We start from the raw sequence: 144,179 nt of genomic DNA on the forward strand, positions 1-144,179 counted from the left end.
CAACAAACTGACATAATTCTTCGGGCAAGGATTTGCCATTATTATTTCTTGATTTTATTAATTTTATAGCGGTCCAAAAAAAATTGCCCCAATTTCATTTCTTTGAAAACCTCTACACTTGATTGCATAAGAGCAGCCACTTGAATAATCTCACGTACGCACAATTCACAAGTTATTAACAATATTAACAAAATCGCTCACTGTTGTCGCTGTGCAGGCGACTCGTACATTACTTGATGAAAATTATTTTTATAAACGTTTGCTCTGCACTGGTAAAATATAGAGTAAAATGAACCAATTTTTCACAAGTTGCAAAACTGTCACTACTAACTGCCAATATTATTATTAAAATTTTACTGTGCAGTAGTCTGCAGCACTGTATTTTTGATGACGTCACCACCTCTTTAAAGAAATAATTTCACCATCCTACTCACTTATGGAGTAGTATGCTATAAAAATCAAGACATACTATACTAGATTTATTTTAAATGAATGAGTGAAAATCAGGTTCTAAAGTATACTGGATCTAATCACTCTTGCAGATCACTTTCAGGGGGTTCCCAACTTCCCATTACCATTAGGCGCCAACATGCAACAATAATTCAGTTTGGGGAACAAAACATGATAGATCTGCATATTTGGGAATATTGAACCACATTGAATTTTCAACAAAAATGTCTATTTTGTCTAAGCACAAGTAAATCTACATCCAACCCAACAAGTCCCCTCCATCCAGTTTTGGGTATGCCTGCTTTTGATATCACAGATCCACACACGCTCACCAAAAGTGCAAGATAAGGTTGACACTACCATGGAAGTAATATTACATCCTGGTAGCCCAGCAGAGAGGAAGTGGGTTAGCTTGTAGCCTTGTGAACAAGCGCACATCTCATGGCTATCTCTACTGACATCAGTCTCTTCCTAGACTCAGTTTATAAGCTGCAAACTGATAATATCCGATTGATAAAGGTTTGGCACCTATTTTCTTATCAACCATTACTGTGTCTCATGGTATCAATGTATACATATTTTGGTTACCATCTTTGAACGAGCTTGGAATGTTTCTTGTACCAGTAAGCTTAAAAATCATTTTCCAAACTTGAATTCAAAATGTAGAACACATTTTAACTTTAAGTAAGCAAGCTTTAAAAATAATGTTTCCAAACATTCAAATGCCTTCCAAGAACGTTTTGGATTGCTGCCCAAACATGCACATAAAAATTCCAATGGTAAAGACCCCAAGTTTTGCAATGCAGTGTAGATGGTAATGTCCATTCATGTGAGAGGAATCCAGTGGTAGTCAGACTTGGCGTTGATCAAATAAATAAACAGCAAGCTTCTCCTCCCCAAATATGCATTTGAAATATATGATATCACAAAAATTTTACTATCAATAGCTCAGAATAAGCCTATACATGAACCATAGTATAATAGGTCACAGGGCTCAACTTTCACATTTAAAGGGCACATCAGTTATGTGGTTTTGGGTAATAATAAGCTGGCCTCCCTATGACTGAAATCAGGGAAATTCACCATAGCTTAGCCCTCCCCACCTGGATGTAGGCTGCAGACAACAAGTTTCAAATGTTCTTTAAAAATTCAAAAATTTCAGAATTGTACATTTTCATGACTATATTTGGAATCAGGATGAAAAATGCATTAGAATGAGTACAAACAAGTTCAGTGGTTCTTGAGATAGCTCTTGATATTTTCTCGTAACTTGGACCGTTTTATGTTGAATCTTATGGCCAGCACGCAGAGCTTTAAAGTTTCAATGGTAAGTTGGTAACACTATGCACTCATACAATGAGAGTTCCTGTGGTTTTTAGTTGGTTCCAGGTCAGTACCCAGTGTCAAGGTGGCTTCCTGATTGAACACTGTCACAAGGTCTGCAAGGCCACTGGTATTACTAAAATGACTAAATTTAGAAGCAAAATGTGCTGTTTCAAAACACTAGAAATTGGCAAGCACCAGGTACGTACCGCTTTCAAGTTTAATCAATCGTACTACTTCATGAACTTGCATTGTTTATTTGTTTATCATGTTTAAAGCATGGTTGGTCCCACAATAAAGAAATTTGATATTTATTTTACGGTCATCTGGCTCAAAATATGCTAAGGTGTCATATTATAGCCATATATTTTGACATCTTTTTTTTAAAATAATAATTATAGAAATGGAATATTTGCTAGTTTAGTGGCAAGTTTAGGTAGTAAAGACATAGCATACACAATTCAAGTAAAATCCTTTCACTCTAAATAATAAAAAAAATAAAAAATAGCTGTAAAATGCCTATTTTTACACTTTTTGTTTGTAACATGCCAAGAGACGCCTTTTTCAACAGCTTTTAATTTTTTTTATGGATCCTTATAGAAATTCATGTGACCTGTTTCCCAAAATGGTGCAGTAAACCAATCAAAAAAAACAGAAAGAGGCATTATGAATTATAAGTTAACAGATCAAGAAAAGGATTTAAAAGTTTGCCTTGCGTATGTTACTATTGTCTGTCAAACTTTTGATTGATTTTGAAGTCCCTCAGTTTTTTATAAACAAAGACTTGAAGCATAAACTAAAGGGTAAATCTATTGTAAATAACTTCATTTCTCCATATTATAATCAATTTGTAAGTGGCTGCCATCTTTTTGAACATATAACAATTTTAAAATTTTTCTTGAAATGTCTGTCAAAATATAACATACGCAAGGCGGTGCTGTAATTCCTGCTAAACTAGGGTGATACAGCTAATTATGCTACATGACATAGCATTTAGCTCCACCTAGCTTTGTGGCACTATCACTTTGTGAGGAGAAGCTTTTTGATGACACAATCCATTGTTAAGTGTTGTCTGTCAAACATTTGTACAAAAGTAACATACGCAAGATTTGTAAAAAAAAAAAAAAAATAACATACGCAATTTGTTTTAAAAAATTAAAAATCACTTGATGTTCACATTATGATGATAGTTTAGAGTTTATAAAAGTGTTTTAAAACATGTGATTTATAAACTGCATGTGATCTTTATTCAATTTCCCATCTTGAACTACTGTTTTTGCCAAATTATTATTCTGTATGTTACATTTGACAGACATCTTGCGTATGTTATGGCTTGACAGACACACATATTTTATTTATAACAATTTATCCTCCTTATTGTAATATTTGGACACATTTTTTCCACAATCAGTTGCTGTAGGTCCTACACCTAAATAACCACAAAATACCTTATGTAATACTTTATAAATTTTATTTGATTGCAGAAAATCATCAAAATTGTGTCTGTCAAATATAACGTCACATAAAGGGCTAGAAAATTAAATTTGTGAAGTAAATGGTCTATAACTTATCTTTCTTTTAGTGTATTATGAGCGATATATGTGCATACTATAATTTAAACCTGGTTGGAGACCAAAAGAAAAGAGCTGGAAAAATAATTGTGTGTTACACTTTTATGACACCTTAGCTTATTTTGAGCCATCTCTATTTTCCCATGATATGACAATTGAAGCATCAAGAACAAAAATTCCTTTAAAAAAGGAATGGGGGCCCAATGGGAGGTTTGATGCGATGTGCTGAAATGTAACCGTTTGGATAACTTTTTAAATTTTTCATTAAAAAAAAAAAAAAATGTACGGTAACATTTGCATAAAGTTAAGATATTTTAAAATAATAATTACTTGGCTTAAAGTTAAACTATTATTTATTCAGGGAAAACTTGATCCAATAATGTACTGATAGCTTGTGTTGTCATCAGGCTTCCCGTTAGTGTGCGTCATTGCGTCCAGACGCGTATTTTACAAATTTGGACGCAAGTTCACATGGCTAATCAAGTATTTTGCGTCCATGTGGACGTAGACAAAACTTCGAAATTTAATCATTAATTGATGATAAAAATAAGAAATTGTTTTATTTTTACGATAATAAAAGCCCCAAAATTTTGACCAACCTGCTAAGAATTGAAGTAAATTCTGCAATATTTGTCAGGAAATCGTGCACTTTTTGCATGCTTTCCGTCGCGATCGCTGTTTGATGGGGAAAGTCCCAATTGATGCAATTGTTTGTTTACAAAGCATGCTGAACTGACGACGTGCAGTTAATGTTTATTTAGTTATTTATCACAACCTGACAATATTCAGTTTTTAATATTTTAAGTTTATTTTTCATAAATAATCTACGTTTCCTTTATTAGTATTATTGTTACGATGAATAAAAGCAATTTTAAAGACAAAATCCAAATGATAACCTTTTTTTGCATTATTTGTGGCAGCACGTGATTTAGCTTTTATAGCATCATCAACAACACGTGGATCTGAGTAAAAGTAAAACCGGAAGTAAAAGTACGAAAATTTGCCAAAGATTGACAGACTTTGCGCATGTTTTTGCAGCTGTTTCTGACCATGTTTTGGACAAAAACTGATGCAGAAATGAGAAAAATTATCATTGCGACTGGAGGTGGAATATCACGGCGAAAATTTTATTTTAACAATCAACAATCAACGCGGGTTGCCATTGCGTTTCCCGGTATGATTGATCGTGAATTTCAGATGGACGCACAAAAATCTGTCTGGACGCAAGTTTTTTCAATCTTGTCAGCAAACTTGCGTCACACATGACGCACATTTTAAAACCCTTAACGGGAACCCTGGTTGTCATCTATGATGCACACATGTTCCTCTCCGATTTCAGTTGTCCTACATCTCTGCCCAATAACTCTACACATCCCCATACACTGCAGGGTAGTGTTATGATAAGTTTATTATGAATCAATGTCTTCTACTGAAGCATGAGCCTCCCTGACCTGAATTGAGTCCGATCTGACATTTATAACACATTGATTTTAAATGAGACAATTATTAGCCAGAGGTCTAGTTCACTTGGAGCGCCACGGTGTGTCATCTTCAGTAGATAGCAATTAATTTTAGAGAGGAATCTTTTTTCAGGGTAGATATTAATTTGTGCACACTACACACTTTTAATGCTAAAACCATAGCTTATGCAAAATCACATGTTGGTCCACTAATTTATGTACCATACATTGTAGATGAATTTGTAACGAGTGAACTTAAACACATGCGAAAATAATGTTTGATGAAATACTCATTGTGCAAAAATTACCGGTTCCAGTGTCCGATATCTAGTTTTGTAACCACTACATGAGATGTACAGCTTCCTAGAATACGGTATCACTCAATGACAGAGACGAAGTTTTATTAAGGCTACAAAAATTTATGATGCATTAAGCTACGATTTGACTGTATGCATATGATCTAATATTGTGCATTCAAATTTGTATAATTATCATACTATTGTTTTGCAATGCATTTTTGCATAATAATATTGGTAGCAGTATTGAAACTACAAAATATTATCTTTTCCCCACAAGTCCACAAAACTGTCCCTTGTACTGTGTACAGTACACCCCCTTTTGTTTGTTTCCAATTCATAAGATTCAATTTCACTTTATGTAAACCTTTCTTGATATCATGACGAATTGACGATTAGCATCACAGATGGCATTTTTGTTTTTTCCTTCATAAGAAATAATATATTTGTCTTTCATTATCACACCAATATTGGGGTGGCATTTTTTCGTTTGTTTTGTTGATAAGTACTGTGATGTCAAATTGTCCCAGTTTCTTCCCATGCTCTGCCCCTAGGCACAGCCTAAAAAAAATATATATATTTTGAATTTGAAGGACATCATATTCAATACTTTCTAAATGACAATGTTCAGTTTATCATTGACTGAATCTATATGCACTTATTAATAGCACTACATCATTAATAACAACAACACACAGCGAGCTAACATTTGCAAATATAAAAGTATTGTATTTTTGTTATGAATTTATCGAATACATGCGAGGATTAACAATAAGTACAAATGCTTGGAATCAATACTCAAGCAGCAGTGCACCATAATGGATATTGATGGCATGGCATCATTAAATAACTTGCATATTGCCCGCATATTACACATCAAGTTTCCCCTCTGTAAAAGGACATTATCACAAATTGCATTTTCTTACTTCAATAAAAACACTCTTTTTGAGTCGTAAAAATGTCTTGCTCACAAAATAATGCAGTAGAACATCACCATCAACAAAGATCCATTAAAATAAATTGATTCATACTCATGTGAAGACAAAGTGACTTCACGTAATTCCACCTTGTCCAGAGCTGTTCAGTTTTTCTACCGATATCGATAGATCAATACCCCTGCTGGCTGACTACAGGCTTGCCAGGGCTTAAATGTGGGAATTTCAACAACTTGACAAGCGTGCTTTCATGGAGTTTTAGATTGTAGAAATTAATTAAGCATTCATAGCCATATGTTGTAATGATTTTTTGAAGTACTTAGCGTGAAAAAGGGTGATGACTTAGTCTAAATTCTATACGACTTTGTGTGTAATTCATATTTTACTTGGGTACATTTTATGGATTATTGTGGTAATTCATGTATGCTGAACTGTGGATGACTGAGCTATGAAAGAGCTGGAATGTATACTTGTACACTGCTAACATAAAAAATAAAATATACAAATGTAAACCTACGTTGCTTCTGCCGAGGCTATATCGCAAGTCGTAACAAAAGCTGTATAATAACATCTTCTAAGTTCTATGGATTCTTCCAGCAAAAATCCCATATGATTAATTATCTCTCACCTTAAATAACCTCTTATTGTATCCTCATTTGATACCTTATCAATCATCCTACTATAAATTAAACCCACTTTTAGTCATATTCAATATGCAATAGCATTAATTGGGTCTCTATCTTCATAGGAGTCATTTAAGCTTTTAATATTGCAGGTTTTAAAAGGTGGTCGACCACAGGAAATTGACCAACCTCTTTCCTTTTAATTTAAAAAATTAAAATTTTCAGAATATTTCTTACAATTTCTTTGACCTGTGCGCAATTTGATTTCCATGAATGATGTACACCAATTATTATACGGGTCTATGTCACAGCATAGACCATAAAAGAATAGATCTTTTTCGTTACCAAAGGTGTTGTGCCCTTACACAAGGCTCTTATATAAATGTCTCTCTCTACCCAGGTGTGTAAAGGGGTCCCGGCTTTTGATGGGAAGGTAAACAGAATGTTGTGCAGGAGGAGGTCAGGTGGATACAACAACATGTTTCACGGATGAGCCTGCCTCACATCGCTTTGAAGAAAAAAAAGATGGACACTCCGGCCTGTAAAATACAGACATGAAGCTGTACCTTTTTCTTTCTAAATGGTCACAGCATCGTAATATTTCACAAGCCTTCCTGTTGATATAGATGGAAAACTCAATTCTTAGACAATTATAATATTACTGTCATGTGAATGATGTGAATCTAATAAAGGTTTTGCTTTCATCATTTGTTTGTTTCTGAAAATGGCAAGTTACAACATGGCAAATTAGTATCACACAAAATATACCGGTTGTGAAAGAAATTACTTGTTTATTTTTGGATCAACTTTTAAATGAAGTGAAGATTTATCTTTTCATTATTCAACGGTCTCTATCCTTTATCTGTCTGTCTTATAAATAAGCGATTTCTTGTTTTCAGCATCCCATCAATAAACTAGAGTGAGATTCCAAAATAGATTTTGACCTTTTCACTTGTTCCACATTTTGCTCATTTGAGACTTCATTTATGAGTATTCTGAATGATGAGCCAATCCAGTGATTTCACACTGCAGAGTACTTACATTTTGAGATACCACATCGATTAATGGTTCCTTTTATAATCTGTGGAGAAATGAACCCCGGGAAATGAACTAGGGGCGGGTTAAAAATATCTTGTTTACATTAAAAAAAAATCAGTCTGAAGAAGGTTATTTCCAACAGCACCTGGATGACCTGATTACATTTCTATCAGGGAGGCAAGGGGTCTGCTGAGAGACACTAAACCAGAACTTTTCCTTTTTGAGACGTCATCAATCTTTTTGGTTGCTCCCTTATTTCCCTGATTTAAAACAAAAAAGTCCCAAGTTTTAACCAAAAATGCAATTAAAAATAGCAAATTAAAAAACAAATTCCTTTTCCATCTGATTGGCGGCAAAACATGAAATCAATGGTGCCAAATGAATGAATGAATGAATGATGCACCATGGGTAACACAAGATTTACTGCCAAAGTGAAAATTTCGGCACCATTAATTTTTCACATTTTGCCATTTTTAAAACCTGCCTTACATTGACCTATGATTATATTTGATTGGTATTATTTTTGCAGTAACTGCTCTGAATGCCAAAAAGCCCAAAAATAAATGTAGCGTGAAAATTTCCAATTTTACGTACACCGGTGCAATATTTTTCGTCCAGCAAATTCTCCAAAGGACTTAACAGCTACCAGACATACATCATCGGCCATGCACAACCTATGATTATGAATGCTTTATTTTATTACCAAAGTGTTTAGAAACCCGTCGTGGTTATTTCTTTCGCAATAATAAAAAACGTCGCTGGTCCCTGATTGGTATACCAGATCCATTTTCCGTGGCAGATTAATATGACGGCGAGTAACTATGCATTATTATCCCAGGTGCCATTTTAAATGTTGGCTGTTCTAGATCTGTGCCTGTTACTACCGTCATATATTGCATGATTGCAAATTATGACTGGGGAAAATCAACGTTTAGTGTTACTGGATGAGTTTCCCATCCATCTCCTTTGTTTTAAAACTAAATCATGACAAGAGTCAACATGGCAAACATATCCTGATGGTGGCTATGTCGATGATATGCCTAAATATGATCTATGTAGCCCTGGATGCAAAATTCATTTGCTTGATTATGCTCAGTAATACAGTCAACTTTCAACATCACATGTATACAAGGGAGCCCAAAATCAAAACTGAGTTGGTAACCACCCTTTGAATTTATAAATGTTCCATTGATAAATTTTCTACCAGATGTGTGATATGTTGATCAAATCAAGCTGAAAGCATGGAATACTTTTAATTCAACGCCCAAATATTTCCCGCAAGCGATGGTCCCCTCACCTCACCCACCCACCCTCCTGAAAAGCCCCCTTCCCAACAGCAGATATATGTAAATACAAGAAAGTAAAGTTTGTAAACCATGTATTAATACTAGTATTGACCCACCGGTACTAAAAACTATTGAAATGTTATGCTGTGACTTTCTTTATGAGTTTTATATGGTACTTCCTTACCATGCTATGTACTTCCTACATGTAGTTGCATTGCTATATCACTAACTGACTGACCTATTGACCCCTTCCCTCTCTCAGTCTGTCTGCAATGTAGCAGTGCTTTGCACTTGACCAACACAAGGGCTAGACTGCAGACCAAGTATGGACATGCCAACATTAATATTGCACAGCTAATAACTAAAATATCTCAACTTGCAGCCTCTAGGCACATTGGACAACTACACAATATTGAGCAACCATATAGCACTAGCGGTCACTAGCGAGAATCCCTTTAGAAAGTGTTTTCACAATATTAAACAGGTTCTGTACCGTTCTGAGAAGTTCACAGAAACCCCAAGGCAGTTTGAAAAGAGGACAATATCCTAGTGAATTTAAGCAGCGCTTATTGTAGATTTAATACAGTCACTAGCTACTTATCGTAAGTGAATGAATGGTTGGAAACTGTTTTTATAACATGTCTGGTAAAGCTGTAGAATTCAGCAGACATCATAGGCGTAGATCCCGGGGGGATGGGGGATTTACCCCCCCCAATATTTTGCCAGGGGGGATGGTCCATACAATCATCCCCCCAATGTTGACGCCTGATAATGGGTTTCTGACCAAATTAACCTCATATTTGCCCATTTTAGCCCCAAAAGTGCAAATTTTTATATACTTTTATATGCATTTAATATACTTTTACACCATATTTCATCAGTTTAGCTTTAAAATAGCAAAAATTTTCAAAATCATTAATTTGAAATGAATTTGAATGATAACTTCAACATAGAAATTAACATTTACATTAAAAATTTGAGCTACGGTACCCTTGCATTCCATCTAGACTGGAAAGTACTTTAAAAAGTTACTCAATCCCTACTCTCATTTTATTCCCGGTCCTGAAAGGGGTGTCATTTACGCAATGGTCAAAGTCCCCCAGAGGGATTCCCCCAATGCTCCGTCACTGGTGGTAGTGATGCATCTGATTAAAATTGTTATGCTGAATTTTCTTGTAAGAGATGATATCGCCAATCAAGGAGCCTCCATTTGTAGTGACAAGAAGTAGGTCTCCGGCGGTCGGAACTTGAAGTGGCTAACACAGGCTTCATTTTCTCTGCACAATTATCAAATTGAAAAATTGCCCCAGATTTTCATCTTAAATTTATTTAGAGGTGATGGTACAAGAGATGGACGCCAGATTTTCTTACAAACTCATTACATCAAAGGCTGTTATCCAATGCAATCTGGCTTTCGAACGGACGTTTCACAGGATTTCAGCAGAAAAACAAGAAGATTATAACACCATGCAGCAAATGTTATTTTCATCTTCATGTTTTGAAGTAAATTGCCAGTCATAAATTGATGACAAGAAGATGCTAAGAACCCCTAACAACATCATCCATCTGAGCACAGTTCTATAACCTCAATATACTTGCACATGCATAGAATGAACTCTAAATGTGTTGAGTACACAAACTCATACTCCATGACTTGAGGTCAAATCTTGGGCTGTGAGACTCTGAGGACAGTTACTCAACTAAGGCATGGAATTGAGAACATTTTAGCTGGAACATAGTGAGAAGAAAGAGCCCCTCATCTGACTCATTTACTTAATTTCATTATCTCGGATCTATTTCAAATTTGGCTGTAGCCAAAGCGGGATAATTTTCCACTCGGCTTAAAAAGTAAACCTAGTCAAAACTGGTACCTCTGTGTCGGATTGGCGAATTGCCGTATCCTCGCAGGAATCGTCAGGACCAATTGACTAGATAAAGCACCAGTCTTAGTGACATTGACACCGCCATCTAAATCTGCTCTAGGCTCATTTGACAGAAAAAAACATCAATTTTATCAGCTCCCACTTTGCCTCTTGAACACAGAATTCAATCAACAACAACAAAATCTTTTACTTGCCTGGTACTGCAAATCAATTTGAAAAAGTAAAAAATATAAAACCAATGCAACTAAAAAATCTGATTGGTTTCACAGCCTGTACACACTGCAGAGTGAGTACATCATGTACAAAATGTGTAGTACATGCAGCAAGGTCAAAGGTGACACAATAGGAAGTTTATAGCCTAACAAATTATTGAGCTTGAACTTGCTTGAACCAGGGAAGTGGGAGTGCTTGAACATAATATTACAAGCCATACATACTGTATGCACTGGTCGGTATATTATCCAAGCATAGACTGTAGAAGATTCAAGCATGGGGATGGGGCCAATATTTTTTACAAGATTTTGTGAGAATTGATTTACTGATTTCACCCAAAATCTTAAATCCTGACATCACCAAACAGTAGGACCTAGGCTATCGTTGCATCCCCCAATGTACTTAAAATTGGGAAGCATTATCAGAAAAAAGCTTCAAAATTTAAAATTGGGCTGGATTGCTTCGCTAAAAACTTGACATACTGAGAATTTCAGGGAGTGCAAGTTGTGGAGTATGATTTTTTGTACCCAACCCTTTGATCCGCACCGCATCTGGGAAATGACCGCACTAGCATGTTTCTTGTTTGCAAACAGATTGTCCGACTCTGATATCTAAATAAATCCATCCAAAAATATCACTAATTTTAACAGCACGAAAGTCACAATTTCATACAAGCTTCCAGGGGGGGGGGAGTCAGCACCGCTAAAGAATGTCATCATTTGTGACCCATCCTGGTGCCATAATGATGCATTACATACTGTAGAACAGGCCCAGGAGAACAGGGCATTTTTTTGTGTGTTAATTTTTCATAATTATAACTCTTCCAAACAGTTACATGGTTTTTTTTCACAGACAACTTTGAATCATATTCATCATGAAAGGTGCAAAAATCAAACCCGTAAAGATTTCCCCGCTACACAGTACTGGGATTTAGCTGGCATTCCATGTCATTTCTGCTTGACACTATACTCCAAGCATTAGGGACAAAATGTATGAAATTATCACCTTTAAACCTGTCTCCAAGTGTGTACTATTTGTAAGCAATACTGCCTGTCCTACCCAGGGTGTCCCAACAGAAGTTCCACAATATTTATTTCAATATCACCTAAATATTTTTCTAATAATTCCAATTGCCTGAACAGACTTCCTTTTCCCACTCGACAATTTTCAAGAAGAGTGGGTTGACGGCTTGCATTTAAATTTTGAGAAATTTCAAAAAATTTTAGGAACATCAATCTCTCAAGTAGTACTAGAACTTGACGGTAGGCCTACCACAAATACACACAAACCACCCATCATCAACATTTTAAAATAATATTTGAAGTTGGCTATTCTTCAACTTTAATATGGAAGATTTTTAGCAAATGTCCATGCTGAAATTGTCACATGTAGTGCAGAATCTACCAAGTTCTCAACTATAAAACCATGAATGAAACCAACTATTAAAGTTGTCAACAATGCCAGTAAAATTTGATAAATTGTTTCTGAATTTGGAATTGACCTTCAATGAATCATGATCCAAGCTATACACCATGTTTTGCAGTTGGCTTTGCTAGACCCTAGTTGACCTTATTAATGCTGACTCCCTGCCAGTTGGCACAGAGGTTAAGCATTCCATCACTGTGATTGGCCCAGTCCTAATTTACTAAAACAAGTTCACAGCAAATGGCACCTGTCTTGTTGTGGTATGAGCTTAGTCCTACATGTACAAGGAGAGGACCTGGTTTCCCCACCTGCATGTAAGCAAATAAGGGGCGCACCATTAGATTTCCAGGGGGGCATGGGAGTTTTTGAAGAAAAAAACTTTGCCCACTAGTGAGAAAAAAAAAACTTTGCCCACTAGTGAGAAAAAAAAACAATTTTGCCTCACTGATGAGTAAAAAAAAAAATTTCCCCACCCAACTTTGTATAAAAATATACATTAAAATTGAAAAAAAATAACTAAAAAAAATTTGTGCTCTTGGAGGCGAAAAAAAAAAAAAATTCGCCGCCTTTGGCGCATAAAAAAAAAAAATTCTGCCTGACCCAAACTCCCATGCCCCCCCCTGAGAATCTAATGGTGCGTCCCTAACATGTTCATACTCATATAGCTCATGAAACGATTCATAAGAATTTGGACGCTGCTTTTAAAACATTGAAGATGGCACTGTTATTATTAGGCTACTAGTATTATCCAGTGGTGCTACATGAACAACACCATGACCATGGGGGTACTTCCTTCACATTGTACATAAATCTGTCTAGGAGGATGTTGGTGCACCTCGAAAAAAGGAATTGGTGGAAATGGTGGTGTCCATATTGACTGTTCAAATCACTTGCCAACTGCATAGGCCTACTGTTTAGTATATGAGCTCTACACGTAGGCATGGCATCACAGATCCCGATGGCAGCTTGGAAAAGTCTGTCTTATCTGTGAGACTAGTATTTTTACTTAGTAATGAACTTTAAAATTCTTTGCATGTCTTTGGTGTCTCACTGCCAGTAAATCACTTTATTTACCATGTTTACCTTTACTGTCTTATTGTTCAGTTGTTCAACATGTTATTCAGTAAAATGGCATCAAATTATTTTGAGAATGTGATTGGAAGTAGTAGTTCCATGGTAAAACTAGACAGAAGAGAAAGCAACAACTATGTCTATGCAACTTACAAATTTCAAGAGTTTTTACGGGTGCATATTTTCACAAATGGGGGGTGGTTCTGCTGCACCCCTTGCATCCCACATCCCACTGTGTACAGTGGACCAGGATGTCAGAACATCAACTTTAACAGTCAGAATTGGGTTAGGCCTACAAAATATCAAACAAACAATTTGATGCAATTTGTTGCAAAATATAAATCACTTGGTACTGCCTACATGGTTTGATTGTATACAAGTCATGAATATTTGATGACCCAATTACTAGGTGGCATGCAGCAAGTCCCACAGATGACACCTGGGACTACTGTTATTGAATTGGAGTTTATGTCAGCCTTGCTCATTAGAATTCAAGGTCAATCCTATTGTGTTGAATGGGAAGACCTGGAAAGAACAACATTGACCAAGGATGTGCTTTAATTTAGGCCAAAATTTGTAAACTAAACACTGATTAGTATGCACCCCAGCCAGTGCCCAATGCTACAAATTTATGCACTTGACCTGGTGATCTGTCAATATGATGCCTCAACCTGTGCATGCTAACTGCTGAAACTTTATGTATCGTATGGTACATGGGTTCACAAAATGCTATAGATGTCTATAAGTTTTATAACACATAGGGCCTATTTATTGAGTGAATGGTTTTCCAAAATGTTCAGTCTATCATCCTTTTTGAAGTTCAATCACTAGGATCCACAACATGCTCATCTATCAGGGGAACAGTTCTTAAACCCCAATACATTTGTACATTCATTGAATGACCTTTGAAGATTTGGGTACAAAAACTCATATTCTGCAACTTGAGGTCAAATTTTGCACTATGATTATGTAATTGAGGTTATTGGACTATGTCATTGAGATGAGGCTCTTGTGGGCCATAGTGAATGGTGTCCTGCCTTGTCTGTTGTCATTAGACATTCATGAATCATTCTCACCAGATGAGACAGATTGTTTATTTTGCAACTTCCGAAGTTCTGGTCAATATTAGTCAATGAAAATTCCCCCTTTTTCATGAAAAACTAAGTTAATTTTTGAAATTTCATGTACTATGATATAAGGCCCTATCATTTGTTCAACCAATTTAAATGTAAAGTACATGCTGGTAGGTGCGAGTACATGTAGTAAACTGCTATGCGATACCAACTAAAAATTATGCCCTCTGAATAAGAACTAAATTTAAAATGAGCTGTGTTCATTTCACCATAAACTTTGGTTTCACTTTAATTTGTGCAGGTCCATAATATAACTGTGTCCATCACTCTGTCATTAAGTCTCCAGGAAATTGGTCACATCCACCACAATTTTAGCCATGCATCATAACCTACAATACCTACTGAAATGCATCATTTTGCACAACATGAACCCGTCAAATTATAATACACAAATTATACCGCCACAACGAGGAAATAGTACGGCATAAATATGGCAATGCCAGTTGTGGCACTTATAAAAAAAATAGCAATTAATCGCTAAACCTGTAAGCTGCTATCATTTCAAAGCTCACAATTAACTTGTAATTATGAGACAAACACAATGTCTGTTCAGTGAAGCATGCAATTTTAGTAATTTCATTATTGTTGATCACTTGAAAATCAATTTCAGCTTTGAACAAGGGACATTTCAAAGCTATGTCACATTACCGGTACTAAAATTAATTACATTGTACACACAAAATGGTAGTAACAATAACATCTTGCTTTGAAATTGCTTTGAACACTAAAATTTTATCAGATTTTTTCGCTTGAGTTTTGTAATAACTTCTTTGTCACATAAAATCATTTCCTTCAACATCATTTATCAAGTAATCTACTTTGTAATGTAACAGATCAATTTATTCAGTTAACTTGTTAACATTTTGATTTTTGAAATTTTATAGGGCCTATATGAAGCTTCAGATCAAATGTTACACAGATTTGAGCAACAACATGAAAATCTGAAATTTACGGTACCGTAACTTACCTCAAGATTATTGTAACTTCCATAATTTTTCTATAAAATTTCAGTCACTATAGTATAGATTTTTAAATCCATAAATTATGCTAAGAATGAATCTTTAATTTTAAGCTGCTTATTTGAAAAAAAAAATCCAAAATAAGTATACCTGTGCATGGGACTGTGCACTCAGGGCCGTCTTTCATTCATTCATGCTCAAGACAACTTTATTGGAATTATAAACCTGATTAGCATAATGCCAGCCTGGAGCCATTTGCCATGAAATCCCATTACAATACATGAAGCAGGATTGGCTGAGAGCAAAGCACTTCAATTCCTCACTTGAAGTTTTTCTTTGCAATTTACAAAAGCTTTGGGCTAAGCTTGTTATGAATAGCAAAGAAGTGAATGATTATGGTCAGCCCAGAATAGTGCAAAGAAAAATCTATTTAATGACTTAGAAATTTACCAGGGGAATCTTATTCAATACTTTGGGTTCTTTGAAGTTCTCAAAGCCCAATTATATAGGTAGGTATTGAGATAAGATCAAATTTGCATAAAATGCAATGAAAGGATTTTATACTTTTGAATTTAAATTTTTTAAATATATGACAAATAAAATGCAAAATAATTATTATTAAATAGCTGGATTTGGGTTTTTATATTTTTCCTTATTAGTGCCTGGGAATAGTGTTCAATTAATATGATATAAATTCAATCTCAATTAACGGTTTCATTTGTGGGTTGCTCACACATCAGAACTATCATCAGCAACAATTTGTAGAATTTTAATGGATCCCACGCATTTTTAACTCTAATATTAATGTTAGTTTGTCCATATTCATTGAATTATTAAGTTCCCATGGAAATTCCAATTTGCATTCTGTATCCCTTTAAAATCTGTGGTTAACTTTTTGAATGCATTTATACACAGTGAGTGACCTAACACAATAAACCCATGTAACTTGACCAAGGTGAGTTGTTCATACAACCATAGAATTTCTGTTGCTAGTTAAATTATAAATCCAGTTTGTATAGATCTTACAAATCACACACAGTTTACAACCATAGATAAAGAGTTCAGATACTGAAAGTCTAATAAAATCGGCTGACATACATAAGAACCAGCTGTTATGGCCGATCATTTTATGTACCCGATATCATGATTCACTGGGCAAACTTGTCAACTTCCTATGCCGTGGATAACGCGTGTAGAGTGTTTGTTATGTCGTCCATTTACATTCCATTCACATCCAAAGTATCTGACGCTGGACTCTGTAGTGCGACAAAAATCACACGTTTTCTTCGCATTTCCGTTTCTCAACTTACGTAAAGTTTACACCAACTGTATTCTACATAGGTTTAGGAGTCTAAATATGGCGACATTTTCACTATGGAACTTTGGAATGTGGGAATTTGAATGAAAAAGAAAGCAGTCTCGCCGAGGGAAAGTGGAGTGGGTCGCATTCCAATACACTACACTCACAGAGTCGATAGAGGCCATCAAGTCAACATAGTAGTTCACAACAAAAACTTACCTTCGTCTAAAACTCTCTCCACATGTATAAACATGTTAGGTACCATCGGTAATGTATTTTATCCTTTAAAAGTTGTGCCAGATATTCCGGTGTTGGTACCATCGGTTTCTACTGTATGATTTCTGGAGTTGTAGGCGGCATTTTGTTGGCGATATTCGGGGTTAGCATTGCCCGTATCTGGGCGTCTAGCGGGTGAGCCATCATTTTGTGTGTGTCCTGTGTGTACATGTATGCAGTAAATGATCCCGTTCACTCGCGTACAAAACTTCTTCACTACGGCAAAATTGTTTATCAAGTCAGACACCAGTGTTGCCAGCCTGTTTTCTCTCTAATTGCTTTTTACTGACTGAGTGCCCAATAGCTAAAATCCTTGATAAGTCAATAGAAAAAGAAAGTTAACTGGTTTCACTGTTACAGTATGGGCGTGGCATTTTGGTGAAAAGAGTGTCATTTAAATAAAACTTTATTTTCACGGCTTTTGTATTTCCTTGTAGAATTAAAATGGTTCGACAATATTTTTGGGTGTATTTTTATGGACCTTTAAGGTTGGGAAAAGTCATTAAAAAGCATACATTTTCCATGACTGAATCAGGAAAAGTTTTATTAAAAATTTAATTAAAAATTCTTAATTTACAATAATCATACTATTACTACCTGTTTTGGGATGCTTAAAAGGTGGTACCGTATAACGAGGATATTTCTGGAAATTAGGAAATGGTCTGAGCATGCTTTTTTACATTAATTGAGTATAGCAAAGTGCACTGATCAAATAGGTTTTTATTTGAAGCAAATCGGACATACGGTTTTCACAATTATATCAATTTTATTTTTATATATTCTTTGTATCTTATTGTTTTGATCAAAAGTCAACATAGTTAATGAGCTAAAATGACTGGAAATGCGTACCGGTGTTAATTATGTTATATTTGCCAATATGTTGTTAAAAAATCCACGCATAAATGTTCAGGGTATATAGGCCTATACTCTTTATTTTGCTTTTTTTTTTATACATATGGTCGAATCCAACGAAAAGTGTACACGGCATGTTCAGAGCCATAACTTAAAAGTATTAATCAATTGGCATTCGTTTTTGTATTGTGTTTATTCGCCTTGATCATACGCTTCGCGCCATATATAATAAGACCCCTTCTGTGAAAAACTTAGACACAGAGACCCCAAAACATGCTATTTTTACCCATTTTTTCAAAATATTTCTTAAGGTATTTTTAAAAAACATCTAAATCAGTTATGAAAAGAAGTCATTGGATTGAATCTAAATTGATTTCCTGAAAGGTGTGTATTCAAAGATTGCATGTTCAATTTTTCACATATTTGTACATAATTATGAATTTTTGTGATAATTTTTTGAGTGGTATTTTTTTACATTACCTACGAATACAATTTTTCATAGCACTAGATATATCTTTAAAAATGGAAATCACTAATAAATGCGCAATTGATACAAGCTTTGATATGTCCAATACTGAAATGCATTGCATTCGGACATCTTTATTATTGTGTTTAGCTGCCAGAAATTCTAAATGCCACAAAGGTAGGTTTGGTAAAAAATATGCATTACCTCCGAATACATGTTAAAAGCTGTGTCATTTCCACAAAGTGAGAGAATAGTAAACAATAGTTAAGCAATAGGTGCAGGGTAATACACTCTTTATTTCTACCAAGTTTCAATAGCCTGCGTTTAAATATTTCTGAGATGTCAACAATAAAAGCAAGTATTCGTAGGTAAATTTCGGTAACCGAATGTTACCTACGAATACAATATGACATCATGACAGTATTGTGAAACACCGCCATTCATGCCAATGCCCATATTGGTACATAACGAAGGCCTGTATGTTTGCTATCAAATCATATGTCAATGAAAGTTGCGAATTCACATACATGCCCACCATGCAAAACTGAATACGGCTTAATTGTTGAAAAATATGTACTGAAATAGACGACGGTCTGCTCATTTGAAAGAAAAATTAGATTCAAAGAAGATTAGAAGGGATAAATACTTGGATTTGTCAACTGTCATGTGTGCTTCATTTTAAATGTTTACCGACCTTCTGGTTTCTGAGTAATTTGTGTCCAAATTGATTTATTCGAAGGTAACTTTTGACGTTTTCGCTAAGGTTACCTACGAATACCATGGAAAAAACGACTGTTCTAATTGTCTCATGATCTAGACAACACAGTGATGGACCCTGGTATAAAGCTAATTGTAGTTGCCCTCAAACGAAAGGCCACGAGACGTAACTGACTCCAAGATGGACTTCACAAGTCTGCAATAACGGTTTTAAGCGATTTGTGTGCAATTAAGCAAATTAAAGTCACTTTAGTGCCTTTGTTTCTTACTTCAATCCTCTTTCAACCGCTGTGAACCGACATTATTAATACATGATAGGGTCTAAAGTATCAATAAACGCACATAAAGAAAATGATACATTCAAAGTGCTTTATAAAATGAAGTTTTGATTGCGATATCCACCAAAAGTCTAATTCTTACCTACAAATACTGAAATGTTACTTACGAATACAGCATAATACATGACATGTGTAATGAAGTGTCCCTACCTATGGAAATTAATTGTCAAAAACTTTAAGCGGTACCCCAGGACACTATTATTACCCATATACGGATTCATTCAACAATTATTTATTATGTAAAATTGCTGATTAACTACTTGTATATCAAAATGAAGTAGTCAAAATCTTGCTAAAAGCATCAAAAAATTTTGATCTAAGGTAATAGCATTTATTCATTTGGACGTACCATCTGAAAGAGATCTAAAACTACCATTTTATTAATTCATTACCATAATAGCAAAATTTAAACCTCTAAACTCAATATAGATATTGTTAAATCGCTCATGTTACCTACGAATACCCGGGTTTCTTCACCTTTTCATTCTATAAAGCGTTAGGTGTATGCGTATAATTCCTAATATTCTTGAAAACATATATCCTACTCGTTCTTATACAATGTGTAAATTGATTCATACTCATTTGATAAATAAAATACAGAAACTGACCTAAACTTCATTTTCAAAAATAAACTAGCATAAATTGACTAAGATCATATTGATCGCGTTATAAAAATAAAGACAAATATTTTCTGGTTGCGCTAGCATTTTCCTGACACCCTGTGGTCTACATTACACGAAAAAAGCGTTAATGGGAATATTCCATTTGTTTTAGGTTGATTAGTATTGCGATAGTGAAAGCATCCTAGTGGTATTCGTAGGTAACATTGGGTTTTGATATCACATTTACTATCACACGTCCTGGATTTATTTTTCAAGATTAGTAATGGCACTTTTGGTGCCTATAAGGCCAATATGTCATCAATCAATGGGCAAAAGGAAAAAATTGTGGAGACATTTTTATTTCGGACTTTTATTTTTGGCCCGTGGACACTTTTGGTTGGATTCGACCATATACATTTCCTTGAAACTTGGTGAAAGTGTCCATGTACTTTGCCCTATTCCCTATTCAATTAATTTACATATATGTAAAACATGCTCAGAGCATTTCCTAATTTCCTGAAATATCCTCATATCCTAACAAACACAAAACGTTTTACAGAAAACGTTTAAATGTCGGGTTATAAAGGGTATAATAACGTTTTAATAACATTCAAAAACATTTTGAAAACTTGACGCAAAATATTCTAAACAGAATGTTATTTTAAGTGTACTGTTGACAAAATATTTTGCAAAAATATTTGCCCAAAATATTTTACGATACACCATTTTAAAAACTTTTTCATAACCTTTAGGCCGTATAAAATTAATGTTTTGGTTCTCGTCCAGAGGATTTTCATGAATTGATGAGGGAGGGAGGTGTTTTTTTTGTTTTTGTTTTTTTTCAATGTAAAATTAGCATTGTCAGTAGTTTTCGGTCTTCTCCAACAGTGCTCGAGGAAATGATGAGGCCCTTTTTTTTTTTTTTCAAATGTGAGATTCTGAGGAATAAACCCCCTAGAGTACCACAAAAAGACTTGGAAGTGATGCTTGTTCCCTAATAAACTTATTTATATGTATGAAGATTTCATAAATCATTCCAAAGTCTAAAAAAATGAAAAATCTAAAAAAAAAAAAATCTGACAATTCCCATAAATTGATGAGGGAGGGGACGAGAACCAAAATATTAATTTTACACGGCCTTATATAGGCCTAACCCGACATTTAAATGTTATTAAAACGTTTTGAATAAACGTTTTAAGGACATTTTAGTGTTTGCTGGGATACCACCGTAAGTTCCCAGTAGGCCTATATTTGAGAGCATTTTGGGCAACTTTTTAGGGAAATAATTATAACGTCTCACAACAAAATGGGGCGAATTTTAACTTTTTTCAGTTTAAAAAGAGGGGCTGCATGGGAAGGGGAATAGTATACCATGTTTCAGGCATTTTTTACTTGATAAGAAAGAAACATTTTAAATTATAAAAAAATCAGACCATTAACTATTAAAAATGTTGGGTTCACAAAAATAAATGGCATGAGAGCGGGGATTTTATTTGGGGGGGGGGGGGAGGGGGAAAGGGGTTCTTGTAAAATGAGCTGTTCTAAATTATTTGGTGGACCATTTTGAAATTTCACTCAGGAGCTTTGCAGAGAAATCAGACCATTAACTATTAAAAATGTTGGGTTTGTGTCTTGTGGAAAGATTTAAAAAAAAATGTTGGGTTCACCAACAAAAATTGCATGAGGGCGGGGATGGTGGTTTTTTTTTTGGGGGGCGGGGGAATGGGTTCTGGCGCGCTGTTGTTTGATGTAGGCCTATAACTTATATAAAAGGCGATAGAATTGGCTTCATTACTAAGTAAATGCAAACTATAGGTGGCGCTTTTTTCAAAAATCATATTTCTTAATTTGCAAGGGGTAGGTAATCAATACTGCCATTAAAACAGACAGAATAGGTGAAATAAGCAACAAGGAAATTAACTGCAAAAATTGTGTCTTACCTGAGGACACTATTTAAGACGCGACTTTGAAGCCACTTTTTAGCCATGTCCTTATGCAAGTCATGTCTTGCATGTAGACATGGCTTATGGAAAGACAGGACTCTCAGCTATGTCCGTATCCAAGACATGACTAGCTACAAGACATCAACAAAAGCTAACAAAGTATGTAGCTAGCCTGAAGTCATGTCTTAATTATAGGAGCAGAATGGGACATGTCTTACTTCATGTCCTAATTAAAGGCACATTATTGAATAAGTGACTTCTAACAAGTCACCCATTCTTCGAGTCGTGTCTTATCACAATTTCATATGTCTCTAAACTATAGACATGACTCATATGCATAAAGTAATGACTAACCACAAGACATGTGTTTAGGATATGTGCATGACTTGCACAAAGACACTAAATTAAGACATGTCTTCTGAAGACATGTCTCCATGCTAGACACAATTTTTGCAGTGTATACATTAGCATGATATCGCTTTAAGCTGTTTAAGCCTAAAATTGGGTTGCAGATGTTTCGTTTGAAAAACTAATAAATGATCACATCAAACAACCGAAATTGAGAGCCTCTAAATCTGAGACTAGTAGGCCTAGGCCTATACTAGTTACTACTCAGCTCTAAATTAGTTGGTGGACCATTTTTAAATTTCACACAGGAGCTTTGCAGGGAACAATGGTACCATTTCAAAAATTTAAAAATATCTGACATGTAAGGTCTGAATTAGAATTTTACAGTGCAGTTTTTGTCTGGATTTTGGTTCAACAACATCATACTGTTTCTTTACATTGAGACTGCTGAATAGGCTATTGTTGTCGACCTTTATTATATCTATAGGGCAGAATTTGTATTTTCTTTTCCGGGTAGGCCTATTTTTCTCAAGATCTATTGTAACGGCTCAAATGAAACCTATTATAAAAGAGGAGAGGGCAAACCATCAGCAAACAAATTTCAATTACAAGTTGTTTAATCGTCGTCTTGAATCGCTCCAGTTTAGAGGAGTTGCAATCGTTTGGTGGAACCGCAGATCCAGTCGTTGTCAAATAAAAATTCCTTTAAAAAAGGAATAGGGCGCCCAATGGGAGCTTTGACGTGATGTGCTGAAATTCGGGGGGCACTCCCACTTTGGATATCCAGTGCCGCCGAGAGCCATTACGGGCCCAGGGGCAATGTGAACGCACGGGCCCCTTTGATAAGTGATGACGGTGCAGGATTTCATAAGTGTGTTTGTGTTTGTGTGTGTGTGTGGGGGGGGGGGCAATTTGGAATTTGAACGGCATTTTGTTCCCAGATTAAGTTTCTCTTAACAACTTCCACGCGAAGTGCAAAAATTTTGGCAATTTAAAGGCAATTTGAAGCTAAAATGATCCAAATATGAACCGGTGAATTGTACATTAATGCGCGCGAAGCGCGCGAAAATTTGTAATTCGAATTAGCGACTCGTTAGCTTCCAGATTGGACTTATTGAAACAAAGTCCGTGCGAAGCGCGTAAAATTGCCAATTTTAAGGTAAATGGACCCATAAAAGAAAACAAGAGACCTCAGAGGGCCCGTAAAAAGCAAAGAAGAGATACCTTAGGGCTTAGGCCTAAGAAAAGAGACCTTCGGCCCGTATAGTAAAGTAAAGAAAATATTTTTTGGAAGGTATCTTTTCTGAACCTTTTACCATGTTTATGGGCCCCGGAGGTCCGTTTTCTTTGCTTTTACTGCCCCATAGTAAAGTATCTTTTCTTCACTTTTTACGGGCCCCCTAGGACCCCGGGCCCCGGGGTAACGCCCCCGGTTACATCCCCCCCCCCTTGTCGGCGGCACTATGTGGATATCTATTTCTTTGTCTTCAAGAAGTCAAGTATATTGTCGAGTAGGCCTATATTGACAATATAAATGGCACTACATATCGTACTTTCGTAGGCCGATGGATTCCCTCATTCTCTTTCCCTCCCCCCCCCTCCTCTTTTCCCTCAGTCTCTCTCCTTCTTTCTCTTTTATCCCTGCACTAGGGGACGGGGGCCCAAATAGACAATTTTGCCAGGCTTGTTGATAATAATCGTATCGGGTATTTGCATATCGTATGGATTCCCCATCTCTTTTTCCCCCCTCTCCCTCTTTCCCCCCTCCTCTCTCTCTCTCTCCCCCCTCTTTTCCCTCCTCTCCCCTCTCCTCTCTTTTTCCTCTCTCTCTCCCCTCTTTTTTCCTTGCGCTAGGGCCGGGGCCCAAATAGGCAATGGGTAGGCCTACCGGGTCTGATCGGGGAGCACAAGCCGTTTATCGGTAATTTTCCTATGGAATTTATAAAAAAATCAGCCCCCCCCCCCCCGCCCCTAACAAGAAAAAGAGATGAGAAATCGGAGAAATGAGACTAAGAGAAACGCCTAGGCCTATACAGCCTGTCTCAAAAAAACTTGTGCAAGTGAAAAGCGCCCTTTCCGACAATTAGAAAATACTGTTGTGACATAATGCTTACATCAACGTCAAGGGCGTAGTCTACTCTTACCTCTCAAATGCCGTTTGCTCTGTTCAATTTGCTTGTTTTAATCTCGAGATATGTTTTATAGTTAAAGACGAAAGGGTAAAATCACAATTGTGCCACTTTTGCTAGGGAGAGGGCTTTTTATTGTATTAATAGTGATAGCATCAAGTTTATCAAGAGTTCCTTCGTGAAATCAAATGAATGCATCAATTTCACAATACAAAATTATTTTGACTGTTTTATCATGATGCAGGAATGATGATTCTCTTTTTTAAAAGAGATTAAAAGATATTTAGATATTTCACATTCTGCTGTAAAAATTAAATACATGTGCATGTCAATGATTTTATCATGGTAAATACTGTTCTCTTAGTCACTTTTAAATCGAAAAGACATGTTAAAAGAGAAACAAATATTGCGCACTTATACATGTTATAGGTTAATGAACGCGTATTACTTGTTGGGAGAGATATTAAACAAAATAATGCATGCGTGCTGATGTTGATGCGTCTAATGCATGCGCCCCGAAAGGGGTAGTGCATTAGACGCATCAACATCAGATAGGCCTATCATTGATTTACAAGTACAGCTCTCTTCCCTAGTAAAAGTGGCACAATTGTGATTTTACCCTTTCGTTGTTAAATAAACATATCTCGAAATTGGAACAAGAAATTGAACAGAACAAACGGCACTGATTTGAGAGCTATAGGCCTATAGTATAAGACTGCGCCCGTGACGTTGATGTAATCGTTATGTCACAACGAACGGTATTTCATAATTGCCAAAGAGGGCGCTTTTCACTTGCACAATTTTTTTTGAGACAGGCTGTATGTGCATGTGATTTTAAAAGAATTAATCCCATACAATTTCAACTTTAAAAAACAGCACATTAGCGCGCTTCGCGAGAATATATTCCAATTTAAACCAAATTTGCTTCAATAATGTTATAATCCTATACGTTTCATGAACCTTTAATCTTGTTCTCTCTTATTTATTTGTATAAAGCTTAAAGCCATAATATATGAAATTGTAGAAGTAGAATTTATAAATCTAATGATATGTAGGCCTAGGCCTACTTAAAGTGTATACATGTAGCTTGGAGGAAAAGCCGACGATTATTTAAAAATGTTGACATTTCGTATTGAAGATAGGCCTACACAGCCCCCCAACCTAATTTCTTTAGGTGTTTTGGGGGAAATATCTATCAAAAGTTGAATGATCATCGGCTTATCCTCCCAGCTCAGCTACATATACCTACAAGTAAGGGGCGGTGCAATAATTATGTGTACCCCTGGGGGTGAATTCTCAAAATGGTCTGCCAAAAATGCTTGCCCCCCTTTGGCCATGCCAAAAATCTTTGCCCCCCTTTCGACGTGCCAAAAACCTTTGCCCCCCTTTGACGTGCCAAAAAATCTTTGCCCCCCCTTACACATGCAAGATTTTGGGGAACCCGAATTTAAAACCTTAAATGTCTTATCATATAATGCGAGCGCAGCGAGCAGGAAATTTTGCATATTTGAATGTGTTCCTAACGTTTTCCTATGCCTTTTTAGGGCGTAATGTATAGAAACGGTACCCAAAATATCTGTGCCAAAAATTGCTTGCCCCCCTTTTGACCTGCCAAAAATGCTTGCCCCCCTTCTGGCCTGCCAAAACATCTTTGCCCCCCTATAATTCACTTCGGGGGTACACATAATTATTGCACCACCCCTAAATGTCATTAGATTTAATACTTCGAGGACTGAACTATCAAGTTTTAATACGGTAATTTGCCATAAAATATGTATTATAGGCCTATTGGGAATTTAAAAAAATTGATATCAGAAGGACATTTCACCTATTCAGAATACAATTAGATATGTCTGATGCCGGGGTCGAAAATACTGTGCAAACGTTGCTATCACAACCGTTTTGGAAAAATCTAAATAAAAAAAATAATATTAATAAATAATAATAATAATAAAGCAATTTAATAAAGGCAAAACCTAACTTAAACAGGCCCTATAAAATTAATATTAAAGCATTATTTTTTTCGGCTTTACTTGGCCTATATCAGTAAGTGATGATTGATTTGCCTATCAAATTTGTTAGAATACCATTACTACAGAATGTACAGAGGGCGCACTAACACTGAATGAATTGAAACAAACCAAGGAGTAGAACAAATAAGAGGGCGCACTTACGGTAAGGTTACTGTAGCAGGCGCAGGCCCTGCATGGCTGTCTATTCAATTCAATTCACACTGTGGACCACAAGAGCCTCATCCCAATGGGACTTTTTGGGTAAAAAAAGGGGACTTCTTTGGCAAAAAAAGGGAACTTTTTGGGACTTTGGAATGCACCCCCCCCCCACAATAGTGAATGGTGACACACTGACTATTCGTGTCATTTGACACGAAACAGGAACGAATTAAATGACCTCCGTGTTGTTGTGTAAATACCCGGGTAGAAGGACGCTGATTGGTCCATGCTGCCAGACCGTGCGTGTCAATGATGTAGGGTAAGTTCTTCCAATTATAGAAGTACGCAAATAAAATAATCTTGCAAAGACAGATGTAAGGAATTTTGAAAATGTGTCAAAAATTGGGAACAATTTCTAAATAGGCCTACTATTAAAGTAAGCGACTAAAAATGGGCCTACTATCACTTTCCTTCTTTTATTCACGCATTTTGTGCTTCTTATCTAGGCCTAATTCTATCAAAATTCCAGAAATCTGACAATATTCTCATTGTCAAAAATTAGGAACTTTAAAATTTCCAGAATTGTGACAATGCTCCATTGTCAAATATTAGGAATCTTATTAAAAATTCCAGAATTTTGACAATATGCTCATTGTCAAAGAATTAAAATAAATCCGGGATTGTGACAATATTCTCATTGTCAAATATTAGGAATTAAAAAATTCCAGAATTTTGACAATGTTCTTACTGCACTGTCGAATATTGGGAATTTTATTAAAATTTCCAGAATTGTGACAATATTCTCCGGGAATATTCTCAGTGTCAAATATTAGGAACTTTAAAATTGAAAACACCCAAATAAATAAAGAAATAATTTATTAAATAGATCGAATACCTAAATAAATAAATAAGATTGTGAGTATTGTGCTACGTATTTGTTTATAAGCAACGGAATTAACAAAGAATGAAAGGGATTTATTTATTTATTTATTTATTTGATCTTGTAGGCCTATTAATAGGAATTGTAATGTTTGGAATTTGTATAATAAAACTGTACAATTCCTGAAAGTTAACATTAAAGGAGGATTTCGTGATCCTAGCATCCTCTTTTTATGACATTTTTCAGTAGATATCCACGAAAAAAGCTTATTTCCAAAATTTCAGTTGATTCCGATTTTGCGTTTGCGATTATGTGTATTACATGCACTGCTCCATAGACAATGTGTTGTATTAGTTCGTTCTGGTGCACCAGAACGAAATTCAAATTTGGCGATATTTTTGCTAAACGAATTAATCTGCAAGAAATATTTGGTACATAAACATTATGTAGCCAGAGGTATCCATCCAGTGGTGTAAAAATCTCAACTTTTTTTTGGAAAAGTGGGGGATGAGGCTGTGGATCACGAAATGCCCCTTTAAGATATCTGTGGTGCGTCACCACCACCAGCAGTAGACCCTCCCTCGGGTCCATGGAGAACGACTGGTAATGTAGATTACATAGCATTAAAAATCAACCCAATACATCCCTCGGGTCCATGGAGAACGACTGGTAATGTAGATTACATAGCATTAAAAATCAACCCAATACATGGACCCTCCCAGTCTGTAAGCAATTTGACTTCCAGTTCCCACAAAATGCTGGGAGTTCACTTTTACGGATTTGGAGTCACGCAATCTTTCTATATACCACGTCCATGTTTTCACTACATTAACGTTTGTGTAAGCGACTAAACAACGATATTGTATCCGACCAATCAACGCAGCTTGGCAGCGCGGGGATATTTGAAAAGGCTTCCCTAGCTAAATAATGTGCAAACATTTGCAAACCGCACGCGATAATATACGCAATATGGACAATAGGCCTAAGTCCGAGTCGAGTGGTTGCCTTTTATTATTGCGCGTACCATGGGTCTATCAGACGCGTGCCACTTGAGCTCAATACCTCTCAGTTGTTGACAAGTGTCCCATCCGATCTTGCGTCACATCCCGCGGCATAGCTTTGTGCTACCATATTTGAATTGAAACTGGGGCGGGGCTTTCGTAATTGACATCGGAATCACCGTGCTTCGTTGAACGAATATTTGGAAGTGAGATCTCTAACAGATTGGACCAGTCTCGGAATCAGCGCTCAATGGACGTTCGCGTTCACTTATAATACGAGTATATTTCTATATTGCTGCATGGTTGACTGTGGTGGGTGTAATTAGTGGCGTCGATTTGTGGATGAAGAGGAATGGGTTTTTGGCATTGAACAAAATAAGGGGGGGTAGAGGACTTTGGCATTTTTTTTTTCATAGGGCATTATGTAATTATTTATTGTTACATTATCCAGAGATAGAACCGAACCGAGACTGGGGGCCAGTCTACACCAGCAGCTGGGTGTGGCTGGGAAGTGAGATAGGCGTTACGTATAATGTGAGGGATTTCAATACACTTAGGCTATGGATGATGTGTGGGATGATATCATAATTATCGATAAAGTAATTTAAAGGGCCGGGTATTCTGTAAAACATCAGAAGCATTATAAAACAAGTTCAACATACGTTCATAATGGACGAAATCGTTTCTTGTTTTTGTTTTTTCATTCATTCTTTTATTCAAGTTCATTAATTCACAACATTGTTAAAATTGTATTACCTTCCCTTTCCCTCTACATTTATTAACAAGAAATGTCTTTAAAAAGACAACGCCATGGATGCAGATCATGTTTCATAATTTTACATTGCAAGTACTTTGAATGCTAGTAAATTTGAATGTTTGGTACAACTAACCGGGTGCGAAATATTGGCATTTATTGGTAAATACCACCAATGACATACTAGGAAATACTCAAAATTTTCATGCTGAAAGCGGAATTGAAAAATGTGTGCTAAATAGGTCTACCCTAATGACATACTAGGAAATACTCAAAATTTTCATGCTGAAAGCGGAATTGAAAAATGTGTGCTAAATAGGTCTACATATTTTAATTCATACCTGAACAAATGGTTTTAATTGAAATCACATCTCTGAGTTTTACAACAATACAACAGTCCATACTCAGACAACCTTTAAGAATGTTTGCTGCTTAAGGGATTTCATATCAACCAAGTTTCATGACAATCCAACTATCTATTATCAGTAACTTTAACCTTGATATGACCTTGATGGTTTCCACAATCTGACAATCTATACTCAATTTACCTTGGATGACCTTGACCTGACATTCAACATGTTCCGCTTACTAACTCATCATGTCCATAACCATCTGTCCTTTTACCTTTTCTGTGTTTTACCATTTACCAATATTTAGTAAAGTACAGTTAAAATCCATTAAAAGCATGGTATTTTATTTAAGATATATTTATTCACAATGTATAGTTTACTGGTAGTTACAATCTACCCCAATTACTGGTATATACCCTCCCCCCTGACGACTAGTGTCACTCCCAACATCAATTATTGATGGTAGTAGTGGCCAGTGTTAGAAATATGCCTCAAAAAGTTACAGGCCAGCCGGGCCTGTAACTAAAAAGTTACCGGCCAGCCGGGCCTGCAACTACACTGCTAGTCAGAAAAGTTACCGGCCAAGCCAAAAAGTTACAGGCCAATGGCCGGCTGACCGGCCCTATTTCGAACGCTGGTAGTGGCACCTGCACTGTTTATACCCAGCTTGTTTCCTTGTTTGGTCAGATCAGGGAATGGTCACTCAGATTAATGCTCATTATTATTGTTGAATTAGTGGTCACACTTGTTGCAGCTTATCAGTAGCCTGGATCAGCAGGAGTGCAATTGTATCCTTTTTCATAGAGCAATGATTGTTCAAAATGTTTAATGTCAAATGGTTCCTAAAAACCTTATTTGTGAACGGATTTCCATCGTTGAAAAAACAAAATGTATGTTTAATATATTAATTATTTCATTAATAGAAATTTCCTAAGTTTCCATCCATAAATAACCACAGAACATTATCTGTTTACAAAATAAGTGTTTATTTCAGATTTCCAATTATAGCCATGTTATCAGTATACTGATAAGAGGTCAAATCCAGACCTTCTGGTCATATTTACATTGTTATAGTCAAAAATGGATACTTAGTCCTGGTAGTCCCTGGCAACCCAGTCTGCATGTGGCTCAGTCGCAAACATACACGACAGAAACCGATTGTGAAGGAGCCTATATGCACGTAAACAACTTTAATTCTTATTATAAAATCCGTCTGGCAGCACGGACCAATCAGCGTCCGTCTACCGGACATTTACACAAACTGCACGGAGGTCATTTCGTTCCTATTTCGTGTCACCATTCCAAGATTTTGACAGCGCCCCCTGTCGAAATTCTAGAATTCCGACAGTTCCAAGTTTCTGACAGTGACACAGCCTGTCAAAAATTTGGAATTGTCAAAATTCCAGAATTACGACAAGCGCGCTGTCGCAATTCTAGAAATCTGACAAATCCAAGTTTTTGACAGGCTGCGTCAGCCCGTGCGTCAGAAACCTGAACTGTCGAAATTCTAGAATTCTGACAATTCCAAGTTTTTGACAGGCTGCGTCAGAATCTTGGAATTGTCAAAATTCCAGAATTTTGACAATTCCAAGAATCCGATGCAGCAACACTCTTAAGAGGAAAGCTAACAAGGCAATCAAGCCTGACACCACCTAAGAAGGCCTTCTGTGTCGTTTGTCTTGATTTTGTATGTGGGGGTGTGTGTACACGACGAACGCATTTGGCTTCTTTCAAACTCTTCTGAAACCACTCAAGCGCCAATAACTCGACCAAATGACATCGTAGAGCAACAAAAGAGGTATCAAAATGCACAGGAGAAAGTTGCGCTTTATATACATTAAATAAGTTTTTGCTATATATTTCACTTCCCGATATATCTGACCATCTATAATCGTTCGATACTTTCTGGGTTGAGTTTAGTAACGATGAAGGGATTTTTGAAGCAGATTCTCACATTCATGAAAGTACATCGTGGTTGCAAATGTAGCTAGTATTAGATCCAATGTTGGAATATCACCCGTATTAATTATGAATTTGGCAAGTGATGATGTTTATTTATATGTGGACAGCCCAATGGGATATTATTATTCTGTATATACGGTGTGCAAAAAGTTCGTTCCGCGCTTAAGTTCGGTTTGCCCGAAGCATATTATCACTTTAGTTAGAGCGCCATTCGCTTTTGCCCTCAGGATTACTTGTTATGAATGTTCTTAAGGGGGTACTACACCCCTGTGGTAAATTTGTGACTATATTTGCATTTTTCTCAAAAAATAATAATACACTGGTAATAAAAGTTATGTAAGTATATTATTGGGGCAAGGAATCCAATTACTACACTGAAATTTCAGTGACTCAAGTCAAGCGGTTCAGTATATATGATAGGAAATGAGGTACATCCTAGCGGTACCTTATTTCTTATCATAAATAACAAACCGCTTGTCTTGGGTCACTGAAATTCCAGTATAGTAATTGGATTCCTTGCCCCTATAATATACATAACTTTTGTCACCACTGTGTTATTAGTTTTTGAGAAAAATGCAAAAATAGACACAAATTTATCGAGGGGTGTAGTACCCCCTTAAGGTATACACGCTGTAAATATTCTCCAGGCTTTCTGCATTTCTTGTAGTGTGGACAGACGTGTGTCTTGAGGAATTTAAAGAACCACAAACCTCAGAGAATTTAAAGATGCCTCCAAAAACACGACATTGGCTTGTTCAAGGAGAGAGAAATTGCTAGAGAATGGAGGAAGAAAGGTCTTAACCAAATAGAGTTATTGTGGTCTATTCTAAATGAAAGGTTTTTGAAACTCCAAATTGCAAAATCATGACACAACTTACAGATAGAGTCCAAATGTGTGGCAAAGTTTAGACGAGAATAAGGAACTTCTTGAGCCGTAAGTGGACGGTAAACTGGGGCAAGCATGTTTTGGAGGTGATCATGGTGATTGACCACCAAGGATACTATGACTTCAAGTAAATTGGTTTAACATCTCAACTAACTCTAACAAAATAACAAATAACAAAGTAGCCTAAAATGAATTGTGTAAGTTTCATTTTAAACACGTTATAAACGCTTTTGGGGAAGGGCGGAACGAACTTATTGCACACGGTATATGAACAAAGTGGTGAAGTGTATCAAAATGTGAAACTGAAACATTGCAAAATCAAACGTTTCATGATGTACACTCGGTTCCATTTCAAAGTCAAAAACATACAAATTCTTTTCAAGATGAGCCAAACAAAACATAGAGACAACCATCTGAATCTGAAAATTAAAGTTCAACAATGATTTTCGGATGAATTTGATGATATATTATGCAAACACTAGTAAAGCACAAGACTGATTTAACCACATCAGAATCACCCAAATCACGATTGTATCGGGTACCGCCAAAACAAATGAGGGAAAAGATAGATAATTTGTTGGGAGAAGATTTAATAGAACCTTCAAATTTGAGCTTTGCAGCACCCACTCTTTTAGTGAGAAAAAAAAACCCTGATAACTCTGTGCAATCAATTTCGCTTGGTCAATGACTTTCGAGCCACAAACAAAATATCTTTGAAAGATTTGCATCGATGATTCTTTAGATGCATTAATTGGGAATTTATATACTTTGGATTCAGCTAGTGGGTTTTGCCAGGTTGAGATAGAGATATCACAAGTTTTTAAACGGGGTCGGTTTGTATAGATGGAAAGTAATGCCTATGGGTTTGAAAAATAGCCGGGGCGGATTGTGAAAAAGTGGCTTTTCCCCCTAAATTTGGACTTTTTTGATCAAAAAAGGCATAAAAACTTTTCTACACTCGCAAATGGAACTTTTTGGGTAGAAAGGGCACTTTTAGGACATTTGGGGGAAAGTGAAGGGTACAAAAGTTGCAGAAATTTAGAAGAGTGTTCAAACATTTGACAATTAAAGATGGTATTCTAGGGAGGAAATACAAGTCACTTATTTATCAGGCAGTACTACTACTTTAGTTCCACAAATACTACCTCATACATGGTTCAACATTTTCGGGTCATTATCATACTTCAGGTGATAGGACTATGGACCACAATGGCCTCATCCCAATGGCATAGTTCAATGACCTCAATTAAACACTCATAGTGCAAAATTTGACCTCAAGTTGCAGAGTATGAGTTTTGGTACCCAACATTGCATAGGTTATTCAATGAATGTACAAATGTACTGTATTGGGGTTAAAGAACTGTGCCCTGATAGATGAGCATGTTGTGGATCCTAGTGTAGGAAGCGGTGATGGTTCTGGCCGTATGCAGTATTTATAAATCATGTACATGCTTATGATGCTAGAATTGCGTCTAACAAAGGCAGTCATGTCAAAACAAAATGATTATGATAGGCCTAACTAAAAGCAATCTTGCTTTATGGTTGTACTTTTATTTACCAACTGAACTGACTTCATTTCCTACTTCAAAATCAAATTGATCAAGCTAAAGAAGTAGACATTATTTTGTAACAAATATTTAATTGAAAAGGCTTCTCTTTAGTATGAATAGGTTTTTTTTAATGTTGCTGGTGGTTTTTTATAAAGTTAATTGACACTGTAAACATTTTTTTAAACAAAAAGTGCCCTGTAAAGCTTTTATTAAATTTTTTAGTTCAAATGTTTATCTTTCGTATGAATACGTTCATGTAAATTCAATTGGCCTGACTAGACTGTGCAAAGCCTTTGTTACCAAATTTATATTATAAGGCTTTTCTTTTACGTACGTTGTAATTTCATGACTGTGTAAAGCATTGCGACACTATTTGCAAGTGAAAGGCTTCTTCCAGTACGAATACATTCATGTGCTTTCAAGTGACTTGAATCTGTAAAGCCTTTGTCACAAACTTAATAAACAAGTGAAATGTTTCTACCAAGTATGGGTGCGTTCATGTGTTTTCAAGGTTTGTGACCTTGTGAAACATTGTGAATAAGTTTATGTGCTTTTAAGTCACCCGACCGTGTAAAGCCTTTGCTACAAACTTTACATATAAATGGTTTCTCTTTAGTATGGATGCGTTCATGTGCTTTCAAGTTTCTTGACGTTGTGAGGCCTTTGTCACAAACTTTGCATATGAAAGGTTTCTCTCCAGTATGAATAAGTTCATGTGCTGTCAAGCTACCCGACCGTGTAAAGCCTTTGCTACAAACTTTGCATATGAAAGGTTTCTCTCCAGTATGAATAAGTTTATGTGCTTTCAAGTCATTCGACCGTGTAAAGCATTTGTTACAAACTTTGCATATGAAAGGTTTCTCTCCAGTATGAAGACGTTCATGTTGTTTCAAGCTACCTAAATGTATAAAGCCTTTGCTACAAAATGAGCATATGAAAGGCTTCTCTCCAGTATGAATACGTTCATGGTTTTTCAAATTACCTAACTGTGTAAAGCATTTGCTACAAAATTTACATTTGAAAGGGTTCTCTCCAGTATGAATAAGTTCATGTGCTTTCCATTCACGTAACTGTGTAAAGCCTTTACTACAAAAATTGCATATAAACGGTTTCTCTCCATGAATACGTTCATGTGCTTTCAAGTTACTTGCCGCTGTGAAGCATTTGCTACAAACTTTGCATATGAAAGGTTTCTCTCCAGTATGAATACGTTCATGTACTTTCAATTCACACGATGTTATAAAGCCTTTGCTACAAACTTTGCATATGAAAGGTTTCTCTCCAGCATGAATAAATTCATGTGCTTTCAAGTCACGCGATCGTGGAAAACCTTTGCTACAAACTTTGCATATGAAAGGTTTCTCTCCAGTATGAATACGTTCATGTACTTTCAAGCTACTCGAGTTCGTAAAGCCTTTGCTACAAAATGAGCATATGAAAGGCTTCTCTTTAGTGTGAACACGTTCATGAACCTTTAGGTTACCTGTCAAAGTAAAACTTTTGTCGCAAAATGTACACTTAAAAAGCCCCTCTCTGGTATGTATACGTTCATGAATTTTCTTGTTTCCTAAAGTTGTGTAGCGCTTGTCACAAAAGTTACATTTATAACTTTCATTATAAGGCTTCTCTGAAGAATGAATACGTTCATGTGCTTTCAAGCTACCCGACTGTGCAAAGCATTTGCTACAAACTTTGCATATGAAAGGTTTCTCTCCAGTATGAATACGTTCATGTTTCTTCAAGTCACCCAACAATGTAAAGCATTTGCTACAAAATGTACACATGAAAGGTTTATCTCCAGTGTGAATACGTTCATGTCTCTTTAAGTTACCTGTTGAAGTAAAACCTTTGTCACAAAATTGACACTTAAAAAGCCCGTCTTTGGTATGAAGCTTTTCATGCTGTTTTACATACCTAGATGTAATGAAACTCTTGGCACAAAATCGACAAGTATTTTGTGTCTCTATTCCTTCATCCATTGAGCAGCTGCTTCCTTGACTTGTGGATGATTTCTTTGAGAAACTGCAAGATTTGGAAACTTTCTTACACCTGGAACTTGGAGATACTTGTTGGAAATTTTGCTGAGCATAGGATACGTGTCTCTTTGTGCCTTTCTTGCTCTGTAGTTCTTTGCTGCATCTCATCACCATTTTTACACGCCGTGCGCTGTTTATTTTCCTCTTATTCTGTTCATCTTGGTATTTTTTCTGTGTGCATGTGTTTCCTTTATTTCTATTCTCGTGCCATAACGACCCCTTTCTTTCTAACAACTTATTTGCACTGCTTTTAGTCTTCTGTATCTTGGGAATTGATTCACACATCACTGCACTCTTATAGTCATACCAGTAAGGACGAATCTGCATTTCATGATGCCTTTTATGGGAGAAATATCTAAATACATCGTTGTAGAATCTTCTGCAGTATTTACATACGTGGGGCATTAAGTAGTCCCATTCACGTGGACGTCTTTTCGCCATTATTCTGTAATGAAACAAATATAAGTAAATTTGAATATGGGTAGATCGAACTCTGTATATGACAGTGTTAAGTTCCGACTGACCTTTGGTGATAGAGTTATGCATCGTGAACCTAAATAAAGAAACACATCAATTGGGGATCAATTTCACGATTCAAGAGGAAACGGAATACAAGCATAATGACAGAAATGAGATTCATACACTCTTAGAACCACATGGCCAATCAGAAAAGCCGTTAGAAAATACGCTTAGTGCATTAATATTGTATAATTGCACGGGCGCGCAGTCCGCGTACTACGCTCAGTGCTTTCGCGCACATTCACATCGTGTAGGATTGATTCATTTTCCTGGCGGGTTGATGCATTTATATTGCTCGTATTTTCCAACATTTTTAGTGACAATTTTGTTATAAAATTAGCAAAAATCACGTGCGGCTCGTGCATTAGATGCATCAACATCTCAGTACGCGTGCATTATTTTGTACAATTTCACTCTCAACAAGTAAGACGCATTCATTAACCTATAATTCAACAACTCTTCCTATACCTTTGTACAGGAGCCAACCGTTGTTAATCCGTGATGAATCCACAGTTCAGTAGCGTATACGCGAACGCAAGGTTACGCGTACGTGATACGCATGAGCGTGTACAATTCGTCATGCCTGGAACATATGCGTAAACATGAACTCTCTTCTGTTGGCGGTAGCAGCTAAATCCCGAGAGCTAAATATTACCGCTTTATTCTTTAGTTTTAAATGCTGATATTAACAGAGAAAAACTGCGACCTTTTTGTAAGTTTGAGTGGCAATGACAAACGGACATTCCGAATGAAAGAATCAAGTGAATTAGACATCTTTACCTTGTTTCGTTGTTGAAAGGGATTCAATCATGTTTCACCGTTGTTCATCACCGATTAACAACGATGCGTCCGCATCATCTGAGTGGTTTAAATATCCCATCCAATGTTTTACAATTGAAACTTGGAGCATTTCGTGATTCTAGTATCCTTGTTTTAGGGTATGGTTCACAATACCAGATTACAATGTTTGTCCAAAACTATAGATCTTCAACAGCCAGTTTGGGGGGGGGGGGCGGAGGTAGTTGGCACTTTGGAAAAGTGACACATATGCAGGCCTCTTTACAAAAAAAACACCTTTTCCACCAAATGTAAGACCCATTTTTGTTAATAATTATTTCAAAGCCATTTAGAACTAGAAATTAAACATTCAAGGCTTCTGTGGAACTTTTTGGCTCTCACCACATTTAAAAATAAAAGTCATGTTCTCACCCAATCCCCCTAGGTCCAAAATTAATACCCAGTCTCACCGAATAACAAAAATCATGCTCTCACCCAATGACCCCCAAATTTTATAAATTTTACTCTTACCAAAAGGCTTAAATACTAAGAAAGCACCAGCCCTAACCTGCACCCCTGGGGCACTCAACTTTGAAGTGACGGTATGTGCCTGTCAATAGGCCCCCTCTTTTGAAGTCGACTATACCCGATGACCCCCTTTTTTTAAAAGCCATCCCCGATGACCCCCCTTTTTTTTAGTTGTGGCTACCCAATGACCCCCTTTTTTTGGTTGCGGCTACCCAATGACCCCCCTTTTTCTAGAATAGCATCATCAAAATGCAACAAAAAAATGCAGAAACTGTCAAATTTTGCTCCATTTTTTCAAATTATGCCGAAATTTTCAAAATTTTGCTCCATTTTTTCAAAATTTTCTACCCAATGACCCTTTTTTAAAATCTTATATATCGATGACCCCTCTTTTCAAAATATTGTACCCAATGACCCCCTTTTTTATTTTGTTTGTACCCAATGACCCCCTTTTTAAAAATAACGCTTTGTACCCGATAGGCACATACCCGTCACTTCCAAAGTTGAGTGCCCACTTCGCAAGAGGTACCGTATAAAAAATCATATTCATGACTAAATTTGGCAGGTATTAAGCCTGTTTACAACACTGAAACATTTCTTATCAAGGAACACTCTACAATCAATTTGAAACATGGCAAAAAGTGTCAAAGCTGATTTTCTCAAAATGGCCGAAATGCAGATAGGACCTTGTGGCACCGAGCCCTCGAATACAGACGATTTAGTAAAGTGTTTCAACCTGGGGTGCAAATTGTGATTTCTTCCTCAGGAGCAATGTTTTTAAGCTCAAGATTTCCTCATACCATGCATAAAATAGCTTTATTCTGCACTTCAAAATATGAGAATGTTAACATAGCAGCTCATAGCGTGTATTCTTAGAGCGACTCTATGGTAAGTCTTTGAATTTCTAAAAATTGCTCTATGAGGGAGGACAATGTGTGCGCGTAGGGCGCAAAAATTTGGTATTTTACACTAGTTTGGGGTCAATTTTGGTGGGACAGAGGATCCTTTCTCGTTTTATTTTCCTTTACCCCCATTTCCTCTTTCATTTTTGTCAGAGGGAGCACAACTTGTTTGTTAAGTGCTTTATGGTTCTTCTTTTTAAATTTCCTCAATATTTTCCAGTTTGTCCTCTTCTCTGTGGCATTAGTATTGATACACTGAATTCCTTCATGACTTTTGTTCCCATAAAATCCTCATTGCGGCCTCTCTATAAATTTCCTCAGATATGATTGCCGCCTCTCTGTAAATTTCCTCAGATATGTGCCCTGTTTCCACCTGCCTTCATCCTACTTCTTTTAAGCGCTCCACAGACTCCGAGTATTAGACGTACAATATTGTATGTACAATATGTACATTATTTAATCTATTGCCATTCTATTTCCAGTAATGTTTAAGTTGTAACGAATGTTTGATGACGTAAAATCGATAATATGTTACATACTATATCTGGTAGAAATATATTATCGATTTTACGTCATCAAACATTCGTTAGAACTTAAACATTACTGGAAATAGAATGGCAATAAATTAAATAACGTACATATTGTACATACAATATTGTACGTCTAATAAAAAGTCTGTATACTGCTTTATTTCCTGTTAAATTACATTGAATACCTCCTATGGTGATGAATTGTAAATTTCCTCATATCCCATTTCCATATTCTAACACCAACACCTTCCTCTTTTTTGCTCTTATTTTTTGAACAATAATGTGAATTCCTGCAAATTTTGCACAACCAGTGTCTTTCAAGATTTCCTCTCATCTTGTACCTCACTCCTCTTCTTTTTCTTTCCTCTTTTCCCCCTTCCTCTCTCCTTTTATTTTCTTCTCTTCCCTCCCTTTTCTTTTCTTTCTTTGTTCTTCCCATGGCATTATTTCCTCAATTTTGACTCTCATTTCCTAGGAGCGGTGCTCCCCGCTCCCGCACAATTTGCATCCCTGGTGTCAACTTCCAAAGCTTTCCAAAGGCTAGTCCATATTTGGGCCAATTTGGCTGACTATAGGTATGAGAGGGAAACGTCAGTTAAAGCCTTAATGTACGATCTTTTTCAGAATTTACCTTTATTTTTTTTCAAACCCGATTTTTTGGCATATATGTAATACTTACACATGTTCTAACTTAAATCTATGAGCAAACTGTCAAATTCGCCCTATTTGTAGTAAAACGGGATGATTTTCCGTTGGTCCGACCATGGAAGAAAGAGATGAGAAGGAACCTCAACGACTTCGATCGGCCACTGAGTTTTAATCCGCTTATCTATTGACGCATGAAAAGAAAAGCTATCAATGGTACTTACTTTCATGTATGATCCATTTACCGCGGTCGATGCTTGTCGAAATCATTACTGGAAAAAATTTATAACAAACCCATCCACGAACAAACAAACGCTACCCAGAAGTAAGATTATGGAATTTCACCGATGCTCTGAACATGTATAGTAGCTTTGTTTTGGGATCTACAGTCAAACTGTTTTCTTGATCGTGTTGTGTAGAAAATATCCTATAAAACATCGAAAAGGTCATCAAAATCGGCCGTTTTTTTGCTGAGTTTCATCTTTAGCAAATAAGGTAAGATTTTTGTGACTTTTTCTTTGTAAAATAGATGTAAAATGTTCTTAAATAATGCACAATGATCCGGTTGAGTCCGGTACCTGAAACCTGTTTAATTTAATAGTTTATATGTGTATAATCGTAACTAGCTAACTCGTTTCAGTGCCAAAGACTGCCAACTCTGAGAAAAAAGTCATTAAAGTTCGGGAAAATTGGGCAAAATGGAAGAAAAAGATGTAGGCCATCAATGACCGATGATCACGTCACCAGAGAAAATCCTTGGACGGAAGGTCATTAGTTCAAATCATGCTTCAGGCACGCTCCAGAAGACATGCAAATACATGGAATACAATACCAATCACCTATTTAACGCGGGGTATTGATCAAAGTAAATCCTCATGAATAACAATGTCAATTAAATGTCGGTAAAGGGAGTGGACAAAGTGAATGCGTTCGTTGTGATTCCTTCTTATCTCTTTCTTCCATGGTCCGACGTACATAAAATCATAATTTTTTGATTATGATTTTATGTCGGCCACGATCGCAAACCGTAGTCTCCTACAAAACTAGTTTGGTTACGCTCCCTCCACATGTGGAGGGAGCGTAACCAAACTGGCCGCGTAGGAGACTAACTCTGTGGCCGCACTCGCTGTCCTAATCCAAATAGTGCGAGCTGTTTCGAGTGATAGAGGTGAAGTTTATGATGTTGTTTCTTTGCAAATTCCCAAAGTTTTTCGCGTCCAAATGTATTGGGAACTTTCATAATGATTGCATATTATCATTTTGGAAGAAAAAAAGACAAATCTAAAAATTTAAAAAGATCGTAAATTAAGGCTTTAACACATTTGCTAGTCAGCCAAAATGGCCTAAACCGGCAATACAAATTTACATTGAAATTTAAAAGAACCGCTTGCTCAAGGAAACCTACATAAAAAAATATGTTGTCTATAGGCCTACTTCACTTGACCCAAATATATGATTTTTTTTGGTGATGAGAGACTCGCACATGGAATTTCAGAGGGATATTGATAGCAGTTCCATTAAAAAAAGCTGCTATCGTCATGAGACTAAGATCTAGAAACACCCCGAAATGCTGTTTTGGGAATTTTGCTAGCAGAATCTTTTTGATGAAAGTCAATCTTTGACAAGATGTAACTTTGCTACGGAAAGTGCTATGACAAAAAGGTTTTCAGTTTTGGCTCTCTTTACTCAAAGGCTTTAATTTGATATGAAATGGTTTGATGGCAAATTTGAATTCACCTGGCATACCTAATTAATGGCTCTAGACTGGAGTTTAAGCTTACCTACAATATGCCTTGGATGTCATCATGATCAATGGATGTTAAACAGTTCAATGGTAAATTTAAAAACTAGTGTACCGTAAGTGTTAACCATAAACTAAAATGTAAACTGCTGAGTCTGAACACAGATTATAGAAGGTCTGAAATGTCAAAAGTACACAAACGTCGACACAAAGAAACAAAATTAAAGGCCCTTTCAGTGATTTCACAGGAACATTAAAAAAAATGGAAATTTGTCAGAGTTGCTTAGAAATAAAGAATAAGTCTACAGAATTTCATTAAACCACTTTTCCCTGAATACATCGACAAATTAGTCTAAAAACAGAAGTTTTAGAAAGGTTTTCTACTTCAACTCAGATCGACTCGAGAAAATCGAGATTTTCGTACAGTGCGCCACCAATCGACTGGAAAAACTTCCTAGTCCAGTGTTTCTAACACGGGGGAAGTAGAACTAGTAGAGTCTAAATTGATTTAAAACAGACGCTTAATTTTTGTAGTAGAAAACAAAATCAGCAATTAAAGGTCACCGAGGCAAACTAACGGTCAATTCAAATATGAAAAACAGTTAAAAGCTGTTAAAATTGTGTATTTTGTTTAAAATAGTAGCTACTGATGTAGGCCTAATAAGTAGTAGAAACAATACGCAACGCATGTTGGTACGTGGAGAGTGAGCTTCTTTCGATCTCGAGTCGGACTTTTTGTACTGTCAGTATCAAAAGTCCAGAATCATGCAAATGCTTTATTTTGTCTAAAATACACGGCTTTCGACCGAACCACTAGCAGGCTATGTTAGCACATCTATGCCAATTACAAAGGTACCAAAATCTGAATTTTGATGATTTTTACGATCGTCCGGATGAGCAAATCACTGAATGGGCCTTTAACACGTCTAAATTGGGTTACGAGCTGTATGTAAGCCTGAAATTAAGGGCGCACACCACCAATTTCATGCTAATTAAGGGTTAGTGCATGCAATAATTATGTATAGGCCTACCCCGGGGTGGTGAATTAAAAAAAAAGGAGGGGGGGCAAAGAATTTTGACAGGCCGGGGGGAGCATTTTTGGCATGTCGAAAGGGGCGCACCTTTGTTTCCAATGGACATTTTATTGTGAAATGTCATTGTACAAGGATTACATTAAAAACATTCCACATAGCCCCCGAATGAAAAGTATTTAATTTATATCTTTGTAATCACTCAAAAAGCATTTTGTGTGAATTTTACATCCGAACTATAGTGCTATTAAATTTGTATGAGCCTTTTTATTTTACATGTAAAGTCTATGGGGTTGACGATTAGAAATGGACGGCAATATGGGCAATTTTAGAGACTAAAATGCCCCAAAAAAGAATATCACTTAGTTCGGATGTAAAATTCACACACAATGCTACCTAAGCGAGTACAAACATAATTAAATACATTTCATTCGGGGGCTATAGCAAATACAAAAAAATACCTTATAATGGAACAAAGATGGGTGGTCAAGCAATTTTGGCAGGTCGAAGTGGGGGGGGCGATCGGCACAGATATTTTTGGCACCGTTTCTATATTAGGGACCGTTCACAAATACTTGTTAGGTGGCCTGATGCAAAAAGGGGGCCCTGAAATTTTTTGACCCTCCTAAGGGAGCGATCGTTATTTATGGCAGGGGGGGGGAATGGGTATATTTAGGGGGGAACACAAAATTTTTTTGTGGTCTTGAGGGGGGAACCTGAAATTTTTAGTTGAACCAAGAGGGGGATTGTTAAATTTTATATGTAGAAAATTTTGAGCGGACGCGAGGGACGCGGAAATTTTTGTCGATATTTTTGCCAAAACAACCATTCCCCCTGCCGTAAATACCGATCGGTCCCTAAGGGGGGGGGAGGGGCTAAACAAAATGACCACAAACTTTCCTGCGAAAATTGAGTTTATATGCTTCTATGGGGTTGACCCATAATTTTTATGTCAAAAAGAGCGCCCTGAAAATGTTGAGATCTGTAAAGGGGGTGGGGGCGAAAAGTTTTTGCGATGAAATTTTTTTGCATCAGTCCCCCCAACAAGTGTTTGTGAACGGTCCCTTACGCCCTAAAAAGGTGTAGAAAAACGTTAGGAACAAGTTCAAATAGACTATGCAAAATTTCCTGCAGGCTGTGCTCGCATTATATGATAAGACAATTTAAGGTTTCAAATTCAGGTTCCCAAAAATCTTGCATTTGTACTAAGAGAGAGCGAGGGGGGGCAAAAAAAATTGTTGGCAGGTCAAAAGGGGTGGTCAAGCGGTTTTTGGCAGGTCAGTCGAAAAGGGGGAGGGCAAGCGATTTTTGGCAGATATTTTGGGCACCGTTTTTATATTACGCAAAAAAAGGAAAACGTTAGGAACACGTTTAATACACAAAATTTCCTGCTCGCTACGCTCGCATTATATAAGACAATTTAAGGTTTCAAATTCAAGTTCCCAAAAATCTTGCATGTGTAGGCCTATTAGGGGGGGATATTTTTTGGCACATCAAAAGGGAGGAAAAAGGTTTTTTGGCTCGCCGAAAGGGGGGGGGGGCAAAGATTTATTTAGCATGGCCAAAGGGTGGGAGAGGCAAGCGATTTTTGGCAGACCATTTCCAGGCGTGTATGCTGGAATTCGTAGACCGGGGCGGGAGGGGAGGGCAAATTAGACCTTTGTCAAATATGACCACGAAGCGGACATCTCAGAGCGCTTGTGCGACGCAGGGGGGGTCTGATAAGTGAGAAACTTTTACAAAATGAAGACCTAGGGACCGATCGTTATATACGGCAGGGGTGGGCGTTTTTGGAAAAAAATATTTCTCCATTTAAAATGTAACAATCCCCCTTCAACGAAAAATTTTGCGTTCCCCCTCAAGACCCCAAAATAATTTCGGGTCCCCCCTCAAAATGGCCATTCCCCCTGTCGTAAATAATGACCGCTCCCTAATTGAAGCCATTTGGCACTATAATTATTGTGTAAAATATTAGTTTAAAAAAGCCGAAAACGTGTGAAATGACGGACCAATTAAAGCCATTCATGGACAAGGTTTCACTGTTATTTTATAAATTATTGCTTTATAAATTTGTCAAAATGAAGGTCAAATAACACCTCACCACACCAGGGTCAGAATTTTGGAGATAATTCATAATCGATTCTCGCAAAGATTCTTGTGAACAGAATTTTGTAGTTTACACCCCGGGTTTACACAAGTTGATTTCCAAGAATCAAATGATTCCCGCGAATTTATTCTCACACTGTGAAACGAAATTCTGACCCTGTATACACTTTGATACATACATGAAGGGTAGAAGACACCTGGGCCAGGAAATGGTGAACTAAAATTGAGTGTCTTTGCAATTTGACCTATTATTGTTGAATGGTGGCTATGGGTCTGGGTACTAGACCACAGTGGCCTACAATGTAAATACTGATACCAAGTCCTGCTTTAAACTATGAAAAGTTCTACTCTGAACTGATTTTTTTTGTATGTTGGCCTGATATGGAGAAAAGGAAGTGTATTTTTGGAATATTTGTCCAAAATAACAAAACTTCTTAACAAACACCAATGTTACCATAGGATTCCTTTTACGCATTTCCTTTCCAAAAATATGTTTTATATATTTTCCAAAAATATATTCTATATATTTTAGAAAAATATATTTTAGATATTTTAGATATAAACTTAAGACATGGTGAAGTCAGACAAGCTTTTTGGCAGGCCGTGAGAGGGCGGAAGCAATTTTGGCAGGCCGAGTGGGATGTGCAATTTTTGGCATGCCATTTGGGAATGTTACCTCCCCCACTCATAATTGGTCAGCAATTTTCCCCCAATTTTTCTGTAGCATTATCATAGGCCTAAATTACAATCTGTTATCTACTCAGAACAACAGCAAAACTGCCGTATGGGTAAGACTATTTAAACTATGTTAAACTCTATGGTCTGAAACTGTTGAATGGAATATCAACTTAGTCTTCAAAATAAAGTTCCAAGATATATTTATTCCATTCTTACGGACACTTCTTCGACAGAAAATATGGAGACTAAATGGTTTGAATTTCTTGATGTTGTTGAAGAGCTCGATTGGAATTTGGTTAATTTATAGCAGATAGACCGATGTGGCCTCTCTACTTAATGGTATTTGGGGAGCTGCACATCTTTTCAGGGTACCTGGTATTGAAAAGCTCGAGTCACAGAATTAGCACTAACATGCTGCTTTTTAATTATGAAGATGTCGTTTATGTGTTTTCAATTGACCTGACACTGAAACATTTGTTACAAAATTCAAAATTCAACATTTAAAAGTCTTCTCTTTCGTATTATGTTCATGTCTTTTCAAAATTACTTGACACTTTGAAATATTTGTTACATATTTACAATGGGTTTCTCGTCAACGTTTGTGTCTTAAGTGACCAGACACTGTGAAACAGTTGTTACACAATTTGCACTTAAAAGGTTTCACTTTGGTATGAATCACGTTCATGTGCATTCAATGTCAAGGCACCTGAACGTTTCAGACTCTGTTACAAACATGAAAGGCTACATGTTCTTTAGTTTTTTTCGTGACATTGTAAAACTCTTGTCACATTGTTTACATTGAATACATTCATGCACTTTCAATTGCCCTGACAGCGTGAAGCATTTGTTAGCAAATAATGTTAAAAAGGCTTCTATGTAGTATGAATACGTTCATGTCTTTACATGCTTCTTCACTCTGTGAAACATTTGTTACAAAATTTGCTTCTGAGTTTCAGTCTTCAGTATGAAAACATTTTGATGACGTATCACAAAAGTTACAATTGCAATACTTCATTACTATACTATGAATACGTCCATGTCTTTTAAGCCAATTATTGATACGTTCATTAGTATCAAAGGGCTGTGCAAAAATTATAATAATTTATAATTATAACAATTTATAATTATAATAATTTATAATTAGAATAATTTATTATTAGAATAATTTATAATTAGAATAATTTATAATTATAATAATTTATAATTATAATAATTTATAATTAGAATAATTTATAATTATAGCAATGTCATGATTGTGTAAAGAATTGCTACATATTCTCAGGTAAAAAGGCTTCTCCCAGTATAAATATATATTCATGTGCTTTCAAGTGACTCGAATCTGTAAAGCCTTAAAAAGTCTGTAAAAACTTTTAAAAAATTTGAATGGTTTCTCTTAAGTATGGATGCATTTATGGGTTTTCAAGGTATGTGACTTTGTGAAATATTTGTTGCAAAATTAACATTTGAAAGGTTTCTCTCCAGTATGAATACGTTCATGTGCTTTTAAGCCACCCGACCATTTAAAGCCTTTGCTACAAACTTTACAAACGAAAGGTTTCTCTCCAGTATGAATACGTTCATGTGATCTCAATTCACTCAATCGTATAAAGCCTTTGTTACAAATTTTGCATATGAAAGGTTTCTCTCCAGCATGAATAAATTCATGTGCTTTCAAGTCACGCGATCGTGGAAAACCTTTGCTACAAACTTTGCATATGAAAGGTTTCTCTCCAGTATGAATACGTTCATGTACTTTCAAGCTACCTAACTGTGTAAAGCCTTTGCTACAACATGAGCATATGAAAGGCTTCTCTTTAGTGTGAACACGTTCATGAACCTTTAGGTAACATGGCAAAGTAAAACTTTTGTCGCAAAATTTACACTTAAAAAGCCCCTCTCTGGTATGTATACGTTCATGAATTTTCTTGTTTCCTAAAGTTGTGTAGCTCTTGTCACAAAAGTTACATTTATAACTTTCATTATAAGGCTTCTCTGAAGAATGAATACGTTCATGTGATTTCAAGCTATCCGACCGTGCAAAGCATTTGCTACAAACTTTGCATATGAAAGGTTTCTCTCCAGTATGAATACGTTCATGTTTCTTCAAGTCACCCAACAATGCAAAGCATTTGCTACAAACTTTGCATATGAAAGGTTTCTCTCCAGTATGAACACGTTCATGTCGCTTCAAGCTACTTAACTGTATAAAGCCTTTGCTACAAAATGGGCATATGAAAGGCTTCTCTTTAGTGTGAATACTTTCATGTGTCTTTAAGTTACCTGTCGAAGTAAAACCTTTGTCACAAAATTGACACTTAAAAAGCCCCTCTTTGGTATGAAGCTTTTCATGCTGTTTTACATAACTAGATGTAATGAAACTCTTGGCACAAAATCGACAAGTTTTTTGTGTCTCTATTCCTTCCTCCATTGAACAGCTGCTTCCTTGACTTGTGGATGATTTCTTTGAGAAACTGCAAGATCTGGAAACTTTCTTACACCTGGAACTTGGAGATACTTGTTGGAAATTTTTCTGAGCATAGGATACGTGTCTCTTTGTGCCTTTCTTGCTCTGTAGTTCTTTGCTGCATCTCATCGCCATTTTTACACGCCGTGCACTGTTTCTTTTCCTCTTATATATTTTCTGTTCATCTTGGTATTTTTTCTGTGTGCATGTGTTTCCTTTATTTCTAATCTCGTGCCATAACGACCCCTTTCTTTCTAACAACTTATTTGCACTGCTTTTAGTCTGCTGTATCTTGGGAATAGGTTCACACATCACTGCACTCTTATAGTCATACCAGTAAGGACGAATCTGCATTTCATGATGCCTTTTATGGGACAAATATCTAAACACATCGTTGTAGAATCTTCTGCAGTATTTACATACGTGGGGCATTAAGTAGTCCCATTCACGTGGACGTCTTTTCGCCATTGTTCTGTAATGAAACAAATTGAAGTAAATTTGAATATGGGTAGATCGAACTCTGTATATGACAGTGTTAAGTTCCGACTGACCTTTGAGTTATGCATCGTGCACCTAAATAAAGAAACACATCAATTGGGGATCAATTTCACGATTCAAAGAGGAAACGGAATACAAGCATAATGACAAATGAGATTCATACACTCTTAGAACCACATAGCCAATCAGAAAAGCCGTTAGAAAATACGCTTAGTGCATTAATATTGTATATTAAATTGCACAGGCTCACAGTCCGCATACTACACGCAAGTTTCGCGCACATTCACATCGCGTAGGATTGATTCATTTTCCTGGCGGGTTCATGCATTTATATTTGCTCGTATTTTCCAACATTTTTAGTGACAATTTTGTTATAAAATTAGCAAAAATCACGGCTTTTTTTCCTTGTGTATGAAATAGGTTAATAAATGCGCATTCCTTGTTGCTCGAGAAATCGTACAAAATAATGCACTTGTACTGAGATGTTGATGCGTCTAATGCACTCCCACCTTCGGGGCTCGTGCATTAGACGCATCAACATCTCAGTACGCGTGCATTAATTTGGACAATTTCACTCTCAACAAGTAAGACGCATTCACCTATAATTCATCAACTCTTCCTATACCTTTGTACAGGAGCCAACCGTTGTTAATCCATGATGAATCCACAGTTCAGTAGCGTATACGTGAACGCAAGGTTACGCGTACGTGTTATGCATGAGCGTGTAAAATTCGTCATGCCTGGAACATATAATAATGAGAGATTTAATATAGCGCCCAACGCAAATAGCCTCTGGGCGCTTTACAAAACATAAAAACCTAGGGAACAAAAAAATTAAAAACAATATATAGCCTAACTTAAACATACTAATACACATACACAATATTGCAAGAAAATGACCGGGTACATTGCACAAGATTGGAAGCACACAGCAACTCTTAGGTGGGGAGCCGAGCCGGGAGAAGAAAACAGAGCAAAACAAGGAGCCGGCAAAACGCAGACCAGTCCACCACCATGAGTCACTATGCAACTCCAATCTAGTACAAATGATAATGGCAACAACAACAATGCATTAACAAAATTAAATAAGTTAAAAACAAGAATCAAATCAAAAGCAAAATGATTCCAAGAGTCAGATCATGCAGTGCTCCGCAGCCGGAGGCACAGAAGAGAACTCAAACGAAAGGAAACGGAGAACTGCATAATCCAACCATGAGAAAAATACAGAGCGGCTTAATGGCAAAACCATCAGATTTTATACGAGTTTGATCCAAGGCACAATAATTAAAATATAAATATTATATCAGCTAACACGTACAATAAATATTATAATACAGCTCTAAAAGCATAATAACTTACCATACTATTACACATACACACTATTGCAAGGTAAACGATTACATGGTTGTACAAGATTGGAATCACACAGCAACTCAAAGTGGGGAACCAAGCCGGGAGGAAACAGAGCGGACGCAGGTACCGGCAAAACGCAGAACACTCCACCACCCTGAGCTACTATGCAAGTCCAATCAAGTACTGGTACAAGAAGAGGCATTAAAGAACCAAAACAAATATGCATGTCAAACACAGTGAACTAAAGCAACAGAAAATTATTATTTTAAACATGCTAAAAATGACATTCAAAAGCAAAATGATTCCAAGAATCAGATCATGCAGCGCTCCGCAACCGGCCCTAAACGGACTGAGGCTCAGAACAAAACAAAAGAAACGGAGATCTGCATAACCCAACCAAGTCATAACAAGGCACATTTTCTTATAAAATAATTTTATAATATATCAGCAAACAACATACAGTAAATGCAGATTATACAATATAAAAGAGCAAAAACAAAGTGATCTGTGACCGGCACAATAATAACAAGAATTAAAAATTGGCGACCCAGGAGAGGAGAGGTTACCAGCACATTCACTCTCAGCAAGTGCAACAGCAACTTGCTCCCTAGGATGGAAATGGTTAGTAGGCGCAACAGCAACCTACTCCCAACAATTTGGGCTGGGTTAAAATTGCACGACGGAACAAAAGTAAGTGACCAGCACCGGTGAGACGTAGAAATACCCTGGAGAGGAGAGGTTACCAGCACAATCACTCAAATGCAACAGCAACTTACTCCCTATGATGGAAAAATGGGCAGGGTCAATTCAACACAATATAATAACAAAATAAACAATATCATGGTGGAACAATATACATTAATCAGGAAGCGTGAACAGATGGGTTTTCAAGCTGGTCTTGAATTGGTCGACAGATTGCGAACTGCGAATGAATGATGGTAGATGATTCCAAAGAGATGGTGCGGCTGAAGAGAATGAGCGATAACCGTATGAAGCAGTCTTGAGCGCGATAGTTGGCGGAGGCTGCAGAAGCAATTCAGATGATGAGCGAAGAAAGCGAGTTGGCTTTCGAATGACAATGATTTCCTTGATGTAATCAGGTGCTAACCCATGAATAGCCTTGAAGGTAATGAGAAGAATTTTGAATATGATTCTCTTCTTGACAGGCAGCCAGTGGAGTCGGCGCAACACAGGTTTCATTTGACAGCGACCTTTTACTCGAGTAACCAACCGGGCCGCAGCGTTTTGAAACATATGCGTAAACATGAACTCTCTTCTGTTGGCAGTAGCAGCTAAATATCCGCTTTATTCTGTAGTTTTAAATGCTGATATTAACAGAGAAATACAGAGAATTAACAGAGAATAGTTGGCACTTTGGAACACATATGCAGGCCTCTTTACAACTTTACCTTTTCCACCAAATGTAAGACCCATTTTTAGGTCTAGAAATTAAACATTCAAGGCTTCTGTGGAACTTTTTGGCTCTCACCACATTTAAAAATAAAAGTCATGTTCTCACCCAATCCCCCTAAATTAGGTCCAAAATTAATACCCAGTCTCTCACCCAGTGACCCCATATTTTGCACATTTTGCTCTCACCGAATAACAAAAATCATGCTCTCACCCAATGACCCCCAAATTTTATAAATTTTACTCTAACAAAAAGCGGCACCAAAAGGCTTAAAATACTAAGAAAGCACCAGTCCTGACCTGCACCTATATGTTCATCTATATCCATCCATTTCATATTGAAGTGATGCCGGTTAAGAATCTCATATGGCTGACTATCACTAGACCGATTTCTGCAATCTAGTCAGTAGCCTGAAAATTCCAGCTACAACATCTATAGGCATATAAATAGACAGCAATGCAGATTCGATGTGTACAGAGTCATCATGGTCATGATGCTCAAGAAGTCTAGCTCTTCAAATTTGCTCACTGATAGCTTTGCATTCAAGGCTAGAGTACAAAGCTACCTAAATCTACTAGAAATCGATTAAGCATGACACCATGTTAAAGCGATCATAGTCCGGAAGTAACCACAGCCGATCATTACCATCTGTCAGATGGGATATTTTGGCTCAAACATTTTGTGTCATATAATGCAGATACGACTCAAACATTGAATAGCAAGAAATACCATCCTGGTGACTTAAGAGGGAATAATACCCTGATTTTCATCAGTACCCCTCTTCTTTTTTTTCTTGCAAATTTATGAACTACATAAATATGTTCATCATCTCATGTCCTAAACTTATAAAATATCTCTACCTACAAAGTGATTTTAAACCATTTAAATCATTTTAGCCCTATATATTTTTTTGTTTACTGTAACCTAGTAACTGAGATGTGTGTTTTATAACAAACCATAATTTATTCTATTGAACATGTCCAAGTAGAATACATGAATAGAATACATTAAATCCTTTGTTATACTATCTATAGAAATGTACTCACTGATTATAACACTGAATAAATTAAATAGGCCTAATCTCTTCCACATAGACAATTTAATACTACGCCATGTATGTATCTTCCATAATGTGTTGTTAGGAAAAGAGATTAAAAAGGCTATAAGGTCATCAAAGGTCAGGTTATAGGTCAATTGGTTCAGGTCAAATTCAGGCATCAATTCTGAATACATGTGATAGTCTGTGATATCATACATGTCATAATGAGGCATCAATTTTGATATTTTGTCTGTTACTGGATATATAATGGTTATGTGTGAGGTGGATATACTATTAAAATACCTTGGGATGTAAATGGTGAGTACAATTTACTAGTAGATTGCCTAGTTGAGATGGATTGGGCAAATAAATATAAAATAGTTACCAAAATCACAAAAATAAAGCTTACGGAAAACTACCTAATATGGTGGTATAGGTGACAAAAAATACATCTTTTTCAACATTGCTGTAGTGTGGTTGTGATAACCTGTTACCTATGGCTTAATTAAGTTTCAGTGAAATAGTGTCGCAAGTTCAAAATACAAAATATAGCTCAACATTGAAAATAGAAGCATTTTAACCGGTTCGTTTTTGATAGTTGTGGAGCACCAAGTTCATGAAGTCATAAAAGAAATCAGGGACCACTTATTCCCATTTTACATATCAACATTATTTCCCTAATGTGTTAGCAACACATATCCAAAATTTTAACAAAATCCGTTGATAGTAAGCTTTCCAAAATGAAGTGAATTTAAAACATCAGTGATGTACCACTTTTTGGCTTATACCATTAGAAGCATGTATGCGTCATTGATACGGATGCCACCAATTGAACGAGAAGATTTGCCCCTTCATTGTGCATACCACTTTGTCCAATTTCTTTTACTCATTTATTCAGAAAATGCAAAAAAAAAAAAAAAAAAAAATGCAATGGGTGTAGTACCCCTTAAACTGACTTCAGCAGTTATTTCCATAATATCTTACATTTATAAGAAGATTTTGGACATGGCTTGAATTGATTTTTATCCATCACTGACCTCCAAGTTTAATTAAGTGACTCGGTTCTCATCTTTGTATTATAATTCTTGCTAACGGGTTGTCATTTAAATTTTTGATTGGGCAGTTGAGCTAATAACTGGCATGTTGGCTGTAATGTATTCATAGTTAAATTATGTTGTATGTTGTAACTTGAATAATGATCACTTCATTCATAACACACTTTTTTCATGATTCGCATAATGTTTTGAAGTGTATTAAAATGCAAAAGTTTGTGATCTCAAAACATTTTGGGACATTGACTACCCTTTACCTACTTTGAAGATCACTGTACCAAATAATTTGAATAATTAACACTATAATATAATATAATATAATGCAAATGCACCCGAATTTAAATGAAAATATTGTGTGTACAGTGTACACTACCATGACGTTATCAACAGAAATACAGTCTTCAGTCTTCAGTCAGTTCACTGCAAGAAAGTTTGAAACTTGTCCATGGAGACTTCACAAAGTGCAGTTGTGTAGGTGCAGATATACAAAGTGCGAGTAAAAATCCTCTTCATCTCTTTCAACTGCTTCCTGGTGTAGCCTATTCCAGATTGGTATAGTTCTTACATAAAATGAGTACCGGTACTTGTAAGTATCTCTGGCAGCTGGAACAGGATGATATCTGAGATGGTGACTTTTTCTTCCGGAGGTAGGATGCAACTGGACACATGGCGGGAACTGTAAGTTGATCTGCTGGTAATGTATTTTGAAGAACATGGTACATTGGGACATCAAGCGTCTGGTGGCTAGTAGATCCAAGTCAAGTTGGCTGAGCAGTGGTGTAATGCTTGTGTATCTACCATACTCTCCACAGATGAATCGCACTGGTTGTCTCTGGATGGCTTCCAACAGTTTGATGTCTCCTTCAGCATACGGATTCCATGCTGCTGTGCCGTACTCAAGTTGCGGACGCACTAGAGCCCAGTAATTCAAAGCAAACCAACCCCCAGGGGGTTCTCCCTGGTTGAAGGTATACGGGGATGTGCCACGGTTTTGGGGTACCTTTTCAGCAATTTTGGTATATCAATGGGTGGGTTTTCAGTGGAGACCAATGCGCCCAATTGGGCGCATTTGGGCAAAAGTGCCCCTAAAAGCGCCCAATTAAGGCAAATTTGGGTGCTTTTTGGGTGTTTTTGTGTGAAAAATTGGTATACTGATGGGTGGCAAAAACAGCAAAAAGTAGGTATAGAGAAAGTCAGCATCCGAAAGTCTGCGTGGCACATCCCCGTAAAATATTTTTTGAAGAACCCCCCCGGGAAACCAACATGGGCCTAAATGTGGTTTCCTTCAAATTGCATAGTGCCACAAGGTCCTATCTGCTCATGCACATTAATAAAAAACAATATTTAAAAAAATGTCATGCTCACACTTCGCAAGAGGTACTGTATAAAAATCATATTCATGACTAAATTTGGCAGGTATTAAGCCTGTTTACAACACTGAAACATTTCTTATCAAGGAACACTCTACAATCAATTTGAAACATGGCAAAAAGTGTCAAAGCTGATTTTCTCAAAATGGCCGAAATGCAGATCTATAGGACCTTGTGGCACCGAGCCCTTGAACACAGACGATTTAGTAAAGTGTGTCAACTTCCAAAGCTTTCCAAAGGCTAGTCCACTGCATATTTGGGCCAATTTGGCTGACTATGGTATGAGAGGGAAACATCAGTTAACACATTTGCTAGTCAGCCAAAATGGCCTAAACCGGCAATACAAATTTACATTGAAATTTAAAAGAACCGCTTGCTCAAGGAAACCTACATAAAAAATATGTTGTCCATACTTCAATTGACCCAAATATATGATTTTTTTGGTGATGAGAGACTCGCACATGGAATTTCAGAGGGATTTTGATAGCAGTTCCATTAAAAAAAGCTGCTATCGTCATGAGACTAAGATCTAGAAACACCCCCGAACTGTTTTTCGCAAAGATCGTGTGACAGAGACAACCGGTGGTGGTGTTTTTCAAGCTGTCCGAGGTGACCTAATTTCCATCCGTCGCAAGGATCTTGAAACTGATTGTGAAGCAATTTGGACTGAAACTCAAATTAAAGGTAGACCTTCCTTAATCATTGGCACTTTTTATCGAACGAAGGAAGACACCGATGGATGTCATATTGATGAATTGGACAAAGCCCTGCACATGCTTGGTAATAAACTCAATTCGCATGATGTGTTAATCTTTGGTGACTTCAACCTGCCAAATATTGATTGGTCAAATAACCATGTTACTCCAAAGGCTGGATACAGCACTTCTGCTGCAAACAAACTTGTTTCTATGGTAGAGGAACATGGCTTGCACCAACATGTTCATGAGCCAACAAGAGTGAAGGGGGATACAAAAAACATCCTCGACCTTGTTTTTTCAAATAGACCCGACATTTTCAAGAAGGTTTCTGTATCTGATGGTATCGCAGACCACGCCAACGTGACTGTTGACATCAACATGGCCCCGAAAAGAAAGCCTAGAGTAAGAAGGAAAGTTTATATCAAGCATAAAGCTGATGATGTTAAGATCAGAGAAACATTGTGTGAGTTCGCTGAGTTTTATGCTGAATCAACCAAAGATGAATCTGCTGAGGTGAAATGGATCTTAATTAAAGATAAGATTCTTGACACCATGGACAAACTGGTTCCTCACCGCTTCACTACCACCAGATATAATCTGCCATGGTTTACTCGCCAACTGAAAAGGGACTGTAAGAAGAAGAGACGGCTTTATAAAAAGGCCAAAAAGTCTGGTGATGCTACTCATTGGCAAGATTTCTCGGAATCAAGAAAGCGTTTTCACAAAAAACTGAAAGCAGCTAGAGCTTCAAATTTGAATGACACTCTTGGTTCAGCCATCACGGATGCACCCAAAGTTTTCTGGTCGTACATAAAAAACCTGCGTAAGGACAATCAGGGGGTTGCTGATCTTTTAGTTGATGGTGAAATAGTCAGCGAAGATAGACCCAAAGCTGAGGCACTCAATCGCCAATTCACTAGCGTGTTTACCAACGAAGGTCCAGGACCACTACCTGATCTTGGAACAAGTCCACATGCAGATATTAGTAGACTCATTATTTCTGCCAAGGGAGTTTTAGATCAGCTGCTTAAATTACATCCAGCTAAAGCCCAGGGGCCAGATGGTGTCCCAACTTGGTTTTTGAAGACTTTTGCTGAACAACTTGCATCACCTTTATGTGATCTTTTTCAAACTTCAATTGACTCTGGAGAAGTGCCTAAAGACTGGAGAGAAGCCAACGTAGCTGCCATCTTTAAAAAAGGTGATCGCGCCTCTGCAGGAAACTACCGGCCTGTGTCACTGACTTCGGTTGTCTCCAAAATCCTCGAGCATATCATACACAGCCATGTGATGAAACATCTTGAACTCCATCAAATCCTGACCGATTACCAGCATGGATTTCGTGCTAAGAGGTCTACTGAGTCTCAATTGATATTAACCATCCATGACATTGCAAAGGAACTTGATGGTAAACAGAAGGTTGATGCCGCCATACTTGATTTCACAAAGGCATTCGACAAAGTGCCTCACCGTCGTTTAATCGCCAAATTAAATTATTATGGAATCACCGGCTCCATTTCAACTTGGATTAAGAATTTTCTCTCAGACAGAACTCAGAAAGTGTTGGTTAATGGGACAACATCAGCTTCAGCTTCTGTGACGTCAGGTGTCCCCCAGGGCACAGTCATTGGTCCACTGCTCTTTTACTCTACATAAATGATTTACCAAACAAACTCACTTCAAAAGCAAGATTATTTGCAGACGACTGTCTCATCTATACACCAATCACAAACCAGACCGACACCTCAATTTTACAGAAAGACTTGGATACTCTAGAGGAATGGCAAAACACATGGCTGATGAACTTTAATCCATCTAAATGTTTCACCATGACCATCGGTTCCAGCCCTCAGATACCGCATGTTTACACCTTCTGTGGTAAAGGGCTTTCAACAGTTTCTTCTCATCCATACCTGGGTATTCATCTGTCAAACACACTTAGTTGGGATATACAAACTCAGCATTCTGCAAAGAAAGCCAATCAGATCCTTGGAGTTGTTAGGAGAAACCTGTGGAGCTGTCCTGAAAAGGTTAAGGTCACTGCCTATACAGCCCTGGTTCGGCCTATCCTTGAATACGGAACAGCTGCGTGGGACCCCCACTTGCAGAAAAACATCCACGCTCTTGAGAGAATACAACGTCAAGCAGCAAGATTCTGCAAGAAAGTGTACACCCGCGAGAAAGGAATTGTTACCAACTTACTCCGGGAGCTTGATTGGGACACTCTCCAGTCAAGACGGCAAGCCAAGAAATTAACAACTCTTTACAAAATGGATAATGGGCTCATTGACATCCCAGCAAACACAAAACGTTTCCAAAACGTTTTGAATTGGTTTTTATTTGGTTTTGGTTTTTTAAAACGTTAAATACACGTTTCCAAAACGTTTTGATAAACATCGAGTTATCTGATGGCGGAATAGTTCGACCAAAACGTTATAAAAACGTTCTAATAACGTAGACCCATTGTAGACAAAATGTGACCGTACAGCACGAATGAGCCGTAAATGTCCTCAATTGTATTCTGAGTTACAGTGTAAAATGGGCATGAAGGTCATATTCATAGGTATTTCAATTTGGTGCTACGTGTATCTCATTAAATGAGGTACACGTAGCACCACATTGCGGTACCTATGAATACGACCTTCATGTCCATTTTACACTGTAACTCAGAAGACAATTGAGGACATTTACGGCTCATTCGTGCTGTACGGTCTAAACTCTACAAGCAATTCAAATCACAATGTTCATAGATCGTTCCATTCGACTGGGGTTCCACTATATAACCAATTAGCTGGATATTAAATAATTATTTAATATTTATTATATAATAAGTAGGCTATCGAATCAACAAGAGACTTGCATTTTATTTTTCTGTAATTTATTTACGCCTACTGTACGTTATTTGCATGAATGATGACAGATATGAATAAAAACGTAAGCAAATTAAAGTAAAAAGTACCGGTAAATTTACATTGCTTTATTTTATATATCAACTTTCAAAAGATGTAACCATGGTAACGCACGGTCTCGATTTCGTAAAATAATGAACCGGCGGTTAGTCTCGGTCCCAGACGGCTTGTGCTCCTCGTAACTCAAGGAGCACAAGCCGGCTGGGACTAAGACTACCCACCGGTTAGTGCGGTTTGTGTGTTTCGAAATACTAGTAACAAATTGTAACCGTTTTGATCATGCATCAACGGATAGGCTATCTGTGAATCTCAATTGCTGACTGTTTACGGTGGAATTTAATAGGCGGTAGGCCTAGCTAACCTTAATCATGTTTATAGATCAAAAGATAAACGTGTATAGGCCTTTGATTTTGTAGACAAGTTGCAGCTATGTTTTGGGCGAAACATTTGCGTTTTTAATGGAATTACTGACATATGATTTTAGTCTGCACTGATGATGGCGAGCAATGGTGACTACTACACAGTACTATTATAGTACTAGTATCCTTGATCTCAGTGACCTTATACTTGACTAGCCTATACGTGGTTACTGCTCAACTACTATATATTAGCTGTTCAAATTTGATTCTGGTGTGAAGAAAGCGATACAATTCTACATGTATTTTTGTTGTATTTTATGATAAGTGTTCCGGCTCCAAGAGTAAAGTATAACAGCATTAGGTCTACTCATTTAGGTAAGTTTTCATTTTCAGTTTTAATTGAGGCCCTTTTATTTCTTAATTCTGTAAATTTTAATAGCATGACATGGTATAAATGTGCCATTTGTTTCTGATTATAATCATATATAATATTCACGCTAGTTGCCCATTGCAAGTCTCTTGTTGGTTTATATACTGCGCCAAAAAGTATCCTTACACTTGGAAGAAAAATAGATAGCGCATCTATTAAATAAATAAATTTACCCAAATATGGTTTAGTTACCTAGCTGGGGGGTTTACACCCCCCAGCTAGGTATTGTAATCGTTCGGGTTCTTCCGCTGGCAACAAACCACTGTAATCTTCCCGTTTTCTTCCGCTGGCAACTAAGTGAAAATGCACATGTTTTTTTTGTTACCCTTTGAGTATGAAACCCTGACTTGATGCTATGTAAGAATTATTTGACTAGTGAAGATATGGTTTGGTCTTTTTGAATCATTGTTTTTCTAAAGGAATGAATGTGTTTGTTAGTTTGTTACTGTAATTTGTTATTTAACCTAAGGCACTTAATTAGTTGAAAAAGTAATTAATGACCTGTTGTTTCTGCAAGCCCAGGGAATATATGTGTGGGAGGATTGATGGCTAATATGATTTTGGATGTAGTTAGTTGGAATTGAAAGGTTGTTGCAGAAAACTTGGATAATAGTGACAGTAGTTTGTGTAGGAAGCAATAGTTGAAATAATGGCATATGGGCACATGAACAAAGTGAATAACTTTAGGTGATTGCAAAGCCAAAGGTTTTCTTTAAGGTTGAATGTCAATGCAGTGGAAATAAGCAGTAATGGCATATTTATATAGGTTTTTTAATAGAAATTTGATTTTTGATATGAACCATGCAGGTGTGTTAAAGGCACTCCTTAACAGTAATTGTAGTATAAATTTATGGGTTTAATATTATGTTTACTATTAAAAGTACTAGTATTAGGCTCTGGCTTATCTTTTGATTTTGATTTTGCACCCGTATTTTACAGACTTTGGTGGTATGTTTGGAAACAGGGGATTAATGAGCCAGGCTTTAAAATGTTTAGCATTCATTTCTGTATGGTTATGTCCGACCTCTTTCTTTGTATTAATGAAAGTGTTCTCTGGCCTCTTTCTTTGTAATGAATGTGTTTTTGGCTTGATTAGTAATTCCAATGTTAGTACCGCGATATGAAACTATCAGATGTGTTTCCTTTGCAGTAGGAACTTTAATTCTTTCAGTGCCATTATCATGGCAGTTAATACCAAACTCTAGCTAGCATTTGTGTGGTTTAAAACATTAACAATTGGTGTTCTTGTATTTTACAGGGAAATTAAACATGGTTTAAGATTATGCGCAACACAAAAATAGCTTGCAAATGGAATAGACCTACATGAATGCGGGACATGAATTCATTTGTTTTCCCTACCTTTTTTTTTTGTTTATGAAGTTGGGGAAAATAGTATAAAAGCCTTTAAAAGTCTAGTAATTGGTAACTGTAAAAGAAGTACAGGAACCCTTCATGATACCTCCGAGTCCACATGGGTATTATACTGTGCGTGCGCGGCAGCACTATTGTGGTGCCACATTACATTTGATGTAGTATATATGTCATGGACTGTAACATTTGAGCTGTTTAAGGGGTCAATTGGTCAGGGTATACAAGTAATATTGTAAATAATTTTTATTGCACAACCTTATGCCCTACAACAAGTTAAAACTGCATTTCTAAAAGGTTTCAGTGTTAGATGAATTGGTCATGCATCGTGGTATGATAAAATTCCTTCTATAATCTGTGGATAAATGTTTATAATCTGTGAGTTAATGGTACCAGTGCATTTTATTGTTATCATGGTTATCACCCATTTGCTGTTTTCTGTAATCATGGTGATCTTGAATGAGAAATACTAGCTAGTACTAACAAGGTAAGACTGATCATAGTTTAATTAATTTAATTCTATAGTGATAGTTACAGGACTATTCATGGGTATTGGAATAATTCTGGTAGACCCTGCGCACAAGTATAACCCTAACCCTAAGCAACCCCAATATAACCCTAACCCTAATCCTCACCGTTTATAAACCTAACCCTAATCCTAACCCTAATTTAAATTTAAATTATAAGGGGGCTGTCATTTTCTTTGGAAGGGGGTCATGAATATACTGGGGAGTGGGGGTCATAGAATTTTAGACCAATTATAGGGGTTATAATTTTTCAACACCCAAAATAGGGGTATAGAATTATTAAGGGCTGGTGACTCAAACTTTTCGCGCGCTGTGCATGTATTCTTGCACACAATCTTTCATTATATAATGCAGATATTTTGCGCATATAGCGCGCCTTCCTTACACACACAATTAAATTTTAACGCACTCCACACACTTTCTTTGCTCAAAAGTTTTGATGCGCTCCTCGCCTTTGTTCCGGCAATGAATAATTTGTCTTGAGTCTGTGTAGGTGGAAGTGGGTGGGGGGGGCATAACAATTTTCGACCCAACATAGGGGGGTCTAAATAAAATTGTGCCCGCAATAGGAGGGTCATAAAATTTGTACTCCGGTCACCGACCCCCCCCCACCCGACGAAGAAAATGACATCCCCCTAACCAAACCCTAAAACACAGGGTGCACAGGGTAAACCAGAATTATACCTGGGTAATAATAATAATTCCTATTCATGTTTTAGTCCAAGACACAATCCCAGCAAACACAAAATGTTTTCGACATCATTCGCAAAAGGTTATAAAAGGTTGTCAGAAAACGTTTAAATGTCGGGTTATATAAAGGCCGTATATTAAGTTTATAAAACGTTTTCATAACCTTAAAAAACATTTTATGATATTCTACTGCTCAGCAAACAAAAATGTTTTACAAAAACATTTAAATGTCGGGTTATATAAAGGGTATAAAAACATTTTAATAACATTCCAAAAACATTCTTGAAAACTTGATACAAAACATTCTAAACAGAATGTTATTTTGGGGTTGAAAAAATATTTTGCGAAAAATGTTTGCCCAAAATATTTTCAAAAACGTTTTAAAAACATTTTCATGACCTTTATATAACTCGACATTTAAATGTTATTGAAAGGTTTTGAAAAAAACATTTGAAGAACATTTTTGTGTTTCCTGGGTTCCAATATGTTATTTTAGTATTGACACAATATTTGGCAAAAATGTTTGCAAAAATAGTTTACAATAACATTTTTTGAAAACATTTAAAAATATTGTTGTAGTGTGTTTTCATACAAAACGTTTTAAAACGTTATCATGACCTTTATATAACCCGACATTTTAATGTTATTAAAACATTTTTACCTAAACCAAAAGCCAAAATATAACTTATTTAAAACGTTTTTGTGTTTGCTGGGATGTTTATCATCACTGTTCAACATCTTTATTAACCACTCCCGTTTACTAACTGCTCCTGTTTACTCTACTAGCTCCCGCTAGTTTTGAATAAAATAAACACACTATCTGTGGTCATCTTGTGACTCCCTACATTTTGGTCATCAAAAGTATTATGCCCCCCCCCGTATTTTTCTTTCCGAAAATTTATGACCCCCTGTATATTTGGGATCCTCCTTCCAAAGAAAATAATAGCCCCCTAAGGGGTATTTATGGGGCTCAAACTCAGTGACAACAAACCTCACAACCAGGGGGACATTTTGCACGGGTCATGTCAAATCTTAGAATTGCTGCATTTTCTGGCAATATGTAGGAGGTACGGAGCTCAAACTCAGTGACAATAAACTTGATGAGAAGAGTAACATTTTGGAATATTTTGCATGGATCAGGTCAAAGGTCAGCTGGGGTCAAATCTTCGAAATTCAATATCTGGACAATGGACATCTGTAAGGGTACGGGGCTCAATCTCGGCGACAACCTCATGACCAGGGGAACATGTTGGAACATTTTGCAGGGGGCAGGTCAAAGGTCAGCTGGGGTCAAATCTTCGAATTTCAATATCTGGACATCTGTGAGGGGTACGGGGCTCAATCTCGGTGACAACCTCATGACCTGGGGAACATATTGGAACATTTTGCACAGGTCAGCTCAAAAGACATCATTCTGGGGCCAAATCTTAGAATTGCGTTATCTGGACATCTGTAAGAGGTACAGGGCTCAAACGCGGTGACAACTCATGACCAGGGGTGAATTATGGAACATCTTGCAGGTGTCTGGTCAAAGGTCATCTGGGTCAAATCTTAGAATTGCATTTTCTGGACATCTGTGAGGAGTACAGGACTCAAAACTCGGTGACAACAAACCTCATCACAGGGGAACATTTCTGGAACATTTTGCAGGGGTCAGATACCTCCACAACACCAACATGCCCCAGCTAGGTTTGTGGTCTATGACCACCATTTGCCTCTAGTTTTAATTCACATGTTCAGTTCAGTTCAGTGAGTTGTAGAATTGATTGTTTCCAAGTGTAAGGATACTTTTATAATTTTAGCGCAGAATACATTTACATTAATGTATTTCAATATCACATTTAATATCCTAGCTAAGGTTGGCTTTCATATTTTGGTTATCCGAATCATGCTGCCAGCTGCCGGCAAGAATAATCGATGCAACATGACTGGACTGGGACGCTGAACATGTCTTGATGTCGAAGACATTGGGGACATGGAGTTATACATTATCTCATGGTGTACATCTTTTACTTTCATGGTTAATGTATTTCTTCATGGTTTCATGTCTTATATACTACACAAGAGATCGAAGTGTTAACGTCATAACCATGATAACTTGGACTACAAAGTGATGCGGTTTATTAGCATTTGGAAAACGGTCTGATAACGTTTTCAAAACGTGTCATGCAAACGTTATTGAAACGTATTTAGAACTACGTTTTAAAAACGCAATATTGAAACGTAATATTAACGTGAAAAAAACGTAATCAAAACGTTTCATGCAAACGTTATTGAAACGTATTCAAAACTCCACACATTTACGTTTTTAAAACGCAATATTGAAACGTTTCTTAAACCAAAGTGAAACGATTTTTTAACGTTTTAAAAACGTATTTTGGCTAGCTGGGATCAAATTAGACGACTACATACACCACACCACACGGTCGGTCTTCAAGGGGACACAACAAGAAATTTTTCCAACCAAGATGTAAGACCACCATCTACCAGAAGTCATTCTTCCCCTCAACCATCGTTAGCTGGAACCAGCTTCCTCCATCTGTTGCTGAGAGCCCTGACCTGAATACCTTCAAAACCAACTTAGTTCAACACCTCAAACCAAAACCATAACTGCTCTGCCATCCAACCGCTGCGCAAGTTGGTGTGATGTATCCTCGAGATATTTTTGCCAGCAGCGACTTCAGATTCAGAAATGCTGTTTTGGGGAATTTTGCTAGCAGAATCTTTTTGATGATAGTCAATCTTTGACAAGATGTAACTTTGCTACGGAAAGTGCTATGACAAAAAGGTTGTCAGTTTTGGCTCTCTTTTCTCAAGGGCTTTAATTTGATATAAAATGGTTTGATGGCACATTTGAATTCACCTGGCATACCTAATTAATGGCTCTAGAGTTTAAGCTTACCTACAATATGCCTTGGATGTCATCATGGTCAATGGATGTTAAACAGTTCAATGGCAAATTCAAAAACTAGTGTACCGTAAGTGTTAACCATAAACTAAAATGTAAACTGCTGAGCCTGAACACAGATTATAGAAGGTCTGAAATGTCAAAAGTACACAAACGTCGACACAAAGAAACAAAATTAACACTAGATCTGGTTACAGATCTGGACCTAACCAGGGCCGGAAATGCCAGTCTTAACTTAAAGTTTGACCTTTGACCGGCTATTACGGACATCTCACACCATTAATGGTGCTTCACTGTAGCATGTAGGGGCTTTATCCGTCTTCCATAGGCTGAGATACAGCTACTGTTCCGTAATTTTAAACATTTTTTTGCAAATTTAACGTTTTGACCTCCTTAATGACCTTTGACCCCAATATAAAAAAAACCTCATATACACCGCGAAAATGCATTGTTACAGTTTAAATTAAAAAAATCTACTATGTTTAGTTATGGAGATAAATATTCTTGAAGTTATTTAGCTTGAAACCGGAAATGACGTCTAAATGACCTTTGACAAAAAAAAATAAAAATACCGTGCATACATTGGGTAACACTAATGCATATATGAAGTTTATGTCACTCTGGTCTGTTTACATTTTGAGATAAAATTTTTTGAACATTTTGATAATTTTGGTTTTGACCGGAAGTAACCCCTTAATGACCTTTGACCCCAGAACTGTAGGCATCCTAAAGACCCTGGCTAGTAGCGATGCATGTGTGCTAATGGCGACTCTCTGCTATATAATTTGTAAAGACAGTGATTTTTTGAATATTTTTACAAATTTGTCAGACTTTTACCGGAAATGACCCCTTAATGACCTTTGACCTCAATTTTTTAAATAAGTTTTAAGCACTGCCACATGTTGATTCATATGCATGAGTCACATGATCATTGCATGTAATTTGTGGAAAGAGAAGCATTTTTTTGTGAAATCAACATTTTTGACCATAAGGTCAAGGTCAAAGGTCACAGTCAGGTTAAAGTCAAATGTAAGGTTTGGCCTAGTCCAGTGGTCATTTGGCTCAAGTATGGTTGAAATCTGTCAAAGCATAAGAGAGCTAGGGCGAAACGTGGCAAGTCACGCAAAATGTCACGCTTTGTTGCCAGAAGAAGAAAGAAAGATCCGATAGCATCACAAGACCTAGCCGGTGTCCCGGCTAGGTAACTAAGTCTAAATTGGGTTACGAGCTGTATGTAAGCCTGAAATTAAGGGCGCACGCCACCAATTTCATGCTAATTAAGGGTTAGTGCATGCAATAATTATGTGTAGGCCTACCCCGGGGAGGTGAATTAAAACAAAAAAAAAAAAAAAAAGGGGGGGGAGGCAAAGAATTTTTGACAGGCCAGGGGGGGGGGGGGGCAAACATTTTTTGGCATGTCGAAAGGGGTGCACCTTTGTTTCCAATGGACATTTTATTGTGAAATGTCACTGTACAAGGATTACATTAAAAAATCCACATAGCCCCCGAATGACAGATAGGCCCTATTTAATTTATATCTTTATAATCTCTCAAAAAGCATTTTGTGTGAATTTTACATCCGAACTAAGTGCTATTAAATTTGTATGAGCCTTTTTATTTTACATGTAAAGTCTATGGGGTTGACGATTAGAAATGGACGGCAATGGGCAATTTTAGACACTAAATGCCCAAAAAAAGAATAGCGCTTAGTTCGGATGTAAAATTCACACACAATGCTACCTAAGCGAGTACAAACATAATTAAATACATTTCATTCGAGGGCTATAGCAAATACAAAAAAAATACCTTATAATGGAACAAAGATGGGTAGTCAAGCAATTTTGGCAGGTCGAAGTGGGGGGCGATCATTGGCACATATATTTTTGGCACCGTTTCTATATTAGGGACCGTTCACAAATACTTGTTAGGGGGCCTGATGCAAAAAGGGGGCCCTGACATTTTTTGACCCTCTTAAAGGGGGGGGGGGCTGAACAAAATGACCACAAACTTTCCTGGGAAAATTGAGTTTATATGCTTTTATGGGGTTGACCCATAATTTTTATGTCAAAAAGAGGGCCCTGAAAATGTTGAGATCTGTTGGGGTGGGGGAGAAAAGTTTTTGCGATGAAATTTTTTTGCATCAGTCCCCCAACAAGTGTTTGTGAAAGGTCCCTTACGCCCTAAAAAGGTGTAGAAAAATGTTAGGAACAAGTTCAAATAGACTATACGAAATTTCCTGCAGGCTGCGCTCGCATTATATGATAAGACAATTTAAGGTTTCAAATTCAGGTTCCCAAAAATCTTGCATTTGTACTAAGAGGCGAGGGGGGGGGGATTATTGGCAGGTCAAAAGGGGTGGTCAAGCGATTTTTGGCAGGTCGAAAAGGGGGAGGGCAAGCGATTTTTGGCAGATATTTTGGGCACCGTTTTTATATTACGCAAAAAAAGAAAACGTTATGAACACGTTTAATACACAAAATTTTAAGGTTTCAAATTCAAGTTCCCAAAAATCTTGCATGTGTAGGCCTATTAAGGGGGGGGTATTTTTTCTGGCACATCAAAAGGGAGGGGAAATGTTTTTTTGGCCGCCGAAAGGGGGGGGGGCAAAGATTTATTTAGCATGGCCAAAGGGTGGGAGAGGCAAGCGATTTTTGGCAGACCATTTCCAGGCTTGTATGCTGGAATTCGTAGACCGGGCGGGAGGGGAGGGCAAATTAGATCTTTGTCAAATATGACCACGAAGCGAACATCTCAGAGCGCTAGTGCGACCCAGAGGGTGTCTGATAAGTGAGAAACATTTACAAAATGAAGACCTAAGGGACCGATCGTTATTTACGGCAGGGGTGGGCGTTTTTGGAAAAATATTTAACAACCCCCCTCCTGGTTCAACGAAAAATTTTGCGTTCCCCCCTCAAGACCCCAAAACAATTTCGGGTCCCCCCTCAAAATGCCCATTCCCCCTGTCGTAAATAATGACTGCTCCCTAATTGAAGCCATTTGGCACTATTATTGTGTAAAATTATTGTGTAAAAAGCCAAAAAAAAATGACGGCCCAATTGAAGCCATTCATGGACAAAGTTTCACTGTTATTTTATAAATTATTGCTTTATAAATTTTTCAAAATGAAGGTCAAATAACACCTCACCATACCAGGGTCAGAATTTTGGAGAGAATTCATGAATCGATTCTCGCAAAGATTCTTGTGAACAGAATTTTGTAGTTTACACAAGTTGATTTCCAAGAATCAAATGATTCCCGCGAATTTATTCTCACACTGTGAAACGAAATTCAGACCCTGTATACACTTTGATACATACATGAAGGGTAGAAGACACCTGGGGCCAGGAAATGGTGAACTAAAATTGAGTGTCTTTGCAATTTGACCTATTATTGTTGAATGGTGGCTATGGGTCTGGGTACTAGACCACAGTGGCCTACAATGTAAATACTGATATGAAGTCCTGCTTTAAACTATGAAAATCTAACTGACAAAGTTCTACTCTGAACTGATTTTTTTGTATGTTGGCCTGATATGGAGAAAAGAAAGTGTATTTTTGGAATATTTTTCCAAAATAACAAAACTTCTTAACAAACACCAATGTTACCATAGGATTCCTTTTTTATATATTTTCCAAAAATATATTTTATATATTTTAGAAAAATATATTTTATATATTTTAGATATAAACTTAGACATGGTGAAGTCAGACAAGCTTTTTGGCAGGCCGTGAGAAGGCGGAAGCAATTTTGGCAGGCCGAGTGGGATGTGCAATTTTTGGCATGCCATTTGGGAATGTTACCTCCCCCCACTCATAATTGGTCAGCAATTTTCCCCCAATTTTTCTGTAGCATTATCATAGGCCTAAATTACAATCTGTTATCTACTCAGAACAGCAGCAAAACTGCCGTATGGGTAAGACTATTTAAACTATGTTAAACTCTAAACTGTTACATGGAATATCAACTTAGTCTTGAAAATAAAGTTCCAAGATATATTTATTCCATTCTTACGGACACTTCTTCGACTGAAAATATGGAGACTAAATGGTTTGAATTTCTTGATGTTGTTGAAGAGCTCGATTGGAATTTGGTTAATTTATAGCAGATAGACCGATGTGGCGTCTCTACTTAATGGTATTTGGGGAGCTGCACATCTTTTCAGGGTACCTGGTATTGAAAAGCTCGAGTCACAGAATTAGCACTAACATGCTGCTCTTTAATTATGAAGATGTCGTTTATGTTTTCAATTGACCTGACACTGAAACATTTGTTACAAAATTTACCTTTAAAAGTCTTCTCTTTCGTATATGTTCATGTCTTTTCAAAATTACTTGACACTGTGAAACATTTGTTACACAATTTGCACTTAAAAGGTTTCACTTTGGTATGAATCACGTTCATGTGCATTCAATGTCAAAGCCCTGTTACAAACATGAAAGGCTACATGTTCTTTAGTTTTTTTCGTGACATTGTAAAACTCTTGTCTCATTGTTTACATTGAATACATTCATGCACTTTCAATTGCCCTGACAGCGTGAAGCATTTGTTAGCAAATAATGTTAAAAATGCTTCTCTGTACGGTAGTATGAATCATTCATGTCTTTACATGCTTCTTCACTCTCATGACTCTGTGAAACATTTGTTACAAAATTTGCTTCTGAGTTTCAGTCTTCAGTATGAAAACATTTTGATGACGTATCACAAAAGTTACAATTGCAATACTTCATTACTATACTATGAATACGTCCATGTCTTTTTAAGCCAATTATTGATACGCTCATTAGTATTAAAGGGCTGTGCAAAAATTATAATAATTTATAATTATAATAATTTATAATTATAATAATTTATAATTATAATAATTTATAATTATAATAATTTATAATTATAATAATTTATAATTATAATAATTTATTATAATAATATATAATTAGAATAATTCATAATTAGAATAATTTATAATTATAGCAATGTCATGATTGTGTAAAGCATTGCTACATATTCTCAGGTAAAAGGCTTCTCCCAGTATAAATACATATTCATGTGCTTTCAAGTGACTCGAATCTGTAAAGCCTTAAAAAGTCTGTAAAAACTTTTAAAAAATTTGAATGGTTTCTCTTAAGTATGGATGCATTTATGGGTTTTCAAGGTATGTGACTTTGTGAAATATTTGTTGCAAAATGAACATTTGAAAGGTTTCTCTCCAGTATGAATACGTTCATGTGCCTTTAACTCACCCGACCATTTAAAGCCTTTGCTACAAACTTTACAAACGAAAGGTTTCTCTCCAGTATGAATACGTTCATGTGATCTCAATTCACTCAATCGTGTAAAGCCTTTGTTACAAATTTTGCATATGAAAGGTTTCTCGCCAGTATGAATATATTCATGTGCTTTCAAGGCACCCGATCGTGTAAAGCCTTTGCTACAAACTTTGCATATGAAAGGTTTCTCTCCAGTATGAAGATGTTCATGTCGCTTCAAGTTACCCGACCGTCTAAAGCCTTTGCTACAAACTTTACATATGAATGGTTTCTCTTTAGTATGGATGCGTTCATGTGCTTTCAAGTTTCTTGACGTTGTGAGGCCTTTGTTACAAAATTTACATTTGAAAGGTTTTTCTCCAGTATGAATACGTTCATGTGCCTTTAACTCACCCGACCGTATAAAGCCTTTACTACAAACTTTGCATATGAAAGGTTTTTCTCCAGTATGAATAAATTCATGCGCTTTCAAGTCACCCGATCGTGTAAAGCCTTTGCTACAAACTTTGCATATGAAAGGTTTCTCTCCAGTATGAAGATGTTCATGTCGCTTCAAGTGACCTAACTGTGTAAAGCATTGGCTACAAAATGAACATATGAAAGACTTCTCTTTAGTGTGAATACGTTCATGTGTTTTCAAGTTACCCGACCGTGTAAAGCCTTTGCTACAAACTTTACATATGAATGGTTTCTCTTTAGTATGGATGCGTTCATGTGCTTTCAAGTTTCTTGACGTTGTGAGGCCTTTGTTACAAAATTTACATTTGAAAGGTTTTTCTCCAGTATGAATACGTTCATGTGCCTTTAACTCACCCGACCGTATAAAGCCTTTACTACAAACTTTGCATATGAAAGGTTTTTCTCCAATATGAATAAATTCATGCGCTTTCAAGTCACCCGACCGTGTAAAGCCTTTGCTACAAACTTTGCATATGAAAGGTTTCTCTCCAGTATGAAGATGTTCATGTCGCTTCAAGTTACCTAACCGTGTAAAGCATTGGCTACAAAATGAACATAGGAAAGACTTCTCTTTAGTGTGAATACGTTAATGTGCTTTCAAGTCAGCCGACCGCGTAAAGCCTTTGCTACAAACTTTACATATGAAAGATTTCCGAGGTTTCTCTGTAGTATGAATATGTTCATGTTTGTTCAAGTTGCTTGACTGTGTAAAGCATTTGTTACAAACTTTGCATATGAAAGGTTTCTTTCCAGTGTAAATACGTTCATGTTTCTTCAAGCTACATAACTGTGTAAAGCCTTTGGTACAAATTTCGCATATTAAAGGTTTCTCTCCTGTATGAATACGTTCATGTTTTTGCAAGTTGCTTGACTGTATAAAGCCTTTGCTACAAAATGAGCATATGAAAGACTTCTCTTCAATGTGAATAAGTTCATGTGCTTTCAAGTTACCTGACTGTGTAAAGCCTTTGCTACACACTTTGCATACCAAAGGTTTCTCTCCAGTATGAAGACGTTCATGGTCCTTCAAGTTACCTAACCGTGTAAAGCATTTACTACAAAATGAGCATATGAAAGACTTCTCTTTAGCGTGAATACGTTCGGGCATTTTCTTCTTTCCTGATGTTGTGAAGCTCTTGTCACAAATGTTACATTTATAAGGCTTATCTGAAGAATATGAAAACGTTCATGTTGAGTCTTGCTTGAATCCCTTGTCATAAACTTTGCATTTGAAAGACTTCTCTTTAGTATGAATATGTTTATCAATACGTTTATTTCTATTCCCGTGCCATAACTGCCAGTTTCTTTCTAACAACTTTTGTCTCTTATTTGCACTGCTTTTAGTCTTCTGTATCTTGGCAATAGGTACATACATCACTACACTCTATTATAGTCACACCAGTACGGACGAATCTGCATTTCATGATGCCTTAGGGGTGGTGCAATAATTATGTGTACCCCTGGGGGTGAATTCTCAAAATGGTCTGCCAAAATCGCTTGCCCCCCCTTTGGCCGTGCCAAAAAGCTTTGCCCCCCTTCGACGTGCCAAAAACCTTTGCCCCCCCCTTTGACGTGCCAAACAATCTTTGCCCCCCCTTACACATGCAAGAATTTGGGGAACCCGAATTTAAAACATTAAATTGTCTTACCATATAAATGCGAGCGCAGCGAGCAGGAAATTTTGCATATTTGAATGTGTTCCTAATGTTTTCCTACGCCTTTTTAGGGCGTAATATAGAAACGGTGCCCAACATATCTGTGCCAAAAATTGCTTGCCCCCCTTTTGACCTGCCAAAAACTGCTTGACCCCTCCTTTTGACCTGCCAAAAAATGCTTGCCCCCTCTTCTGGCCTGCCAAAAAATCTTTGCCCCCCTATAATTCACCCCCGGGGGTACACATAATTATTGCACCACCCCTTATATGGGACAAATATCTAAACACATCATTGTAGAATCTTCTGCAGTATTTACATACGTGGGGCATTAGGTAGTCCCATTCACGTGGACGTCTTTTCACCATTGTTCTGTAATGAAACAAATTAAGTAAAATGGGTAGAAATTAGAACCCTTTATGACAGTGATAAGTTCTGACTTACGTTTGTTTATAGAGTTATGCATTGTTAACCAAAACAAAGAAACACATCAATGGGGGATCAAACTCAAGATTCAAGAGGAAATTGAACGAGTTTATCTCATCCAATGTTTTACAATTGAAACTTAAAATGGGCATTTCATGATTCCAGTATCCTCTTTTTAGGATATGGTTCAATAAAAACCACAAGACACTTTTTGTCCAAAAATATAGCTCTTCACCACAGGGTCAGAATTTTGGCGAGAATCCGAGAATCGATTCTCGCAAAGATTCTTGTGAACAAATATTTGTAGGTGATAATTGAAGTAAGTTGATTTTGAAGAATCAAATGATTCCTGCAAATTAATTCTCGCACTGCGAAACGAAATTCTGACCATGCATACACTTTGATACGTACTCTCCCGACGAAATGTATTTCCGCACCCCCTATAACCGCAGAAAATGTTAAATTGTAATGATACTACAAATGGAAAACGTATCAAACCTTACTGTCACTAAAATATAAACCCTTTAATCAATAATAGTCATAATTGCAGGAACTTGGAACCAGACTTGTACCCGAGTCCAGCTTGTCCGAGTCCGAGCCGAGTCCAGTTGTATCCGAGTCCGAGCCAAGTCCGAGTCCTTTTGTGTCCGAGTCCGGACTCGAGTCCAAGTCCGGGGGTGCCGAGTCCGAGCCAAGTCCGAGTCCAACAAAAATAAGACGCGAGTCCGGCTCGAGTCTGGATTCGGTCAGAGTCCATTCCCGGTGAGGGTGTGTGTGTGTGTGTGTGTGGGGGGTCATTCAACTTTATAAATGTGACATGTGTGATGTACCCTGTATAATTGTATGTCATGAAATAGGGGAAGTTACCTTTCTAATCATGCAATAGTTTGTTTATTATGACTTTTCTGGAAATCCCCTATGATGGAAATAACAACATCATTTGTGAAGACTATTTATTTATGTCAAGGGGAAATCCCTGAGACTGTATAAAGAAAGAATGACATCACGGGAAAACCCACAGGAAGTGATGTAAGATGAAATGTTAATGTCTATGATTAGAACATTGGGAAAATCCCAGATGGGGGATAAAACACAATGTTAATAATAATTCTAGGCAGACCTGTATCGATATGATTGTAATGTGAATGGATGTAGCTACAGCTCTCAAAAAGAGAGTATTTAATGTTAACCAGTTATTCTGGATACTCAGGGAGTATTTCAAAGTGTAGCCATGGAGGATTCCTACAGTGCTACAAGTTCAGCCTTGCCTGAAATATGGTTATTTCAAAGCTACGAAAATGGACCAAAGTAAGACATCAGGGTCTACTGCGGATTGTAGAGGCGACTTTATGAAATTTTGTTACAATTATTATCATCTGGATACAGATCTGACAGGCTGACAATAGCCTTTATTATTGTCACAGTTGATAGTGTTGATCTGGGCTATGCTTACAGTCCAATTCCTTGAAAGAAAGGAAATTACAAACCAGAAATATTTTATGTAGTCAAAGTGCTACTATTTACCAGTGTTGTCGGAGAAGATCTAGAATACGTCAAAGAACGTTATTCTTCCAAGAAAGGAAATATATTCTTCTGTCGACTTGCTGAAGTCTGGTATTTTGATTCAACGCAACTGTCAAAATAAGTGGGGACAACTGCATCGCAGTCCTGCTTCCTGAAGATATTGTGTGAAAGGTGGAAATAGCACCAAGTTTGGAGAAAGCAGCGCAAGGAGTTAAATTTGGAGAACTGCACAAGGAGTTTAGCATAGGAGAACGGCGCAAGGAGTTTAGCATAGGAGGACGGCGCAAGGAGTTTAGTATAGGAGAATTGCGCAAGGAGTTGTAAACGTGTTTGGAGAACACCATTTTCGTGTAAGGATTTTATACGCAAGGAGTTATCAATGCAAGTGTACAAAGGACTTCGCTGATTGTCGCAGGACAAGTGAATAGGGATATATTACATCAGTCGTCCAGAACATTACAAGAACTTTATGATCACCAAGAAGAAGAATGCTGGCTAAGTACAAAATAGATAAAGAGTGATTATATTTGATTAATGTATATGTGCATTTGTAGTCATTATAATGTACCAAACGAAACTTGCTTTCAATTAAAGACTTAGATTTTGTTAGCTTAAACGAACAGTGTATTTGTGTTGTGCATTCGTGTGAGTTCGGGTAAAAGGTGATTTTGGCCTTGAGTCAAGTACGGCTCGTAACACATGTATCTGCCTACTGGCATTGCTTAGTAGGAGCCTATTTGTATAAAAATGGGCCATTGGGTATAACAAATTGAAAAAGGGGTAATTAGGTATAAAAATTTTTGAAAGAAGGGGGTCATTTGGTATAACATTTTGAAAAAATGGATCATAAGAAATGGAGCAAAATTTTATATTTTGTTTCTAATTTAAAAATTTACAATACAAATTTGCTGAAAAGAAAAGAAAATTTCAAAGATTCCACATAATTTTATGGCATTTTGATGATAAAATTGTAGAAAAACAAAGTCATTGGTCAAAGGTCACTCACTACACCACACCACACACCACTCTCCCTATACATTCCTACCCTACCAAACCCCACCCCACCAAACCCCACCCCAGTGCACCTCACACAGTTGACATTTCAAGGATTCAACCCAAGTCAACCAACCAGCCATACCACACAATCATGGTACATGTATTAACTCCTGAAGGTAAAATCTACATGTATCAGATCAGCAGATCACCTGTATGAGCAGTCATGTGGGGATATGTGTGTGTGTGTGGCACACTGCATGTACATGTAAACTCTTGCACCCAGAGACTAGAGAAGCATACAAGTTATGTAAATGAATTGCAATGTTTTCAAATACATTACATAAAAATAACATCATCATCATCATCATCATCATCATCATCATCATCACCTTCATCATCATCACCTTCATCATCATCGTTATCATCATCGTCATAATAATAATAATACTAGCAGAAATTCACCATTAATTCTAAACATCTTTTCAAAATTGTCCCACATAAATGTGCAGTGCCAGTGAGTAGTGAGCACACACAAACTACAGCACCCTAGTATAATAGCCCTATGTTTGAGTACCAATTTACTGAGTAGGAGCTGAGATGTAGGGTCCAGTGTGCATGTTTCTCTCTTTCAAGAGTTTAAATGAATTGGAAAGTTCCATGAAAGAACTCTTCGATATTTTTTATAGTGCAAATATTTAATAAAATTATGCATTTACATGTAATTATTATCAATTATTTCATTTAAATGATAACACATTTTTAGATATGATCATTTCACATTTTACATGGATTTAATTGGACTGGACTCGGACCGGACTCGGCTTCGAGTCCGAGTCCTTTTGTGTCCGAGTCCACTGGCCGAGCCGAGTCTTTTTGTGTCCGAGTCCGAGCCAAGTCCGAGTCCAACAAAAAGTGGACTCGAGTCCGGACTCGAGTCCCAGTCCGGACTCGAACGATACATCACTGCTTGGAACCCTCATTTAGTACAAAAATAAATAAAGAAAAAATATTCTTATTTTTGCGGTAAGATTCCATTGAGAAAAGTGGCGGCGCTGTTTAACAGCGCCGCCAATTTTCTCAATAAGAATATTTAGTGTTCTTTATTTATTTTATGAGGCTCATTATGACGTCAGTACCCTTTTTTCTTTATTTATTTAATGAGGCTCATTATGACGTCAGTACCCTGTTACTATCAAAAAGTTGTCATGATCGACTGGCAGTTATCCGACTGCACTGCTGGTCATCTTCAACAAATTAATGTTTGATACAAACGCTATTTGGGTTCGGTTGTTATCTTGGTGTTGTTTTTTTCGGCCGTCCTGATTTCGGGCGATTGTCCATTGAACCATGAATCTCCTTTTTTCTCAAATTATATCGAATAGATCCCTCGGCAATTTCACGGTTACACTTTCCTTCACTATGATATGTTTCTATCATTCCCTTCTGGCGATTGGTAATTTTTGGCATTTTGAGCCTGATCTGATGTTAAAACTGAACAATTTTGGAAGTCGAAATTAAACTATAAAAACTATAGAAATCCCTCTAGTGAGGCTGTATGATATTACCTGAATGGAAGTTATCTCTTTTGGATCGTGGCAAATAACATAATGGCATAATCGGGGGATACCTTTATTCCTCTAGTATCACAATTCATAACGTTATACATCGTCAGTAAACAATTGGAGCATATCATTGTTAGCAACATAATGGCTCATTTTGACAAGTACTCAATTATCAGTGATAAGCAACATGGTTTTAGACGAGGAAGATCGTGTGAGACTCAGCTAACGGGTCTTGTTGATGACCTAGCTCAAGTGCTAAATGTCCGTGGCCAAATAGAGCTGTGCATCATGGACTTTAGTAAAGCATTTGATGTTGTGCCCCATCGCCGTCTGCTTGTTAAACTTCACCACCTCGGGATTAGAAATAATATGCAGAATTGGATCCAAGCGTTTCTTTCCAATAGGACCCAGAGAGTCATCATTGATAGTGAACATTCTGCTAAATCTCCTGTTGTATCGGGAGTTCCTCAAGGCACAGTTTTGGGGCCTCTGTTATTCCTCGCTTATATAAACGATCTCCCAGACAACGTCACATCTCAAGTTAGGATGTTTGCGGATGATTTGATCTTATACCGGCAAATTGACTCTATCAATGATTGTCACACCCTTCCAAGATGATGATAAATTCCCTCTGCAACTGGGAAGTCATGTGGCAGATGAAATTTAATAAAGCTAAGTGTTTTATCATGAGGATGACTCATAAGAAAAACCCCTTGGATCATCAATATTTTATGGGTGATTCGCTGCTTCAGGAAGTAAATCAACACCCATATCTGGGTGTTGAACTCTCAAATGATCTCGCGTGGACAAAGCACATTCACCAAACTGTCACTAAGGCAAACAAAATCCTTGGCCTCATCAAGAGAAACTTGTGGAACAGTTCATCTAAAACAAAGGAAATTGCCTATAAAACACTAGTTAGACCCAAGTTGGAATATGCTAGTCCAATTTGGGACCCCTACCATAAGACATTAATTGATCTCAAACTTCAGATTTTAGCTTTGGCAGCTAAAATCACCATATATACCAAATTAGTACTTAAAGAACATTCTCCGATAAAGTGTTCAAAATGCCAAATATGTGTCGCCCATAGTTCAAGTCGTATTTAGACTTGTTTCGTCAGAAAGAAATAACTTTTATTAATATAACTTATACTTTCTAAAATGTGTGGGGCTAGAGGTTGTAACATGTCTAGAAAGTATAAAACAATAAAGCTGATTATGCATATCCATTGTTTTCCTCCATGTCGCCAGCCAAGGTGCGTTCCGTATGTGTCGCTGCTCGCTAAACATTCGCGCATATAATGGATTATAGGTTCCTTTCATTAGCTGGTATCATAATGAAGCCCCCCCAAATTCTCGAAACAAAATGTGCACAAATAGGGCTTACCACTAATTAATTTTGGTTATAATGAAATTGAATATCAGTCTTAAATTGATATTTCAAATGATTTTGTGCTAATATGTTGACTTTCATCACTTAGAGGGGCGCAGAATCGTTCCTGAATTGGTCAATTCGGCGCCCCTAAGGGCGGCGCCTGCCCTAAGCGTGGCGCACGTGCCTCCACCTCCACGCCACTGTTTTCCGCCCTGTTTTCTGTTTCTCTTTTCGCCCCCTTTTTATTTTTCCTCCCATTTTTTCTTTTTATCCGCCCTCATTTTTTCTTTCTCCATTCCCGTTTTTATCTTTTTTTCGCCCTTTTTGCGCCCCTCTATGTTTGCCGCCCTAGGCGACCGCCTTACCTGGCCTAATGGTCGGAACGGCCCTGTCTATATTGTACACAATATTAAAATATGGCACCCGGCAGCTATTATGTGTTTTAGCATAAAATTGTATGTACATAGGAGACAAAGTAGACATCAGATGTTAAGGGCAAGAAAGCCCTATCTGCAATAGTGTACAAATTTAATTAGCGAAAATTCTACGAACTAAAAAATATTGCTCCCCTATAAAAATGTCCTAACAAGACACACGAGGTGTCAAATTAAAGCTCTTGCACAGATATAGCGCATAGACCTCTGCTAACATCAGGGGTTTGGGGTTTTTGTAATAGAAATTCTGCCCTTGTCTTAAGTTCCAAAATGTTAATGGGGATATGCCGCAATTGGGTATTTCGGTCAATTTATATCACTGACCCCTTCGTAGGCCTTTCTTCGACTATTCGCGACTTCTGTCTACTTTTTGGTGGACCGCGTAGCGGGAACACCCAATATCAGTGTATGTTACTAGCTTACTTACTAAGTTTACTTACTAACTGACTAACCATTTGGTCATAAATGGGCATATCTCGAAATGCTACGAAGCTATAACCCTCCGAGTGGTGTCAAATGAAAGAGAGAAAAAAATAGAAATACAATAAAAACACCGGGGTTCTACCCTTAATGCTTTTAAAGTTGCGTCCATTTTACTCCCCTCTCCCATTGCAAAAGCTAGCTACAATTCAGTCATTTCAGTGCAGCTGTGTCATCAGGTTAGGACACGTACATGGCAACTTGCCATGTATAGGTGAAATCATGGAAGTACTTCCATGGTGAAATAAAGGTTCTATAGAGGCCTTGCATGTGACGTATCATCCCGTAAATATTCCCGGACACTCAAATGCATTTAACAAAAGCATGATTGCAATCTACCGTGACAGTTCGTCTCACACACATAACCCTGCACTACGATCAAATAGGTTGATGACAACATTTGATTGAATGGACTGCACTCCGCCATAACTACGGTGAAGGACACCGGTTCAAATCATTTGTTTGGAGCCAATCGATAAAATAATGCAGGGCCTCTATAGCCCCTTATAGGATTTCACAATTTTATGCAATTTGGAGATGCATTATATTTTAAACCTTTTAAATGAAGAAATAAAAGAGAGTATAGTCAGTTAAATAAATACAACATAAATAATTGAATTAATTAATGAATTAATGTCATCCGAGGTCAAAGGTCATCAGATTGAGGTCAACCGAGGTCAAAGGTCAATTGGGGTCAATGGGATATACTTAGCTCGGTCCACCAGTTCCCGGTGCAATAACTGCTCTTGTTTATATAAAATCACCTAGGATTTGAGCAAGAGTTAATCTACTTATCATCACCTCGACTTTTCTCGACTTCGCGAATAGGCTACCTCTCCTTTTCCCGCCAAAAAATGGTACTTTCTTAACTTTGTGCGTTACAAATGGTACATACACAGTACATGCACATACACGCTGAGAATTTTTAATGGAAGAATTTCAATTCTTATTTAATTTTCAAACATTCATGAGATGAGTTTTTACTTTTTATCCCGCTATCTAATAAAAATTAACAGGCATGAAATTTCACCATTCTGTAGGCCCGACAGTCTTAGCTACAAATTAAATGGTTGGGGCTTCTGTGGGACTGATTTGACCCAGATACCACAATTAAATACTCCCTGGCAAATGATCCATCTCGCACAATATTTTATAAGTGGTAGGTCATCAGCCCGAAAAAAGGGCGATGTTTCATAAAGCTATTGGGCCATTCTTCAGTAACGTGTGTGACATAATTTCACACTAATTTTATATAACAAATAACAATTAACACCATTCTTTTGCAAAATAGTTATTCCCAGAAGTCTTTAGTTTTCATTTTTTTCTCGCATTGTGTTATTTTCTTGTCAGGGGTCAAAATGATCAGGTGATCATACTCTATCAAATAAGCTGGTTTCCTAAGAAATTTGAAGCATCTCCATTCTTTAACCCACCACTATTTGAAAGGTTTCTCTCCAGTATGAATACGTTCATAAAGCCTTTGCTACAAAATGAGCATATGAAAGGCTTCTCTCCACTATATGTTCATGTGCTTTCAACTTACATGACTCTGTGAAGCATTTGCTACAAACTTTGCATACGGAATGTTTCTCTCCAGTATGAATAAGTTCATGTGCTTTCAAGTGACCCGACCGTGTAAAGCATTTGTTACAAAATTTGCAATTTTACATATGGAAGGTTTATCTCCAGTATGACGACGTTCATGTTGCTTCAAGCTACCTAACTTGGTAAAAGCCTTTGCTACAAAAAGAGCATATGAAAGACTTCTCTTCAGCGTGAATACGTTTATGGATTTTCTTCCTTCCTGAAGTTGTTAACTGTGTAAAGCCTTTGCTACAAAATTTACATTTAAAGCCATATTATAACATTTCTGTAAAAATAGATTAGTATTTATTTTCCATAAAATGTTAGCTTTTACTGTAAGATATGTCCCCTTTTAATTTTGAGCCGAACAAGTGAGCATAGTAAAGCATAGAAAATTGGAATTTACTACTAGCGCCCATGCATGTTACTCCCGCGGTTGTAATACGGTACGATCCTCGGGGTGTGTGTGTATGTGTATCCCGCACGCCGTGTACGTACTGTGCATACGTGTTCGAATAATATTTCCATCGTAACGCCGGTTCCATCGTTTTATTCAAAATCTCGGATTTTGACAAAACTACAGCACCTAAAGTCTTGATTTTTGCAGAGTATCTTATTGACTAAAGTACATTACAATCGTGTAAAAACAAGAATTTAATTTTTTTTGAGGGCGTTCTCCTCAGCAAATGTTATAATATGGTTTTAAAAGGTATCTCTCCAGTATGAATAAGTTCGTACCACCCGACTGTGTAAAGCCTTTACTACATACTTTCATATATAAGGTTTCTCTCCAGTATGAATACGTTCATGTACTTTCAATTCACCCGATCGTATAAAGCCTTTGCTACAAACTTTACATATGAAAGGTTTCTCTCCAGTATGAATACGTTCATGTCTCTTCAAGTAACCCGACCGTATAAAGCATTTGCTACAAAATGTACACATGAAAGGTTTCTCTCCAGTATGAATACGTTCATGTGCTTTCAATACACCCGACCGTGTAAAGCATTTGCTACAAACTTTGCATATGAAAGGTTTCTCTCCAGTATGAATACGTTCATGTTGCTTCAAGTCACCCGACCGTGTAAAGCTCTTGTTACAAACCTTGCATATGAAAGGTTTCTCTCCAGTATGAATACGTTCATGTCGCTTCAAGTGACCTAACTGTGTAAAGCATTGGCTACAAAATGAGCATATAAAAGATTTCTCTTCAATGTGAATACGTTCATGTGTCTTCAAGTGAGCCGACTGTGTGAAGCATTTGCTACAAACTTTGCATTCGAAAGGTTTCTCTCCAGTATGAATAAGTTCATGTACTTTCAAGTGCCCTGACCCTCTAAAGCATTTGCTACAAAATTTACATTTGAAAGGTTTCTCTCCAGTATGAATACGTTCATGTCTCTTCATGTCACCCGACCGTTTAAAGTATTTGCTACAAACTTTGCATATGAAAGGTTTCTCTCCAGTGTGAATAAGTTCATGTAGTTTCAAGTCACCCGGCCGTGTAAAGCCGTTACTACAAACTCTGCATATGAAAGGTTTCTCTCCAGTATGAATAAGTTCATGTACTTTCAAGTGACCCGACCCTCTAAAGCATTTGCTACAAAATTTACATTTGAAAGGTTTCTCTCCAGTATGAATACGTTCATGTGCTTTCAAGCTACCCGACCGTGTAAAGCATTTGCTACACACTTTGCATATGAAAGGTTTCTCTCCAGTATGAATACGTTCATGTGATTTCAAGTCACCTGACCGTGTATATCCTTTGCTACAAACTTTGCATATGAAAGATCTCTCTCCAGTATGAATACGTTCATGTGTTTTCAGGTTTGTAACGCCTTTGTTACAAACTTTGCATATGAAAGGTTTCTCTCCAGTATGAATACGTTCATGTGCTTTCAAGTCAGCCGACCGTGTAAAGCCTTTGCTACAAAATAAACATATGAAAGATTTCTCTTTAGCGTGAATACGTTCATGCATTTTCTTGTTTCCTGATGTTGTGAAGCGCTTGTCACAAAAGTTACATTCATAAGGTTTCTCTGAAAAATGAAAACGTTCATGCTGAGTCTTGCTTGCTGAGGATGCGAATCCCTTGTCACAAACTTTGCATTTGAAAGACTTCTCTTTAGTGTGAATACGTTCATGACTACGTTCATGTGTTTTCAAGTTACCTAACCATGTAAAGCATTTGCTACAAAATGTACACATGAAAGGTTTCTCTCCAGTATGAATACGTTCATGTTGTTTCAAGCTACTTAACTGTATATAGCCTTTGCTACAAAATGAGCATATAAAAGGCTTCTCTTTAGTGTGAATACGTTCATGTGTCTTTAAGTTACTTGTCGAAGTAAAACCTTTGTCACAAAATTGACACTTAAAAAGCCCCTCTTTGGTATGAAGCTTTTCATGCTGTTTAGCATAACCAGATCTACTGAAACTCTTGGCACAAAATCGACAAGTCTTTTGTGTCTCTATTCCTTCATCCATTGAGCAGCTGCTTCCTTGACTTGTGGATGATTTCTTTGAGAAACTGCAAGATTTGGAAACTTTCTTACACCTGGAACTTGGAGATACTTGTTGGCAATTTTGGTGAGCATAAGATACGTGTCTCTTTTTGCCTATCTTGCTCTGTAGTTCTTTACTTAATCTCATCACCATTTTATGTCTTAATATGTTTGCACGCACACTTTTTCTTTTCCTCGTGTATGTTTTCTGTCCAACTTGGTGTTTTTTCTGTGTGCATGCATTTCCGTCCTTATTCTCCTGCCATAACTTACTCTTCCTTTCTAACAACTTTTGACTGCTTTTAGTCTTCTGTATCTTGGGAATAGGTTCACACATCAGTGCACTCTTATAGTCATACCAGTAACGACGAATCTGCATTTCATGATGCCTTATATGAGACAAATATCTAAACACATCATTGTAGAATCTTCTGCAGTATTTACACACGTGGGGCATTAGGTAGTCCCATTCACGTGGACGTCTTTTCGCCATTGTTCTGTAATGAAACAAATTGAAGTAAATTTGAATGTGGGTAGATCGAACTCTGTATATGACAGTGTTAAGTTCCGACTGACCTTTGGTGATAGAGTTATGCATCGTGAACCTAAATAAAGAAACACATCAATTGGGGATCAATTTCACGATTCAAGAGGAAACGGAATACAAGCATAACGACAGAAATGAGATTCATACACTCTTAGAACCACATAGCCAATCAGAAAAGCCGTTAGAAAATACGCTTAGTGCATTAATATTGTATAATTGCACGGGCGTGCAGTCCGAGTACTACGCGCAGTGCTTTCGCGCACATTCACATCGCGTTGGATTGATTCATTTTCCTGGCGGGTTGATGCATTTATATTTGCTCGTATTTTCCAACATTTTTAGTGACAATTTTGTTATAAAATTAGCAAAAATCACACCTGTTTTACCTTGTGTATGAAATAGGTTAATAAATGCGCATTACTTGTTGCTCGAGAAATCGTACAAAATAATGCACTTCGTTACTGAGATGTTGATGCGTCTAATGCACTCCCCCTTCGGGGCTCGTGCATTAGACGCATCAACATCTCAGTACGCGTGCATTATTTTGTACAATTTCACTCTCAACAAGTAAGACGCATTCATTAACCTATAATTCAACAACTCTTCCTATACCTTTGTACAGGAGCCAACCGTTGTTAATCCGTGATGAATCAACAGTTCAGTAGCGCATACGCGAACGCAAGGTTACGCGTACGTGTTACGCATGAGCGTGTAAAATTCGTCATGCCTGGAACATATGCGTACACATGAACCCTCTTCTGTTGGCGGTAGCAGCTAAATATTACCGCTTTATTCTTTAGGATGAGTGGCAATGACAAACGGACATTCCGAATGAAAGGGATTCAATCATGTTTCACCGTTGCTCATCACCGATTAACAACGATGCGTCCGCGTCATCTGAGTGGTTTACTTCGCGAGGGCAGCTTTAATTGAATCCCTAAATATCCCATCCAATGTTTTACAATTACATGTTTGTCCAAAAAAAAAAGTGACACATATGCAGGCCTCTTTACCAAAAAAAATCCTTTTCCACCAAATGTAAGACCCATTTTTGTTAATAATTATTTCAACGCCAGAACTAGAAATTAAACATTCTGTGGAACTTTTTGGCTCTCACCACATTAAAAAAAAAAGTCATGTTCTCACCAAATCCCCCTAAATTAGGTCCAAATTAATACCCAGTCTCTCACCCAGTGACCCCATATTTTGCACATTTTGCTCTCACCAAATAACAAAAATCATGCTCTCACCCAATGACCCCCAAATTTGATAAATTTTACTTTAACCAAAAGCGGGACCAAAAGGCTTAAATACTAAGAAATTAAGCACCAGTCCTGACCTGCACCTATATGTTCATCTATATTCATCCATTTCATATTGAAGTGATGCCGGCTAAGAATCTCATATGGCTGACTATCATTAGACCGATTTCTGCAATCTAGTCAGTAGCCTGAAAATTCCAGCTACAACATCTATAGGCATATAAATAGACAGCAATGCAGATTCGATATGTGTACAGAGTCATCATGGTCATGATGCTCAAGAAGTCTAGCTCTTCAAATTTGCTCACTGATAGCTTTGCATTCAAGGCTAGAGTACAAAGCTACCGAAATCAACTAGAAAGCGATTAAGCATGACACCATGTTAAAGCGATCATAGTCCGGAAGTAACCACAGCCGATCATTACCATCTGTCAGATGGGATCTTTTGGCTCAAACATTTTGTGTCATATTATGCAGATACGACTCTGTGGCTCAAACATTGAATAGCAAGAAATACCATCCTGGTATACCATTTCATGCTGCTGTGCCGTACTCAAGTTGCGGACGCACTAGAGCCCAGTAATTCATTTGAAGCAAACCAACATGGGCCTAAATGTGGTTTCCTTCAAATTGCATAGTGCCACAAGGTCCTATCTGGTCATGCACATTAATAATAAACAATATTTAACAAAATGTCATGCTCACACTTCGCAAGAGGTACCGTATAAAAATCATATTCATGACTAAATTTGGCAGGTATTAAGCCTGTTTACAACACTGAAACATTTCTTATCGAGGAACACTCTACAATCAATTTGAAACATGGCAAAAAGTGTCAAAGCTGATTTTCTCAAAATGGCCGAAATGCAGATAGGACCTTGTGGCACTGAGCCCTCGAACACAGACGATTTAGTAAAGTGTGTCAACTTCCAAAGCTTTCCAAAGGCTAGTCCATATTTGGGCCAATTTGGCTGACTATAGGTATGAGAGGGAAACGTCAGTTAACACATTTGCTAGTCAGCCAAAATGGCCTAAACCGGCAATACAAATTTACATTGAAATTTAAAAGAACCGCTTGCTCAAGGAAACCTACATAAAAATATGTTGGTGTAACAGAGACCTGGTGCAACAGCACAATAATGGACAGTGAAGCTGCCTTTGACAACTATGTAATGTTTAGACTTGACAAAGATTCACCAAGCGGTAGAGGAGGTGGTGTCATTCTGTACATTAATGAGTCACTGTCAGCGGTTGCTTGTCACGAGATCAACAATTCCAATGACTTCAACAGATCAGTGTGGTGTCTGATTGAGTTGGAGAGGAATGAGAAGTTGTTAGTTGGACATGTTATAGAAGTCCTAACAGTACAGAACAGAATAACCGTAAGCATGGTAAGTTGTTGGAGCAACTGGAACAATCGGCGAAAGTGGTGAATGCTACTCATCTTTTACTCATAGGTGACTACAATTTCTCGGAGATTAACTGGAAGCAAGGCAAGGTAGAGAGTGGTGGGGATACTGACGAGGCACAGATGTTCTTTGACACAACACAAGATCTCTATCTAGTGCAACATGTCATAAAGCCTACAAGAAATAGAGGTACCCAGAAACCATCCATGCTTGATCTCGTCTTTTCCAGAGATGAACAGATGGTAAACCAGATTGAACATCTAGCACCGCTTGGAAGCAGCGACCATGACGGACTTTTCTGGGAGTACGAAACAAAGTCTAACTTCAAAGAAGTCGACAATGAGACCAGGTCATATAACTACCCAAAAGGTGACTATGTTAAGATCAACAGCCACTTCAAGAGTGTGAATTGGGAAGAGGAGTTTAAAGATAAGACTTGCAACGAAGCATGGAACATCTTCAAAGAAGAGTATGAAACAACCATTCAAGAACATGTTCCACTCAAGAAGAAGAAAAGCAAGAAGCCACCATGGTTGAAGTCTGGTGTAAAGCGATCAATTAGGAAAAAATATAACATGCATCAGCGATACAGAAAGACACAGCAGTACAAAGATTTAATATGAGGCATATAGAAAGCAGAGTAACATAATTAAAGAAGAAAGTAAGAAGAGCTCAGGTAGATTACGAGAAGAAAATCATGACAGATTTCAAGAAGAAACCAAAAGCCTTCTACAGCTATGTTCGTGTGGAACAGAAAGTTAAGACAGGGGTCTCCCAATTGGAGAATGACCAGTGTGATCTTACAAAGACTGACAAAGAAACAGCTGATGTTTTGAATAGCTTCTTCCAGAGTGTCTTCACACAAGAACCTGATGGGGAACCACCAACTTTAGCAGACCGCAAGGCTGACATAGAAGAGCTCATTGGGGGCAAATTTTACTCTGGAAGATGTAATGAAGAAGCTGGATAAGTTGAATAAGTCACCAGATATAGACCAAGTACATGCTAATGTCCTCAAAGAATGCAAAGAGATGGCTGTCCCATTGTTCATGATCTTTAAGAAATCTCTTGAGGAAGGCTGCATCCCAGAAGACTAGAAACTGGCAAGAGTTTCACCGATTTTCAAGGGTCAAAAAATCAGGCCTGTAACTACAGACCAGTCAGTCTTACCAGTGTTCCTTGCTAAATCATGGATTCGCTACTGAGAGATGCCATTCTTAATCATGTCAACCAACATCGCCTGCTCTCAGAAGATCAACATGGGTTCAGAAGTGGAAGATCATGCATGACCAACTTATACTCACCACTATGGAAGACATTACAGAAAGTTTGGATGAAGGATTCGGAGTAGATGTTATATATTGACTACGCAAAGGCCTTCGACACAGTCCCTCATAGACGGCTTATCTCCAAACTGCGAGCATCTGGGATTTCTGGCAAGATCTTGGATTGGATCAAAGACTTTCTTCAGAACAGAAAACAACAGGTTGGAGTGAGGAAAGAACTATTGGACTGGGCTGATGTCATGAGCGGCGTACCGCAGGGGTCAGTGTTAGGGCCAATACTCTTCGTATTGCATGTCAACGACTTGCCAGAGGTAGTTACGTCAACAACTAAAATGTTAGCTGACAACACCAAACTGTACAACAGGGTCAAGAAAGACAGCACTGAAGGTAGCAATGCTATACAGGATGATCTCAACCAACTCAAGGACTGGTCAGACACCTGGCTTCTTCGTTTCAATGCATCAAAATGCAAATACATGCATCTAGGGAACGATAAACAAGAGAGATCCTACGTCCTAGGAGAAGATGAAATTATGGTAGCCAAAGAAGAGAAGGATCTGGGTGTCTACATCACAGATGACTGTTAACCATCAACACAGTGTACAAAGGCAGCCAACAAGGCCATGACCAGTCTGAGAATCATCAAGAGGACATTCAAGTACATCGATAAAGAGAGTTTCTCCATCCTGTATATGTGCTATTTCACGTTAAGTGTACACTTACAGTCCCACAGAGGGTCAAAATTAGAAGTCCTTAAATTCATAAAAATTCTATGATTTTTAGAACTTCATGATGTACAAAATTCAATTCCAAAATATCAGAGCGTGGGATCATCAATAACATTGTTAAATTCATCACTAAAGCTTCAATGGGAAAATGCATGGGGTCTGGAGAGGACATTTTGTTTAACAAAATAACATTAACCACTTCAGTGCTATGTAGTTCAAATAATGTATGGGTCAACATTATTTGCATTTGTTTACATTGTTCATCAGATGATAATACACATTTTTTAATCATTCTACTGTTTTTCTACATGACATTTTTAAAGTGCGGGCTTCTGTAAAGCCAGAAGCAAGTTAAACGATTTTGGAAAAACATGAAACACTTACTTTATTATAACAGTATATCCTCTTGTGTATCATTTTTCTTATCATAAATATTAGTTCTGATGTGTTTTAATTAAATATTGTCAAATGCCCATATTTTTCAGTAGAACTTGTGTTTTCTGAGCTTTCCAACGTATGGGTGTCTGGAGAGGACATTTTGTTTAACAATCAGTTTTTCACTTTTTTTCACTGATATTCAAGCAGCAAACTTATCTTCATCAGTTTAAAAGTTTTCATCAGATGTTATTACACACAAATACTGCTAAAAAGCATACGATCTCTTGTATTTTATTTTTAATGTACATGTAGGCTCCTGTAAATCCAGACACAGGTCACAGCTATTTGGTGAGGCATGAACCACACTTTCATCATCAAAACATATCTTGAAAATAGATGTTTCTGACTACAAATGTTCACTTTAGATGTGTTGTCAATATCTAGATGAAACATTCACTTGAAATAAAAGTACATGCTTTTTGTGAGCTGTTAAGGACCACAGTTTTTGGTTGTTCTGGAGAGAACATTCTGTTTTTAAAACAACATGATATCATCATATATTGGCTACTTGAAGTATTGTGATTTAACTAATGCCTTGTATTGTTAGCGGGAAGGAGAAGGTTAATTTTGTAAAAAGAAAGTCAAACATTTACCCTTGGTTTTGTGTCAACTGCCAATTTACCCCTGTTCTGGAGAGGACACACTTTTAACACGGAACCAAGACAACAAAATTGGCAGGTTGTGATATTTGATACAAATATCCTCAGAACTAATTGTCCTGTTTTATGATTGCATAACACCTTGAAGGTTCTACAGATGCAAATTTTGGCAGGAACTACCAATTTAGTTTCAATTTTGATAGTACTTGTTTTGGAGAGGACATCACTTTTTTTGTTTAACACAGAATCTACATAATTACAAAAATGACAAAAGACAAAATCCTATCATTTATTCTCATTCTTATTCAGTTTTAATGTAATTTTTGCGAGAAAAACTGCCTTTTTTCAACAAAAAAAAAGTTACTTTTGTGAGGACATCCCCGTTGTTTTTAAAATGAACGAAACCATCACGAACATCTAAGCCGCCGAATCGCGTTCTTAGTTCTCGCACGTGTATTACGCGAACGCATAATCGCGAGATCATTGAGAAGCAACAAGCGTGCCGCCGTTGCGTGGCGGCGCGCGCCCTGACTAATATCACTATCAACTATTGTGAGATATTATACACCTGAAAACCAATCAAATTACGTGAATTCTTTACAAGACGCATCCATTGAATAAGAATAAGAAATTCACAAGACATTCAAAATATGAAGTGGGACTCCAGAAATGTGTCAAAAATGCATGTAAATGCAAAAATCTGATATAAAAAGTTGTCAGAATTTAATGAAAATGCTCCTGTAGCTTCTCCTCCATAACACCCATCTAATGAAATCACCCACATTATATAATGTTCAAAATTCAGGCAACCATAAATGCTGAAGCACCATTTTGAAAAGTGCACACTTAACGTGAAATAGCCCATAAAGCCTATGTCCGTCCACATGTGGAGTATTGTGTCCAGGCATGGAGTTCATACATTGAAGTTCGAAGATTAAGAGGCGACCTGATAGAGGTTTTCAAGATCTTGAATGGGCTCGAAGATATCAAACCAGAGGAGCTCTTCACCATGTCACACAATACAGGCACCAGGGGACACAGCTACAAACTCTTCAAGAAGCAGCTGCACAAAGGCCTAAACTTGAGGAAGTTTTTCTTCTCCCAGAGAGTGATTGACACATGGAATAAGCTTCCTGCAGATGTGGTGAATGTCAAGACAACAAACCAATTTAAGGGCAAAATTGACAAGTTTTGGAACAAGAATGGATACGGGGAACTGAAAGGCTTGAACCTATAATTTTAACCCATCAAATCTAAGTGTAAGTGTATACTTCACTTGACCCAAATATATGATTTTTTTTGGTGATGAGAGACTCGCACATTGAATTTCAGAGGGATTTTGATAGCAGTTCTATAAAAAAGCTGCTAGCGTCATGAGACTAAGATCTAGAAACACCCCGAAATGCTATTTTGGGAGCACACCACTAAATTAATGCGCCATTTGTGCAACCCTACTAAGTTCCGGTAAAATACAGAAAGTTTTTGAGGTATTATGGGCTGCTCTTTGGACTAATAATCAGAAAGAGTAGCGAATTATAGCTTAAATAAAAGTGTAAAGCCTGTGCATGAATTTGAATCACTAAAAAGTCGCATTTTATAATTATCGAGAAAATAGGTCCGCGATTAAAAAATGGGCAGACACGGGTTTACAGTCATGAGAGCATGTCAAAAACAGTGAGGGCGCTGTTTAGCGGGTCCTACCGGGAAAACGAGGTGTAAGACAACCCATACATTGAGACATATGTTAAACTTTCATCGATTTGCAATCGACTGGTTATCATTAAAATTCTCAGAAAGCGCCGAAAAGGCCTCAAAACGAATAAATAAAACTGGTGTTTTTACACGTATTTCAATGGGACGATTATTTAGTGGTGTGCGCCCTTTTGGGAACCAATTTTGCTAGCAGAATCTTTTTGATGATTCAAGTCAATCTTTGACAATAACTTTGCTACGGAAAGTGCTATGACAAAAAGCTTTCAGTTTTGGCTCTCTTTACTCAAGGGCTTTAAAATGGTTTGATGGCAAATTTGAATTCACCTGGCATACCTAAAATGGCTCTAGATAAGCTTACCTACAATATGCCTTGGATGTCATGTCAATGGATGTTAAACAGTTCAATGGCAAATTCAAAAACTAGTGTACCGTAAGTGTTAACCATAAACCAAAATGTAAACTGCTGAGTCTGAACACAGATTATAGAAGGTCTGAAATGTCAAAAGTACACAAACGTCGACACAAAGAAACACAATTTATATCACTAAGTCTAAATAAGGGTTACGAGCTGTATGTAAGCCTGAAATTAAGGGCGCACGCCACCAATTTAATGCTAATTAAGGGGTAGTGCAATAATTCTGTGTAGGCCTACCCCGTGGTGGTGAATTAAAAAAAAAGGGGGGGGCAAAGAATTTTTGACAGGCCGGGGGAGCATTTTTGGCATGTCGAAAGGGGTGCACCTTTGTTTCCAATGGACATTTTATTGTGAAATGTCACTGTACAAGGATTACATTAAAAACATTCCACATACCGGTAGCCCCCGAATGAAAAGTATTTAATTTATATCTTTGTAATCACTCAAAAAGCATTTGTATGTATGAGTATGTAAATTTGTATGAGCCTTAATATTTTACATGTAAAGTCTATGAGGTTGACGATTAGAAATGGACGGCAATATGGGCAATTTTAGATAGCACTTAGTTGAAGTTAGTTCGGATGCAAAATTCACACACAATGCTACCTAAGCGAGTACAAACATAATTAAATACATTTCATTCGGGGGCTATAGCAAATACAAAAAAAAAAAAAAAAAACCACACACCTTATAATATATGAACAAAGATGGGTGGTCAAGCAATTTTGGCAGGTCGAAGTGGGGGGGGCGATTGGCACAGATATTTTTGGCACCGTTTCTATATTAGGGACCGTTCACAAATACTTGTTAGGGGGCCTGATGCAAAAAAGGGGGCCCTGAAATTTTTTGACCCTCTTAAGGGAGCGATCGTTATTTATGGCGGGGGGATGGGTAAATTTAGGGGGAAACACGAATTTTTTTTGTGGTCTTGAGGGGGGACCTGAAATTTTTAGTTGAACCAAGAGGGGGATTTTAAAATTTTATATGGAGAAAATTTTGAGCGGACGCGAGGGACGCGGAAATTTTTGTCGATATTTTTGCCAAAACACCCATTCCCCCCTGCCGTAAATAACGATCGGTCCCTAAGGGGGGGGGAAGGGGCTAAACAAAATGACCACAAACTTTCCTGCGAAAATTGAGTTTATATGCTTTTATGGGGTTGACCCATAATTTTTATGTCAAAAAGAGCGCCCTTAAAATGTTGAGATCTGTAAAGGGGGTGGGGGCGAAAAGTTTTTGCGATGAAATTTGTTTGCATTAGTCCCCCCAACAAGTGTTTGTGAACGGTCCCTTACGCCCTAAAAAGGTGTAGAAAAACGTTAGGAACAAGTTCAAATAGACTATACAAAATTTCCTGCAGGCTGCGCTCGCATTATATGATAAGACAATTTAAGATTTCAAATTCAGGTTCCCAAAAATCTTGCATTTGTACTAAGAGGCGGGGGGGGGCAAAAAATTGTTGGAAGGTCAAAAGGGGTTGTCAAGCGATTTTTGGCAGGTCAGTCGAAAAGGGGGAGGGCAAGCGATTTTTGGCAGATATTTTGGGCACCGTTTTTATATTACGCAAAAAAAGGAAAACGTTAGGAACACGTTTAATACACAAAATTTCCTGCTCGCTGCGCTCGCATTATATAAGACAATTTAAGGTTTAAAATTCAAGTTCCCAAAAATCTTGCATGTGTAGGCCTATGGGGGGGGGTAAGTTGGCACATCAAAAGGGAGGACAAAGGTTTTTTGGCTCGCCGAAAGGGGGGCAAAGATTTATTTAGCATGGCCAAAGGGTGGGAGAGGCAAGCGATTTTTGGCAGACCATTTCCAGGCGTGTATGCTGGAATTCGTAGACCGGGGCGGGAGAGGAGGGCAAATTAGATCTTTGTCAAATATGACCACGAAGCGGACATCTCAGAGCGCTTGTGCAACGCAGGGGGGGGTGTCTGATAAGTGAGAAACTTTTACAAAATGAAGACCTAGGGCCTAAGGGACCGATCGTTATTTACGGCAGGGGTGGGCGTTTTTGGAAAAAATATTTCTCCATTTAAAATTTAACAATCCCCCTCCTGGTTCAACGAAAAATTTTGCGTTCCCCCCTCAAGACCCCAAAACAATTTCGGGTTCCCCCTCAAAATGCCCATTCCCCCTGTCGTAAATAATGACCGCTCCCTAATTGAAGCCATTTGGCACTATTATTGTGTAAAATTTTAGTTTAAAAAGCCGAAAACTTGTGAAATGACGGCCCAATTGAAGCCATTCATGGACAAGGTTTCACTCATTTTATAAATTATTGCTTTATAAATTTTTCAAAATGAAAGTCAAATAACACCTCACCATACCAGGGTCAGAATTTTGGAGAGAATTCATGAATCGATTCTCGCAAAGATTCTTGTGAACATAATTTTGTAGTTTACACAAGTTGATTTCCAAGAATCAAATGATTCCCGCGAATTTATTCTCACACTGTGAAACGAAATTCTGACCCTGTATACACTTTGATACATACATGAAGGGTAGAAGACACCTGGGCCAGGAAATGGGGAACTAAAATTGAGTGTCTTTGCAATTTGACCTATTATTGTTGAATGATGGCAATGCTATTGGGTATTAGACCATAGTGGCCTACAATGTAAATACTGATACGAAGTCCTGCTTTAACCATGAAAATCTAACTGAAAAAGTTCTACTCTGAACTGATTTGTTTTTTGTATGTTGGCCTGATATGGAGAAAAGGAAGTGTATTTTTGGAATATTTTTCCAAAATAACAAAACTTCTTAAACAAACACCAATGTTACCATAGGATTCCTTTTACGCATTTCCTTTCCAAAAATATATTTTATATATTTTAGATATAAACTTAAAGACATGGTGAAGTCAGACAAGCTTTTTGGCAGGCCGTGAGAGGGCGGAAGCAATTTTGGCAGGCCGAGAGGGATGTGCAATTTTTGGCATGCCATTTGGGAATGTTACCTCCCCCCACTCATAATTGGTCAGCAATTTTCCCCCAATTTTTCTGTAGCATTATTCATAGGCCTAAATTGCAATCTAGCTGTTATCTACTCAGAACAGCAGCAAACTGGTGTATGGGTAAGACTACATGTATTTAAACTATGTTAAACTCTATGGTCTGAAACTGCTACATGGAATATCAACTTAGTCTTCAAAATAAAGTTTCAAGATATATTTATTCCATTCTTACGGAAACTTCTTCGACAGAAAATACGGAGTCTAAATGGATTGAATTTCTTGATGTTGTTGAAGAGCTCGATTGGAATTTGGTTGATCTATAGCAGATAGACCGATGTGGCCTCTCTACTAAATGGGATTTGGGGAGCACATCTTTTCAGGGTCACGGTACCAGGTATTGAAAAGCTCAAGTCACTGAATTAACACTAACATGCTGCTCTTTAATATGAAGATGTCGTTGATGTGTTTTCAATTGACCTGACACTGAAACATTTGTTACAAAATTTACATTTAAAAGTCTTCTCTTTCGTATATGTCCATGTCTTAACAAAAAATTGAATGGTTTCTCTTAAGTATTTCGACACATTTATGGGTTTTCAAGGAATGTGACCTTGTGAAATATTTGTTGCAAAATTAACATTTGAAAGGACGTTTCTCTCCAGTATGAATACGTTCATGTACTTTCAAGCCACTCGACCGGACCATTTGAAGCCTTTGCTACAAACTTTACAAACGAAAGGTTTCTCTCCAGTATGAATACGTTCATGTGATTTCAAGTGACTCAACCGTATAAAGCCTTTGTTACAAACTTAACATATGAAAGGTTTCTCGCCAGTATGAATATGTTCATGTGCTTTCAAGCCACCCGACCGTGTAAAGCCTTTGTTACAAACTTTGCATATGAAAGGTTTCTCTCCAGTATGAATACGTTCATGTGCTTTCAAGCCACTCGACCGGACCATTTGAAGCCTTTGCTACAAAATTTACAAACGAAAGGTTTCTCTCCAGTATGAATACGTTCATGTGCTTTCAAGTCACTCAACCGTATAAAGCCTTTGTTACAAACTTAACATATGAAAGGTTTCTCGCCAGTATGAATATGTTCATGTGCTTTCAAGGCACCCGACCGTGTAAAGCCTTTGCTACAAACTTTGCATATGAAAGGTTTCTCTCCAGTATGAATACGTTCATGTGTCTTCAAGTGAGCCGACTGTGTGAAGCATTTGCTACAAACTTTGCATACAAAAGGTTTCTCTCCAGTATGAATAAGTTCATGTACTTTCAAGTGCCCTGACCCTCTAAAGCATTTGCTACAAAATTTACATTTGAAAGGTTTATCTCCAGTATGAATACGTTCATGTCTCTTCATGTCACCCGACAGTTTAAACCATTTGCTACAAACTTTGCATATGAAAGGTTTCTCTCCAGTATGAATAAGTTCATGTAGTTTCAAGTCACCCGGCCGTGTAAATCCTTTACTACAAACTCTGCATATGAAAGGTTTCTCTCCAGTATGAATAAGTTCATGTACTTTCAAGTGACCCGACCGTGTAAAGCCTTTGCTACAAACTTTGCATATGAAAGGTTTCTCTCCAGTATGAATACGTTCATGTTGCTTCAAGTTACCTAACTGTGTAAAGCATTGGCTACAAAACGAGCATATGAAAGACTTCTCTTTAGTGTGAATAAATTCATGTGCTTTCAAGTCACGCGACCGTGTAAAACCTTTACTACAAACTTTGCATATGAAAGGTTTCTCTCCAGTATGAATACGTTCATGTGCTTTCAAGCCACTCGACCGGACCATTTGAAGCCTTTGCTACAAACTTTACAAACGAAAGGTTTCTCTCCAGTATGAATACGTTCATGTGCTTTCAAGTCACTCAACCGTATAAAGCCTTTGTTACAAACTTAACATATGAAAGGTTTCTCGCCAGTATGAATATGTTCATGTGCTTTCAAGGCACCCGACCGTGTAAAGCCTTTGCTACAAACTTTGCATATGAAAGGTTTCTCTCCAGTATGAATACGTTCATGTGTCTTCAAGTGAGCCGACTGTGTGAAGCATTTGCTACAAACTTTGCATATGAAAGGTTTCTCTCCAGTATGAATAAGTTCATGTACTTTCAAGTGCCCTGACCCTCTAAAGCATTTGCTACAAAATTTACATTTGAAAGGTTTATCTCCAGTATGAATACGTTCATGTCTCTTCATGTCACCCGACAGTTTAAACCATTTGCTACAAACTTTGCATATGAAAGGTTTCTCTCCAGTATGAATAAGTTCATGTAGTTTCAAGTCACCCGGCCGTGTAAATCCTTTACTACAAACTCTGCATATGAAAGGTTTCTCTCCAGTATGAATAAGTTCATGTACTTTCAAGTGACCCGACCGTGTAAAGCCTTTGCTACAAACTTTGCATATGAAAGGTTTCTCTCCAGTATGAATACGTTCATGTTGCTTCAAGTTACCTGTGTAAAGCATTGGCTACAAAACGAGCATATGAAAGACTTCTCTTTAGTGTGAATAAATTCATGTGCTTTCAAGTCACGCGACCGTGTAAAACCTTTACTACAAACTTTGCATATGAAAGGTTTCTCTCCAGTATGAATACGTTCATGACGTTTCAAGCCAGCCGACTGTGTAAAGCCTTTGCTACACACTTTGCATATGAAAGGTTTCTCTCCAGTATGAATACGTTCATGTGATTTCAAGTCACCTGACCGTGTAAATCCTTTGCTACAAACTTTGCATATGAAAGGTCTGTCTCCAGTATGAATACGTTCATGTGTTTTCAGGTTTGTAACGCCTTTGTTACAAACTTTGCATATGAAAGGTTTCTCTCCAGTATGAATACGTTCATGTGCTTTCAAGTCAGCCGACCGTGTAAAGCCTTTGCTACAAAATAAACATATGAAAGATTTCTCTTTAGCGTGAATACGTTCATGCATTTTCTTGTTTCCTGATGTTGTGAAGCGCTTGTCACAAAAGTTACATTCATAAGGTTTCTCTGAAAAATGAAAACGTTCATGCCGAGTCTTGCTTGCTGAGGATGCGAATCCCTTGTCACAAACTTTGCATATGAAAGGTTTCTCTCCAGTATGAATACGTTCATGTGATTTCAATACACCTAACCGTGTAAAGCATTTGCTACAAAATGTACACATGAAAGGTTTCTCTCCAGTGTGAATACGTTCATGTTGCTTCAAGTTACTTGTCGACGTAAAACCTTTGTCACAAAATTGACACTTAAAAAGCCCCTCTTTGGCATGAAGCTTTTCATGCTGTTTAGCATAACCAGATCTACTGAAACTCTTGGCACAAAATCGACAAGTCTTTTGTGTCTCTATTCCTTCATCCATTGAGCAGCTGCTTCCTTGACTTGTGGATGATTTCTTTGAGAAACTGCAAGATTTGGAAACTTTCTTACACCTGGAACTTGGAGATACTTGTTGGCAATTTTGGTGGGCAATTTTGGTGAGCATAAGATACGTGTCTCTTTTTGCCTATCTTGCTCTGTAGTTCTTTGCTTAATCTCATCACCATTTTGTGTCTTAATATGTTTGCACGCACACTTTTTCTTTTCCTCGTGTATGTTTTCTGTCCAACTTGGTGTTTTTTCTGTGTGCATGCATTTCCGTCCTTATTCTCCTGCCATAACTTACTCTTCCTTTCTAACAACTTTTGACTCTTATTTGCACAGCTTTTCTTGGGAATAGGTTCACACATCACTGCACTCTTATAGTCATACCAGTAAGGATGAATCTGCATTTCATGATGCCTTATATGGGACAAGTATCTATCCACATCATTGTAGAATCTTCTGCAGTATTTACATACGTGGGGCATTAAGTAGTCCCACTCACGTGGTCGACGTGGACGTCTTTTCGACATTGTTCTGTAATGAAACAAATTGAAGTAAATTTGAATATGGGTGGATCGTATATGACAATGTTAAGTTCCGACTGACCTTTGGTGATAGAGTTATGCATCGTGAACCTAAATAAAGAAACACATCAATTGGGGATCAATTTCACGATTCAAGAGGAAACGGAATACAAGCATAACGACAGAAATGAGATTCATACACTCTTAGAACCACATAGCCAATCAGAAAAGCCGTTAGAAAATACGCATCGTGCATTAATATTATATAATTGCACGGGCGTGCAGTCCGCGTACTACGCGCAGTGCTTTCGCACACATTCACATCGCGTTGGATTGATTCATTTTCCTGGCGGATTGATGCATTTATATTTGCTCGTATTTTCCAACATTTTTAGTGACAATTTTATTATAAAATTAGCAAAAATCACAGCTTTTTTTCCTTGTGTTTGAAATCGTACAAAATAATGCACTTCGTTACTGAGATGTTGATGCGTCTAATATGCACTTCCCCTTCGGGCCTCGTGCATTAGACGCATCAACATCTCAGTACGCGTGCATTATTTTGTACAATTTCACTCTCAACAAGTAAGACGCATTCATTAACATATAATTCAACAACTCTTCCTATACCTTTGTACAGGAGCCAACCGTTGTTATTCCGTGATGAATCCAGTTCAGTAGCGCATACGCGAACGCAAGGTTACGCATGAGCGTGTAAAATTCGTCATGCCTGGAACATATGCGTAAACATGAACCCTCTTCTGTTGGCGGTAGCAGCTAAATATCACCGCTTTATTCTTTAGGTTGAGTGGCAATGACAAACGGACATTCCGAAATGAAAGAATCATGTGAATTAGACATCTTTAGCTTGTTTCGTTGTTGAAAGGGATTCAATCATGTTTCACCGTTGTTCATCACCGATTAACAACGATGCGTCCGCGTCGTCTGAGTGGTTTACTTCGCGAGGGCAGCTTTAATTGAATCCCTAAATATCCCATCCAATGTTTTACAATTGAAACTTGGAGCATTTCGTGATTCTAGTATCCTTGTTTTAGGGTATAGTTCACAATACCAGATTACAATGTTTGTCCAAAACTATAGATCTTCAACAACCGGTTGCTGGGGGGGGTGTAGTTGGCACTTTGGAAAAGTGACACATATGCAGGCCTCTTTACAAAAAAAACCAAACATTTTCCACCAAATGTAAGACCCATTTTTGTTAATAATTATTTCAAAGCCAGAACTAGAAATTAAACATTCAAGGCTTCTGTGGAACCTTTTGGCTCTCACCACATTTAAAAATAAAAGTCATGTTCTCACCCAATCCCCCTAAATTAGGTCAAAAATTAATACCCAGTCTCTCACCCAGTGACCCCATATTTTGCACATTTTGCTCTCACCGAATAAGAAAAATCATGCTCTCACCCAATGACCCCCCAAATTTTATAAATTTTACTCTAACCAAAAGCGGGATCAAAAGGCTTATTAAAATACTAAGAAAGCACCAGCCCTGACCTGCACCTATATGTTCATCTATATCCATCCATTTCATATTGAAGTGATGCCGGTTAAGAATCTCATATGGCTGACTATCATTAGACCGATTTCTGCAATCTAGTCAGTAGCCTGAAAATTCCAGCTACAACATCTATAGGCATATAAATAGACAGCAATGCAGATTCGATATGTGTACAGAGTCATTATGGTCATGATGCTCAAGAAGTCTAGCTCTTCAAATTTGCTCACTGATAGCTTTGCATTCAAGGCTAGAGTACAAAGCTACCGAAATCTACTAGAAATCGATTAAGCATGACACCATGTTAAAGCGATCATAGTCCGGAAGTAACCACAGCCGATCATTACCATCTGTCAGATGGGATTTTTTGGCTCAAACATTTTGTGTCATATAATGCAGATACGACTCTGTGGCTCAAACATTGAATAGCAAGAAATACCATCCTGGTGACTTAAGGGGGAATAATACCCTGATTTCCATCAGTACCCCTCTTCTTTTTTTTCTTGCAAATTTATGATCTACATAAATATGTTCATCATCTCATGTCCTAAACTTATAAAATATCTCTACCTACAAAGTGATTTTAAACCATTTTAGGAAATCATTTTAGCCCTATATATTTTTTTGTTTACTGTAACCTAGTAACTGAGATGTGTGTTTCATAACAAACCATAATTTATTCTATTGAACATGTCCAAGTAGAATACATGAATAGAATACATTAAATCCTTTGTTATACTATCTATAGAAATGTACTCACTGATTATAACACTGAATAAATTAAATAGGCCTAATCTCTTCCACATAGACAATTTAATACTACACCATGTATGTATCTTCCATAATGTGTTGTTAGGAAAAGAGATTAAAAAAGGCTATAAGGTCATCAAAGGTCAGGTTATAGGTCAATTGGTTCAGGTCAAATTCAGGCATCAATTCTGAATACATGTGATAGTCTGTGATATCATACATGTCATAATGAGGCATCAATTTTGATATTTTGTCTGTTACTGGATATATAATGGAAATGTGTGAGGTGGATATACTAAAATACCTTGGGATGTAAATGGTGAGTACAATTTAGATTGCCTAGTTGAGATGGATTGGGCAAATAAATATAAATATCACAAATCACAAAAATGAAGCTTACGGAAAACTACCTAATATGGTGGTATAGGTGACAAAAAATACAATCTTTTTCAACATTGCTGTAGTGTGGTTGTGATAACCTGTTACCTATGGCTTAATTAAGTTTCAGTGAAATAGTGTCGCAAGTTCAAAATACAAAATATAGCTCAACATTGAAAATAGAAGCATTTTAACCGGTTCGTTTTTGATAGTTGTGGAGCACCAAGTTCATGAAGTCATAAAAGAAATCAGGGACCACTTATTCCCATTTTACATATCAACATTATTTCCCTAATGTGTTAGCAATAGCAATGTTCACATATCCAAAATTTTAACAAAATCCGTTGATAGTAAGCTTTCCAAAATGAAGTGAATTTAAAACATCAGTGATGTACCACTTTTTGGCTTATACCATTAGAAGCATGTATGCGTCATTGATACTGATGCCACCAATTGAACGAGAAGATTTGCCCTTCATTGTGCATACCACTTTGTCCAATTTCTTTTTCTCATTTCTTCACAAAATGCAAAAAAAAAAAAAAAAAAATGCAATGGGTGTAGTACCCCCTTAAACTGACTTCAGCAGTTATTTCCATAATATCTTACATTTATAAGAAGATTTTGGACATGGCTTGAATTGATTTTTATCCATCACTGACCTCCAAGTTTAATTAAGTGACTCGGTTCTCATCTTTGTATTATAATTCTTGCTAACGGGTTGTCATTTAAATTTTGATTGGGCAGTTGAGCTAATAACTGGCATGTTGGCTGTAATGTATTCATAGTTAAATTATGTTGTATGTTGTAACTTGAATAATGATCACTTCATTCATAACACACTTTTTCATGATTCGCATAATGTTTTGAAGTGTATTAAAATGCAAAAGTTTGTGATCTCAAAACATTTTGGGACATTGACTACCCTTTACCTACTTTGAAGATCACTGTACCAAATAATAATTAACACTATAATATAATATAATATAATGCAAATGCACCCGAATTTAAATGAAAATATTGTGTGTACAGTGTACACTACCATGACGTTATCAACAGAAATACAGTCTTCAGTCAGTTCACTCCAAGAAAGTTTGAAACTTGTCCATGGAGACTTCACAAAGTGCAGTTGTGTAGGTGCAGATATACAAAGTGCGAGTAAAAATCCTCTTCATCTCTTTCAACTGCTTCCTGATGTAGCCTATTCCAGATTGGTATAGTTCTTACATAAAATGAGTACTTGTAAGTATCTCTGGCAGCTGGAACAGGATGATATCTGAGTTGGTGACTTTTTCTTCCGGAGGTAGGATGCAATGGTAGGATGGTACTGTATTTTGAAGAACATGGTACATTGGGACATCAAGCGTCTGGTGGCTAGTAGATCCAAGTCAAGTTGGCTGAGCAGAGGTGTAATGCTTGTGTATCTACCATACTCTCCACAGATGAATCGCACTGGTTGTCTCTGGATGGCTTCCAACAGTTTGATGTCTCCTTCAGCATACAGATTCCATGCTGCTGTGCCGTACTCAAGTTGCGGACGCACTAGAGCCCAGTAATTCAAAGCAAACCAACATGGGCCTAAATGTGGTTTCCTTCAAATTGCATAGTGCCACAAGGTCCTATCTGCTCATGCACATTAATAATAAACAATATTTAAAAAAAATGTCATGCTCACACTTCGCAAGAGGTACTGTATAAAAATCATATTCATGACTAAATTTGGCAGGTATTAAGACTAGGGGTCTGTTACCGTCAAGCAAAATTTTAAATATGTGGACAAACTCAAAAAAATAGAAATCCTTGATTCTTTTAGCATGGAAAGGGTTTAGGGGGACATTTTAAAATGACATTTAAAAAGTTGCATTTGGCCTGTTGGCATGGTAACGGACAAAACAAATTTTAGTCGAAAATGACCAAAATTTACAATTTTCATTTTTGAAAAAGGGCAAAGTTTGGTCGAATGCCACAAATATATAAGATGTGATATAATTTTTTATTTTTTTTTTCTTCAGATAGGGGCATGCTTTGGTAGTCCTTGCAAATGAAGAAAGAGCTTGTCACTCTTTTAAAAGATCCTTTAATTTTAAGTAGAAAAAGCACATTTTTGGGCAAAAATTGTATATGTCATTTTACCCCAACATTGAAGGGGTGTAACTGCAAAGAAGAAGTTGATATTTTGTAATTGTATGGTGGCATAGCTAGAGTGAACCCTTGCTGACAGATATATAGTTTCAAAAAATTGGGGTCTCAACTTCTAAAGAAGTTCTGGCTTTTTAAAAGTACCAAGTTTTTGAAAAAATGTGTATTTTTAAAGGGAAATTTATGGCAAAAAAGACAAATTTCGCTTAAAAGGATTGTGTTTAAATAACCGTAATGAAATAATTATTGAATATATTTCTATTGATGAAAAGATTAAGTGACTTCTTAAATTTGAGTCTCCGTTTTAAATGGTACAAACAAGCTATATTATACATACAGGCCTTTTAAGCATGTTATGCAGATTAGACAGATCGCAGCGCTATTCAAATACAGATAGAGGGCAGCGCTTGGAAGACATGTTGCTTTTAGCATCAGACAGCTAGCTACCCGGTACAAACAACAGAGTTCACCAACTTTACGAGAACACCAATCAGGGGCTGTGCAATAATGATAAGTCCTGTAGGAAGGGTAAATATGGGGGGGGTTTTTTTTTTTTTAAAAGGGGGGGGGGAGCAATTTTTGGCAGGTCAAAGGGGTGAGGGGTCTAGTACATGAACCTATATATACCATGGTTCCTAGCCGTCGCAGAGGAGCTCATAGGGTAGTGTCAATATACCGGTAAACGACATATCTGATTTGCCCAGGTTTATGTAAGTTTGCCACTGTTTTTAGCATCAGACAGCTAGATACCCGGTACAAACAACAGAGTTCACCAACTCCAAGAATTTTTGCCAACACCCCAAAAAAAAGGGGGGGGGGAGCAATTTTGACAGTTCAAAGGGGTGAGGGGTCTAGTACATGAACCTATACCATGGTTCCTAGCCGTCGCAAAGAGCTCATAGGGTACTGACAATAAACCGGTAAACGACACATCTGATTTGCCCAGGTTTTTGTTTGCCACTGCAAGCTAGGTGGTGGCAATGGACAAAAATTAGACAAACAGTGCAGAAATGTTCAAATATGCTTGCATTATACATGTACATCTAGACCATTATTATAAGGTTTGCAAATTGGGAACTCAAACATAATTATGTCATGTGCAGGGGGGGGCAAAGATTTGTTGGCAGGCCGGAAGGGGCAAGCAATTCTTTTTGGCACGCCGTTTGGAAGTTTTAAGCCTAGCCCTCAACATCAGGTAGCATGTAAAGTTTCATATCCAGCAGATGGATCTTCAGAGAATTCAGCATCAGAAAATGTTAACCAAGAAACATTTGAAAATCATCAACATCATGAACTATGTGCTGCTTTTAACATCAGGCAGCTACTAGTACTAACCCAGTACAATCAACAGTGTTCACCAATTCTACGAGAACACCAATCAGCAATAGGAAGTATGTGAAGCTTTATCTTCAGTAGATGAATCTACTAGCTACGGTGGATTCAAGAGGTATTGCAAACGCTATTCAGTTACCCAAGGAAACATGTACATCGACATACATAAAGCATTGAAGCATTGACGCTAGTAGCTCACATTCAGTCAGGAAAATATGACAAAATTACAAACATTAAAATTAAAAAGCCTTCTAGCCAAGATAAGAGGAAATACAAACGGACAGCAATGCATTTTTTCTGAATCAGAGATATGATTAGGTCATGAATTGGCCCTAAAGGTTATATACCACTAATAGGCCTAGGCGATACATGGAAACACGACGAGTAACTATTTGTTTGCATGGCATCAAGTAATATAGCCAAAAAAAGTACTTTGTAGGGTTTGATGCTTCAAAATGGTATATTTTCTCTCATTATATGACATTTTTGTTGTAATAGTACCAATGTTCATACGCACGGCTATACGGTTTTTAGTAAATATTCGCCCTACCATATTGTAACTTTCAGCTTCGAGTGCGCACTGCCATTTTGAGGTGTTTACGGTTCAGTGCGTTAAAACAAGAAAAGTCTCAGGTCAACCTATGTTGAGTTTTTGATCATTTGGCATCTAAATCATATAGTTTCACCTGATATTAGTGGCATTTAACTTTGAGAGTTCTGAATATGAGAAACGTCCACCCGAAATTAGCCATTTTGCCATTGAAACCCCGAAACCCCGTGTAATACATAGTTAGTGGTATTTAACCTATAGTCAGCAAGAAACAAACAAACCCAATTTCCAAGAAGCAGAAAGAATTTAATATTGATGGGTATGAGCATGGAGAGGACAGATAGGTCACTGGGAATCCGGGGCTGGGAATAGAGAGACCCTGCTGTTGCTAAGCAAATGCGTTTTTTGGCGGATGTAAAATAGCAACAAAAGGGCATTTAGCATGTTTAGCAGGCCTACATCTGAGACGAGTATCTGACCCCACAACACACAAGTAGTTTTTTTCCGAGAGATCAATGATGAACTTGCAGATCCTGCAGATACAAAGGTATATCAAGAGTGTCTAAAGCAAGCGGTGCAGAAACCAGAACTATATCATCCCATTACTCCTATTACTTTGGGAACAAATAGATTATTTAGAGTACAAGATGACAAACTTAGCAGTGTCAGCATCAAAACTCTCACAGACATCTGTCAAGCACTGTTCATGGTCTCATTAGAAAATCCCACACATGAGCGACTCCGTTTATAATTCTAACAATCTACACAAAGTAAAGACTTGAGCATCACTTTATGATGGGTTGGCAATGGCTTCACCATGTCCACATTTAACTTTCAAAAAACCCAAAAAAAAAACCAAAAAAACTGTGACATTGCATTTTAAAAACAATAATTCAAGTGCATTGTCCAGTCCCCCATGTTTTTATAAACATTTTTTCTACTGTTTTGTACAATGTTTGATCTTTCTTACATTTGAGATTTGTTTTCAGTATCATGCAGTCTTAGAACTAAATTTATAGATAACATTGTATAAAACAAAGAAAAATGTTACTTGGTATGCATGTCAGTTGCTGTTGTTGCTATAAACCCCAGATAAGGTAGAAACAACTGGTAAAAAGGACTTTAATATTATAAATCCACGAAATTATCACATTCTCATTATGTTTAAACCATATTTAGATTATTGGTGAGGTATTTCAGATAAAGTCAATCAATGATTATTATCGATTTATCCATTGTTTTGGAAGAGTAGAGATTGTAAAAGACAGATAACCACCACCAAGAAATTAATGCCCATGGTAACCATTTTGCGCCCAACTTTGCAAATTTTTCACGCATTAAACCATATGGCTGGGGGAGGGGTCACTGGCAGTTTACTAAGTGAAAATTACTTAAATAAATGATAACCAATGGTTATGATGGGTCAATGAACTATTCTGGGTATGTTATTGGCAAATCACAAGCCAATAAAGGATTTTTTATACTGTGAAAGTGCTATGTAATTAGCTCATTTTTATCAAAAATAGCGAACTTTCTTCAAAGTAAAACTTCGTTATGGGGTAAAGACCCCAATTTTTTTATTGGTTGGTTGATCACCCCCATTCATAGTCATTCTCATCCAACCCCTGACTTTAATCAGCAAACTTCTTCTTGAGAGTTATTGAATTTCAAAGTTATACCACTTTTACTAATGAAAAAAATTGCAAAAAAGAGGTATTTTGCATTGCATATTACACAATATTCTAGGTGGGTGAGAAAACTGGCAATACTATTTTTGTAACGTCTAATACATAGGTATTTATCAGCAGCAATTTAAATTGTTCCATACATTTAGCAATTTCATTAGTGCTAGCTAGAAAAATGTGTCTTTTTCGAACTGTAAAATTGAAAAAATGTACTTTCCCTGTGGCAATCTTCAAAGAACCGTTACCATGGCAACAAGGGATTTTCGAATTTTGATCACGTTACAAAATCATTAGACCCAAATACCTTTCCTATCACAAGATTTAGGCAAATTCCATGAACCTTTATTTTTGGCTTTGTCCGCACATTGCTGAATTGATCCAGACCCCCAGTCTTAAGCCTGTTTACAACACTGAAACATTTCTTATCAAGGAACACTCTACAATCAATTTGAAACATGGCAAAAAGTGTCAAAGCTGATTTTCTCAAAATGGCCGAAATGCAGATATGACCTTGTGGCACCGAGCCCTCGAACACAGACGATAGTAAAGTGTGTCAACTTCCAAAGCTTTCCAAAGGCTAGTCCATATTTGGGCCAATTTGGCTGACTATAGGTATGAGAGGGAAACGTCAGTTTATAACACATTTGCTAGTCAGCCAAAATGGCCTAAACCGGCAATACAAATTTACATTGAAATTTAAAAGAACCGCTTGCTCAAGGAAACCTACATAAAAAATATGTTGTCCATACTTCAATTGACCCAAATATATGATTTTTTTTTGGTGATGAGAGACTCGCACAGTGTCGACTTCCTATTCGATAAATATAAATTTAATACTCCGTTGGTGAGCGACGGGCGACTGGTATTTCACCGAACGCAAGAAAAGGAGTTCTATCTGATTGGCTAGCAATCGATCGCTTAGGTCGCTTAGTAGTCAACTACAAACTCAAAACTGAGCATCGTATTCAATTCGATTGAAATCGATATTCTATTATTGCCGTAGATAAAGAGAGTGATAGTGTGTCAATAATGTACATTGTATTGCAGCTGGATTTTACATGCATTCTTTTATATAAATTTTTTCTCAAAGAGTTGAATATGATCAAAATTTTTACCCAGGATTTCAAATTTTTACCCGCAAATTGCAGTTAAACATATCCACAGCAAAAGACCGGTCCTCACTAATTAGTGTATTTAATGGCCAGTTAGTGTATTTAAGATAAATCCTGACAACAAATAAAATTTCCTTGCAATAGAAATATCATATGGGATACTGATATGGTAGGCCGCAACCGCCACAACGTGGAGCTGCTACGCGTAGCTGACTTTTTGCTCCGTGGAGCCAAATTGACCAATCATGATCATGTTAGAGTTTTTCATTACTCGGAGGTAAAACTGACTAATTAAGTACGACTTACTCATTACGTGAAGCGAATTTATTCATTAAGAATTTGCCAGACGAGCGTCACGTAGTTGCAAGATATCCTCGGTCACGAAAGTTATGATTCAAAAAGTAGTTTTATGAAAAGTACGAACTGACTTATTATTAAGATGGACATGCACTCATAAGAAACTCATAGGCCTACAGTATTGTACATAACTATATAGCTAGGCAGAGTGGTGGTAAACTATGCACACAGTTCTGCGATCTGCAGTGTATCGCCGGGAGCTAATTTGTATAACTTGCGCGGTGTCCCTGCGGAATTCGACCTTCAGCAAACTGCAAACCAGTTCGGATTTACTTTATATACTAGTAGTAGGCCATACATACTGTAGTTACTGTCCGTTTTCCTATACACAATACTCAGTGCGCTCACCATTGACGCGTGACCTCTACAAATAGTGTATGTTAGAAGTATAGGCCATTGCCTAGTTGACGTCACTGTGTAAAAAATAACCGGCCAATATTTAAAGTATTCTCTGGAATTCTAGAAAATATAGTTTTGTAACATGTCCTAAATTTTTAGCTAATTTAGGTGTTTGGAAATATTGGTACTTTTGTACCAAAAATATGAAGAAATTATTTCTAAACCGTGTTAAGTCATTAAGCTTCTCATTTTCAAGAACGCTGGTTAACAATAAGCAGACTATTGTCTCATTTCGTAAACAAAAGCCCACAGTATTGTTACCTTGCGTTCGGTTTTATAATCGTTCACCCAACTGAAACTATAATACCAGCTCATTGCTCATTGCACAGGTAAAACAGCCACAAGTGCAGTGTGTATTTAACCAGAGAAGATCTGATGTAACATAGTTGAGCCATTTTCATTGAGTGTTATCTTGGTTTAATAGCTTTTAATAGGGTTTAAGTCCTTCAAAGGTCGTGGTGAGTTCTACTGTAGACATGACTGCATCATGATTATTTTAAAGTCAACAACATTCAACAATATGATCACCGTGATAGTATGAGAGTATCAGTACCTGGGTGTCAGTGATCCTGGCCTGACACAGTAGACAAACAAACAAACAAACACGCCACACACATGACACATGCATGCAAGGTAACATTGACTATACACTAATCAAACAATGGTATTGATCCTGTACAACTGGTCGTGGTTTATTTACAATCGATTCATTTAAAATCCCCATAGTAAACATTAATTTTGGCAAGAGTTTTTCTCTCTGGAACGAGGATGCATCCACTGGCTCCGCGTAATGAAAAGATCTAACATGATTGGTCAATTTAGCTCCGCGAAGCGAAAAGTAAGCTACGCGTAGCAGCTCCACGTTGTGGCGGTTACGGCCAGCCATATATTGATCATGCGAAAATCGTAAAACATAGAATAGAAACAGTGTGGCAGGCGCTCAAAATCTCAAATTGTATGCTTAGCCTGAGTTGCACGGCCTATCTCGAATAAAATCACCATGCGTAGTTGTTGAAAAACGTGAGGATTCATCGTACTATCACGGCAATTTTTAACACGAAGATATAGGGATGATGACGGTGTGACTCGCACATGGAATTTCAGAGGGATTTTGATAGCAGTTCCATTAAAAAAAGCTGCTAGTGCTATCGTCATGAGACTAAGATCTAGAAACACCCCCGAAATGCTGTTTTGGGGAATTTTGCTAGCAGAATCTTTTTGATGAAAGTCAATCTTTGACAAGATGTAACTTTGCTACGGAAAGTGCTATGACAAAAAGGTTGTCAGTTTTGGCTCTCTTTTCTCAAGGGCTTTAATTTGATATAAAATGGTTTGATGGCACATTTGAATTCACCTGGCATACCTAATTAATGGCTCTAGAGTTTAAGCTTACCTACAATATGCCTTGGATGTCATCATGGTCAATGGATGTTAAACAGTTCAATGGCAAATTCAAAAACTAGTGTACCGTAAGTGTTAACCATCAACTAAAATGTAAACTGCTGAGCCTGAACACAGATTATAGAAGGTCTGAAATGTCAAAAGTACACAAACGTCGACACAAAGAAACAAAATTAACACGAAGTCTAAATTGGGTTACGAGCTGTATGTAAGCATGAAATTAAGGGCGCACGCCACCAATTTCATGCTAATTAAGGGGTAGTGCATGCAATAATTATGTGTAGGCCTACCCCGGGGTGGTGAATTAAAACAAAAAAAAAAAGGGGGGGAGGCAAAGAATTTTTGACAGGCCAGGGGGGCAAGCATTTTTTAAAAATCCACATAGCCCCCGAATGAAAGATAGGCCCTATTTAATTTATATCTTTATAATCACTCAAAAAGCATTTTGTTTGAATTTTACATCCGAACAAAGTGCTATTAAATTTGTATCAGCCTTTTTATTTTACATGTAAAGTCTATGGGGTTGACGATTAGAAATGGACGGCAATATGGGCAATTTTAGACACTAAATGCCCAAAAAAAGAAGCTTAGTTCGGATGTAAAATTCACACACAATGCTACCTAAGCGAGTATAATTAAATACATTTCATTCGAGGGCTATAGCAAATACAAAAAAATACCTTATAATGGAACAAAGATGGGTGGTCAAGCAATTTTGGCAGTTCGAAGTGGGGAGGGGGGCGATCATTGGCACATATATTTTTGGCACCGTTTCTATATTAGGGACCGTTCACAAATACTTGTTAGGGGGCCTGATGCAAAAAGGGGGCCCTGACATTTTTTGACCCTCTTAAAGGGGGGGGGGCTGAACAAAATGACCACAAACTTTCCTGGGAAAATTGAGTTTATATGCTTTTATGGGGTTGACCCATAATTTTTATGTCAAAAAGAGGGCCCTGAAAATGTTGAGATCTGTTGGGGTGGGGGAGAAAAGTTTTTGCGATGAAATTTTTTTGCATCAGTCCCCCCAACAAGTGTTTGTGAAAGGTCCCTTACGCCCTAAAAAGGTGTAGAAATACGTTAGGAACAAGTTCAAATAGACTATACGAAATTTCCTGCAGGCTGCGCTCGCATTATATGATAAGACAATTTAAGGTTTCAAATTCAGGTTCCCAAAAATCTTGCATTTGTACTAAGAGGCGAGGGGGGGGATTGTTGGCAGGTCAAAGGGGTGGTCAAGCGATTTTGGCAGGTCGAAAAGGGGAGGGCAAGCGATTTTGGCAGATATTTTGGGCACCGTTTTTATATTACGCAAAAAAAGAAAACGTTATGAACACGTTTAATACACAAAATTTCCTGTTCGCTGCGCTCGCATTATATAAGACAATTTAAGGTTTCAAATTCAAGTTCCCAAACATCTTGCATGTGTAGGCCTATTAAGGGGGGGTATTTTTTTGGCACATCAAAAGGGAGGAGAAATGTTTTTTTGGCTCGCCGAAAGGGGGGGGGGCAAAGATTTATTTAGCATGGTCAAAGGGTGGGAGAGGCAAGCGATTTTTGGCAGACCATTTCCAGGCGTGTATGCTGGAATTCGTAGACCGGGCGGGAGGGGAGGGCAAATTAGATCTTTGTCAAATATGACCACGAAGCTCCACGAAGCGAACATCTCAGAGCGCTTGTGCGACCCAGAGGGTGTCTGATAAGTGAGAAACATTTACAAAATGAAGACCTAAGGGACCGATCGTTATTTACGGCAGGGGTGGGCGTTTTTGGAAAAAATATTTAACAATCCCTCTCCTGGTTCAACGAAAAATTTTGCGTTCCCCCCTCAAGACCCCAAAACAATTTCGGGTCCCCCCTCACACCGACACCGCCTGGCTAATAATTATTTGGTGGAGCAGAGACATTAAAATGAATACACGGGATCGATACACGTGAATTGCTATGCACGATTTTGATATCAGACGAAAATCTTCGAATACTGGGTTAGAAATTGATGAATATCTCCCGCAAATGAATTTTTCTCAAGAAACCAGATGTGGTCTCATACACTTGAAAATACGTTTTGAACAGATATGATAGTCGCTAGAATGCGCTTTGAAAATTGGCCGTGCGCTTTGAACTCAAAATCTGACAATTTTATATTGCGTTGGTCCTATGGACTACAGTGAAAAATCTTATCACAAAAGTTATAATTGCAATACTTCATTACTATGACTACGTCCATGTCTTTTAAAGGCAATTATTGATACGTTCATTAGTATTAAGGGGCTGTGCAATAATTATAATAATTTATAATTATAGTAATTTCATGATTTTGTAAAGCATTGCTACATATTCTCAGGTAAAAGGCTTCTCCCAGTATAAATACATATTCATGTGCTTTCAAGAGACTCGAATCTGTAAAGCCTTTGTCAAAAACTTAACAAAAAATTGAATGGTTTCTCTTAAGTATGTGTTTTCAAGGAATGTGACCTTGTGAAATATTTGTTGCAAAATTAACATTTGAAAGGTTTCTCTCCAGTATGAATACGTTCATGTACTTTCAAGCTACTCGACCGGACCATTTGAAGCCTTTGCTACAAACTTTACAAACGAAAAGGTTTCTCTCCAGTATGAATACGTTCATGTGATTTCAAGTCACTCAACCGCACAAACTTAACATATGAAAGGTTTCTCGCCAGTATGAACATGTTCATGTGCTTTCAAGCCACCCGACCGTGTAAAGCCTTTGTTACAAACTTTGCATATGAAAGGTTTCTCTCCAGTATGAATACGTTCATGTGTCTTCAAGTGAGCCGACTGTGTGAAGCATTTGCTACAAACTTTGCATACGAAAGGTTTCTCTCCAGTATGAATAAGTTCATGTACTTTCAAGTGACCTGACCCTCTAAAGCATTTGCTACAAAATTTACATTTGAAAGGTTTCTCTCCAGTATGAATACGTTCATGTAGTTTCAAGTCACCCGGCCGTGTAAATCCTTTACTACAACCTCTGCATATGAAAGGTTTCTCTCCAGTATGAATAAGTTCATGTACTTTCAAGTGACCCGACCGTGTAAAGCCTTTGCTACAAACTTTGCATATGAAAGGTTTCTCTCCAGTATGAATATGTTCATGTTGCTTCAAGTTACCTAACTGTGTAAAGCATTGGCTACAAAACGAGCATATGAAAGACTTCTCTTTAGTGTGAATAAATTCATGTGCTTTCAAGTCACACGACCGTGTAAAACCTTTACTACAAACTTTGCATGCGAAAGGTTTCTCTCCAGTATGAATAAGTTCATGTACTTTCAAGTGACCTGACCCTCTAAAGCATTTGCTACAAAATTTACATTTGAAAGGTTTCTCTCCAGTATGAATACGTTCATGTAGTTTCAAGTCACCCGGCCGTGTAAATCCTTTACTACAAACTCTGCATATGAAAGGTTTCTCTCCAGTATGAATAAGCTCATGTACTTTCAAGTCACGCGACCGTGTAAAACCTTTACTACAAACTTTGCATATGAAAGGTTTCTCTCCAGTATGAATACGTTCATGACCTTTCAAGCCAGCCGACTGTGTAAAGCATTTGCTACACACTTTGCATATGAAAGGTTTCTCTCCAGTATGAATACGTTCATGTGATTTCAAGTCACCTGACCATGTAAATCCTTTGCTACAAACTTTGCATATGAAAGGTTTCTCTCCAGTATGAATACGTTCATGTGCTTTCAAGTCAGCCGACCGTGTAAAACCTTTGCTACAAAATAAACATATGAAAGATTTCTCTTTAGCGTGAATACGTTCATGCATTTTCTTGTTTCCTGATGTTGTGAAGCGCTTGTCACAAAAGTTTCAGTTTCAGTTTCAGCCTCCCCAAAAGGAGAGTTTTATTATATTGTAAATATAGGCCACCGGCCCTTTTCACATCTATAAAATCAATGATTACAATATTTACCAATTATAGAAACACATACAAACAAAGTCAGTCATTTTTTTTCAATACTGTATCTGGTAAGCAGTGCATAATGGCAGGATCCAATATGGCGGCATAATACAAACACTGTCAGCGTCTCGCTCTCACCAAATTCATATATTATTACTCGATAGGTGCGTTCTGACTGTAAATTATGGTAAAACTGCAGTGCTAAAGTGTTTCCTAAATAAACTGGGATATCATGGGTGTTCCTACGACTATGTGGAGAGCTAGAATAGGAGGATTTACACAACCAGTATCGTGGAGAAATGTACGGACATGGGGGAAGTATGACCCAGGCGGGAAATATGAACCCCGCGATAGCTGTTATGGACTGGTTAGTGCAGTCATCGTTATAGCGTACGTTGTATATGCTACAAATGGGCTGTTGTACTGTACAGATCAATTTCTACCGACCATGGAAGCTTTGTATGGACTATCATATAATAACAACACCTTTGATAACGACATCGGAAGTACGGTCAGGTATGTAACATATAAACCTTATATACCACGAATGCTGGAACTGTCAAACGATATAGAATCGAATCCTGGACCTGTTCAAATGGAAGCTGCCCTTGCAGATATGAATAAGAAACTTGATAAATTGGACCAAATTCTTGAACGCATAGATAATCTGGACAAGAAATGGGCGTCCATGGACAGACAGGTTGCCTCATTAGAAGATGACGTGGAAAATACCAAAGCGGATCTGACAAGCGTGAGTGAAAAACTTGATAAAATAAATGCTGTTGATGATAGTCTCAAACGCACGCAAAATGAACTTGAACAAACCCAGGAAACAATTAAGTCTATGCAAGCTAAACTCGATGAGCAGGAGGACAGATCTAGGCGAAATAATTTGATATTTGATGGTGTAAAAGGACCTTCATCTGAATCATGGGAAGACGCAGAAACCAAGTTGAGAGAAACAATCAGTAAAAAGATGGGTGTTAAAAATGATCATATGGAACTTGAAAGAGTACACAGAATCGCAAATGGACCAAAGACCAACGGAAGCGTTCCAATCATTGCAAAGTTCACTAAATTCAAAGACAAACAAGAAGTTATGGGAAATGCATACAAATTGAAGGGCGCTGGAGTTTATGTCCATGAGGACTATTGTAAAAACACCAGGTCAATTCAAAAGAAACTCAGAAAAAAAAACGTGAACTTGGAAAATCGGTTTCTAAAGCACAAATTTCTTACAAGAAATTAATAACAACAGATCAAGATGGAAACAAAATTACATGGATTGTGGATGAAGAGGAAAATGAGGTTGTAATCAAATAGGGATGTGGCCAACGCCCTTCAACTTTGAACTCTAATCACGTTAAAAATTGTAATTTTATGTGTTGGAATGTAAATGGACTGAAAAACAAATTGCAAAATGATGATTTTATGCGTTACTGTATCTGGTAAGCAGTAACAAAAGTTACATTCATAAGGTTTCTCTGAAAAATGAAAACGTTCATGCCGAGTCTTGCTTGCTGAGGATGCGAATCCCTTGTCACAAACTTTGCATATGAAAGGTTTCTCTCCAGTATGAATATGTTCATGTGTTTTCAATACACCTAACCGTGTAAAGCATTTGCTACAAAATGTACACATGAAAGTATGAATACGTTCATGTTCCTTCTCTTTAGTGTGAACACGTTCATGTGTCTTTAAGTTACTTGTCGAAGTAAAACCTTTGTCACAAAATTGACACTTAAAAAGCCCCTCTTTGGTATGAAGCTTTTCATGCTGTTTTACATAACTAGATGTAATGAAACTCTTGGCACAAAATCGACAAGTCTTTTGTTTCTCTATTCCTTCGTCCATTGAGCAGCTGCTTCCTTGACTTGTGGATGATTTCTTTGAGAAACTGCAAGATTTGGAAACTTTCTTACACCTGGAACTTGGAGATACTTGTTGGCAATTTTGGTGAGCATAAGATACGTGTCTCTTTTTGCCTATCTTGCTCTGTAGTTCCTTGCTTAATCTCATCACCATTTTGTGTCTTAATATGTTTGCACGCACACTTTTTCTTTTCCTCGTGTATGTTTTCTGTCCAACTTGGTGTTTCTTCTGTGTGCATGCATTTCCGTCCTTATTCTCCTGCCATAACTTACTCTTCCTTTCTAACAACTTTTGACTCTTATTTGCACAGCTTTTCTTGGGAATAGGTTCACACATCACTCTACTCTTATAGTCATACCAGTAACGACGAATCTGCATTTCATGATGCCTTATATGAGACAAATATCTAAACACATCATTGTAGAATCTTCTGCAGTATTTACATACGTGGGGCATTAAGTAGTCCCACTCACGTGGTCGACGTGGACGTCTTTTCGCCATTGTTCTGTAATGAAACAAATATAAGTAAATTTTGAATGGGTAGATCGAACCCTGATGACAGTGTTAAATTCCGACTGACCTTTGAGTTTTGCATCGTGAACCAAAACATCAATTAGGGATCAAATTCACAAGAGGAAACGAAATCCCGGAACGAAATAAAAGCATAACAACAAAAACAAGACTAGATGCCACAGTAATGTGTTTTACCAAACACGAATATCTATGCCCGTGACCACATCTAACTCCCTTCCTCTATTCACAAACGAAAACTTGGTGAGCACCATATGAAAGCACTTGTTTTAAGCTTTCATTTGATATACATGTAATGCTCATAACACTGGACTGGCACACACTCTCTCTAACACCCTACCAAGCCTTCACTCTTTTTTATACCCCATCAGACCATCACTCTCTCTAAAACACCACCAGACTGGACCACACTCTCACTAATACCCCACCAGACCCTCACTCTCTCGTATACTCCACCAGACCACCACTCTCTCTAAAACACCACCAGACTGGACCACACTCTCTCTAACACCCCACTAGACCCTCACTCTCTCTTATACTCCACCACTCACTCGCTCTAAAACACCACCAGGCTGACCCATACTCTCTCTAATACCCCACCAAGCCTTCACTCTCTCTTATACTCCGCTATACACTCACTCTCTCTAAAACACCACGAGACTGGCCCACACTCTCTCTAATACCCTACAAAGCCTTCACTCTCTCTTATATCCAATCAGACCATCAATCTCTCTAAAACACCACCAACCTGGACCACTCTCTCTCTCTCTCTCTAATACTCCACCAGACCCTCACTCTCTGTTATACTCCACCAGACACTCACTTGCTCTAAAACACCACCAGACTGGCCCACACTCTTTCTAATACCTACCAAGCCTTCATTCTCTATTATACCCCATCAGACCCTCACTCTCTATAAAACACCACCAGACTGGACCACACTCTCTCTAATACCTCACCCCTTAACCAACTACATCCCTTGTCTCATCATGACAACCAAGAAACCAAAACCAAAATGCCTACACATTCCCTTTTAAGGGAGTTTTTGTCAAGTGATCAGTTTCCTTGACGTACGATTCAGACCTTTATCATTGCAAACACAGGTAGCTAACAAAATACTACCTATTGGGCTAAACTGTGTTAATAAGTTGTACCTATTTTGCTTTTTAAAGCCTTTAGACTTTGACCTCTGGGGATGCGGTTAATATAGAATACATCAAGGGTCATGGGTCATCATTGTACCAAGTACGAACCCTGAGGGCGCTGTAGTTCTTGAACTACAGCTGTTTGAAATTTTACACATATTGCTCACTGTAGCCCATGACCTTTGACCTCTGGGGTCGATGTTACTGCAGGAAATTTCTAAGGATCATGGGCCATCATTGTACCAAGCATGAACCCTGAGGGCGCTATAGTTCTTGAGCTAAAGCGGTTTTAAAAATGTACACATATTGCTCCCTGTAGCCTGTGACCTTTGACCTCTGGGATCGCGGCTACCATAAGTTACTTCTAGGAGTCATGGGCCAGCATTGTACTAAGTATGAACCCTGAGGGCGCTGTGGTTCTTGAGCTAGAGCTGTTTGAAATTTTACACATATTGCCCCCTGTAGCCCATGACCTTTGACCTCTGGGGTCAAGACTACCCTACGAAATTTTCTGGGACCCTGGGCCATCATTGTACCAAGTATGGGCCCCAAGGCTACTTTAGTTATTGAACTAGATGAGAGCAAAGGGTGGTCTTAAGGAGAAGGAGGAGAACTAGATGCCACAGTAATGTGTTTTACCAAACACGAATATCTATGCCCGTGACCACACCTAACCCCCTTCCCTATTTCACAAACGAAAACTTGGTGAGCACCATGTGAAAGCACTTGTTTTAAGCTTTCATTTGACCAAGCCTTCACTCTTTTTATACCCCCATCAGACCATCACTCTCTCTAAAACACCACCAGATCAGACTGGACCACACTCTCTCTAATACCCCACCAGACCCTCACTTTCTCTTATACTCCACCAGACACTCACTCGCTCTAAAACACTACCGGACTGGCACACACTCTCTCTAATGCCCTACCAAGCCTTCACTTTCTCTTATACCCAATCAGACCCTCACTCTCTCTAAAACACCACCAGACTGGACCACACTCTCTCTAATATCCCACCCCTTAACCAACCACACCCCTTGTCCCATCATGACAACCTTTTGAGGTGGTCCAAAATCAAAAATCAAAATGCCTACACATTCACTTTTAAGGGAGTTTTTGTCAAGTGATTAGTTTCCTTGACGTACGATTCAGACCTTTATCATTGCAACCACAGGGAGCTAACAAAATACTACCTATTGCGCTACACTGTGTTAATAGGTCGTACCTATTTTGCTTTTAAAGCCTTTAGACTTTGACCTCTGGGGATGCTGCTAATATAGAATACATCACGGCTCATGGGTCATCATTGTACCAATTATGAACTCTGAGGGCGATGTAGTTTTTGAGCTAGAGCTATTTGCAATTTTACACATATTGCTCACTGTAGCCCATGACCTTTGACCTCTGGGGTCGATGTTACTGCAGGACATATCTGAGGGTCATGGGTCATCATTGTACTAAGCAAGAACCCTGAGGGCGCTATAGTTCTTGAGCTGAAGTGGTTTTAAAAATTTACACATATTGCCCCCTGTAGCCTGTGACCTTTGACCTCTGGGGTCGTGGCTACCTTAGGTTACTTCTAGGGGTCATGGGCCATCATTATATTAAGTATGAACCCTGAGGGCGCTATAGTTCTTGAGCTACAGATGCTTCAAATTTTACACATATTGCCCCCTGTAGCCCATGACCTTTGACCTCTGGGATCGAGGCTACCCCAGAAAATTTTTAGGGGTCATGGGCTATCATTATACCAAGTATGGGCCCCGAGGCTACTTTAGTTCTTGAGCTAGAGGAGTGCAAAGGACTGGTCTTACGGAGAAGAAGAAGGCGAAGACGAAGGAGAAGACTAAACACAACAAATACAATATCTATGCCCCGTTGCACGGGCATAGATAAATATCCCATCCAATGTTTTACAATTGAAACTTTAAGCATTTTGTGATTCCAGCATCCTTGTTTTAGGGTATGGTTCAATAACAATGTTTGTCCAACACTATAGCTCTTACATAAAGTTTTCAACATATCGTCAGCCTGCTATGCTAATTGCCTAAGTCATTTTTTGTAATTTTTATTTATTTATTTATTATTATTTATTTAATAATTTTCATTTTTGAAATTCACGATATAATACAAATTTTATGACAAATTATTAAAATTTGATATTTTGATATATAACAGTCCTCGAAATAAATTTTATAAATCTAATGATATATTCTTAAAGTGTATGTAGCTGGGAGGAAAAGCCGACGATCAATTGAAAATTTTGACCTTTTATATTGAAGATATGGATTTCTTTCCCAAAAGACCTATTTTTGGTTGGTGTTTTTGGGAAAAAATCCATATCTTCAATAAGAAAGGACAAAATTTTCAATTGATCGTCGGCTTTTCATCCCACCTACATACACTTTAAGTATAAATCATCAGATTTATAAAGTTTACTTCAAGTACTGTTAAATATCAAAAATATCAATCTTTAATGATTTGCCATAAAATGTGTATTACATTGCGAATTTCAAAAAATCAAAATTATTTGATATCAGGACATTCTTCGTATTCAGAATGTAATTCGATATGTCTGATGTGCTCTAATGTCCCACAATAAATACTGTCCAAACGTTCATACCCCTTCCCTTAAGTATGACACCATGTACAAGCGATCATAGTCCTGAAGTAACCACAGCCGATCATTACTATCTGTCAGATGAGACCTTTTGGCTCAAACATTGTGTCATATTATGCAGATACGACTCTGTGGCTCAAACATTGAATAGCATGAAACACCATCCTGGTAACTCAAACTGACTTCACCAGTTATTTCCACAATATCTTACATTATAAGAAGATTTTGGACATAGCTTGAATTGATTTTCATCAATCACTGACCTCCAAGTTTAATTAGTCAGTTCTCATCTTTGTATTATAATTCTTGCTAACAGTAACAGGTTTTCATTGCAATTTTTGATTGGGCAGTTGAGCTAATAACTGGCATGTTGGCTGTGATGTTTTCATAGTTAAATTATGTATGCAAAAATTAATGATTACTTCATTCATAACACACTTTTTCATGATTCGCATGTTTTGAAGTGTATAATGCAAAAGTTTGTGATCTCAAAACATTTTGGGACATTGACTACCTTTAACTACTTTGAAGATCACTGCACCAAATAATTTGAATATTCAACACTATAATAATGCCAATGCACCTGAATTTAAATGAAAATATTGCATCCATTTCAAGGCCATCAACAAATCCTTTGCAAAGGCATCAATGCCATAGTGCTGAAGAATGAATGCTTTGAAACTTGAAGCAGTGCTGAGGTATCAATTGCAAGTCTAAGGGCACTGGAGGCCATGGCCTTGGTGGCCTTCGGTTAATTCGAGCCCTGATGTACACTACCATGACTACTATGATTATCAACAGAAATACAGTAATTCAAAGCAAACCAACAGGGCCTAAATGTGGCTTCCTTCAAATTGCTTAGTGAATAAACAATATTTAAAGAATGTCATGCTCACACTTCGAAAGAGGTATAAAAATCATATTCATGACTAAATTTGGCAGGTATTAAGCTGTATTAACACTGTTTCTTATCAAGGAACACTCTCCTATCAATTTGAAACTCCCTTGTTGCACTTTATAGTCCTGCCAGCAAGACTTCAGTCTTTATCATAATCATATAAACATAATGACATCTACGGACCTGAAGTCTTACAGCGGTACACAGGGATGCACTGTACGTTTAAGAAATTCATCCAAACTTCAAGCATGAAGAAATATACCTTATATTTGTCAGTTTGACCTCAGAGGTGCGGTAGACCCTCTCTACACAGTGTACAAACATCACATTCACAAGTAGAATGCTGCTCAATATGATAAATCCGAATCATCAAAATTAAAGACATTTTGCAGAGCAATATTTTGACCACTTTTGCACTAAAATAAATTACTCCCATGAAGATTGCAGGTTTTGCCAACTCAGGGAATTTGAACCCACTCAAACTAGATGAGATCAATGTAGATCAATTACCTCAACTTTGTGAGTATAGACTAGTACAGTGGGATTAAAATCATCCAAGCACGCCCAAACCCTGGTACAATGGGATTAAAATAATCAGTGCATGCCCAAACTGTCCTTGAGAGAGTTCCTCAGCTACATCCTTAGAGCCCAAAATGAGCCCACATATTGTGATGTTTTTTATTTGTGGAACAGATGCCCGGTACACAAACTCCGAAAAATTGGAGGAAGACCAGCCCCCTACCAAAGTATTAATGAACACTCCCTAAAAACACCCCTTATTTCGAGAAATTTTCGACGAGCATGAATACCCGCGGATGCACGGAGTGCCGGGGATTCATGCTTGTCGGTGAACTTTAAAAACACCCCCTTTTGCATCTCATTTCGCGAAGTTTTTAGGGGAAAACACCCATTTTTTTAGCGATTTCGCGAATTATTTGCCCTTCGACAATACCCCTATTTTCGCTAAAACGTGAACGATATTTCTAATATACCCTTTTCTGGCAGAAATGCGTAGGCTGCTCGATGAAAATACCCTTTTTTTAAATTTCGCGTGGTTTGAAAAAAAAACCACACCTTTTTTGTGTGTTTCGCGAATCGCGTTTCTTCATCTAAAAACACCCCTTATTTCGAGAAATTTTCGACGAGCATGAATACCCGCGGATGCACGGAGTGCGGGGGCCGGGAACAGATGTCAATAGAGTGCACTGTAACTTGGTATGCCAAGTTACAGTTACTGGAACTATTGTGGCACTAAGCCCTCGAACTTACACACAGAACATTTAGTAAAGTGCATCAACTGCAATGCGGCAAACTTTGGGAACTAAGAACTAATTTTCGGGCAAAATATGGGCTTCCAAAGGCTAGTCCATTGGGCCAATTTGGCTGACTAGCAAATGTGTTTAGGTTTGCCTGTTATACAAAAATGTACCTACATTTAATGCATTAGCAACATCAGCGGGTTATTCGGTGCAGGAAGTAAATTCCAATTTTCCTTGCTTTACCTTGAGCAGTCGTTCGGTTCAAAATTAAAAGGGGACACGTATTTGACAGTAACAGCTAAAGGAAAAGAAATGCTAATTATTTGTTATGGAAATGGCTAGTTTAAGCAGAGAAGATGTAAGGAAGAGGAGGTTGATCCAGCTATCCTCAGACAAAATATGTGCGAGACCGCTCATTCAAAGTAAATGATGCGTTACCCTCTATAGCCGCTAAACAATAGAATACCACAATGGGGTTTGAACCCGGGACGGATGTGATACACAAGTTGCAGCAAACTAGTTTTAGGGATAGGTCAGTGCTTGAATGTCATCATGCCATGTGTACCATACATGCAGGCCCTGTCATGCAGTAATTTTTCAGATAAAATATGACTGAAGTTCCATGGCAAATTTTAATTTTCGTCGCTTCTTGTCACTTTCAGCCTCTATTATTTATGATAGAGGATGTTTTCAATTATCAGAATATCTTTTTTAGGTTTACAGGAAATGACAGGAAAATACATAACAAAATTAAATAGAAATGATCAACAATCTTAAATTCTTTAACAATATCCTAAAAAATTCTTCTTTAGAAATGTATTATTATGTTTACAAAAAAGTGCGGATTGTGGGGGAAATTTTACAATACTCGATTTCTTTCTTGTATTATCCACATGTGGTATCCCATCCAACAGTAGGTCCTTAATACACGGTTTTCATAACTTTTCGACAAAATCTCTATAGAAACATTAATAATATTTCCCATTCTGAGTGCAAATCGGTCAGCCGTAAGCGGTCTCACACGTCACATCAAAGGTTACTATAAGTGGATGTCTAACTACTTCAAGGGACTATGAATAGATGCGACAGGATTATCTACGGGATTATCTCAATTGTATAATTCCGTTAACCCTCGACTCTTCCTATGATCTTCTCTGGTTTAAGCTTACCTGCAATATGCCTTGGATGTCATCATGATCAATGGATGTTAAACAGTTCAATGGCAAATTCAAAAACTAGTGTAAGTGTTAACCAATGTAAACTGCTGAGTCTGAAATGTCAAAAGTACACAAATGACGACACAAAAAACCTCAAATCGTGCATGTTATGTAGACAATATTAACACGAAGTCTATTGGGTTACGAGCTGTCTGTAAGCCTGAAACTAAGGGCGCACGCCACCAAATAATAAAGTACAATTTCATGCTATAAATTAGGAGGTAGTGCAATGATTATGTGTACCGGCACCGGGGTGGTGAATTGAATGGGGGGGAGGTTTTTGTAGGCCAGGGGGGGCAAGCATTTTTGGCATGTCGAAAGGGGTGGTCAAGCGATTTTGGAAGGTCGAAGGGGGGGCGATTTTTGGCACAGATCCTGACAGATATTTTTGGCACCACCGTTTCTATATTACGCCCTAAAAAAGGGGTAGAAAAACGTTAGGAACGCGTTCAAATAGCCTATACAAAATTTCCTGCAGGCTACGCTCGCATTATGATAAGCCAATTTAAGGGGATGAGCAATAAAAGTACCCATCTCTGAAAGGTTTTTCGATAAATTCATTAATTTAAGTAAAAATCTGTTTAATAAATAACGGTTAAAATGAAAGCCATTATTGGGGGCCTAATTATCGTATCATTAGCCTATAATAGGTCTGGCACCAATGCAAGCATTTGTTTCGGTGTCCCAAGTTCATAGTCAAATATGCTGACGCTATCTTTGGCGCCTGGAATTGCATATTTAGGTTTCAGCGGGGTATGTTTCTGCCTATTTGCGGGAGCTTAATGTCCATGATTTTAATTTATAAGCTCTTTCATTGATAATTTGCAACGTCTTTTGCACACCATACGGGTCGCATGCTTAAATTTCGATATTTTCAAAATTATCGGTTTTTTTAACCAAACAACCAGCCAAATTATTTCTCTAAACTATACTGCAACCGCAGATAACATTAGATCAACTGTGCTATCAGTAGAATTTAAACGAGAACCAAAAGTGTTCGCCAAAGTCATGTAAATGTATGGACTATCGCGGAATATGGAGTTTTAGATAAAAAGTTGCATTTTTGCCAGTGTTTTTTCTGTTCTTGCTATAAGAACATTACGACTTATTCAAGATCCTTGATCTTTGCTATTGGCAAACTTATGAGCATATTTGTACTTTTGTAAAATGGCGATAATATTGCAAAATTGAGCACTACCACCAGCAATACTTTAACACCTACTTACAACGTGTCATAGGTTGTCCTTTCCAATTCTGACAGAGTGCCTTGAGCGTATTGGAATTCTGATTCTTTCCCATATTTATTGATTTTAAACAATTGATTCGAACCAACGTCCTTGATCCTACTGTAATGTGTTCAGAAGTTTTTGGATCTTACTTTATAGGGTGCAAGCTGTATAAGCTATATTGTTAAAGTCAGGTTATTGACATGCCTTTGACTGAATAGATGTTGATCAATTTTGCAACAGCTGTGCTCAGTCTTGCGTATAATAAGCATCTCTTTGTTATTTATATTAGATAAATGAATGGGAAATAAAGAGAGTTTATTATCGTGAGTTCTATTTAGGTTTGCTGGTTTAGTTTATCGCTATGCACAGGTCCAAGATATAGTATAGTATAGTATAGTATATAGTATAGTGCGTTTTATTTTTTAATTCATCCCATTATTTTGGCTTCATATGGACATAAACCATTTTTTTACAGTTATTACTGATAATTATTATTTCTTCATTTGGTAAACCGAAGCTTATAACTCCCCATTAAGAACTCATGCTCAGGAAATCATTTTGTATTCTTACATGTCAAAACTAAGCATTAAGCCTGTCATTATCGTGCTATTCGGCGGAACACTTCAATTATATGAGATCTACTAATTAGGCCTACTAATTTCAAAAGACTATTCGGCAACATCATCAGTGATAAATATCATAAAAGTTGTAAATCTGAATCAGGATGACGATAGATCCAATGGGAAAAAGGTGTGTGTGCGGGGGGGGGGTGGTGGATGACAAACCATGTGTTCTGGGTGATAGAGAAAGGGGGGTCTTAAATTAAGGTTTATTCAGTGATCCCAGCGAAAGTATAAAATGGTAAAACAAATTTAAATTGTATATAAAATGCCTAAAAGTGAAGGATTAATCATTCAAATTGTTATTAGATATTTTAAACCGTTTTGGCAAGAACCGAGGAAAGCAGCAGTATTGATAAAGTTGAAGCCCCGTTCAAATGCATGTAGCTAATTTCTCTACTAAGTAGAGAAATCACATATTCATGTAAAATAACTTATTTTGTCTTTAATACAGGGCTTAATGTTTGCACATCGAAACTAGCAAAGGTGCTGGGCAAGGTGCTAAAATGGCTAGGAATAAATACCAGACTCATCTCCGAAGTGGAGGTCACTTCAAATCATCCCAAGTCACATGGTTTAGGAATACACAGAACATGTAGCAGCCGACAAGTGCATCGTTTTGATATGGATGTACACATATAATGAACCACTTGTCTTGAGTCACTAAAATTTCAGTGTAGTAATTGGATTCCTTGGCCCAATAATATACATAACATTTTGTTACCAGTGTACAAAAAAATACAAAAAATAGTCACAAATTTACTACAGGGGTGTTGTACCCCCTTAAGTATGGATGTATTCATGTGCTTTCAAGTCACCCGACTGTGTAAAGCCTTTGATACAAACTTGACATTTCAAAGGTTTCTCTCCAGTATGAATACGTTCATGTGCTTTCAAGCCACCCGACCGTGTAAAGCATTTGCTACAAACTTTGCATGAAAGGTTTCTCTGCAGTATTTGAATACGTTCATGTGATTTCAGGTTTGTAACGCCTTTGTTACAAACTGTGCATATGAAAGGTTTCTCTCCAGTATGAATACGTTCATGTGCTTTCAACTCACCCGACCGTGTAAAGCATTTGCTACAAACTTTGCATATGAAAGGTTTATCTGCAGTATGAATACGTTCATGTGATTTCAGGTTTGTAACGCCTTTGTAACGCCTTTGTTACAAACTTTGCATATGAAAGGTTTCTCTCCAGTATGAATACGTTCATGTGCTTTCAAGTCACCTGACCGTGTAAAGCATTTGCTACAAACTTTGCATATGAAAGGTTTCTCTGCAGTATGATTACGTTCATGTGATTTCAGGTTTGTAACGCCTTTAATGTTACAAACTTTGCATATGAAAGGTTTCTTTCCAGTATGAACACGTTCATGTGCTTTCAACTCACCCGACCGTGTAAAGCATTTGCTACAAACTTTGCATATGAAAGGTTTCTCTGCAGTATGAATACGTTCATGTGATTTCAGGTTTGTAACACCTTTGTTACAAACTTTGCATATGAAAGGTTTCTCTCCTTTATGAATACGTTCATGTACTTTCAAGTCACCCGACTGTGTAAAGCATTTGCTACAAACTTTGCATATGAATGGTTTCTCTGCAGTATGAATACGTTCATGTGATTTCAGGTTTGTAACGTCTTTGTTACAAACTTTGCATATGAAAGGTTTCTCTCCAGTATGAATACGTTCATGTGCTTTCAAGTCACCTGACCGTGTAAAGCATTTGCTACAAACTTTGCATATGAAAGGTTTCTCTGCAGTATGAATACGTTCATGTGATTTCAGGTTTGTAACGCCTTTGTTACAAACTTTGCATATGAAAGGTTTCTCTCCTTTATGAATACGTTCATGTACTTTCAAGTCACACTACCGTGTAAAGCCTTTGTTACAAACTTTGCATATGAAAGGTTTCCTCGTGTATGTTTTCTGTCCAACTTGGTGTTTCTTCTGTGTGCATGCATTTCCGTCCTTATTTCTATTCTCCTGCCATAACTTACTCTTCTTTTCTAACAACTTTTGTCTCTTATTTGCACTGCTTTTAGTCTTCTGTATCTTGGGAATAGGTTCACACATCAGTGCACTCTTATAGTCATACCAGTAACGACGAATCTGCATTTCATGATGCTTTATATGGGACAAATATCTAAACATATCATTGTAGAATCTTCTGCAGTATTTGCATACGTGGGGCATTAGGTAGTCCCACCCACATGGACGTCTTTTCGCCATTGTTCTGTAATGAAACAAAATTAAGAAAACTTAAATACGGTGTAAGTTCTGTACGTCTTACCTATTTGTTTATCGAGTTATGCATTGTGAAGTAAAACAAAGAAACACATCAATTAGGGATCAATCTCATGGTTCAAGAGGAAATTGAATGAATAAAATTGAGGTGATAGCAACAGTGATGACGAAATAAGTGGTAAAAATGCAGGGATGGGCACAGAACAAGAAAAAAAAAGACTGAGAGAAAAGGGTAAAGAATACACTCACTATGTGATTAAATAAAACCCAGCCAAGTCCGGCATACAAAATGACCCTTCACGAAATCCGGCCCGAAATGCTAATCGTCATACCTAATACAGTTTAACCCACTCATTTGCATGTAAATGTGCCCTATTTACCAGTAGGTATGTCACAGTGGCTGCACAATAATTCTGCATGCAAGCATAACAGTGAATTGAAAAGGGCGCGCTTCAAATTTGGCCAATTTTAGAAAACATCCATGTCGATAAATGAATTTCCTCATATGCTTCATTTATCCAAATTGTTTACATTTTTAGTATATGGTGTGTGAAGCCTTTTCGAGGCTAACATCGGGTCCTCAAAAATTAAAAATTGTTTTGTTTAAGTGCTACTGCCTGTTTTTATGGATTTTTGAAGATCGCTCATAAATCAGTAAATATAGGCCTATTGAAGTAAAGGGACCTACCACCATTTAGCTGAAATACTAATCTTTCTTAGCATGTAAATTATTTCCGTCGACAACAAATGAAGCACTTCCCTAAAATTAGTTGAAGCAAAACATTAATCAATGATATTTTTAGGGAGTAATTTTCCAAACCACAATAGCTCTAAGCCATTGTGTGTGTCCAAGGTCATAATATTTTTGTATACGCGGTACAGTAGAATAGCTGTTCATTTTACCGATTGTCCTCCCATGTTAATGCAGATGACAAAATGTTAATTCAAAGTCTCATTGCAACTGAATTTTTATTTTTACTTTTCGGACTTGGCTTTGAGTAATGGTGACCAGGTATAAATCTAACTGAAGCAATTAAAATAATACACAGTTTTAGTTTTCTCAAAATCACCTTCCATAGACTTGGGTGGGGTTTGTATTCATGTATTCAATTGAAACTTAAAGGAGCATTTCATGATTTCATTGTCCTCTTTTTGGTATGGTTCAATAATATATGTTGCGAGCGGAGCTAGCAGGAAATTTGCATATTAAAGCGTTTCTGTACTGTTTTCATAAGCCGTTTTAGAGAGTTTTATTTAGAAGGTGCCTCATGAATGTGTGCCAAAAATCACTTGCCCCCTGGCCAAAAATTACTTGCCACCCCTTTTGGCTCGCCTAAAATGTCTTGCATATCTTTTGCATAATCATGAGTTATTCCCAGAAATCTTTACTTAAAAAAATCTTGCGTTGTGTTATTTTCTTGTCAAGGGTCAACAAAAGGGTTGGTCACGTGTGTGACATCAGACGGATACAAGTTTTTGGATTTTAAAATTAATTTGTAAATAATTATTTCTCTGAATGTTAAAATGTTATTTGACGGTTTGATACTAGAAGTTGTGTCACATGTGTGACATTTGGTTTGTTTGTCTGAATGTCACACACGTGACCAAAGTTTTATGTGGACAATAAAAAGTACTTTATAAAGGCAAGTTTTTTTTTTTTTTTTTTATCAAAATGTATTTAACGTGTGTCCTACATGTATAACCAGGTTAATGTATTTTTTATGCAAAAGCAATGGTGTCATGTCATCAATCACTTCATAAAAACCTTCCATTAAAACTGAAATAAATGTATGGTGATACAGAAATCCATTTTCTTAGGGGTATGGGGTTGGTTCTTGCAAGGAAAGTTTTGGTGATGTTGAGCTATAACTGTGTGCAGGGCCGTTCCTAGGGATTTTGTGTTAAGTGTGTTACCCCCTTGAAAACTCACCAGTTTTGACATATTTGTATACTGCACACGACTGATTTCCTCAGTGGCGTAGATATCTTTGATATTGGGGGATGGGGTTGGAAAAAATTCTTGAAGTATAGTAAATTCAGCAGCTTTTGGCGACATAATAAGTTTATGGTACAAATGCGCGAGAAGCGCGCGAAAAATTTTGCCATTTTGAAGCCAAACTGTTTAAATATGGTGCAAAAATGGAATAAACAAAAAAATTGCACTTTTGGGACTAAAATGGCCAAATATGAGGTTAATTTGTCAGAAACCCACATACAGGCGTCAACATTGGGGGGATGATGGACCATCGAACCTGGCAAAATATGGGGGGTTATCCCATCCCCCGGGATCTACGCCTATGGTTTTAGCTGGTTATCCTTCTTTTCTGTATTTTTATCCCACTTTTTGTTCTTCTTTGGCATTTAGGCCAAAAAAAAGTTCGTCTCAAAGCTTGCGCGCGCATTTGTAAAATCCCACGATTTGACAAAAAACAAATGCGGAAATTTTTTTTATTTCAAATTTTTTTTTTTTTTTAGTTTTTTCCAGAAAAAATCGGCGAAAATCTTTTTTCTCAAAATACCATGAAAAAAAGTCGGGAATAATAATAATAATAAAAAAAAAATCGCATTTCGCATTTGTTTTTAAATTTCTGGTGAGCTTTGAGATAAACCTTTTTTTTTTGGCCTTAGTGTTTTCTGTTTCTTTTCTGCTCTCTTCTATTTTCTGTCTGTTATCTTTTTTCCTTCTGTTTTTTTCACCGCCCATTTTCATCTTCCTTTTCTCCGCGCGTTTCTTCTTTCTTTTTCTCCGCCCCGTGCCTTCTTTTCTTTTCTCTGTCCCGTTTCTTTTCTTTTTCTCAGATCCCCCCTTTTCCTTTTCCGCCCTGTTTATCATTTTTTCTCCCCTTTTCTTTCTCCATTTCCGTTTTTGCTTTTTTGTCCTTTTTATGCGCCCTCTGCGTTTGCCGCCCTAGGCGACCGCCTTACCTGGCCTAATGGTCGGAACGGCCCTGACTATGTGTAAGTTAACATACAATGTTGTTGCCAAATTTAGATTTTCGCTTTTATTGTTTTATCTTATAGACTGATGTGGAATATAAGATTTAAACCTTAATATGGAAAAACAGTGGTATGATCGACGGCAATTATATAAATAAACATAATTTTTACCAGGTTCGTTGTCGTACAAAATGTATATAATAAAGGAGAAAAGCAGAAAAAGTTATGCCGCCCAGGAATCGAATCCAGGACCTCAGGTTTAACAGATCTGTGTCTTAACCTCTTGGCTACGGAAGCGTCGTGATTATAGGCTGGTTGAAATTGGAACCTATTAAAGTCACTTTAACTTATCTTCTCCCCATAAGTAGCCCATAGTAGCTAGGGGCATAAAATGCGAGAAATAAATTACCATCCTCCCTTTAGAGGAAATAAAACCTTAATGTTATCATGACTGTTCTGTAACTAGCAACATGGATATCGCATTTAGCAGCACCTGCAATATTCAGTTGACCTGAACCAAAACAAAACAAAAAATTACACTTTTTAAGATGAAGGGAAAGCTGAAAAATGTGTGAAATAGCCCTAAATGGGCTGGAAATAAATCAAAATCTATAAATTGTGGAAAAACTGATTTCAGGTTTTAAAATTCTCATGGATAAAAACAAAATTGCATTACTTTGAGTGATCTTGTGCATGCATTAATGATGAGGATGTGACATGCCCACTTCATTAAATGTCAGACACTCTTCTCCCATGATACTCAGGGTAGGGTGTACAGACAGTCAGGTATCCTGATCGGAACGGGCTACGAGTATTTTGATATTTGCATGTTGATTTAGATGATTTTATATTTCCTACAAGCACTCAAATATCGGAGATCAGAAGCGTATCCTTAATTTGTCCTGGGAATTTGTGCTGATTTGAACGGCACAAAAAATGCAGCACTATCATCGTTTTTCTATTGAACGTACGGTATACCGGGGGGGCACTCAACTTTGGAAGTGACGGTATGTGCCTGTCAATAGGCCCCCTCTTTTGAAGTCGACAATACCCGATGACCCCCCTTTTTAGCTCAATTTGCAAAGCAAATTGAGGCTATAGGCATGATCCGGATTTCGCTATATGTTTTTTTCTTTCTCTTGCTACATCGTTATGGAGCTGGTAATTTGAGGTGGCAATCTTTGCTAGTTTGTTCATGAAAGTTACTTATTTTGCTGGGAAAAAATGGACAGGAAGTGTGATTTTTCGAGCAATTTGTCACGAAAAATTGTGCAGTTTCACAAGAATAATCTTATTCCTAGATTTCTTACATGCTACACCAGGTTTAACCTTGGTGTTTTAAGCAATATAAGTCATCTGTTACATGTTTACATTTTAGCTTTGCCAATGATGTTACTGTGTTTTATGGAGGTTTAGATTTGGAGCATGTGTATTTTTGCAGAGACCTCTCAGATATTTGTGAGGATAGTTTTACATAGTAATTATTTTTTTGTGAGATTGTAAAATTCTAAAGCTCTTAAATATGCATAAACCACTAAAACGTAATGTCAACAGTAGAGTGTTTGTTCAAGTGCTTGACAAGGACAAAGTAATCAGGGTTGCTAAGCTCATGGTTTGGTAGCCCAAATGGGTAAATTTTGAAGATTTTCCCTGAGACTTCCAGCAATATCCTGTCCCACAAAAACAGATGGTTAAGAAAAAAATTGGGTGGCTTTTCAGCAATGCAGGTGCAATTTGGATGTCTTGAAGCATACATTTATTTAACTGATTAACAGACACAGATAAATTTGGGGTAAACTTAGTAATTGGAATCCTTGAGAGCGTTCACATGGTAGATTTCCCCCACGTTTTTGTCAGAGAGCCGCTTTGCTCAAGCAAAAAATTTCTCTGTGTGGACATGCCTAAAGACAAATATTTATTACTGCTAATATTCCTGTCAGTTTATACCTGAAGATATTTGGTGCCCATTCATTTATTTATTATTCATAAACAATTTATATGCAGAATAACCTCAGCACCTTGCCTCCTTCCTGAGCAGTGGCATTGAGAGCTAGGGGGAAAGTTGCATCCCCAACACAGAAATTTCCAGTGATGAAAATGGGGATGGGGATCGGAGTATGTCATTAAAAAAAATTGACAAATGGGGACAGAGTTTGGCTTTACTTCCGCACACTAAAATGCTGGCTATGCTGTTGTTCCTAAGGCCACCTTTGTTTCAGATGGACATTTTATTGTGAAAGGACCTATATGTCATTGCACAAGAAATACAATAAAAAATTTCCACATAGCCCCTGAATTAAAAGTATTTAATTATTTTTGTAATCACTCAAAAGCATTTTGTGAGAATTTTATATCTGAACAAAGTGCTATTCAATTTTTATGGGCGTTTTAATTTTACTTGTAAAGTCTATGGGCGTGATAATTAGAAATGGACAGCAATATTGAAAAACCCTTATTTTAGGCCATTTTAGGTACTAATAATGACCATAAAAAAAGAATAGCACTTAGTTCGGCTGTAAAATTCACACACAATGCTACCTTAGAGAGTACAAACATAATTAAATACATTTCATTCGGGGCTATAAAAAAAAATTCCTATACCTTAAAGCCTTAATATACGATCTTATAATATGAAATTGGTTAATTTTTTTCAAACCTGATTTTTTTGCATATTTGTAATGTTTGCACATGTCCCAACTTGCACCTAAATGGAATCGGCCAAATGTGTTGTCTTTGTAGGTCAACAGAGCAAAGTTCGACATATTATCATAATTTTAAAAATTATGATAATATGTCCTCCCATAGAACTGCATGTTAAATGGTCAAAATAACTAGTGGGGTTTCTTTCACTTTAACTCGTTATTTCAACTTAAAACGGACAGCCACCCTTCCCGGCAGTTATTACTAATATTATTTCAACATTTTGAATAAAGAATAACAAAATTAAAATTTGACGGAAATCGTACATTAAGTCTTTAATGGTTATGGAACAAAGGTGGAGGGCCCTGTTGCACATAAATGACCTTTATATACATGTACAATTGTACATTGTACATTATGCCACGTAAAATTAAAATTTTGTTTCACATCCCCACCATGAGAAGTGGATCTAATGTAACACCAAGATACTTGAATTCATTTGTATGATCAAGCATGTCATATTGTTGAACTTGGTAAGAATGTGAGATGCACCAAATACTATATTATTTAGTTTTATTGTTAATGTTGAGAGTTAACTCGTTTTTATAAAACCAACTAGCAATATTCTTGACATAAATAAATAAAGAAATGTTATAAACACAATTAAATACCAGTATATTAAAAAAAATTTGATATATTCAACGGTTATACATATATCTGAACATTATATTTACGTCAAATTTCAAATAACAATTGAGCTACAGCACCCTTGGTGCTCTTGTTTTAGTTGCGGCTACCCAATGACCCCCTTTTTTGGTTGCGGCTACCCAATGACCCCCTTTTTTTTCTAGATTTTCTGGAATAGCATCATCAGGTATTTTTTCAAAATTTTATACTCGATGACCCTTTTTTTGAATTCTTATACTCAATGACCCCTTTTTTCAAAATATTAAACCCAATGACCTCCTTTATGACCCCTTTTTTTAAATAACGCTTTGTTCGCGATAGGCCCCTACTTCGCCACGCCGGTAGGCACATACCCGTCACTTCTAAAGTTGAGTGTCCTCCCGGACGGTATAATAAAGAATCATTCCAGTCAGAGATTTAAACCGGAATATTCCTAGCCTGCTCACCGTGATTTTCTACTGCGCTGGTAAATATATACCCAATGCCGCTGATGTCATTTGCATATTTGCCGGTTGTCATACGGCCACTCACCTCGCGATTAAAGGCGTCAGTACTCCACTGTGGCGAACAGGAATACCGACGGTGGCTGTGGCTTTCTATTGACGAAAGCCGGCTTTTCTCTCAGGAAAAAAACCCTAGTTTTAGGGAACGTTCGTTATTTACGACAGGGGGAATGGGCATTTTGAGGGGGGGACCCAACATTTTTGGGGGTCTTAAGGGGGGAACGCGAAATTTTTTGCCGAACCAAAAGGGGGGAGTGTTAAGTTTTAAATGGAGAAATTAGGGAAAACAAAGGGGGATCAGAAAGTTTTGAGCGAATGTGATCGCGTGAGGGGGAACGCGAATTTTGTTGTCGATATTTTTTTTCCAAAACGCCCATTACCCCCCCCCCCGTAAATAACGATCAGTCCCTTAGGAAGGATAAATGCCGGCGAAATAGCGCGGAGATAATAAGCCGGCATTCGCGGACGATAGCATTTTCTACTGGTAATTTTTAATCCCCAAACCGGAAAAAAGCCGGCTTTTTACTCCAATAGAAAAACGCTGTATGAAATGAATGGCATTTGCCATTATTTTGTCAGCTAGGCCGAATATCGGATGTGTGTAGAGTGTGCAGATGTTATGCGCATTCAAACCATGACGTTTATGTAGTTGATATCAACTGCCACAGTAATACTTAGGCCTATATATAGTATACTATGTATAATACAAATGAGCATACCTGGGGAGCATCCCAGCAAACACAAAAACGTTTTAAATAAGTTATATTTTGGCTTTTGGTTTAGGTAAAAACGTTTTAATAACATTAAAATGTCGGGATATAAAGGTCATGAAAACGTTTTATTGTAAACTATTTTGCAAAAACATATTTTGCCAAATATTTTGTCAACACTTAAATAACATTATGTTAAAATATTTTCCCCCAGCAAACACATCTTCGTAAAATGTTTTCTCAAAACGTTTTAATAACATTTAAATGTCTGGTTATATAAAAATAAAAAAAACGTATTTAAAACGTTATTGTAAATATTTTGGGCAAACATTTTTCGCCAAATATTGTTTCAACCCAAAAATAACATTCTGTTTGGAATGTTTTGTATCAGAGTTTTCAAAATGTTTTTGGAATGTTATTAAAACGTTTTTATACCCTTTATATAATCCGACATTTAAACGTTTTCTGTAAAACATTTTGTGTTTGCTGGGCAATAGATTATCAAAAAGTGTTTTTCAATGTTATGAAAACGTTTTATACCCTTAATATACCCTTTATATAACCCAACATTTAAACGTTTTCTGACAACATTTTATAACCTTTTGCGAATGATGTCGAAAACGTTTTGTGTTTGCTGGGATACTATCCTATTATGTGATCTCCTAGTGTTCCAAAATATTCTGAGATTATTATAATAATAATATAAACTCACAAGTTCAGCTTTGTGTCATATGAGCTTACTTATCAGCCAAATTCAAACTATAGTGTATACTTTTATGTACAATATAAATGGACTGTGATCATGGACTTGTTTATTCTGTGATGAAATAAAATGATAATATTGATAAGACAAGTAAGTGAGCAAACTTACAGGCAGTAAACTTTGAACCTGCATGCATGCATGGGCATAAGTGTGATTTTAATATTAAAATTTGTAATCCATTTGTACCACACCGCACTGTACAGGCTGGGAAATAAGAAGCGCCGGACCAGGGGCTACTTTGTAAAAAATAGCCCCTGGTTCACGGGGCTTTACAGGAAACCGGGAGCTATTTTCAATGAACCAGGGGCTATTTTGAACGCACATAATTACTGATGTTCGACAACATGAACATGATGCTCTTTAATATGAAAATGTCGTTGATGTGTTTTCAATTGACTTGACACTGAAACATTTGTTATAAAATTTACATTTAAAAGTCTTCTCTTTCGTTTATGTTCATATCTTTTTAAATTTAAAACTTTAAAAACTTAAAATTTACAATGTCTTTTAAGTGACCAGAAACTGAAACATATTACAGAATTTTCACTGAAAAGGTTTCACATTGGTATGAATCACGTTCATGTGCATTCAATTGTCAAGGCACTTGAACGTTTCATAGCCTCTGTTACAAACTTGAAAGGCTGCGCTTTACATGTAGTATGATACGCTCATGCACTTTTAAATTACCCGACAATTAAAGGGTTTCTCTTTGGTATGGATACCTTCCACGTTTTTTTTTTTTTTTTTAAACTCTTGTCACAAAATTTACATTGAATACATTCATGCACTTTCAATTGCCCTGAAAGCGTGAAGCCTTTGTTAGCAAATAATTATATGTTAAAAGGCTTCTCTGTAGTATGAATACGATCATGTCTTCACAAGCTTCTTGACTTTAAAACAGTTGTTATAAAATTTACTTTTGGCTTCAGTCTTCAGTATGAATACATTTGATGACGTGAAAATCTTATCACAAAAGTTATAATTGCAATACTTCATTACTATGAATTCGTTCATATCTTAAGGCAATTATTGATACGTTCATTATTAAGGGGCTGTGCAACAATTATGAGCCCTGGTGGATGGGGAAGTAAAATGGGGGGTGGGGAGAGAAATTTTGGGCGAGGCAAAAGGGTGAAGCAATTTTGGCACAAATTCATGTGGTGCTTTTTTAAATAAAACGCTCTAAAAGGCTTAGGACAATTAAGGCTTTGGCATGTGTAAAAGGGGGGGCAAAGAATTTTTGGCGGGCCGAGGGCAGCTATTTATGGCAGACCGCAGGGGGGGGACCGTTGGCAGACCGTTTGAAAATTTGACCCCCCGGCTCATAATTATTGCACAGCCATTAATTACATTCAAAATTACTTCATTTTATACGTCAAAATAAAATCAATCAATAATCAAGCTAAAGTAGACACTATTTGTTTGCAAAATTTTCATTGAAAAGGCTAATTGACACTGTTAATTGTTTTTTTAACAAAAAGGGCCGCGCTTGTGTAAAGCTTCTGTTAACAAAATTTAGTTCAAATGTTTATCTTTGGTATGAATACGTTCATGTACATTTAATTGGCCTGACTGTGTATGTAAAGCCATTGTTACAAAAGTTACATCATGATTGTGTAAAACATTGCTTCAATATTCGCAGGTGAAAGGCTTCTCCCAGTATAAATACATATTCATGTGCTTTCAAGTGACTCGAATCTGTAAAGGCGTTGACAAACTGAAAGGTTTCTCTTAAGTATGGATGCGTTCATGTGTTTTCAATTTACTTGACGTTGTGAAACATTTGTTGCAAAATTCATTTGAAAGGTTTCTCTCCAATATGAATAAGTTCATGTACTTTCAAGTCACCCGACCGTGGAAAGCATTTGCTACAAACTTTGCATATGAAAGGTTTTCTCCAGTATGAATACGTTCATGTGTTTTCAAGTGGCTTGACTGTATGAAGGCTTTTTTACAAAATTTACATTTAAAGTGCCTCTCCCCAGTATGAATAAATTCATGTACTTTCAAGTCACGCGATCGTATAAAGCCTTTGTTACAAACTTTGCACTTAAAAGGATTCTCTCCAGTATGAATGCGTTCATGTACTTTCAAGTGACGCGACCGTTTAAAGCCTTTGCTACAAACTTTACATATAAAGGTTTCTCCCCAGTATGAAGACGTTCATGACCTTTCAAGTCATGCGACCATGTAAAGCCTTTGCTACAAACTTTGCATATGAAAGGTTTCTCCCCAGTATGAATACGTTCATGTTGCTTCAAGTTACCTAACTGTGTAAAGCTTTTGCTACAAAATGAGCATATAAAAGATTTCTCTTTAGTGTGAAAACGTTCATGTGTCTTTAAATTACCTGTGAAAGTAAAACATTTTCACAAAATTTACACTTAAAAGCCCCTTTTGGTATGAAGCTTTTCATGCTGTTTAGCATAACTAGATCTACTGAAACTCTTGGCACAAAATTGACAAGTCTTTTGTGTCTTTATTCCTTCCTCCATTGAACAGCTGCTTCCTTGACTTGTGGATGATTTCTTTGAGAAACTGCAAGACTTGGAAACTTTCTTACAACTGGAACTTGGAGACACTTGTTGGCAATTCTGCTGAGCATAGGATACGTGTCTCTTTTTCCCTATCTTGCTCTGTAGTTCTTTGTTGCATTTCATCACCATTTTGTGTCTTAATATGTTTACACGCACACTTTTCCTTTTCCTCGTGTATGTTTTCTGTCCAACTTCGTGTTTTTTCTGTGTGCATGCATTTCCGTCCTTATTCTCCTGCCATAACTTACTCTTCCTTTCTAACAACTTTTGACTCTTATTTGCACTGCTTTTAGTCTTCTGTATCTTGGGAATAGGTTCACATCACTCTACTCTTATAGTCATACCAGTAACGACGAATCTGCATTTCATGATGCCTTATATGAGACAAATATCTAAACACATCATTGTAGAATCTTCTGCAGTATTTACATACGTGGGGCATTAAGTAGTCACACTCACGTGGACGTCTTTTCGTCATTGTTCTGTAATGAAACAAATATAAGTAAATTTGAATGGGTAGATCGAACCCTGACGACAGTGTCAAATTCCGACTGACCTTTGAGTTTTGCATCGTGAACCAAAACATCAATTGGGGATCAAATTCACAATTCAAAAGGAAACGAAATCCGGGAACGAAATAAAAGCATAACAACAAAAACAAGAATATCCCATCCAATGTTTTATAGTTGAAACTTTAAGCATTTTGTGATTCCAGCATCCATCCTTGTTTTAGGGTATGGTTCAATAAAAATCACAATACCAGATAACAACGTTTGTCCAAAACTATAGCTCTTACATAAAGTTTTCAACATATCGTCAGCCTGCTATGCTAATTGCTTAAGTCATTTTTTGTAATTTTGAGAACAAAGAACAAAATGTGGTTCAAGGACGCAACAGTAACGAAATCACCCTAATTATTTCGGATTATCTCCTTTCCTCTTCGAATTTGCTCACTGATAGCTTTGCATTCAAGTGTAGAGTACAAAGCTATCGAAATCTACTAGTAATCGATTAAGGGATCTAGAATGAGCGTTTTTGTCGTTTTGACAGTATTTTTTTGTGGGACATGAGAGCACCTCAGACGTATCGAATTGCATTCTGAATACGAAGCATGTCTTTCTGATATCAAATAATTATCATTTTTGAAATTCACGATATAATACAAATTTTATGACAAATTATTAAAATTTGATATTTTTCAAATTTTTGATATACCGTAAAACACCGTCTACAAGCATATAGTGTGCTTCTGATGACGGGTGTTATGGTATAACAATCATCGAAATAAATTTTATAAATCTAATGATATATTCTTAAAGTGTATGTAGCTGGGAGGAAAAGCCGACGATCAATTGAAAATTTTGACCTTTTATATTGAAGGTATGGATTTCTTGCCCAAAAAGACCTATTTTTTGTTGGTGTTTTGGGGAAAAAAATCCACATCTTCAATAAGAAAGGTCAAAATTTTCAATTGATCGTCGGTATTTCATCCACATACATACACTTTAAGTATAAATCATCAGATTTATAAAGTTTACTTCAAGTACTGTTAAATATCAAAATATCAATTTTTAATGATTTGCCATAAAATGTGTATTACATTGCGAATTTCAAAAAATCAAAATTATTTGATATCAGAAGGACATTCTTCGTATTCAGAATGAAATTCGATGTCTATGTGCTCTAATGTCCCTAATAAATACTGTCCAAACGTTCATACCCTTCCTTAAGTATAACACCATGTAAAAGCGATCATAGTCCGGAAGTAACCACAGCCGATCATTACTATCTGTCAGATGAGACATTTTGGCTCAAACATTTTGTGTCATATTATGCAGATAGGACTTTGTGGCTCAAACATTGAGTAGCATGAAACACCATCCTGGTAACTCAAACTGACTTTACCAGTTATTTCCACAATCCTGCTTTATATAATTAGTAGTGAGATTTTGAATTTGGCCATCAGAAATGATAATAGTGTTAAAGGTATCATGGTTGAGAATACTGAAATTATTATTAGTGCTTATGCGGATGATACCACTATTTACCTAAAGGATGTTGGCTCCCTTCACAGAGTTGTTCACATTCTTGAGACTTTCCAAATTTACTCTGGCTTGAAAATTAACTTGGATAAATCTGAGTTACTCCCTTTAGGTTTGTTTAAGGATAATCCTCCTGATTTAAACAATGATGATTTACATTTTACTGCCAATCCTGTTCGTCTTTTGGGTGTAGTTTTTAGTTCTGATCTGAGCAATATTTTTGAATTAAATTTCGTTCCAAAACTTAACAAACTCAAGGAAATCTTGCGTATTTGGTCGATGAGAGATTTAAGTCCAATTGGTAAAATTACAATTGTTAAATCCTTGGGTCTTTCTCAATTAATTTTTCTGTTTTCTGTTTTACCTAAACCACCTGATAATTTTTTGAAGGAGGTTGACTCGATAATATTTAAATTTATTTGGTCAGGAAAACCAGACAAGCTCAGCAGAAAGTCCATCATTGGTGACTATGAGAAAGGGGGCCTCAAGATGGTTCACATTCCATCAGTTATTAATGGGCTTAAAGTGGCTTGGGTTAAACGTCTCTTGGATGTGAACAACAATGGTAAATGGAAATGTTTTTATATGTTTTATATGAAACAGATTGGTGGTAATCTTTTTTGGGAATGTAACACTAAACCAGAGGAGAAATGTATTAAGCTTATTAAGAATGTGTTTATTGGTGACATTCTCAACGCTTGGTGTACAATTACTTATGATTCTCCTTCAAGTCATTTTAGGCATCAAATATTATGGAATAATTCATCTATTGTTATCGCCCAAAACACTGTTTACAAAAAAGTCTGGCATGAGAAAGGTATTAAATTTATTTCTGATATTTTAAATGAAGATGATAGTTTTCTTCCCCTTGATATCTTGAAGACCAAGTATAATTTACAATGTAACTTTTTTGGAATATTTTGCTCTAATCTATGCCATTCCAAATGTATGGATCAGAAGTGTCGAGAGGGGGGAGACTTGGGAACTGTTCAGAATGATCATGATGATATGCTTGCTCTTATCTGTTCCTCTAAGAAAGTCTGCAAATTGGTTCACAAAATTTGCGTTGACAAGTTGTTTAAGACGCCCAAAGCCGAGGCCAAATGGGCCGTCTTTTTTGATGATATGAATTTAAATTGGAATGATATTTACAGGATTCCTTGTCTTCCTCCCTATCAACCAAACTTAGGTATTTTCAATTCAAAATTCTGCATAGAATTATAGGTATAAATGAAAATCTTTTAAATATGGTTATGTTGATTCAAATCTTTGTACTTTTTGTAATCAGGAGTTAGAAAATATCCCACATTTATTTTGGCAATGTGGTACTTCTGCTCAATTTTGGAAGAAGGTTCAAGATAATATCTTTAAAAAAAGAATTACTCTTACCATGAAGGATGTTCTGATGGGCATATTAGATGTTGATTATTGTCATTATAATTTTGTTGCTCTTCAGGGGAAAAAGTTTATTTATAATGCAAGATGTAATAAAAATAAGCTGGACATACAAGGTTTTAAAGGTATGCTTAATAATGTCGCCGAGACTGAAAAACACATTGCAAACAATAAAGGTAAAATGTATGAATGGAATAAAAGATGGAACTCTATAAATATGTAATAACAGTTACTTTCATCAATGTAATATTATTGTAATTATCTGTATAATTGTGGCTTATATAACTATGTATAACCGAGATCATGTTTGATAAATAAATACACAGGGCACCTTGTGTGCTCTGTGGAAAGATAAAAAAAAGAAATATTCCTGCTCACCGTGATTTTTTACTGCGCTAAATATCTGGTAAATCAAAACCGCCTATTCAACTGACATTTTCAAGAAACTGCTTAAACAACATCTGTTCAATATTGCTTTCAATCAGTAACTGTATTAATTTTGCTTGATTTTGGACTTTATCTGATGTTATGTTTCATGTATTATATTATTCTTGTTTTCATCCATTGTTTATGTTTTCATGCGCCTTAGTGCAAATTGTTTTGGTTTTCGGCGCGGTATTAATGTCAGTTAGTAGTAGTAGTAGTAGTAGTAGTAGTAGTAGTAGTAGTAGTAGTAAATACATACCCAATGCCGCTGATGTCATTTGCATATTTACCGGTTGTCATACGGCCACTGAGGAGGGAACCCAACTTTTTTTGGGGGGTCTTAAGGGGAGGGAACGCGAATTTTTTTGTCGAACCAAAAGGGGGGAGTGTTAAGTTTTAAATGGAGAAATTCGGGAAAACAAGGGGGAATCTGTAAATTTTGAGTGAACGTGAGGGGGGAACGCGAATTTTGTTTTCCAAAACGTCCATTACCCCCCGGTAAATAACGATCAGTCCCTTAGAAGGATAAATGCCGGCGAAATAGCGGAGATAATTGCCGGCATTCGCGGCCAAATACCGGAGGACGGCATTATCTGCTGGTAATTTTAAATCCCCAAACCGGATAAAAGCCGGCATTTTTACTCCAATAGAAAAACGCTGTAGGAAATGAATGGCATTTGCCATTTGTCAGCTAGGCCGGATGTGTAGAGTGTGCAGATGTAATTTCTATGCGCATTCAAACCATGATACAAACTTGAAAGGCTGCGCTTTACATGTAGTGTGATACGCTCACGCACTTTTAAGTGACCCGACAATTAAAGGGTTTCTCTTTGGTATGAATACCTTCCACGTTTTTTCTGATATTGTGAAACTCTTGTCACAAAATTTACATTGAATACATTCATGCACTTTCAATTGCCCTGACAGCGTGAAGCCTTTGTTAGCAAATCATTATATGTTAAAAGGCTTCTATGTAGTATGAATACGTTCATGTCTTTACACGCTTCTTGACTTTGTGAAACATTTGTTATAAAATTTACTTCTCGCTTTCAGTCTTCAGTATGAATACATTTGATGACGTGAAAATCTTATCACAAAAGTTATAATTGCAATACTTCATTACTATGAATTCGTCCATGTCTTTTAAGGCAATAGAGGTTATCCATTTCACTCATGTGTGACTTCTAACAAAATGCACTGGTTCCCGTAGTATTTCTCATTCAAAACAATTCAATGCACGACCCTGGAGTTACCTGCATGACTTTGGCGGGCTATTTTGAAACAGTCATGGTTGCACATGGAGGCACTTCTTTTGAAAGTCCTAAACAAGGTATAGCAGTCGCTGATAGGATATGCAACTTATAGAACACGGATAACTTCTATTATTGATACGTTCATTAGTATTAAGAGGCTGGGGGAAGCAATTTTGGCACACATTCATGTGGTGCTTTTTAAATAAAACGCTCTAAAAGGCTTAGGACAATTAAGGCTTTGGCATGTGTAAAAGTGGGGGGCAAATAATTTTTTGGCGGGCCGGGGGGCTATTTATGGCAGGCTGGGGGGAGGCAAGCGAATTTTGGCAGACCGTTTGAAAATTTTACCCCCGGCTCATAATTATTGCACAGCCATTAATTGCATGCAAAATTACTTCATTTCATACTTCAAAATAACATTAATCAATAATCAAGCTAAAGTGGACATTATTTTGTTGCAAAATGTTCATTGAAAAGGCTAATTGACACTGTTAACATTTTTTACAAAAAGGGCCGCGCTTGTGTAAAGCTTCTGTTAAAAAATTCAATTCAAAGGTTTATCTTTGGTACGAATACGTTCATGTACATTTAATTGGCCTGATTCTGTATGTAAAGCCTTTGTTACAAAAGTTACATTGTGCATGTGATTTCATGATTGTGTAAAACATTGCTTCAATATTCGCAGGTGAAAGGCTTCTCCCAGTATAAATACATTCATGTGCTTTCAAGTGACTCGAATCTGTAATGCCTTTGACAAACTGAAGTATGGATGCGTTCATGTGCTTTTAAGGGGTACTACACCCTCGATAAATGTGTGTCTGTTTTTGCATTTTCTC

The 144,179-nt window shown here is 37.2% G+C and overlaps 6 protein-coding genes and 1 pseudogene across 7 annotated transcripts in view; all 7 read right to left on the bottom strand.

The window, feature by feature from the left end:
* Nucleotides 1–17,518, bottom strand: part of LOC140140627 (protein quaking-B-like) — a 187,224-nt gene extending 169,706 nt beyond the window's left edge. Inside the window, 1 exon segment of the mRNA XM_072162385.1 lies at nt 17,186–17,518. Within this exon segment, the coding sequence (XP_072018486.1) occupies nt 17,186–17,231 (46 nt within the window). The 5' untranslated portion in view covers nt 17,232–17,518.
* Nucleotides 17,519–34,217: 16,699 nt separating this feature from the next.
* On the bottom strand, nt 34,218–42,092 carry LOC140141433 (uncharacterized). Of its 2 annotated transcripts, none has more exons than XM_072163287.1 (2): nt 41,910–42,092; nt 34,218–36,672 (listed from the first exon to the last, which is right to left on the bottom strand). In XM_072163287.1, the coding sequence occupies exons 1-2, from the start codon at nt 41,933–41,935 to the stop codon at nt 34,698–34,700; spliced, it is 2,001 nt and encodes a 666-aa protein (XP_072019388.1). In that variant the 5' UTR covers nt 41,936–42,092; the 3' UTR covers nt 34,218–34,697. The 2 variants fall into 2 exon arrangements, with proteins under 2 accessions (XP_072019388.1, XP_072019389.1); XM_072163288.1 differs by lacking the exon at nt 41,910–42,092 and adding an exon at nt 37,527–37,619.
* Nucleotides 42,093–46,936: 4,844 nt separating this feature from the next.
* LOC140141434 (uncharacterized) lies at nt 46,937–64,936 on the bottom strand. Its single transcript, XM_072163290.1, has 2 exons — nt 64,755–64,936; nt 46,937–48,620 (listed from the first exon to the last, which is right to left on the bottom strand). Exons 1-2 carry the CDS (start codon nt 64,778–64,780, stop codon nt 47,141–47,143), a joined length of 1,506 nt encoding a protein of 501 aa, XP_072019391.1. The 5' UTR covers nt 64,781–64,936; the 3' UTR covers nt 46,937–47,140.
* A 4,942-nt stretch (nt 64,937–69,878) lies between these two features.
* On the bottom strand, nt 69,879–71,644 carry LOC140140628 (uncharacterized). The gene is made up of 2 exons (XM_072162386.1): nt 71,267–71,644; nt 69,879–71,005 (listed from the first exon to the last, which is right to left on the bottom strand). The coding sequence occupies exons 1-2, from the start codon at nt 71,589–71,591 to the stop codon at nt 69,879–69,881; spliced, it is 1,452 nt and encodes a 483-aa protein (XP_072018487.1). The 5' UTR covers nt 71,592–71,644.
* An 8,288-nt stretch (nt 71,645–79,932) lies between these two features.
* Nucleotides 79,933–91,466, bottom strand: LOC140141432 (uncharacterized). The gene is made up of 2 exons (XM_072163286.1): nt 91,363–91,466; nt 79,933–83,519 (listed from the first exon to the last, which is right to left on the bottom strand). The coding sequence occupies exons 1-2, from the start codon at nt 91,383–91,385 to the stop codon at nt 81,290–81,292; spliced, it is 2,253 nt and encodes a 750-aa protein (XP_072019387.1). The 5' UTR covers nt 91,386–91,466; the 3' UTR covers nt 79,933–81,289.
* A 3,131-nt stretch (nt 91,467–94,597) lies between these two features.
* LOC140140630 (uncharacterized) lies at nt 94,598–97,824 on the bottom strand (annotated as a pseudogene).
* Nucleotides 97,825–112,084: 14,260 nt separating this feature from the next.
* Nucleotides 112,085–113,688, bottom strand: LOC140141435 (uncharacterized). Its single transcript, XM_072163291.1, has one exon. It carries the CDS (start codon nt 113,675–113,677, stop codon nt 112,541–112,543), a length of 1,137 nt encoding a protein of 378 aa, XP_072019392.1. The 5' UTR covers nt 113,678–113,688; the 3' UTR covers nt 112,085–112,540.
* Nucleotides 113,689–144,179: the final 30,491 nt, after the last annotated feature.

This window comes from Amphiura filiformis, chromosome 19 (assembly GCF_039555335.1).
Source record: "Amphiura filiformis chromosome 19, Afil_fr2py, whole genome shotgun sequence".
NCBI lineage: Eukaryota > Metazoa > Echinodermata > Ophiuroidea > Amphilepidida > Amphiuridae > Amphiura > Amphiura filiformis.

Excerpts from the sequence above, each read along its gene's own strand:
- LOC140141433 (XM_072163287.1), bottom strand. The coding sequence starts at position 41,935 with ATGATGACATCCAAGGCATATTGTAG. Across the intron at positions 36,673-41,909 it reads ACATCCAAGGCATATTGTAG|AATAATGGCGAAAAGACGTC; the intron begins GTAAGCTTAAAC and ends GTTTCATTACAG.
- LOC140141434 (XM_072163290.1), bottom strand. The coding sequence starts at position 64,780 with ATGATGACATCCAAGGCATATTGTAG. Across the intron at positions 48,621-64,754 it reads ACATCCAAGGCATATTGTAG|AACAATGGCGAAAAGACGTC; the intron begins GTAAGCTTAAAC and ends GTTTCATTACAG.
- LOC140140628 (XM_072162386.1), bottom strand. The coding sequence starts at position 71,591 with ATGCCCGAACGTATTCACGCTAAAGAGAAGTCTTTCATATGCTCATTT. Across the intron at positions 71,006-71,266 it reads CAAAGGCTTTACACAGTTAT|GTAACTTGAAGCGACATGAA; the intron begins GTAGCTTGAAGA and ends TTACACGGTTAG.
- LOC140141432 (XM_072163286.1), bottom strand. The coding sequence starts at position 91,385 with ATGACATCCAAGGCATATTGTAG. Across the intron at positions 83,520-91,362 it reads ACATCCAAGGCATATTGTAG|AACAATGGCGAAAAGACGTC; the intron begins GTAAGCTTATCT and ends GTTTCATTACAG.
- LOC140141435 (XM_072163291.1), bottom strand. The coding sequence starts at position 113,677 with ATGCATGAACGTATTCACGCTAAAGAGAAATCTTTCATATGTTTATTT.